General features: G+C 42.1%; 1 pseudogene; it reads right to left on the bottom strand.

Moving 5' to 3' along the window:
• Positions 1-45,842: 45,842 nt before the first annotated feature.
• Positions 45,843-46,795, bottom strand: LOC142827615 (uncharacterized; annotated as a pseudogene).
• Positions 46,796-144,179: the final 97,384 nt, after the last annotated feature.

The following is a 144,179-nucleotide window of genomic DNA, read 5'->3' as shown; positions in this document are numbered from 1 at the left end:
GATCTCACCAGAATGGTGATGTTAATGTCCACAAAGGCTGAAGTATTTTAGCTAGAGTTGGAGTCAGCTAAGAGGCACGCAAGAGCAGGAAGCACTTGCATATGCTATACTAGTATGACAGGAAAATAGAGGCTTTGGAATTCGCTAGCACTCTTTTCACTAAGGAATAAAAATGACAAAAGCACGAGAACCATACTGTTTCTTTTTCTCATCATCTACACTTGTTTTCCCTCAGCAGTACAATGCCTTGGGTTTTGTTGGGTTTTTTTTATTTACTAGGTACATTGGCCTTGTTTCCTCTCTGCTAACTGAGGCCTTCTTCTTTATCATACAACAGGAAGTGAAATCTCATTCTCTTACCCTTAAGCCACCATCTGCACTGAAAAAGAAACTATTGATTATAAATGTTTGTCTGTCTGATTTGTTTCCCCTGTTTAAAAATGTATTGGAGAGGCTCTAAAAGTAATGAGGCATTTAATGAAAACATACTTTTTATAGGACAAATCCATGGGGGTGGAGAAATATGTGGCACTGCTGCACGTGAGTTAATTAAATTAAATAACCTTTACATTTTTGCTAATTTGATCTCAAGTTACCCCTTTGATATTTCAGCCTATTCTTCAATTACTTTATTTTTATGCATCTGGGTGTTGTGTGTGTGTGTGTGTGTGTGTCTCTCTCTGTGTGTGTATGTGTTCATTCTGTAGAAGTTATCTTACTTCTGTATTTGGCGCTGGTGCAACCACTGTTGGAACACTGTCCATTTCTGGTGCCTGCAGTTCAGGAAGGATACTGATAAATTGGAGAGGGTTTAGAGAAGAGCCATGAGAATGATTGATTAAAAGATTAGAAGAAATGCTTTTATAGTGATGTCCTCAAGGAGCTCAATCTATTTAATATAACAAAGAAAAGCTTAAGGGGTGACTTTAATCAAGCTGCAAGTAACTCTATAGAAACAAATATTTGCTAATGTTCTCATCAGTTTAGCAGAGAAAGTTATAACACTATCTAATGGCTGCATGCTGAAACTAGACAGATTAAAATGAAGTGTATACTTTAACAGTAAGTGCAATTAACTACTGGGGCAGTTTTTACCAATGATTGTGGTTGAATGACCATCACTGACAATTTATAAATCAAGGTTGGCTTGTTTTCTAAAAGATATGTTCCTACTAGGGATTATTTAGGGGAAGTTCTGCAGACTGCATTGTACAGGTCAGACTAGAAGATGAGAATCTTCTCTTCTGGCCTCGGACTCTATGGAGATCCATAGAAGTTATTTCAGCGATCTCTGTTAAAACAGGGAGTTTCATAGTAATGGTTGCAAACAGCATAAACACTGAGATTCTTACTGGTTCCGAGAAGACTTCCCTCATTCACCTGAATATCCTTCACCTTAGGAGTCTATGGCTTAAACTTGCCTAGAATTTAGAAAGCTGGGAATTTCTTCCAATATTTTGGAAATTGCCCCCCTAGCTTCTGGTAGGTGTTTATATTCATCCCAGAACCACGTTTCAAAATATGCCTGCTTGAGTGGATTCCTAAGAAGTACCAGAAATGCTCAAGGTAAATCTACTTGAATACATTAAGAAATTTGAAGACTACTCTGGACACCACCTCATTCCATTCATTGTTTAGTTGACTAGGAATTCCTAGTCATAGGACAACGAGTTTGTGTCATGGCTAAAGCAGTAAAGTGTGTGTGGTATTGGCTTAAGAGGGCATCAGGTATCTCTTTATTCCTTTGCAGCTCCTGCATCATAGATTGCAGCGTGGGGTGGAAAGCAGCCTCTGCTTCCCCTCTGTGTAGGAGGGATTGGGCTGGGTAGGAGTAGTGAATAAGAGGAGTCAGAGGAAGGGAAGTTCTCAGTCAGATACAGGGTTCAAGTGGCTTACCTCATCACTGGAGAAAGGGGGGAAACCAGGGCCATGGTGTGATTCTCTTCTGTCATTGGTGTGCGTTCTCTCCAAACCCTTCTCCTACTGTGAACTGCATAATTTCAGTTTGCTTTGAAACACTCATGCAAATCTTTTAAAATCAGATGAAAAGTACAAGCAGGTGAATGCAAACTTTCCAATCACAAGATTTGCTATGCGTGGGTATAACCTAACACACTTCTAGGAAGGTTCCAATGCTCTGGCAGAGAAATATGTTTGGGCTGAAGGTGCCATTAGTCCCTTGAATGCACAGACCATTCAATTTTTAGTTATTGTGCATTGGTGGATCTGAGATTAATACTTGACCATTAATTTCCTTGGTGGAGGAGCTGGAAATTAAACTAAAGACAGATAATCTCTGCCCACAGAGAAACTGCTCATGGGTTGAAAATCTCTGGGAAGATCTTGTGTATAGGGGTGTGTGTGATCCCCTCCACATCAATCGTTTGGGAAAGTGGAGTTTGCTTCCCCTACATGTACATAGGAAAGACTGTATATAGTTATTTATAAACCTGTCAGATCCCCAACTTCTCATTAGTTGAGGAAGCAAAGGTTCCTCTGGGCTTGGCAACCCCCAGGCCTCCCAAAGGGAAGCACTGTGTATTACCTAGAGCAGGGAATCTTGCTGTATGTGGGGAACTCCTTCCTTCCCTTGATCACACCAGTTTCCAACCCCTCCTCAATGCAGACCTCAACTTTACAGGAAGCTTCTGGGATCTAGAATGAAGTGGTACCAATCAGAGGGAGCTGAGAGGGCAAACAGTTTGTGCATTTGCTCAAAGTTCCATTGGCTGTGTGGCTCTGGCAGGGGGACATGAGCACTGGTCCCATACTAAGTCAGTATGGCTGCTGCCAGAGCAGTCTGGAATCATAAAACACTTGAATTTTGACTTGGCCACCTTCCATCCAGACAGAGAGGTGGCTGGGCCAAAAAGTGTTGTGACTTGGCACATTCGGAGTCTCTTCTTGTCTGCTTGAAGCACAAAAGAATCCACAGATATCTTGACTCCTGGTTCTGGCTAATATGCTCTGTGTGCAAGAGAGAGAGAGAAAGAGAGAGAACGCCCCCCCAGCAAAGGGACACCAGGATTCCCTCACAGGGGATGAAAAAGGACCAGAATCCCTTCACCCCCCAAAGAAATATCTGAATTAGTGCTACTTCTGAAATGGGAGAGGATGATGGCTGCTTCATCTAGGGAAAATTTGTGTACACAACATATTCTTTGTAGGTGGAGATGGGTGGGGGACTCACCAGGCACTGATTCCCAAATTAGATCAGCATAAAATTTGAATACTGTGCAACCATTATCTTTACTAGAATACATTTTAAGAAAATGGGAGAAATTGAGAAAAGTGGCAAGTTCACTCATATGCCAAATTAGTTCAATTTAATATTTGCCTGAAAAACAAGTTGAAAACAAACATTGGACAGTGTGATTTTTTCTGTATTGAAATAGCACTGAGAGGAAAAGCTAGTGTGATTTTTCTCTCTCCCCAAAAGCGACGAGGAGTCCTGCGGCACCTTATAGACTAACTGAAGTGTAGGAGCATAAGCTTTCGTGGGCAAAGACCCACTTCGTCTCTCTCTCCCTTTCTCTTTCTCTCTCTCTCACACACACAGGCACACAAGCAGGCTCTTTAACTTAATTTAATCAAACTTGTAAGATTTGTGCAAAAAAGAATGCAACATTTTCAAAAGATTTTTTAAAATGCATGCAAGTCTTCTGTGACTTTGCCACAAAAATCCATTTTTTTACCTAGTTTTGCACTGCAACAGTGAAAAATCTTGTGGGAAGGGATGATATGAAGACTATAAGATTTACTGCTCTGCTTATAATATATTTTTATTGTCAATTAAAGGCAAGTAGAAATGACATTTGTTCAGGTTAGTATTGTTCAGGTGTTAGGGAAACCAGGGCCCAAGCTAGGAACTCAAAACCTAACATGCTTTAAGTGAAGCCTGTGGAAATTTTGCCATTTATTTCAATGAAGGCAGAATCAGGGCACTCATCTCTTTCTTTCAGTACTTCAGTTGTTGACACCAAATGTTTTTCATTTCTCCCCTCTCTTCCTTCTCTCCCCCGCCCCCGCATGCTCTGAGTGCTCACCACCTCCCGTGGCTATATTTCTTTCAGCCTGAATGCCTGAGTACTACTGTTTCTGTGCAAATATTCCTAAAAGGTGATTGGAAGGTTTCAGGTATTCATGATCAGTAAATTTCACTGTACAAACAAAAGCATAAATCCCCAGTGTGTTGATAGTGTTGGCACGTTTCAGAATGGAACTGCTTTTCTTCCTGAGGTACCTGTCTAAAAGCAGCTTGGACTCTCCATTCTCTAGACGCTTTCATCTTCTGAAAGTGAACTATGGACCCAGAGTACTTTATTGCAGCATCCACAGAATTTACAATGCCTGTTTTGAAGCAGTGTTTTTCAGTGTTCATGATAAGACACATTTTAGAAAACAAGGAAATAAAAGTAGACAGGGTACTTAGCTTAGGCATTTTTCTTCACATGCTGTGAGACTGATTCATTTTTCTGGCTCTATAAATAGCACCATCATCCTTTTAGGATATTTTAGAATAGAAAGAGACTAAGGCCCATCTAGGTCAATCCCCTTTAAATCTTTAGGCATTATGTGATTATTTTCAAAATATGTAAATTGTAGCAAGTAGTTTTAAAAATTAGGAATTTACCAAAAAGTATTAAGAGAACTTCTGAGGCTTGTCCTTCTAATTTACCTGATTCAGCCTTTGCCGAATAACATATTCATGGTGTTTTCATATTTTTATTAGGAACAAGAAAGTAACAATATAAAAAATGTACATAATTAGAATACATATTGATCATTTGCTTACCGAGTAAAAGCTATGCTGTTACAGAACAGTTAGTTACTCATTTCTGTCTTCCATGCTATGATCTCAATGCTATCTTAATGCTACAAATTATACAGTAATTATAGTCGCTATAACCTGATACCTTCAAATATTATTACTGTGCAATTTGCAGAAACGAGTCATATGCCACAGTCTACCCTGTGTTTATGTACAGAAATGTCTCACTAGCGTCAGTGGAATTTGTATGCTTAGACTGAGGGCAAAATGAAGACCATGCATCTATGAAATACAGCGACTTCAAGGGATTATCCAAGGTGGATTGTTAACCTCTGAAAACCAAGAGGTTATTTTAAAGTGGTCACATTGGATAATGGGTTGCCATTTAAATGTGGTCTTTGGTACAGAATTCACAGTGTTTACATTGTTAATTGTTCTCCAGAGAATAATTTATAACTGTAGAATTTGAATGCAGTAAGATTATTTTCTCCTAAGCTTTTAAGAAAGAAGAAACTGCAAACACACACATCTCTGGGGAAACCAAATAGTTTTTCCCTGGCATTTTATATTATTCTGATTAGAGATTTTAATTGGTTGGTTGGTACTGTGGTGCAAGCAGAGGACAGGTGGAGGCAGTGAGCAAGGTACAACTGAATGTTGAACTGAAAATCCTAAACCAACCATCTCTCTTGCAACTGTTCCTTCCCTGGCAGAGTTCTCTCTTGTAGCCAGACACCATGCTTCTGTATTAGACCAGAGTGACTGTTTACCTTGTCTTCTGGTATGCTTTTCTAAGCTCCTTTACTTTCATGTGGTACTGCTTTGACTCTGTGCTGTAGCCTTTCTCCCCCCATGCCCTCTGTGATTTTTGCCATAGATGTCAGCATTTCTTCTGCTGGTGTGGAACTCTGTCTGCACACATTCTTTTCCCCACACAGCAATCAGATCCAATATCTCCTGTATGCTCCAGGCTGGAACACGTTGGTGGCCATGGGCATTCATGGTCAGCTGTGCTGGTGAGTCTCCATGCTGATCGAACAGAAAATGAAAATGTGGTAGGGCTTTTTCTGTGTACCTGGCTGATGTGCAGTGGGGTTGAAAATGCTCTGCAGAGCTGTCACAGTGGTGCACTCTGGGATACCTCCTGGAGGTCAATCCTTTTGAATTACACAATGCTGTGTTTACACTGTCCCTATGTTGATGTATGAAGGTTGACTTAAATGCTATGCCTCTCATGGAGGTGGAGTACAGGAGTTGATTTTACAAGCCCTTTAGCTTGGTGGAAAGGACTTGTTAGTGTGGGCACATGCATTTTACATTTCACCTAACATGTCATATGTCAACCAAACACCATAGTGTAGTCAAGGTCATTGTCAAAAACAATTTTCTGGGGGGAAAAAAGAGACAAGAAAGTAAAATTAATTTTCCACACATTTTTTCCACTAGTCTCTAACATGCTATATTTTTAAGGAGAAGAAAATGTTTTTGTTGCTATAACAACAATACCCACTCTCTTGCTTTCCATCAGAAAGCAGAGCATATTTAGAAAAATTGAAATGTGGGGAACTCAGTGATAAGGCTGAATGCAGTAAATTTTCATCTAAATCAATATTTGTATTTGCTCTTGGAGCCATTCTAAAGCTCTGAACATTTCAAGGTCAGCACATTTGTTTGTAGTGTTGAGCAAGTTGCTTGATGTTGTTCATTGTGCAAAATCTTAGTTAAATGTGTCCTGAATGTTATTAATGTGAAAAGAATTCAACTAATTAAAACACTTAAGAGTATTGTAATGCATCATTCATAATGAAAACAATAGAATAGGGACCTGCTGTCATATTTTTGGGCCACTCACGTGAGTAATCACTCATATGGAAGTGAATGTTTGCAGGATCAAGCCATTAATTTGTAAACTGCTCCAGGGGTGGTCTTCCTTTTGTTCTGGACAAGGCTGATCATGCTCTTAAAATTCTAAAACATACAGTTAACACAGAAATCCAGTGAAGTGATGGAATTTGAAGGAGAATAATTCATTTTCAAGATTCAGTTGTTATATATGCTGTAACAATGAGGCTGAATACCAGCTGATAGTCATTTAAACAATTAAGTGTAAACATAATTCAGTCACTTCTTAACATGTGAGTGCTTGACTTTGCAACTTTAATAATATTCTTTTAACATAGGTTTTTGTGCTAAATTTCCTGTTGCTTTTTTAAAAAAGTAAACAAGAACAGACTCCCCCTCTCCCTGCAGAAACCCCATCATATGGCAGCATATTAAAACCTACATGGATTATCATGAACCTTTAGCTCCTTCACACAGACTTCTGCCACTTGAGGAAATAAAGCATAACCGATATAAGTAATAATAATAATAATAAAAAAAAAACAAGTAGTGACAGCTCAGGATATGTCTATATACAATTTTTATTTTGGGAGAAGAATGTAAATAGCACTGCACATTTGCATTCTTCCTCCGGGCGGTGAGGGGGGCTTTTACCTGTATCTACACGTGGCTGAATTTCAAAATAACCCCCTATTTTGAAAGACTTTTGTAAACCTCACTGTAGGAGGAATAAGGTGTGTAGACATACCGTTAGAGACTAACAAATGAGTGGCACCTCAGAGACTAACAAAAATATATAGGGATCATGAATTTTCATGGGCAAAACTTACTTCATCAGCTGAGTTGGAGTGGAAATAACAGAAACCAAGATATATATATATATATATATATATATATATATATGAAACTTGGTTAAAAAACTAAGTTTTATATATAACAGCAAAAGAAGTACATGTCAATTGTAGGACTTGTGTTAATGAGGTGAATTAAGTGGGCTGAATGTGTCCCATTCACAGATTTTGAGATAAAAATGTGGATGTTAAAGGCAGGGGAAATTGGCTTTGTAGTGTGTTAACCACTTAATGTCTTTATTCAAGCCCAGGGTAACAGTGTCAAATTTGTAGATTAATTCCAGTTCTGCAGTCTCTCTCTCTGTAATTGGGTGGTAAAATTGCTTTGTAGAAGAATGGCTACTTTTAAATCCATGACTGAGTGACCAACGAGGTTAAAGTGTTCCCCTACAGGTGTATGTGTGTTACCATTTCTGATGACTGATTTGTGTCCATTTATCCTTTGTAGCAGATACTGTCCAGTTTGGTCAATATACATGGCAGAAAGGCATTGCTGTCAATTGATGTCATATATCACATTAGAGGATGTGCAGTTGTATGAGCCCCTGATGTTGTGGCTTACGTGGTTATGTCCTGTGATGGTGTTACTTGTATAGATGTGTGGACAAAGGTGGCAACAGGGTTTGTTACAGGGGTAGGTTCCTGGGTATGTTTTTCTGTGGCATATTGTGTGGTTGCTGGAAAGGGCTTGCTTCAGATTGGGGGGCTGTCTGTAAGCTAAGAGTGGCCTGTTTCCCAAGGCGTATGAAAGCAAGGGATCATTTTCCACGATAGGTTGTACATTGTCAATGATGCAATGAGGGGTTTAAGCTGTGGGCTGTGGGTGATGACTAGTGGTGTTCTGTTATTTTCCTTGTTGGGCCTGTCTTGAAGTAGTTAACTTCTGGGTACTTGTCTGGCTCTGTCAATCTGCTTCCTCAATTCCCCAGATGGGTATTTACGTTTTTTAAGAATTCCTGATAAAGTTCTTGTGTTTGTCTCTGTTTGTGGGATTAGAGCAATCCGGTTGTATTTTAGGGCTTGGCTATAGACAATGGATCATGCAGTGTATCTGGATGGAAGCTAGAGGCATGAAGATAAGAATAGCAATCAGTAGGTTTCCAGTTTAGGGTGGTTATGTGACCTTCATTTATTTGTACTGTAGTATCAAGAAAGTGGGTCTCTTGTGTGGACTAGTCCAGGCTAAGGTTGATAGAGGTGGTGGAAATGGTTGAAATCCCTGTGGAATTCTTCAAAGGCCTCCTTCCCACGGGTTCATATGATGAAGATGTCATCAATATAGCATAAGTAGAGGAAGGAATCTAGGGGATGAGAGCTGAGGAAATGTTGTTTGAAGACAGTAATAAAAATGTGGGCATATTGTGGGGCTATGTGGGTGGCCATAGCAGAGCTGCTGACTTGAAGGTATTAATTGTTCCCAGTTAATTGGTATTAATTGGAAATAGTTGTGGGTAAGGACAAAGCCACATAGCTTGGCTACAAGGCATGCTATGGCACCATGGGGGACAGTGTTCCTGACAGCTATAATCCCCAATGGCTACGATCCACAGGGATAGAGTTCCTGGCAGCCATAATCCATCCTCGTGTGGAATGTTGGTGTAAAGAGCTTCTACATCCTTGGTGACCAGGATGGTGTTTTCAGGAAGCGAAAGATAGATTACCATCCTCTATGTGAGCCAGAATTTGAGATGGATGAGCCACACACTTTGTGAATGGTCATGGGTTCTATTCCCAGCTTTAGAGAGGAATGTGCTATAGTGGGCATATGATGGGGTGATTTGCCTATTGTGTGGGACACCAGTGCTGAGGGATCAGCCCATCATGTGGTGTATCTTCTTTAAAAAATTGGAAGGTCTGATGTACAAAAGATGGAAAAGATACTGGGAGAGAAGAAGCTGCTACCTCTCTACTACTATTCAGCATTTGGGAGGAATCCCATTACTGTTTCTTTAAGAAAGTGAAACCAGGAGCCTTGAGAGGGAGTGGGGAATATTCCTCTCTCCCCGCCAGTTGGGATGAACTTTAGGCATCTGACCCGTACATATGCCATACCTTCTGAAGTATAAGATGGAAAGAGCCCTTCCAACAAGGCGACTTGACACAAGGGTGTGCTGGGGTGCACACTCACCACCAGAACATCACAGATTCTTCTGCTCAGTCCCTCCTTTCTAGCCTCTTTGCCCAGCCAGTCTCAGTTCTCCTCCAGTTCCTTGTCAGATCTCAGTGTCAGTTACCTGCCCAGCTTTACCAGTTTCCTTGTCCCAATCAAAATTCTTTGCACCAGCCTTGCCAATATAAACAAATTGTGTATATGTGAATGATTCCCAATTTCTACTTCTTTTTGCTTTGATCATGGTCTTCAATTATAATCTCTATGGGGCAGTTACCATATTTATCTCTGTGCAGAGCCTAAAATATTTTTATGATCACCATCAAGATTGCGGGCTGCCACATTTACAAGGGCAAATTGCCCATTAGATTCTCGTTCCTATCAAGTTCACTCTTCAGGTGGGAGGCCTGGGCCTTGCCACTATTCTGAGTGGAATTCTATGGTTCAGCCCTTTTGCTTGGATCTCTGAGCAACTTATAAACTGTGTTAATCCAACTGACCCAAATGTATCTGGCACGTGTAAGTCCATTTTCTGTGGGGATTTGTAACTAGTGAGTTTATTAAAGTGACTCTGAAACAGCAACTTCTAAAAAAAGAAAGCATTATTTATTCATTTCTCAAAGGGTACAATCAATAAAAGGCCTGTCCATGTGGTTCTCTCTTAAATCTTTTTTTTTTTTTTTTTTTTTTTTTTTTTTTTACCAGCGTTTGCAAGTTTCCCTCAGCCCAGCTAACCCCCATCTCTGGCAGGGAGAAAAGGCTGTCCTGTCACAGCAGGCTCTTTCTGTCCTCCCTGGTCAGTCTACCAGCTTTCTCTGGCACTCTGTAAGCAACCTCTGGTCATTTATTCTACCTGCACTCTTTTCTAGGTTCCCAGTTCCCCTAAAATTGTTGTGTTCTCTTTTGATCTTTCTCTTCTCTGCCGTGGCAAAACAGCTCTGCTACTGGGATTGGGGTTAGGAAGCTACCTCTTCATGGTGGTGTTTTTGCTGGGATGCTCCTAATCTAGGCTGTTGTTTTACATTTCCTGTTCAGTTTCCCTAATAACTTTCATGGATCTAATTCCAAGTAAGTCATTATGAACAAATTCTCACAGATGCATGTACCACACCATGCACAGGGGTCTCCAGTATTTTAACAAAACAGAGCTCTGACAAAGGGAAAAAATTCAATATGAAAATTGTGCATCAATTTCTTCTGAAAGGTAACTTAAAAACAAAGGTGCTGCTATAGCAATGGCAAAACATGTTTATGCTGCTCCTTACTGCCTTGCCAGTACCTAAACTGCCCTCAGCTGTCTTAAAAGTGACCAGATAAATTTCAGCCATGATTTTACAGGTCACAAAACTCACCTGCAGGTAACATTGTTTAGCAATCTGCTTTTCACTGCCAAACTTGGAGTTGTGTGCTTGCTCTGTCTGACCCCAGTCAGCTGAAAGCTGTTGTTTGTATGTCCAGGGAAACTAGATGAGTAAGGAATAGCAAGACACCACCAAGAACCTCTTCACGGTCAAGAACAGTCTGGCAGTTCTTTTTTAAATAAAACCCAAGAGGTTTAATTGCAGGAAAAACGTGATTGGTGAAGTATAGCAGCCTGTAAAGGGCTCCTAGGAATAAACAGACATCTGTTTATGCAAATATACCATCCCCAGGTAGATTCATACCATCGGGGTATTTCCTCACCACTTCTTTCTCATGGAGAGTTTGCCATGGGGGTGTATTTAAGTTCACCTAGAGAGTTCTGGAAGAGTTCTGGCCAAACCTCCCTATAGTGGACGTTGTGTCTCCATAAGCCTCCCCACACCAGCACCTAATTCAATAGAAACTGGTACAGACAGTGCTGTAAATCTGGTCCCTGTGCTTTTGATCAGAGGTAAAGTGTGCGTTAACACAGCCCACAAAAGACAGTGACAAATATATGGGGAGGACTGAAGCTAGTGTCTCGATCCCAAAGTAATAGTTCTGTTTCAGCTGCATTAAGTTGTCAGAAGCTTTTCAGTATCAATCACAGTCTTATCAGCTACTCAGAAGGTATGAGGCTAGATGCCGCAGAAAGACTCTTGGGGGAGAATTTGAAGATAAATAGATGATATATCAATATATGGATGAAGTTTAAGGACATATTAACTTGTCCAATGCATAGAAGAACTACATGTAAACTACAAAGAAAGGCACAATACAACAGGTTTGGAACCAAATCAAAGTCCTTATAGCTGAGGCAAAGATGCGTAGATTTAACACACAGTCGCCATAAATCTGCTTTGCAAACTTCAAACATTAAGTATGTTTGTGCTGCACAGAAAAGGCAAGACAATTACTGTTTAACTTGCTTTAACTGCTCCAGTTCTGACTGATGACTTTTCGTGACCTGATGGCATTCACATTTTTGAACTTCTGATTTATTAGGTCAGATGATAGAAAGATGTTCATTAAAAGGCCTGTAGCACCAAGCATCTTGCTTTTGTTGTTTGAAGCATGTTTTCTCTTGTCTCCTCTTTCCCTGGTTTCTGTTGTCCCACTTCTTTTCTTTTGTCTGTCGGTGGTGGGACCTGTTTCCTTGGCAATAAGTGATGGAACAAGTGGGCATTTATAGCAGCGGTGGGCAATAGCAATAGGGTTAGCCCTTGGTGGGCTGCAGCTGCTGTATTTATGACTGGTATGGCTATGGGTGTCCTGGTCTGTGCTGCACCCGCAACTGCCATTGGCCGAGAATAGCAATCTGTGGCCAATGGGAGCTGCAAGTCCTGAATGCACAGAGATGCAAGTAAATACAGTGGCGGCAGCCTGCCAGGGATTAACCCTGATGAACCAATGTCATCTTATTGCCCACTCCTGAGTTATAGGAAAGAGATCTCTATTGAGCATGATGAAAGGTCCATGTTTGACCCTATAAAAGTCCCTGGTGACTGACCAAACTAGGTCCTTTTTGAAATCTTACTCTCTTTTATCAGTATCTCTGATATTCTTGGCTTTTCAACAAACTCACTTGGGGGTTACTTCTCATTCTTTCCCACATTGGCTGTAGGCTTATAGGTGCTGGCATTGCCACTGTAGCATTTGACCATCCTGAGTGGTCACTTTATATAATCTGGGAGCCAATGCACTTTGCAAAAATCCTTTGCTCTTCTTGTCCCTGTATCTTTGCAAAGGTTGGCTCTATACTGGAAAGCCCTCGTCCAGAACTGTCAGATCTTTGACTGCACAACTATAATAACTCACTCACCTTCTCTGATTGTTTGTCATTTCCATTCTGTGGCTTCCCACTGTTTTCATATTAGTTTCTCATGAAGAACCTGTACTACTAAAAGTTTCAATCTCTTTTAAAGAATAATATGTTTCCAGAACTCAAAACAAAGCTGCTCATGCTCAGCTGATGGTGAGATGCAGATTTTTACATCATGACCCAATCCCCCACTGAACTAAAATAAGCTTTGTGTACCTCCGATTCTCCTGCTTCATGGTGTAATCTGTGAACCAACTGCAGGTCCTCACTGGGGATAGATTTCTGCCTGCAAAATCTAGGCTGTTCAAGGGATTCCAGTTCTTTGTCATGGTTCAAAGTATTAGTTGCTGTACTCAAGGACATTTTAGTGACCAATTTCTTCCACCATGTTTTGCTAGCAATGAATGAGTTATGGAACAGGCTAGCAAAAATGTAGGAAAGTTCTCGACTGAGCATTCATAGGGGACATGGAAGTGTTTAGTAGCAGTTCAGGATCAGCTTGCATCAGATTAAGTTTTTCCTGAATGTTGACACTTTTTTCAGTTTCACTTACCACACTGTACAAATACTATAGGCTCTTCTGTTTAGAAAGCTGGAACTGGCTGAAACTAAAAACTTGTCATCCATTAAATTCTGATATTGAGACATCTGCTTTCATCCCAAATTGGGATTAAAAGTAGAGTCTCTGAGGCTTTTCCTGGAACAGAAAGTTTTTAGAAAAACTTCAGTTTGGAAATGTCAAAACCACCACATTTCAGTTTGTTGAACAGAACTTAAATGATTTGCTTTGGACTGGTCCAACATTGTCAGTTGCTGCTATAGCCCATGGCAGTTGTAGTCTGGGTCCTTCATGCCCCCACTTTCATATATGGATTGGGCTACCTGGCCATACTACATTTTCCATGATATGACAGTGCAGTCAGCAGAGAGAGCATACTCTAGTTTGGCCAGTGGAGGAGTCGTGGCATGAGGCATTTAATCTGCAACCGCTATGAGGCATCATGGCAGCTCAAGAGGATACAGACTAAAATTAAGCTGACCTGAAATAAAATATTTTAAGTAAGTTTAGCAAACTAAAATGTCTGTATTTTGAAACTGGAAACAAAATTGTTCCATTTTTCTGATGGGGAAAATAAAAATTCAAAAATTGTTCCTAAATTGAAATTTTCCTACAGAAAACTAGGCCTGTGGTCACATTTTTTTGTCAAAAGGGTTAGATGGAAAATTCCCAACTCGCTCTCTTTGCATGTTTTGGCAGTATGTATTGAGTGGGCAAAGTGTAGACTGCAGCCTCATGAGCCACTTGGCATGTTTCTTTCGGAATCTGGTGTGTCTCTGAGTTTGAATGTTGCAAATAAACTAAAAAAATTATGTTAGGGAGCCAAAATGTGTAGAAATGCAAGTAGAAATGTATATGTACTAAACACTCACGCTGAGCTGAGACACTAAATGAAGAATTGCAATTAGTGTTATTGGCTAGTCATAGCCCCCCTGGAAACTGGGGGTTTCTAATGAAAGGGCTACTATTGACAGAACCTTAATCTGAGCATTGCTAAGAGAGACTGTAGCTTTATATAGCAATTTAATGGTAAACTTTTTTGCTTTGCCACTGGGAACATAGCCAGCTGAGGTGACTGGGTTTTCACATTATACAGCAACTCAACCTTGGAGTGTGCTGATGTAAAAGCACTCGTTCTTTATTAGACAAATTTAAAATAATGGTCTGAAAAAAGCATGTGCACTGTGTATTCCATTTAAACTAGTGCAGGATTCATATAACATTCACCTCACCTTCCAGGCTTAATGGATTTAATGAACAGTTAAAATGTTTTAGGCAGCCCATAATCGGCAACTGTGATGTCAGTCAACACTCAAAATTGACATTTCTTATTTTTTAGTAACCCATGTGCATCAGGGCCTGACACAGTGTGAGTAACTTTCTTTTACAGCTTTGCTACTGCCCCTCGGTTCTTTCTTTCTGATAGTTTAGATTAGCTGGACCAATCTACTTGTAATGTATTTAACTCTTTACAAAGAGGAATATGCAGAAGTTCCTCATATACTTCTCACTCTGACCTGAAATGTAGAGCTGGTAGAAACTGGAATTTCTGTTTTGTGGGAAACTTTTTTTGGTGACGGGATTGACCTTGTGTGTATAGGGTGCCAAAGAGCAGAAAGCTCATTGTTCAGGTCTGAAGTGTATGCTCTTTGGTCATTGTGGTGTGATCATTAACTACCTATCCCCCTACTCAGGTTTTGTCTACACTAGCACTTTTGTTGATCAGGGTTGTGAAAAAACTTAAAATAAGTTTCACTGACAAAATCACCGGGTATGGACAGTGTTATGTCAGCAGGAGAGCATTTCCTACTGAAATAGCTACCTGCTCCTTGAGGGTGGTTTAATTATGCTGATGGGAAAGCTCTCTCCCACCAACATAGAGTGCCTTCATGGGAGACCTTACAGTGGCATAGCTGTAGTGGTACAGCTGTGTTGCTATAAGGTGTGTAGCATAGACATCACCTCAGTTATCTGGTTCCTTTCACTGCCTTCATCTGAGTCCAAAGCTGCTAGTATCACCTAAGAGATCATGGTGATGCAGGTACTAATTCCGGGTGTTGCTAAAAGTAGGAAAAGGAAAGCCAAATTCCATCTACACCTTGCTTTATGGGAGGCTGAGATCAGCTCGGGTAGTCTATTCCTCCAATCTTCTGATGACGTTAGCAATGATTGCCAGGGTGCTGAGAGCTGTTGAACCAAAGTGTACACTCTGTAGACAATGGAAGCCATTTCAAGCCAAGGGTTGTGGCAGCACTCCCAACACTCCTTGTTCTAGAACCTATGAGGGTTGCTCTCTAGTCTCTCTGGGTATGTCTACACTACCCCGCTAGTTCGAACTAGCGGCACGGGGTTCGAACGAGTGGGATTTAAAAATGGCGGCGCCCCGCTTATGCAAATGAAGCCTGGGAAATTCAAATCCCGGGCTTCATTTGCAATTGCGGTATGCCTACATTACCCTCCTATTTCGAAATAGGAGGGTAGTGTAGACATACCCTCTTTCCTGAAGGATGCTGGAAAATGGGCCACTTGGCTGGAAGTCTGTAGCCTACCCAGATATCCTAGATTACTACAATTCTGGATCTGCAGAGGCTCATTGAGGCTCTCCCACCCCTTTTGTGTGGGCGGCTGAGTCCGTTTTTCCCCCCCCTTCCGAGTCATTTAGAAAAGCTCACTAAATAAGGCCTTATTTCAACGTCTATTAAAGTCAAGGGAAAACTTAGCCAGGCCCATAATGATCTGTGAAGCAGAGTAATGCAACCTTGTCTAAGGGATTCTGACTAAAAGAACCTACAGAATGCTATTATGATTTAGAGTACTCATAAGTGCACTAGCCACTTTAACACAATTTATAGACAATAGACTCCTTCCCTGCAAAGCTTATAAGCTTTTAAGACAGGGAAAAGGGGAAAAATGCTTTAAAAATTATTTTGATCTCACACCTACTAGTCTCTTGCTGTAATTGGATAATGCTAAGTAATATTATGTGAAGTTGAGTGGCTTTCTGATTTCTGCATACTATAGATAGCTGGCTGGCCAAACTTACTGACCCACTGAGGTGCAGATGTCAGTCTTCAGAAGCTTGAGAGCCAGGGCGTGCCTGCTGGAGCTCAGGACTGAAGCCTTATTGGAGGTGCTTGGTAGGGCTCAGAGCTTCATCTCCATTTGTGTTGAAGCCTCAAGCCCTTCCTCTCTGCAGGGCAGAAGCCTTTACATCACAATCTTGGTGCAAAGCAGAGATCCCGAGCTCTTCCTACCGAATCTGGTAGGTGGAGAATGGGAGAGGAGGCTCTGCGAGCTGCACTTGGACTGTAATTCTTAAATTAATTCTCTGAATCTCTTGTTGCTTTCTAGTGTCACTTTCAACTAATACAATAAGAACATAATATGTCAGGAAACAAAATAATGTTGCCACTAAATGAGCCCAGTCTTCTCCCACGTACATCTCAAATGATCTGCTTAGAGAGAGCCTGGGCAAGCTGGTTTTTCAGTCTGGCTGGAACTCAGCAAAATCTGATTCTTTCACACTGAAGGAAAGTGAATTATAGTGTCAAAGGTTTCCTGAAGAGAAATGCAACATTTCTTGCTCTGCAAATACAAGGAGTGGTAGCTGGAGCATCTGAGGATTTAAATACAAAAAGGAAGTCGGTCTCAGAGGTACACAGCACCCAAACCTATGCATAGTCTTTAGAGCATTACATGATTAATAGGGTGTGTGTACATGCACATGTTTAAATAACTAGCTGCTGGAAGTATTAATCCCATTACATGTCAAATAATTTAACTTCTAGCTTTCCAGTTTCACAGCTTTTATTTAGTGTGTCTCTTTTGACGGCTTGAGTCTGAAATGTTTGACAGTGCACACCAGCAGTTGATAGTGGGTGCAAAATAAGTCCTAGAATCACACTATTGTTTAAGTTCGGTGAACTGTATTTAAAAATGGAAATACAAATGAAAACAATATAAAAAGAATGCTGCATTGATTTTTTTCTCCCCAAAGAAGCAAGTAGAACCTTAGCTATATTCATGTAAATGCAGCTTTAAGCAAAGCTTTTCTTTCCTAGCTTTAATTATGAAAATCCTCTTGAGTTTTTCAGTCTTTTGTGAGCCATGTTGCTGTTTTTTTTTTTCACAAGAGAGACAATCTGAGTTATCTCAGAAATCTTTATCTGCCTTCAGCTTGATACCCAGAAGACTTTTGCTGGTACTGTGCTTAGGGTCAATTGTTCCTTAAACTACTTTAAGAGTCTATTCAACATGACGAACAAATCAATCTTTTCAAGTCAGAAGCTGATGAAATTCTACATTTTATAAAGTATTGCTGTGAGAGTATGAATTGAATAGATGGCTTTCAGGCCTGCTCAGTGTCACTTTACACTATTTTACTAGGGTTTCTGTAAATGGAGATTACTAAGCCAGTTTCAGGTTGTTGAACATGCATAGCCAGATCAGACTAGATAAGCCATCTCTCATATACCTATATATAAATAGTACAAAGGAAATTTGACACTGCCTTTTGAATGCTAGCATAACTTTAAGAGCCTTTAAATAATATTGGAAACAATAAGAAGCTTTTATATAATGAACCATTTAAGAACTGTACCACATAATCAATAACTAGTTACAGTTAGAAAATGAGACCATGTAATTTCTATTATGTTCTCTATAAGATGGCATCAGATGGTGATCTCAAAATTAAAACCTTTAGTAGCTCCAAAATGTATATCAACTCTACAAATAGACACCTGTGGCTGGCACATGGCTGGCTCATGGGACTGATTTATTGCTACATAGAATTCTGGACTGGGGCTGGAGCCTGAGCCGTGGGATCCTTCCACCTTGCAGGGTCCCCGAGCCCAGGCTTTAGCCCAGGCCCAGAATTCTACCCAGCAATGGAACAGTCCTGCTGACCAAGTGCTGCAATCCTGCATTGGCTGGCACAGGCCATCTGTGGGATTTTCTTCGCTATGCAATCATGCCCATAGACTTCTAGGCCGCAGAGAACCATCATGATTTTCTAGTCTGACATCCTGCACACTGCAGGCCACAGAACCTCATCCATCCACTCCTGTCATAGGCCCATAACATCTCTCTGAGCTACTGAAGTCCTCAAATCTTGGTTTTTAAAGAGTTCAAGTTACGGAGAACCCACAATTTACTCTAGTTCAAGCCAGCAAGTGGCCCACATCCTAAGCTACAGAGACTGGTAACTCTCTACACACGCACAGTCAGTTAGACCTCAGCATGGGAGCAAGACCCACCAAACTGACACCCTAGGAGAGAATTATCTGTAGTAACACAGAGCCGTCTACGTCTAGTGTCCCATCTCTTGCCACTGGAAATATTTGCAGATACCAGTTGCAGATGGGTCATATGTCATTATATGCAGCTCATCCTATCATCCCTTCCATGAAATTACCAATCTCGCTTTTAAAATGTTAGCTTTCCACACTCTCCACCCCTTACTCCCTTTGGGAGGGTGTTCCAGAAATTCCCTCCTTTGATGGTTAGAAACCTTTGTCTAATCGGAAGCCTAAATTTATTGATCTTCTTTATATCCATGACAGGGAATTGCTTTAGGTGAGATATACCCAGATGATCCCAGCAGGCAAATCACAACCCCATGCTGCAGTGGAAAGAGATGTCCCCTCTCCACCCTGGTCTCTTCTGATTTGACAGGGGAAAAATTCCTTCCGAGCTCCAAATCTGTCAATCAGTATGGCTATGGGCATGTGAGCAAGACGCAGCTGCCAAGCATCTAGGAGGAGGATTAGATGTGCCACCTCAGAGTACTGGTCCATCTCATCCAGTACCCCATTTACAGCTGTGGCCAATCTCTCCTTGTTTAAGGCAAAATGCCTTCCCCTGAGCTGTATAATTTTGATTAGGAATACCTGGCCATACTGACTGCTACAGCTACCAAAAGGGAAAATAATATTAACCAGCCACTAAACTTTAGGACATTGAGAAGGTGAGAGGACTCCAGGCTATTTGCAGCTTTCACAGAACTTATGAGGCATCACACTCCTTAGATCTCACACTCCCATGGCAGTGATTGTGACAAAAACAGAAATTAGAACCACACCAAATCTAAGCTAATGACAATGAGTATAACAGGAACAGGGAATGGTACAAACTTCAGCTTTGTGTATTACAATTTTGAGATTGCAATCTAGTGGATTCTCGCAAATGCTGAACCCCGCAGGCAATTAGAATACAATTTTCCCTTAGGGTAATTTATTGGAAAGGGTCCCAGGATTGCAATATAACACCTGACAGGAAGGCTTTCAAATGCAAAGTGTCCTACTAGCTCAGGGCACTTTTACCCATATGCTTACAACCTCCTGCAAAATATATGTCAAACCCAATAATTCAAGTCCCAAAGATGCTTAGGCTGTGTGTATGTTGAAGTACAGATATAGCTGAACACAGCTTCAATCTGAATGTATTATAGAGGTAATCGGGAGGTTTCAGATCAGTTTCAATTATGAAATTCTGTTTTTATACATCCATTACTTCCTGAAATAGTCACTCTCAATACCAAAACCTTCCAGTCTTGAAAAAAATGTGTTCGTTTCAGCAGAATACTTTTAGCTATGACTTGAGTTACAACAGAACACCATGTTCTTAAAACTGTAGAGCCAAAACTATCTGTGGTTCCTTGGTGTGACCCATACAAACCACACAACCCCACAGTGCTTGGAAGCAACAAAGGATTGCAGTTGGAGGGTAGGAGTAACATGTGACTGACTTTGGATACTGAGGTGTGGGATACGGTGGGCTTGGTAGAAAGATGCTTTCCCTTTTTCCCCCCTTCCTGACTATCCAATTCTCTACTATAGAGAAGCACCATAGAAAGAAGCTTCAAAATCTGCTACCTCTTTGAGTTTTGCTTTCCCATGCCTGGAGTTTTGGATTGCCGGGATGGGGTGGGCTCAGGACATGTAGGCTGATGGTTTTGATTAGGGCAGGGGCAGGACACAGACAACAAAAGGAGGAGGAAAGAGGGGATGAGCTGCTCCTTCCTCCTCTTCATCGGCTTCTGCTGAATCCTGTGATTTTACTGATCCATGATACTTTGGGTCTCAGCCAGTGGCATGTGATTCCTTGACAGCCCACTTCTGAGTCATATTCCTCAGACTGAGCAGTGATGGACTAGTGAATTTGACTTGGATCTAGGATTCTAGGCCTAACTCTGACTTGTTGCAAGACTAGACATGCCACTGTAATTTCTCTGTGCCTTAGTTTCACTATGTTTAAAATGAGGTCAGTATCATCTAGACTATTTCACAGGGGAGCTCTGAAAAATGGTTAGTTTGGAAAGTGGTTTGGAAATATAGAAGACTTGGAATGATTTCCTCTTCACTTCGGAAGAGCAGTTAGGAGCCCTCTATTCCAGGTTTACTGTTTTCTACATGGCTCTCTACCTGGAGAAGGAAATTCTCATAAGAATATAGGAATGGCCATACTGTGTCAGCCCAGTATCCTGTCTTCTGACAGTGAGCAGTACCAGGTGCTTCAGAGGAAATGAACAGAACAGGTAATAATCGAGCAATCCATCCTGTTTCTCATTCCCAGCTTCTGGTAAACAGAGGCTGGGGACACCCATCCCTGACTAATAGAGTTCAGTGAGAAGGAAATAGTACATACAATGAGCAGGAAATAGGAGGGGTTAAGGAAGAGAGGAAGAAACATTTTCTGCAGATAGAGAAGCAAAGGAAACAGAAGGAAGGTACACAAATGTCAAAAGAACTCAGCATTTCTGGAGGGTGAGGCACAGTGGTAAAAAATATTAGGTTGCATATGCAGAAGCCTTTGGAGGCACTAGTTAAAATCTACAGTAGGCTAATTTAGCTCCATCTTTCATCCTTGAGTTTGCTATGTTGAGTTCCAGCCACAATTCCCACATGGCTTATTTTGTAGATTTCAATGAGATTTACAAATCAAGCCCAATTTGAAGATATTATAACTTTATGTAAGATTGTACTATGATATCAATAGATGAGATTTTAAAACACAAGCACAGTTTTGACAGAGTTAAAATTAACCCCTTAGAAGTCAAACAGTGTTAAAACAGAGTGCTTTATCCCTCAAATATAACATTGTATTAAGGCCAATTTATCGCAGAAACTAATCAGGCATGCTGCAATGTTTCCAGTGCTATCTTCCAGTTACGCAGAGCTAACATATGCAACTATAACTAGTATCACATTACTACAGGAAAGGGAAAATCATGCTTGTCTAACATAAGCAGTCCTGCTGAGTTCAATGAAGCTGCTCACAGCAGCAAAGGGTCCATCAATCCACCTAGATGTTTATGTGACTTCCATCACTATCAAACCTCTATTAAAACAGCACTTCTTCCTTTCTCTTTCTTCCAGGCAGTCAGAGAAATAGCTTGAATAGTTAATAGGTTTTTCCTTGGTGCTGGTGTGCTGAAGAATTTACTGCGAGAAAATAAAGTTGATGAGATGAGTAGGATGCAAAGATCCAGACAATGCAACCCTTCTGAATCATATAATCCCATTGAAATCAATGGGGCTACAGGAATGAGTAAGAAGTAATAATGCAAAAAAGTCTGCAAGATTAAGCACAAAGAGTTTATGGCTCCCTGAATTGATCAGTCTTGTGCTGGGTCAGAAAAAAGAAGCTGCACTTCCCCTCCTTCCCTTTCAATTCTTGGAACGCTACTGCAGTTGGAATCCTACTGCAAGGGAAGTTTTGTCTTTCTATGTTACTTGGAAAAATAGAATAGAGTCCTATGCATGGGTTAGCCTTTCACAAGAGGAGAGATTGAGGGTATGTCTACACTATGGGATAAAGTTGAATTAAGATGCGCAACTATGCTAAATGTGGAGCTTAAGTCAAAGTATCTTAACTTGACTTTTGCCACTGTCCACACTGCAGAAAGTTGAAGGGAGAACACTCATCCTTTGACTTCCCTTACTCCTCATGGAAGCAGGACTACCAGCATCATCTGGAGCGCCCCTCTCAGTTCAAATTAGTTGTCTTAGCTAGACCTGATAATTTCAACCCTGGAAGATCCACAGCGGCAGCTTTGATCTTGTCTGTAGTATAGATATACCCTGAATGAGCAGTCTCACCTTCCACTGAATTTAGTAGGAAGGTGCCCTAGGTTCTGAGTGCCTTAAAGCCTCAAACCCTTACTATAAAGAACGAGAAGTAAAGGCATATACATATTCTTCAGAATGGGTGAGTGCATTTCCTTATTTTCTATGGATGCATATGCACGCCTTTTAACTGTAAATATGCTAATGCTTCTGGTTTTGCTGCCATCATTTAGAAGTTGTTTGACTGAAGATGCAAATACGGTCTACCACTAGATGTTGCTCTAAGACAGCTCCAAGCAAAAGCAGAAATTGGGAAACAGCATGCTTTCTCTGAGATTTCTATCAATCACTAAAATTTACTTCTAAAACATTTCACACGTTAAATCTAAAGCTTAGAAAATAAGCTCCAGAAAAGCCCAGCACAACTTGTTATTAAAACATATAAGGTGTACTTATCAGAGCTACCTACTTCTAATAGGGTTGTAATAATACTGCATATTTCTAGAAGCATAAGACAAATAAAATGTAAAAAAAAAAAAAAAAGGCAACAAATGTCTAGTGCTTTATAAAGACTGCTTTTCTAATTCTGCTAAGTGGTGGCCAGTATCTGACATATTAGCCTTCAAATAAATGTGTTTCTCTGCAACCACCCTCTCCTCCATTTTTGTGTGTGTGCAAAGCACAGGGAAAATTCATTGCTATTCAGGAAATGTGGGGGTACATCTACACTAGCCCCCTAGGTCAATGTAGGGAGGCTAATGAAGGTGACCGAAATTGCAAATCAAGCTCGGGATTTAAATATCCCGCGCTTGATTTGCATGTTCCCGACCGGCCGCCATTTTAGAAATTGACTAGCCTGAAGTAACTGCCTGCATCTACACGCGGCAGTGAAATGGGATTCTGATTTAAAGCCCCTAAATCAAATTAGCTGATAAACATCATTGCAGGAGGAATACCAGCTAATTTGAGTTAGGGGTTTAAATTGGAATCCCATTTCACTGCCGTGTGTAGACGTGGGCAGTTACTTTGGGCTAGTCAATTTCTAAAATGGCGACTGGCCAGGAACATGCAAATCAAGCGTGGGATATTTAAATCCCGGGCTTGATTTGCAATTTTGGTCGCCTTCATTAGTCTCCCTAGATTGATCTAGGGGGCTAGTGTAGGCATACCCTAAGAAAAAATCTAGATGAGATTACCAGATTCTGCTGAAACAGGCCTTGTTTTAGTTTAGGAAGTCAGATTCTTACAACACAGCTCACAAAATCTAAAACTTTACTAAAGAAGGAAAAAATAACATTGGTTGGCCAAATTATCATGAAATTTGGTATTCGTCATGGAGGTGCTAGTTATGATCAGGGATCCAAATTTAGGGCCATTAGACCACAGCTTTCCTGAATATGGCTCCCAGAATAAACTAGCTAGTCTTGAAGTTGGCACATTCTGGTACTTTCCCCCCCTCTTTTCTTTCTCAGGGTATGTCTACACTACCCTCCTAATTCGAAATAGGAGGGTAATGTAGTCATACCGCAATTGCAAATGAAGCCCGGGATTTGAATTTCCCGGGTTTCATTTGCATAAAGCCGGCCGGCGCCATTTTTAAATGCCGGCAGTTTGAACCCCGTGCCGCGCGGCTATACGGGACACGGAGTAGCTAGTTTGGATTAGGCTTCCTAATCCGAACTAGCTGTACTCCTCATTCCACGGCATTTAAAAATGGCGCCAGCCGGCTTTATGCAAATGAAGCCCGGGAAATTCAAATCCCGGGCTTCATTTGCAATTGCGGTATGACTACATTACCCTCCTATTTCGAATTAGGAGGATAGTGTAGACATACCCTCACAGATAGAGATCAAAACAGGACTCAGATCATTGCACCAGGCTCTCAGATGTTGGAGGGTTATCCAAGCTTTTGGAAAAAATGGAGGTAAATATTGTCTGAAGATAAGCTTGCTTCACCAGTTAGTCACACTGAGGCTCTAATAATTACAATGAGCATCGGCAGAGAGTGAGGCTACATGTCTGGAAAACCATCTTTATGTCACTGGACTTCGGTTGCTTTAAAGATATCTCAAGTCCTGTGAGTTCAAATCCTACGAATTTCTGCCCTGAGATGAATAAAAAAGGGGAAGTATCATGTAGAGTGCTCTGTGCTGCCTCTATTAAAGTGAGCTTTTCATTTTGGGCAAATATAATTTGAACGCAGCAGAATATCCTGGCATGGAAAAGTAGGTGGGAATGGGGGAGAAGGTTGGGGAATCAGGGAATGGATGGAAACTAGGAAGGAGACATGGGGGTGAGTGACAGAGACTAGAAGCAGTGGCACTTTTCAGCCCTACATTCCTCTGTGTGTGTACCATGAGCCAGCTCATCTAAAGCTTGCCTAACTGAGGGAGAGTCTGAACATCTCACTGTGCTCTATTTGAGATGGGATTTGGTGGTCCCAGCCTTTCCATGGGAGTCTGATCCCTGCTCTTTTGCCTTCCATGTGTGTGCCAGCCTCATTGGGGCCCCTGCCTATCTATGGCAGTCTGACCCCCACCTCATGGGAGTCAGGTTCTGGACAGTCTTCCCTTCCTGCTGGTGTCCAGCCCTATTTCCTCCTGCCATTTAATCCAGAATTCACAGGGGCTGTGTGTGGAGCTTAGAACAGGCATGCTCACAGTATGTACCAAGAACACACTGCTGAGACTGGGGTGAAGGGCTGCAAATGGGCATGTCTGATATATCAGAAAGTCTCCAGTGCTGGGGGGGGGGGGGGGGGGGGGGGAGAGCGGGAGAGGGAGAACATACACGGATCTGAAAAGAGCAATTCATGTATCTCAGAGCTATTGTCTGAGGGGCTTTATTCATCTACCCTGCATCCTCTCACCCCTGTCTGAGTCTAAAATGCCTCTTTCCTCTGCTCTCGCCCTATTTCATAACACTTATATAACATTTATAATGGAGCACCAGTTCTGCCATAACTAAGGTTGGAAGTCCTTCCTGTTGAAAAGACAGCTCTTCATACTTTAAAATCTATCTGCTTTCACGATTTGTCTTGAAATCTGTTATGCAGTGTAGGATAGGGTTAGCAATTGAAATGCGGGGTCATTTGGGTAAGAAGTTCCCAAGATACAGCCGCTAGGAAAAAAACAGCTGCATTTCATTAAATTCATTAAGTTCACAGATTCTAACAACTTTGACATTTAAAATCTTTCCTGGACAAAACATATGCACATGAACTATAAGCATTTGTGAAAAATCTGCTTCTGTTTAGCTTGTGTTTGTGTGTGTGAGAGAGAGGAGAGAAGGGTTTTATTTTTTGATTCATCTACTCTGAGTACAGCAGAATCTTTAGAAGGAGCTGAAACTCTTTTAAAAAAAGAAAATAAATGATATGTGTGAATGCTCACTGGGATGGGAGAGGCTAGTAGAGGTACAAGAATTAGGTGTTTGAATCTGTAGCAAGAAATGGATATTTGGAAGAGGAGGACAAATGGGAATGGCTGGTAAGAAAAGAGGTTAAGGGCCAAGGTAAGGGGAAAGGGATAGGAATTAAGGCGAGTAGGGCAAGAAGATGGGAGTTGTTGGAGAATGAGAAGAGTAGCAAGAAGATGGGGATTTAAGGCAGGGATGTTAAAACTATTAACCGGTTAACCATTTTAACTCAGGGCTTTCTTCCTGGCCTGCCACCCAGCCCCACTGCATCTGTGAGGTCCTGACATGGCTGTGGAATCCTGCCGCCAGTTCCATTACAAAACCAATATTAACTCTTCCTCAACAAACTATGTTCATCTATATGCCTGACAATATTGTTCTTTCCTATAGTTTACTGGCCTGTATCACCTCTGGAGCCCTTTTAAAAAACTGGCATCAGTTTAGTTGTCTTGCAATCATTTGGTACAGAAGCTGATTTAAATGATAGGGTAAAGACTATAGTTAGTAAAAGTCTTCAAGTGCACATTTGAGTTCCCTCAGAACTCTTGGGTAAATACCATATGCTCCTAGTGACTTATTACTGTTTAATTTCTCAATTTACTCCGAAACATCCTCTGCTGGCATCTCTCTCTGGGACAGTTTCTCAGATTTGGGAATGTATATTTTGTTTCTTCAAAATGGTCTTATCGTCTTTGAGTGCTTTTTTAGTATCTCAACCAGTGGGGCCCTGGTTATTATTTAGCAGGCTTTCTGCTTCAGATGTACTTAATTTTTTTTATTATTACTTTTTAAGTCTTTGGCTAGCTGTTCTTCAAATTCTTTTTCATCCTTCCTAATTATGTTTTTACACTTCATTTGCCAAAGTTTAATCTCCTTTCTATTTTCCTTACTAGGATTTAACTTCCACTTTCTAAACAATGCCTTTTTGCCTCTCACTGCTTCTTTTACTTTGTTTTTTAGCCACTGTAGTACTATTTTGTTTATCTTTTTATGTTTTTTTTACATTCGGGGTGTACATTTAAATTGAGTTTCAATTATAGTGTCTTTTAAAAGTGTCCATGAAGCTTGCAGGAATTTCACTTTTAACACTGTGCCTTTTAATTTCTGTCTAACTAACCTATTTTTTGTGTAGTTTCCCTTACTGAAATTAAATGCTACAGTGTTGGACTGCTGTGGTGTTTTTTCCTGCCAAAGGGATGTTAAATGTAATTATATTATGATCACTATTACTAAGTGGTCCAGCTATACTCACTCTTAGATCAGATTCTGTGCTTGATTTAGGATTCAATCGAGATTTCCCCCTCTCTTGTGATTTCCAGGAGTAGGTGCTCCAAGAAGCAGTCATTCTTGGTGTCAAAAATTTTTATCTCTGCATCACATCCTGAGGTGAAGTGTACCCAGTCAATATGGGGTATTTGATTATTGAGCTTTTAAAAAATATCCTTTCTAATCTCCCTGAATAGTCACAATCACTGTTTTGGTCATGAGGTCAGTGATATATCCCTACTGCTACAGTCTTATTATTAAAGCATGGAATTGCTATCATAGGGTCTGTCTATGTAGCAGCGTTATTTTGGAATAGCTCATGTTATTCTGAAATAACAAAGATAATGGCTACACTACAAGCCTTTATTTCAAAATAATGTTGAGCTGGAGAACCTCTTATTCCGACTCCTGGTAACCCTCATTTCATGAGGAGTAAGGGAAGTCGAAGGAAGAATGTTCTTCCTTTGACTTCCTGCTGTGTAGACCATGCCAGAAGCTGAGTTATTTTGACTTAAGCTACAAAATTGACGTAGCTGAAGTTGCATAGCTTAATTCGACTTTATTCCTTCTATGTAGACATACCTATAAAGATTATACAGCACAGTTTGGTATACTCCTCAGACTAATCCCCAGGTCTCTTGACATCACAATCACAGCTTCCTCAAGTTTCTTTGACTTACTCCTCTACCATTCAGCACAACTATACCTAGCATAGTACATGGAGATCATTCCCAGAAGGCAATGCCAGCCCTCAGAGGACAAGGTTAAAGCTGTGTGGGTGCTTAACTTAACTCTGTATAGCCTGATTTTCAGAAAGGTACAAACTATAACTGGGCAAACTTAACTCTGCATTAATGAAAATGTTTGCTATTTAATCTATTTATGCTTAATTCATTTGAGTGAACAGAAAAGGATAAGATCAAAGCTAGAGAGAGACTGGGATTTTATGGTTTGTTTTTGAAAATTGGTTTTGTATTGATTAACTATGAAGTGTGAACACCCAGGTCACACTACAAAATGAATTTCTGACATGTTTAAAAATTGCATGTGCTTTTCTCTTTAGATCTCCTGGGCTTCAATATACAATGTCTTAGCTGAGAAGGACAGCTGTGTTAGTTTGCTCATTATTTGTAATGTCTTAGATGATTTTATTCCTGTTTTTGAACATGATGTATTTAGCTACTGATGCTTAATGGAAAATGTTTTGATGTTAGCATTCATTAGTTCATTTACTCAACTCTTCTACAACTTGACCTTGATAGTCTATAGACAATGGCCACAAACTTTACTTATTCAAATATTCCAAATATACATATTTTAAAATATTTTATGAAAACAAAATAAAAATATTGTATTTTACATACTGCAGTCCACTTTGTGATGAAAAAAACATTTTAAAAATATCTATGCCTGTTTTTACAATAATGTCTCAACTGATAGCCTGTCACTGAAATGTAAAGTAGGTCAAGATGCCCGTACACAAGTACATATTATATTGTGTTAAAAGCTAATAATGATGTCAATTATAGGCCGTCTTTAAGAGCTGTGACATACCATACAAAATACCCAGCCTATTCCTGGTATTGCCATTTTGTATAAGTGCTAACTTCACTTCTTTCTGATTAGCTGATGCGTCAACAAAAGCATGTTGCACGAGATTCCATAAAGCCAGCTAATTAGGCTTTCCTTTTTTGACAACAATGGAAATAAAAGTCCATGGAACTAGGTCTTGGGCAACACTCTGGCCATCTGGTATTTGTCTTCTCTGAAAAGCATGATCACCCTGGTCACTATTGAGACTCTCTGAAAGAGGGAGAAAATGCATTGCTGAACTTCTCCTCCGCCTCCTTGTGATAAGTTTTGCCCAGGTAATGTAATTGTTTCTGGTGGCAACAATATAACACATGCAGGAGGGTAATGTTGCTTGCACTGTTAGACTATGTCTACACTAGATCCCACCAGATCCTTATGTTCCAAAAAAGAGGTTTACCAATCTGGCGGGTGTGACGTAGTGGGGGTGCTGTCTGCTCTGTGACCCGGGGTCCCCCTGCGCTGTGATGGGAGATTCTCACTGACTCTCCCAAATGTGTATTAACCCAGACACCCAGGCTCAGCCTCCCAGGGAGAGACAAAGGAAGGAGGGCAGAGACCAGCACCTGGCTGGGGGGCAGGGCTGGAAGAGCGTTTTAGTTTCTATCTGGTATCATGGAGGAAGCAGCCTAAGAAAGGGCCTGGGATTTAGGGGCCCAGTTTCCCCCATCTCAATGGGGGCTGAGGCATCCTAGGCCTGCCCTGTAACCAGATTACACCTATGCTGTGCTGTATCCTGGAGAAGCAATAAACTCCCTCTATTGTACTGGCTGGCGGAGTATGTTCATGCCACTACGGGGGTGCAGGAGGCGGGCGAACCCCGATGCCTAGAGCGGGAAAAGAAAATGTCCACACTGCTTTTTTTGCACAAAAACCCTAGCGAAAAAAATGGATTGGCAGAAAATATGCAAATGAGATCACAACTCACGCAAATGAGTCCCTCGTTAGCATATTTTTTGCCAAGAAAACTCATAGTGTAGACGTAGCCAGAGTGTATATCAAAGGCAATGACGCTATTTGCAGTAGTAATACAAATCCCTCTAAGTATGGGGTTTAGCTTTCACTTGTAAAAATAGTCCTTTTTACTTTTCCTCAACCAAGACACCATGATCAACGTTCCATTTTCTGTAATTTAGTAACAGCTTCATGCTTTGCACAGATAATCTGCATGTAATTGCTAAGCTCCAGAGGTCTCAGGTGCGATTCCACCTGTTGGTGTTACACTGAGAGTGCTGAAGGAGTCTGAAAGGTCTCATTTCACAACAGATATACTATAGCAGCTTTGAGTTGTCATGGTGCCACAACATTCCCTCTTAAGAGAGCTTCCTTTTTTATTTACAACCCAGAGGTTGCATTGTAAACGTCCTGTATATTACTCATGTACTGGAGATCAATATGCATTTCCTTTACTTGTATGATATGGAGTTTAGTTTTTTTTTCTGACAGTTTTCCCCATTACCAGCAACGAGAGCTGAATCAAGAGGGAATTCAAGTTTAAATGAATAAGAAATTCTTTATCATAATGTTTGTATTTAGGTTTCAGTGCTTCCTTTCTTATGCCATTGCACAGGAAGTTGCTACATGGGGAAAAGGACCACAATGGTCTGTCTGAATGAAAGTGATGCCTCTGCATGAGGTGACTGTGCGGATAGGGTTTTTATGGCTATTAGAGAGTGTGTCAACTACTCCGAGTGCATTCACTTTTTTGATGTCCCAGCTTTCATCAAACTGGATCTCTCCTCCTCTAGTCAACTCAAATTAGCCCAGCCTACCAACTCAATATAATATGAATCAATCAGCCCTTACATTCTAGGACTTGAAGCCTATTTTTTCACCTCCTTATTAGTTTCCTAGAGGTAGCCTGGTGTGGGGCTGTTATCCTAGGTCCACTTGCCTGTCTCTCTGGACTCTTTTCTTTATAGCTGGGCATGTTTCCCTTATTGGTCCTTGCTGTGAGTGTGGGGCTTGATGATTAGCAGTTCTGAGATGTGGCAGCCTGGTTGTCTTTAAGTTGGGGAAGGTTCTTCTCTCTTTTCCACCTCTTTATTTGTATGTTTTTTGTAACCCCTTTTATAGCATGAATAGCTAGAGAACAGCTCACTCTGTACTTTGTGCTCATGTGGGAAAGGATCAGGAAGTTTGTGGTAATTTTCTTTCTTCCCAGAGAAGAGAAGGGTTGCCAAATTTCTAATTGCTCAAAATCAAACACCCTTGTCCACCCCTTCACTGCCCATTCTCAGAAGCTCCGCCTATCTGCTCACTCCATCCCTCTGTCATTGGCTCTCTGCACCCTTACTCCCTTGCTCTCTCATTTTCATTGGGCTGGGGTAGGGGATTGCGGTGTGGGAGGGGTAAGGGTATTGCTGGGGCTGAGAATGAGAGGTTTGGGGTGGAGCAATGGAGCAAGGGGTCCAGAATGTAGGAAGGGACTCTGGATTGAGGCAGAGGGTTGTGGTGTGAGAGGGGTGAGATCTTCGCCTGGGGGTGCAGGCTCTGGGGTCAGGACAGGTATGAGGGGTCTTGGATGCAGAAGGGAGTTCCAAGCTTGAGCAGGAGGTTGGGGCACAGGAGGAAGTTCAGGGTGCAAGCTCTAGGAGGGCGTTTGGGTGTGGGAGGGATTTTGAGTGTGCGTTTGGGGCAGTGCTTACCATTGGCAGCTCCTTGGAAGCAGCAACATGCCCTTCAGCTCCTAGGCAGAGGAGCAGCCAAGAAGCTCCTTGCACTGCTTCTGCTTGCAGGCACTGCCCCCCAGCTCCCATTGGCCATGGTTCTCAGCCAATGGGAACTGCAGAACTGTCAGTTCGGGGTGGGGGAGTGGCAACACACGGAGCCCCATAACTAGTGATTTCTATCGGAGCTGAGGGTCATGTCACACTTCTGGGGAGCTTCACAGAACTAGGGAGGGAGCCTGCCAGCCCTGTCAACTGGGTTTTTAACAGCTCTGGTCAGCTCCAGAGTCCTTTTTTGATCAGATATTCTGGTCAAAAACTGGATACCTGGCAATCCCTTTCCCCTCAGTTCATTTAAGATATTGGGTTTAGTATATGAGTGCTGAGTGGTGTTTGCTGTCTGTGATATACAGGAGTTCAGACTAGAGGATCTAATGGTCTCTTCTGGCCTTAAACTCTATGGCTATGTCTACAGTACCGAGATTTTTTAGAAAATGGCTGTTTTTCTGAAAAAAACTTCACTTACGTCCACAACTGCTTCTTTTAAAAAAATTGAAAGAACAGAGGGGGTTTTCTGACATAGGTAAATTTCTTTCTGTGAAGAAGACACCTTTTTTCCAAAAGAGCTCTTTCGGAAAAAGGCGTGTGTGGATGGGGAAGAGGGAGTTCTTTCAAAAGAAGAGGAAAGATGAAAAAGCACAGGTGCTCCAGTGGCCACTCTGTCCATAGTAATCACAGTTTAAATGTGAGATAGCATCCATTGAGTGTGGACACTATCTTTTGAAAAAGCAGATCACTTTTTCGTTGTGCTTGGCCAGTGTGGACGCTCTCTTTCGGAAGAATTTTTTTCCGAAGATCTCTTCCAGAAAAGCTTCTTTGGAAAGAAGCCTGCAATATAGATGTAGCCTATGACTTTTATTCCTGTAAAGGTAGATCCAAAACCATTGAGGTCAATAGAAGTATCACTGAACTTTGGTGGGAATTGTATACAATTTAAAACAAGGGATAATTTAAAGGGGAAGAACAAATATCTAGTCTAACAACATTTGCTGTTATTATTTGATACCTATATGATTACAGTAGCACCTACAGCAGTGTTTCTTAAACTTTTTAAGACCAGGGAACACCAAACAATCATTTTTTTAAAATGAGGAACACCAAGTGTGTGTGTGTGGGGGAAGAGACGGGGGGGGGGGGCAGTTATTTAAAAAAAAAAAGGTCACCTGCCCATTTAAGGGTGGCCATTTTGAACTCTGTTGTTCTCCGCGACACACCTCCAACTGCCTCACAGCACACCGCTGTGCCGTGGGACACAGTTTAAGAAACACTGATCTAGAGGCTAACCAATGGTATCAAGGACACATTGGGCACTATAGACATGTGTAGGACAGTCCCTGACATGGGCGTTATCTTAATGACAAAGATGGCTTGAAGTGCTGAGCTCTGTGATGTACCCCAGTGATGCAAACACACCTGCATCATTCATGGTCATGCCCCTCACTTGCTTTGAATTTTAAAGCAGCTTGGTTTAGTGACTTAAATACAAGACTGAAAGGTAGATCTATGTTCCGTTCATCGTTTTGCCACTCACTGGGCATTATGTGACTGGCAAATCATCTAACCATCCTATTCTTCGCATTCCTTCTATGTAAAATGAAGCTAATAATACTTTCAGTGAGGCTTTTATTAAAGCATTTTTGACACCATTGAATAGGTGGTGCCAGAGGGCCACAAAATGTTCTTTAAAGTATTCTAGGAACAAGAACAGGATATTAGGTAGGTATTGTTAGATTCCAGAACAGTTGTTTAAGGCTAGATTGGTAGTACACAATGAATACTGGAGATGCAAACAGCCACATGGAAAACTTTCACGCATCCTCTGTTCCTGTCAAAAATGCTTATGTGACGACGCATTGGGATTCCCCTGACTCCTGCACCCCCGTAATGACACGAACGGACTCCATCAGCCAGTAGAATAGAGGGAGTTTATTGCTTCTCCAGGATACAGCACAGCACAGATGTAATTTGGTTACAGGGCAGGCCTAGGATGTCTCAGCCCCCCTTGATATGGGGGATACTGGGACCCTAAATTCCAGCCCCCTTCCCTAGGCTGTCTCCTCCATGATCCCAGACAGACTAATTCCCTCTCTTCCAGCCCTGCCCCCCAGCCAGGGCAGCATTCCACCTTCCTTTGTTTCTCTCCCTGGGGGGTAGCTGGTCAGACAGGTTGAGAGACCCTCTTTGCATAATGACTCATCCCCTGTCTTGCTGGGCCATGGTACTGACAGCAGCCAGTGGGGGTTACCACAGAGCCAGCATAGAAACCAGCAAGGTGCCCCACTACGTGACAGTACAGCCATATGGAAAACTTTCACGCATCCTCTGTTCCTGTCAAAAATGCTTGTGTTCTGGAATGCTATAGTCCATGCGCTTTCAAAAAAGTTGTGTCTTATCTTACGTTCACTAAGCTTGTGTATTTTAGAGTGCTAGATGAATTTGCATTATGAGTTAACATTAAGAAATGGATTTCAGTAATCATTTTAGTGGTCAAAAGAGTTATTTGAGAAAATGGAAACCTGCAATTCCTTCCACATACACCGACTAATTTAGTGAGCTTTTTTTTGCAACTGCATTAATGGGAAAAAATGACTGTCTAATGGAAGTGCTTGGAAAAAATGTGTGTGTGTCTGATCACACATGGAATTATTGAATACTTTTCAATTGAGTAGAAATCAGTCTTCAATATTCATAGGCTATGTTCTCACTTATTTATCTATTTATAGTCATTGACCTCTATAGATAGGAGTGTTTGTTTTTTCTTTTGTTTTTACCTAGTTGTTAGAAATAATGAATACTGAATTTTGTTATTTATATACTTACATCTTGTTTATGTATTTATATACACTGTGTTTCATTACGTGTTTGTATTTTATGTAAAAGAATAAAAAGATTTAAAAAATAATCTAGAAAACCAAACTTTGAACCTTTTCAGAAGTACACCCATCAATACCAGTTAGCAGTTTGTGTATGGATTTTTTGAGATACTGGCACTTGTTACCTAGGAACTGGACTTAGACCACCAAGTAAATGAAATAAATACATCTCATTTTACATGATTAGCCAAATATTCTTCTGATGATAACTTTTAGTCGCTGCCAAAATGAAACCATAAGTGAAAAAGAAAGCTCCCTCTTCTGGTCCTTTGGAGGTTTGTAGAAGTTCTCAACAGTTTGCAAATATGTATTCTATGAGCCTCAGCTTAATTTATGATGCTACAAGTCGAATATGCTTCTACAACTCTTAGGCTGGGTGGGAATGTCAATATTGGAGTGCCAGCCTTGGTGTTGATTTTACTGGCTTCTGTTGATCTGCCACACAACAGTAATGTAGATTTTTTAAAATGCCTATATGTTTTAGTCTGTGACTTAATGTTTCGTTCAGTTTATTCTTTTTTGTTAATATGAATCCTTTAAGGATTTAATTTAAAGTAATTCATAAATCCTAACATAAGTAATTTAGTATTATTTGAAGGAAATGGTAGCTGTGTTTAATCCTATAATACATTCCTCAATCATTACAGAGCTTAAAGGGTATAGCAGCTTTAGACAGAAAGCATTATGATGAGTCTGAATAGTACAGCTAGAGTAGGGAGAACTAAGATTAGCACAACAGATGGATTAAAAAAGCCCAATAAATATGTATTTAGTTATTTATTACAAAATAAATTATGTATTGACACAGGAAATTACATGATAATTTTCCGTTTGAAATGTTACAAAAGTAAATTGGTTTCCATCTAAAAGGTAGAACAGAATATTGGTTTTGTGTTTCTGTCATGACATTTAACTCATTAGCATGCAGGTGTGTTGTCTGGGCTTCATGCAATAACTGTCTTCTTTCACTGTGTTTACAGATAATCCCGCAAGTTTGCAGGCCAAATGACTTTCTCAATATGAGCCCACAAAGCACTGAATCAGACAGGGTACTGCTCAGGGAGATTCCAGCATGGTTTAGCCACAAGGTGAATATCCGTAGCACCTTTTAAAAGAACAATGACTGGAAATTATTCAAAATTCATAATTGTAAGAATTACTAGTGACTAACACTGAGGTCACTCATTATTTTTTTGCTGTATTTAAAATGAACTCTGCTGTCAACAGCTGATCTGTGGGTGATCGGGATTAACATCGTACCCATCAGCTCCTGGTTTACTAAGCATTGTAATTTGTTCTGCTTCATGTCTTGTGTTTTTTGTGTGAAAACCCTTCCCATTTGCAGAGGTAGAGGGCTATGAGCAGAGTGGAATCATTGTGATTCTGCTCATGGGGGACTCCCCCTAGTTGACAGACAGTCCCACTAATGGGAGGGGGACAAAGAGGGCAGTTGTCCCAGGGCCCAGCAATACAAAAGGGTCCAGAGCTCGTGGTAGTGGCCCGAGCTCTGGGCACTTTAAATCACTGTCAGAGCCTCACACAGCATGTCCAGGGCAGCAATGAGGGCTGGAGGGTGCATGTGGTGTGCTCCGAGCAGCGCTGAGGGCAGGTGGGAGGTAAGAGTAGTGGTGTGCGCTGGGTGATGCTGAGGACTGGCTGCCCAAGGCCCGGTACCGTCTAAGAGTATGTCTAGACTACATGGCTCCATCGACGGAGCCATGTAAACTAGTTTACCCGGCACAGGCAAAGAAATGGGGATTTAAATAATCCCCGCTTCATTAAAATAAACATGACCACCACGCTGTGCTGACGATCAACCGATCCATTTCACGAGGCATAAGGGATTGGTTGGCAAAGGCTTCCTCAGCCAACTGCTCTGCATCTAGAGTACTGCGCTGTGCCGGATTAGCTGATCGTTGGCACAGCGCGGAGGCCACGTTTATTTTAATGAAGCGGGGATTATTGAAATCCCTGCTTCTTTGCCTATGCCGGGTAAACTAGTTTACATGGCTCCGTCGACGGAGCCATGTAGTCTAGACATACCCTAAAAGGTAGAACAGCACCCTCCCTCCCACCCCCATATTGCTCCAGGGCTCAGTGAAGATTCGGACCTGCTGTTGTGAGGTCAAATAGATAAAAAAATACTCCTCCACTGTCCACGGAGGCTTACACCAGAACATGGTGATAGGGGATGGGCAGCGTTGGCCAGTGGACCCACAATTAGTGGAGTGAAATGATGGTCATGTGGTATTGGTCTGGATAAACTGAATCTGGATTAAAGTGCTGAGTCTGCTGGATTTCTTATGTGATCTCGAGCAAATGACTGAAGGCCCAGATCCTCAAAGCAGGTTAGGTGCCTGACATCCATTGAAATAACTGATTTCACTGACATAATTTATTTTGAAGCTTCAGGGGGTAGCCGAGTTCGTCTGTACATGATAAACTTAAAAAAAAAAACAACAAATGGTCTAGTAGCACTTTATAGACTAACAAAACATGTAAATGTATCATGAGCTTTCGTGGGCACAGCCCACTTCTTCAGATGACCGGAGTTTTACTTTATTTATAATTTGTTTTGATGGGAGGTAGGTGCCTATACCACTTTGAGGGTCTGGGTTTTAGTATCACTCTTGTAAATGGGGATAATAACTGGGACAGCCAATATTGAATATAAAAAAGGGGTCTGTTTTTTTAGAATTGCAACCTCACCTTTGGCCAGGTATTTATTTATTAATTGATTTTAATAATAAGCACCTCTCCCCAATATTTGTCAGGGATATTTATTGCTGTTTTTTTTTTTGTAGAACACAGTAACTCCTGAACTTAAACTTGTACAGACCTGAAAAAATAAGGGATGGCCCTTGTGATACGGGATTGTTGGCAACCCCCAATAATAATACTAGCTTTTGCTAACCCTTTGTCTGCCTTGTCTATTCAAATTGTAAGCTCATCTATGCAAGTACTGTCTTTTACTACTTTGTGTGGACAGTGCAGAATACAATGAGCTACAATTTCAGTTCAGAGTTCTAGGCAATACTTTTATACAAATAAGTAAAAATTTCCCCAAGGTAGCCCTGGCTAGGCCCCTCCCTAGCCTCTCATCACCTTCCCTAAAACACACAGAATGGGAACAAAAAGCATATAGCTGATACTCCAACACTGCAGCACAAATTGGATAGCCAGAAAGAGGATTCAGTCCCACCCCCCGCTGAGAATCCACACAGAAAATGTCTTTCACTTGGGCTTTGTGCTGAAGTTAATGATTTGTCCCAATTATCAAGTCTGCTGTGGAGCTACAGACATTTGCAGTGAATGTGTAATGTACTGCTGTCTATAGGACAAAAGAAATGAGGCAGAGGGTCTAGCAAAATAAAAAAGAGGTCTCTCGCACTGTTCAGTGGTTTTCATGCATGATTTGGTAGGTAAAGGTTATCAGAAAAGTCAATACAAGTGTGCTCTGAAAACCTAACATTACTCAGACCTCTTGACAGGTATCTTACAAAGCAAATCAGTCAAAGTTCATTCTAAGCTGACCAGAAAAATTCCATTGCTTCTGAAAGCAGAAACACCTTTTCATGCTGGGTTGTTTTATGAACCTAGCAGCCCATTGGTGCTGCTCCCAGATGAAAGTATCTTACATTAGGAAACATATACCGTACTTCTTGCCTTAATAATGTGCCAATCTGGCACTCTTTTAAAGTGGGTGAATAAATACTATTTCAGTAAGATTTTAGTGCTCATGAAAGATGCCAGAATAAAAACACTGGAGGCTGGAGTCCCATTCTTATCCACCAAATACATACAGAATGGGCAGCAGGAATTCAATGCAGCCCTGCCTATGTTTTCTCAGAGCACCTCTTTTTGAAGGCAACTGTGACAGAGTTGTTCAGATTCCATTTCCATTCAGTTCCTCTGCTCCGATGAGCCTGTCATTGTGGATCCTAAATGCGATGGAGTTTCCTATGAGGCTGATACCTAACCCCTAGAAACAGGAACAAGACTACTAAACAATGGTAAGATGGTAATGACTTTCAAATTGCTACTAGCCGTAGCCAAACTTCAGGCCACGAAACTGTAAACGAACGGATTTGTAGTCAGTCCCCGGAGAGGCCCAATTGCCAGATGAAAAAGTTTTAATTAGCTTTTTAGAAACCTCTGTAACCTGGAGAGATTACAGAGCAGAAACAAAACACAATGACAGGCACTGAGGTCTGTTCAGACAGAGAGACTCTTTATAACCTGTATCAAAACAAAGAGGAAAACAAAAATCAATCCAGCTCTCAGAATGTAAGGCCCGGCTTCAGGAAGGCACTCAAGCCTGTACCTTAATTTAAATTGACTCATTGTCTTCACTGGCATACAGAACCGTCCCACAACATTTTGGCACCTGAGGCGGGGAGCTCAAATGAACGCCCCCCCTCTAGAGCAGAGAGAATACATATGCACCAGCAGCAGACACAATTTTCTACACTCTGGGTCCTAGTGGCGCCCCCCCCCCCCACAGTCTGGCATCTGAGGCGGCCCCCTCAGTTCACCTCATGGTAAGGCCAGCTCTGCTGGCATATGTTTAAGTAAGCAGGGATGGTTGGTTTTCCCTCATGAATTGTTTTTTATTTGAAATTACTTTTCGTTTCAAAATGTTCTTCAATTTCATTAGAAAAATAAATTTAAATTTGCTCAAATGAAATGATTTGACCACAAATGAATTTTTGACTCTTCAGTTTGCCACATTTTTTAAAAAAATCAATTTTAATATTGATTCAAGTTATTTGTTTTCAGAGTTGCTAACTGACTAAAAAATCAGCTCTTAGAATGACTCTTCCTATCTCTAAGAGCATAGCACCAATGCTAATAGCTCCAGGTTCTGAGCCTCAAGCATATTACTGTCTTTTGCATAGATATTCTCAAGTTTATGTCTGTCCAGAAGCCTTTCACTGAACATGTGCGGGGAAGAAGGGAAAGGAAAGATGAAATTTAACTCTTTGTATTCTGGGGACCGGGCAATGCTTTTATGTCTTGTCATAGCATTTACATGGAAGCTTGAATATTCTAGACTAAATTATGTTAAACATATTATGATAACTATCTTATGCAAATTCTACAAAACAGCTTTTTTTGGCCTATGAGCATAAGTAGTTGTGACTGATCAAATTCTCATGACCAATTATATCAACTAATCTGTAAGTCTTCTTTTTCACAGCACAGAAACTCAAATAGGTAACAGACTCACCAAATCAAGAAGCACTTGAGTAATTAAATATAAGCAAGAGCACCAGTAATAAAGAAAAATAAAACACCAGGTAAGATTTTTTGAAAGGAAAAAGGTATAATTATTTCAGCCGAAGGGCAGCAATAACACAGATGCTGACAGTATATGAGAATTTTATGGACTTATTGACTCAGTCATTCACAAAAAAGTCATTAATGTAGCAAATGCCATGAAACAATGGTAATCAAGCTACTGTTCTCTACCTCTGAGATACAAAACCCTTTTGATTGAAAATCAAAGGCACTTTATAGAAAGTATATTATATTCTGTGTGATAGGGCCACAGTTTCCCTATTTCTTTTTATAACATCTGAAGTCACTATTTTTTTAGTCTTTTTTTTCCATGTTCATTTATGTATATTCATGCCCATGGAAGCTCAGTGAGTCAGCCATGAAACTAGTACGGAAGCAGTGTGACATGCACAGACTAGGTATTCTAAATCACTTCCACACTATAAAGTCAACAAATGACAAAATTAAGGGTGTCTGTGTACCCTTAACACTGTCATTTGTAGCAGAACTATACAGTCATTATATGTGTTCATACACCATAATTCCATCAAGATTTCTACTAGATACAAACTGAGCAAACTCCAGCTGCAGCATATTGGCTAATAGTAGTTGCAGCAATATTCATGGGCACAGAGAGGGTGTGTCAATACTGCAATTAAAAACTCGCGGCTGGCATATTTCAGCTGATTTGGGTTTGTGGAGCTTGGGTGTAGATGTCCAGACTGAGGCTGCAACCCGAGTTCTGGGACACTCCCTCCATATAGCGTCCTAGAGCCCAGTATCAGCCTAAGTCTGAACATCCATATAAAATTAAAAAGCCTCATAGTGTGAGTCCTGGAATTCTGAGGCAGCTGGCATAGGCCTGCCATGAATTTTGAACATATCCTGTCTGTCACCTAAGCAGCTTTCACTCCATCTTGGGATTTTAGTTTAACACTAACTCAGTTTATCAACACCCCCTGGGAACTTATAGGTAGCTAGTGCTGATCCTTTAGGACAAGTATTGTATTCATGCCAAAAAATACTACCAGTGCAGAATGTAGGAGTTTTCTTATCCTTAGCTTCTGTTTGTATTTTAAAGTATAGCCTCCTGTACTGCGTGAAGTAGTAGTTTAATCAAGAGGCAATACACTTTCCCTGTTGCTTTTTATAACAATACAATTTTGTATGTTGGAGTGAGGTCCACTTGAAAAAAAGAATCATGGTCACATGATTTTATCATCTAAACTGAGAATCAACAGGCTAAATGTCAGTTAGGGGAATTTTAACACCCTCTTTGTTCTCTTATTAGGGGTTTTTCTTCCAAAACACCATACTCACCTCAATCTTAAGTGGATGTGAAAAAAAATCTCTGAAGATGAAAAGATGCTGAAATAATCTATTATACCACTCGGAGCCAAATTACAGGTATCTGAGTCTAATTGTCTGTCCATTAAAAGGTCAGTGGTGTGTTTTAAATCTGCTCAAGCATTAGAAAAAGCAAAAGCCCTGTTAAATATAGCAGTTTATCCAGGCTCATGTAGAAGGGAGAGTAAGAAAAAATAATGTTACTATAGCTCCATACATATAGAAATACTATAGCGATTTCAGTGTAGAAGTCAGCTACAGATGTTTACACATCTTTGTCTGTGGATGTATGTTACTTTCTCAGCTGTCATGATATGACAGGGGAAGATCATGTAGTCATAGCTCTTAGTAAGAGCCATAGTGGGTAATCTTCATAGCTTTTACAGCTCATAATCATATACTATTTGGATGTAATGGCACTACCTAATGACCAAAAATCACATTTTTCTTGGTCAGAAAAATGGTATGCTGTTTATTTGATCATTTAAGATTCAGTAGGTTATTCAGTCACAAGGGTGCAGAGCAGGCATGAAACTGATTTTTTTTAATGTATCAATTTTAACATCTCCTGTATCTATGGATAACAGGTTCTCAGGTGAACTGCTGAGTATGTCACAGTAGGCCCAGTGGAGTTAAGTGTGCAAAGTCAGTCTGAGCGCATGCTGTAATGGATTTGACCTCAAAGTGCACTACAAAGAGAAATTGCAGATAACCATCTGAACTGACTTGTGAAGCTTGTAGCTCTGATTCCCTGGATACAAAAAGAAAACAGACTGAAGTGAAGAAATTAAACTACGAGAATGAAAATAGGTTTAATTTATGTAGTGATTATAGTAAAAGCTTAAAAATAACCCCAACCAGAGGTCCCCCTTCCAGATAAGAATTGTACACATTACCCTATATATGTTAAATTTAATAACATTATACATACATGCAGAGCAGGCAAGGTCCTGAGTCCCTCCTCTTGGTGAGTGTTTACTGTTTTGAATAGGCTCATTGGAACAAAGAGGAGAAAGTGCTATGCCACATGACTAAGGGTTTCACAATCTGGCCCTGTATCAATATATCTTTAAGTATTAATAAATTTGTACTAAGAGGACAAGTACAAACACACATCAAACAATAACTAGTTAGAGATACATTTATTACTTTTATTTTAATAGAGGCCCCAGCCAAGATCATTGTGCTAAGCACAGGGCAAACCTATAGTGAGAGAGCCCCTCCCTTGAAGAGATTAAGGTCTAAAGTGAGAAACCACACAAAAGGCCAGAAGAGAAACCAAGGCACAGAAAGTCAAAGTGATTTTTCCCAGGTCACACAGGTGACCAATGCAGAACTAGGAATAGAACCCAGGTCTCCTAAAGTCCAGTCCAGTGCCCCACAATGCCATGCCTATTGTATTTAGCAGGCTTGTGGAGTGCCACTTAGTGTAGGTGGAGGCATTGATTTACAGTCCCTCCTATTTATCTTTCAAGCATGCTTCCTCCCACTGACAGCTTGACCCCCTTTAACATATAACCCCTACACTAACCCTCCCAGGAGCCTCTGTTCTTTAGAGAGGCTCTCCATTGTCCCTACCATGAAGCCCCTACCTCTCCCACCCCACTTCTTACCTTTCTCATCCCTGCTGGTGATTCTCACCTTTGGGAGATTGGTCAATCCAGCTTCCCAGATGGCTCCATAATACTGAGAGGATCTGCTGCAGTTTTGACAGGCAGGTAGGTGAGGTCCTGGGAGATGACATGCTAAGCACATGGAATGGGAGCTGGGTGAAAGGTGTGGCATGCTTCCAGCTCTGATGCGCACAGCCACATGTGCATACAGGAAGAAAACCTAGAAAATGACATCTCTTGACTGACAACTGGCAAGAAAGGAGGAAAAAATGGCCAGGCTGGTCTGAAATCAGTCATGTGGCAACCTTATTTTCCATGTGTCTGCTTAAAAGCAGTTGGGCCATGACTGAGATGGTCTCAGCCTTCGCCGGCTCTGCAGCCTATGGTGTCCATTTCTTATTTTAGAGGAGGAGCATGCACCTCACTTATTCTGTGCATAGCATTTTTATTAACAAGACAAGGTACTAAGATGCTTTTGAGCAGTTCTGCTGGGATCATACACAGCGATGATCAAGTGCTACTTGTTTATTGCCTGTTGTGTTTATAAGTACACACACAGAGAGAAAAGAACAATAAATGCTTTTGTACACTGCCAATCTGCTCTGCAAACATCATGCCAAAGTCAAAATAAACTCTTAAAGAGAATCTAGACAGTCATGTATTTATTTTTGATTTATTAAAATAGTTTTCAGGCTGTAGTCTTATTTGTCCTGTGAGAGCTGCACTCTCCAGTAATGGGAGCATTGAATTTTCATGTGAGGCATTTTTGAGAACATTTTTTTTCTCCCTACCTCAAGAATGTGACAGGAATTTGTTCTCGTGTGATGTTATGCATGTTATTATAGCTGCTGTACTAAACATATATTTATGAGCATAGAAGGCACAAATGCTCTGCCTGATATTTTGTGGATCCACAAACCTCTCTATGACATTATAAAAAAATTACTTTGCAATGCTAGTCCACTGAGACAGAACAATTCATGCCTCCTCCGTCTGGGCCAGCCTTCCCCATATTATCCTCTTGCTCACATCTATGAGGCAGTGTATGTGGGCCCCTAGGCAATGCGGCGGCTCCACACTCCTGGAAGGGGCAGAGCATCCGGTGGAAGGGGAGGGGCAGGGGGCAACCATCTTTCTGTGCCATCCAGAGTGCAGCGTGCAACTCCCAGGCCTCAGAGCCATTCAGGATGCACACTCCAGGTGGTAATGTAAGGGGCCCAGGGCCAACTGCCCTCTTTCTCACTGCATTGGTAGGGCCTGCTGTGATGCCAGATCCCAAGCTAGGCTCAAGTATCTCAGATCTGACACCAGAGAGGGAAAAATAAAACTTGTGGTACAGTTGTCAAAGCATGAAGCCATAAGCCAAAGCATTGGACAGCTGTAATTCTTCAGTTAAAATAATTTGTTTTTATTAGCAATGGTTTTTTTGGGCCTAGTCCTGTGAACCCTTACACAGGTAAGTAGCGGCTGTGTGGATAATTTCCCGAAGTGAGAGAAAAAGGATTTCTAGCATGAACATGGGTTATCCAGATCCATCACTATATTTTAGTGAAGTATTCCATTGAAGATTTTTCTTTTCTTTTTCATGAAGCTCCCAGAAATTAGGACATGGGGAAAGGCAATTTTTAGTGGCTTTTAATTTAGTGTCACTTTTTTCAGACTTTTCACTTATCAATCCCATTTGTTTTCCCCGGGACTGTGTGAAATAAAGCAATTTGAAAACCTCAAAACCTGAGGTTTTTGCATTGAAATTTTCATAAGAAAGAAGGGTCTTCTTCAAGTAGTATCTCTAAGTGCTCCATGCTGTTACCCAGGCTGGTGTTTTTAAAATGGAGTTTATGATTCAAAATGGAGTCTGCTGATCCCTTTTCACCTTGCAGGCAGGGTCCGACCCCTAGAGTTAGGCCTCTCTGCTCGCTGGAGGGGAGTAGGTGGAAACGGGCCAGCTCCTGGAGTCCCTTGCCCCCATGAGAATCCAACTCAAGAGCTGCGTCACCCTTGCCACTGGCTAGCCCCAGTAAGCTACCCCTGCCTTCCAGCACCCTGCCATGAGCCCTTCACCTTCTACTGCCATCCCTGACTCCTGCACCCTCACCTTCATCCCTGAGTGCACCCCTCCAAACACCAACCCCCTGTCTCGAACCCAACTCCTGACATCAGAACCCCCTGCCCTAAGCCTCCCTACATGTTCCATCCTTCTGCTTAAGAACACGAGCAAAGCTGGGGATGTTGCTTGGTGCTCTACAGAGACCGGCTCCCACTCTGGCTACGCTGCAGTGGCTGCTCACAACACAATGCCACCCAGGACCCGCACAGCAGTTTTAACCCCAGTCCTTTTGCAGCTCAACCACATCAGCCTTCTTCAGTAGCCCCAGGTCACAAACTTTCCATGAGCCAGGCTTGGCACGGACACACTGAATGCACACAGTGTGCTGCCCCCACACAGAGCTCAAGCAATTCTCCGGCCTCAGCCGCCCATGTGGGTTTGATTCATTGTCACCCCAAACCACCAGGCTTTGCTCACCTTGTGGGCTGTGAGCTCCACTTTCCACAAGGCAAATTCTGCACTTTGGCTGGATGGGAATGTGTAAAGTCCCACAGGTAGTAACAAATGATTGGGGGATGCAAATTTTGCCTTTGCCCCCGGGCGCATAACACTCTCGCTACACCTCTGACCTAAGCACCATTCAGTACTGCAGGACATCAGATACCAGAAAAACTTGGTGAAGACTGTTGAAGTAAAGTTTCCTTTGCTCGCAGGTACAGAGCATCTTTTGGTGTAGAGAACTTCTTGGTCATTGGATACTTCTGCATCTCCACTGCTGTTGGCCCCTCTTTCTGTAGGAACGCCTCCATTACAAAAAGAGGATGCTGATGATGACATCCCATTTGCTTCCTTCATTTCTGTGCAGGACTCTTGAAGGGGCAGGAAAAATGATCCAAGATCTCATCGCTCTGGGTGGGAGAAACCCCAAACGTAACTCCTTTTGAATATGGGCTCAATGGTCATATTGGGATTCCTGGGCAGTCTATCAGGCTATCCTTGTTATTCTATTATATTGGGACAATAGGGGGATCCAAGTTTCTTACCCAAGCAACAGGAGGATACATCTCAGGATGAAAGAAGACTAGGGCAGACAAAGAATAAAAAAAGGCAACACAAGAGTGAGGCGGAGTTGCGGAGCATCCCCCGGTCACTTCTTTCCCCCAGTGCCACTGACAGCCTGAAAACATGCTCAGGCCCCTTCACACCTGGAGCAAGGGCTTCTCCAGCTGGGTGGAGAGGAATCGATGGAGCCGAGTCCTAGGATACAGGAGTCTGTGGGCAGGGTCAGGAATCTCTGGGGATGGGCCCCCCGCTCTCATCCTCTATCTCCATCTTGCAGCACCCCAGCTCCTGCCCCTCCGGGACCACGGGCCCTTCTCCGGCCACCAACCCCTGGTGCTGCAGCGGGCAGGGCCAGATGTGGCGCCTCCACGCGGAGCTGCCCCTTTCCTCCGGGCAAGGGAGTACAGCATGGCCTGTGGGTCCATGTCCTCTGGCAGCAGCATTTCCTGCTGAGCTCTTGGTACTTGTGGGACCAGGCTCCTGACTCCAACTCCGTTTGTTGCTCCCGTTTCTCTGTCACCATCAGTCTGCGCCCGTCGAGCCGCACCATCAGCTCCATGGGGCAGAAGCCTCTCACATCCATGGAGAGCTGGTAGGGCCCCGGCCCTGGCTCCTGGACCCTGGGCTGCTGCCCGGCCCCCTCTGCCAGGGACTGGCTGCTCCGCCACGGCTGCCTCCTGCTTGCCCCTTCCCTGCAGAGTGGGGGATACACCAGATGGGCCAAGAGGTTGGGGGGCCTGGCCCCAGGAGACTGGGCGCTGGGATGCTGCTGTGAAGCCACACAGAGCTGTAGTGCCTGGCCTGCCACACTCGGAGTGGGAGCATCACCCTGGCCTGGAATCTCTGGTCCGAGTGGTGTTGGGAGCTGTCTGCTTCATGCCCTGGCTCTCCCAGAAGCCATACCACAAACCACCACCTCATTCTCTTTGCTATATGAGATCATGATGCTATTCCCTCCATCAATGACCAATGGTTTTTACCTTTTTGTGGACTTTTAAGCAGGTGTCAGACTCTCTTCAGTTATCTCTTGAGGAGGTTGGAGAACTCCATCAGAAGTTCTTGGACAGTCTACATTGCACAACATCTCTACTAACTAGGCTCTGCTGGAGCCCACTAGGATCATATTGCAAAACCCAGCTACAGGGACACCCACTTGCAAGAGAGTTGACAAGAAATATTATACTCATAAGGAGGACTCTGAATTCTTCTTTTCCTACTCACCTCCCAATTCCCTGGTCATTGATATGGTGAACAAGTGGGGGAAAGCAGTACTATTATAAATCCACCCTATATGACAGAGATGAAAAGTGCTTGGACTTTTTGAGAAGGAAGGCAGAGTAATCAGCTTTGTTTCAATTCTGCATTGCAAATTGCTAAGTGTGGATGGAAAAGTGCAACTTTAGCAACTACATGAAATTTGGTTTAATTATTTACCACCTTTCTCCAGATCAAAGGAAATAATTCCAGGACACTACTGCTGAGAGTGTTATTGCCAAGAACACTACTGCAGGCCGTGCTGGATGCTGCAGACACTGTGGCCCAGTCCATTTCTGTGCTGGTGGTGATCCATAGGGCTTCCTGTGTGCAGTTATCTGGGTTCCACAGAGAAATCCTGAATATAGTTCCAGTTTGATGGATGGAAGTTATTTGCAGAGAACACTGGTGCATGGAGGAGATGTGGTTTGCTCCAGGAGGAGCTGAGGGCTGCCTGAAAGAGGCTAGCCCCAGCTCTGCCCCTTCTTCCTGGAGCCCCACCCCTTTCAGGAACATGGAAACACCTCTCTGCCTTGCCTAGGGGCTCAAAGAGTCTCTTGGCCCCATTGGCTGCAGACAACCATGCCATCCTTTTTTCAATGCTGGATTCCATTCCGAAGCCAAGCCCAATGCTGGGAATACTGCTTGGGAGTCACCTACAGTTGAGCATCCATAAGGACACTACTCAAAGAAGTTACTAACCCTGTGCAGTAACTGTTCTTCTTCAAGATGTATGTCCCTAAGGATACTGCACTACCTGCTCTGCTCTCCCTTTTGCTTTAGAATTTCTTCTAATACTTGGTGGGTCACAGAAGGAACTGAGGGGAGGAGATTCACCCATACAGCTTGATATAGCCTTGGTGCAGGGGATGAGGATACCAATGGTGCATGCGCCACCAAATGGACCCTGCTAGTGAAACTTTTCAATCAGGGATGCATAGGGCACACATGTGCAAAGAGTGGAGCATCTGTAGGGATAAATGTTTCAAAGAACCACACTTGCTACACTGGGTGAGTAACTTTTTAAAAATGCTGAATTAGAAATTGATTAGGAGGTGGTATGTGCCATGGATCTAACTTACTGCATTCTCTTTTTATGTTCCTTCTGCATCCTGGCCCATTGAATTCAGTAGCTAAGCTCCCCATGGCTTCAGTTGCACAGAATCAAACCCCATTATTTTTTACCCCAATCCCGCACTCACTAAAGTGTATGTATAACTCTACTGGTATGAATTAATAGTCTTGCAGGCTTTTCAGCTGAGCAATGGTGAGTGAGTGCTTACAGGATCTCACCCACAGGAAATCTGAACAACAACAACAAAAAGGCACTACTTCATTATGGCACATAACATCTTACTCTAAAAAATAAAAAAAGTCCTTGATCCTGGCAAACACTTAGACTTGTATAAGCTTTATTTACCTGAGGCCCACTGAAGTCTACTCACAACTCAGTCAAGTTGAGTATGAGCAGGTTTGTGGTTGTCTGTGATGTTTGAAGAGAAAATTAGTATGTTACTTTATTTTATTTATCATGAATGATTTGTGAATTTAAAGTAATTTATCCTTAGTTATTTCACTTTTCTGGGTTTTTTTTTAGAAATTACATATTTGATGAATTTATATTTAAAAAAGTAGGAAACAGGATATGAACTGAATTTTCAAAACACTCATTTTTGCATTGAAACATTAGAAAGTATAATTCGTGTTTTGTAAGAGATTTTTCACAATCCTGAACAGCAAAATATCGGGGTATCAAAATGTTAAGAGCAAAACTATTTTTCTATATTGTATGTGTGTGTGGGGGGGGAGGGGAACGGAACGGAGATATCATTTTTGAAGAATTTTAGGCACAAATCCTGAAAACACTTAAACACAAATCAGTGAGAACTACTCACATGAATAAAATTAAGCAGATATGTGTTTACAGCTGTGGGGCCTTAGTTTTTAATCTGCTGTTTCACACAGATGTGAATGCAATGTAGAAGACTCCCAGGTTCAAATCTAACATTCTTATTATATTGTGGTGATCTTCCTATTATCTGTCATTGCTGGGAATGAATCTCGAATAACTCTTACATAACTCTGAGAAAGAACTGATGGGAATGTTAACGGTTATCATTACAAAGTCAATTTGCCAATAGTTATCACAAGTGTACTTAAGTTACCATTATTTTTCTCTTTTATAAAATGAGAAATAAATGCCATATTTTTTATACCCTGTAACTCTTGCTTAATGCTAACCTTTTAATGGTACCCTGTGTATGGCTACTAACTCTTAAAAATGAACAATTGGTTATGAAACATTTGGTATGATTTGTTGGTTTGAGTCTCATATAGGCTGTGTCTAGACTACATCTCTCTTTCAACAGAGGGATGTAAATTAGACACTTTGAAATTGCAAATGAAGCGGGGATTTAAATATCCGGTGCTTCATTTGCATAATCAAGTCATGGCGCTCTTTTGAAAAAGTGCCATTTCAAAAGTAAAACCATGGTCTAAATGCGGAGAATCAGGAGAATTGGCAAAGAGCTTTCTATTCCTTATTTTAAGTTGATGGGTCAGGTGGGAGAACTCGAGCTGGGGGTTTAGTTAATAGGGTGAGATAGTTAATGGAGTCTCAAATAAAAGGGGTTCTACTGTAAATCAATAAACAATTGTGTGAAACTGAAACCTATATGTATTCTGGCTATGGAAACGAAAATTCAGTGTTTCATTTTAATTGTAGATAAGCAAGGATTGTTATGCTTTTTCTATTGGAGAACTTTTTTTTTTTTCAGGGAAAACTAGGATCCCTGCTCATGTGTGGTTATTCAGAGATCAGAAGGCATTTTAAAAGACTGTAGTAATGTAAGATCTGCAGAACAGTGTTGGTGCATGTCCTTTTGAATGATCTCTCACAGGGATAGGATGGAATAGGCAGAATACATGAAGATGGCCCACTAAAGAAAAGGGGAAAATATCAGCAGCACACACACACTGTAGATGCAGGATGATGTGAGTCATTGAACACTGACAACTTTCTCTATACACAACAGTGACAGAAACCCCTGTGCTAACCATATCTGTGCTGGTCTGCTGTGAAAATTTACTGTTCAATAGCTTTCAGAGTTTCTTATTTCTTACCTAGGGTGAGGTAATTTAGTGGATGACCATTGGGCTTCATTACAGAGCATGGGGAGCTACCGTCTGGTTCAAGGACATTTAAAAGATATTCTTACTCTATTTCTAAATTATACCCGTGCTTTTCCATCTACAAAGGAAATTGTCAGTTCATACTAATGCCTGAGAGTGCCAAGGTGAATGTGGTGAAGTAGTGGTCAAGTGGACAAATGTGGGATTTTTTTTGTTTGTTTTAGAAAAACAAGATATTGCATCAAAATGTGCACTTCTATTTATTTTGCCAAGTAACTTTAGTTTTAATTATGTGACAACTTAGAATACAATAGACATACATACAATAGACAGAATCATCTGACCAGATCCTGGCCTCCCCGTCAGCCCTTATGTACTGCCAGATCGGCACTAGAAAAATCGAAAGGTGAGCTGAATAGGCATCTGGAGAGTTTCTGCATGACACAATCCTGAACAAACATGGAGACAGCATAGCTGGTTCTGTGTTACCCGTTCCAACTGCTGATTAAGGAGGTGTAGGAGGTGGCATAGCTGGAGCACTCTGTGCTTGGGCAATGCATGGCTGCTGTAAAAGTTCCTTGTGAACCATTGAAAGCCATCATAATTTACAGCAGCCCTCAGGCTCAAGGTTGGGGATGTGATGTAAAAGCATTGCAACCCTGCCCCCCACTTTTTAGTTCTTTCACTCAGTGGAACTCACCTGGGTCTGAGGCAGTGGTGGGCAACCTGTGGACTATTGGGGTTTTATGTGTGGCCTACAAGACATTTTGTTTACTATTATCTGTGCACAAGGTTACCAGATTTTGCTGTTTTCTGTTCGCATAGTTTTTTCCCTTCATCCGTATTACTGTACTGTCATACATACTGTGACATACACATAACAGAAGGGTATGTGAAGTGAGATGCATGCTGATACCACATAACTTTGACTGTGCTCTCCTGCTGCATCCAATCAGACTGTTAATATGGTTCTATTGGCATATCCTGCAAAATCTAGGCATACAAGTAGTTAGCAAAGCTAGTCTATCTTAGGAGACCATCTTGCTTATGACAATCTTGCGGCCTATTGAGATGAAGAAAGGCCACTCACATGGCCCACTTACTAGCCGAGGTTGCCCATTGTTGGTCTGAGGACTGAGGCTTAGAAATCTAGACACTGGAAAAATATAGAAGTCTTTTAGTTCACTTCCAGGGGATGCAGGGTTGTGTCACTTGGTAAATTTTTTTTTAGTATTTTGCCTAGTCTGGTTTTGACAGTGGTATGGATGAAACCTCCCCTGACAGTAATGCAATGTAGTGTGCTCTGTAAAAGAATGGACTCTTGGTAATATGAAGCTCCACTAGAATACTCTGCTCTAGGTCTCTGCTGAGATGGACAATTGCCATTTTTGTAGGATGAGAATGATTGGAATTTCATATTAATAAAATCAGTGTGCCTTTTTTGGTTACCTGTACTTCCAATCTGAATATTGAAAATGGGAAGCATTTTTTATTTATGCTGATGATATAACCATGAGGAGACTGTAATTGCTGAGGAGACTGCAATTACATGTCTGATTCTAAGAATTTGCATAGACATGCAAAGCTGTTTTGCTGACTCCCCTTCACAGACAAAAGACGTGGGTTTTATATCCAACCCATGAGCACATAGGCAGTATTCAAAGCACCTACGCAGGACACAATCAGAGAAGCCACTCAACTCATGTTGAATTTAAGTTATTTATGAATATGCCAGGACAAAGTAGAAAAGGGACAAGAGTGGATCATAACCTTTGTGTGTATGAATGAGGAACAAGGAGAGAAGGCTATCTGTTTATAAACATCTGTAAAAGCAGAGGGGAAAACTTTATCTTAGTGAACATAAGTACTATATAAGAATTGCCTTCAGTTAGGAAGTCCCACTGTGCAACATGATAATTATGTAGCCTGTCTGGATGGTGTGCTGATGATGGTGTAGTGACACTCCTCCTGTGGTGGTTGGGAAGCAGCCTGTGTTGGTGAGAAGGACAATGCAAAGATGTGGATGGTGTGGTGAGGAGGAGCATAATAGTAACTGTAATAGCGAGGGAGTTATATTGCTGGTGATGGTGGGATAATTGGAAAGATCCGTGAGTTGATAGGGCAATTGGGGGCTGCTATGGTGGTTGTGAAGGAAGTGGGATATTAGGGAGTAGGGACTGTGTTGGACAATCCGGGTCCATAGTTCACATCTGAGCTGGTAATTCTGTGTGTTGAAATAAACTGTTGATCTTATTTAAAGGGAATAGACCCCTCAATAAATTTCCCTGTCCTGTTCATTCCCTGTGAAGCATCTGGCACCCATGGCTGTTTGAAGCCTGGATATTGGACTAGATGGACCATTGATCTAATACAGTAGGGCCTCCTATATTTTTATGATCTAATCTTAGTGTAAAATGCCACGCGGAAAAATGAGCATTGTAGAAACTGTACAAGTAAACCTGGAATCTTCTGTATTGTTTGTGTTTTTAACCCCCTTCTCTTTTATGACAGTTTGGCATTTTATTATAAGGTTTAGCTATTTCATTTGGAAAAATTAGTCCAAACTTGAAATTTGGTGAGGTAACCCATGTGAACAGATACACAAAGTGTATTCATTTTTGTTTTGAGTGTAAAAGATATGTCTCGAGTCTGCTAGCCACATGCTACCAGAAAACACCGTGCAACATTTGTACAGTAAAGTAATTAGGTTCTGTAGTAATTAGCTGTGCAAGATAAAAGACCCTCAGACAGGTTCCAATGCCTCATCAAAATGAAAAGTGATTTTGAATCCACACCTCCTTGTGTGCAATAGAAAACCAAGATTTTGTCAAAACAAAAGAAAAAAATCATAGAGTCATAGAATCATAGAATAATAGGACTGGAAGGGACCTCAAGAGGTCATCGAGTCCAGCCCCCCGCCCTCAAGGCAGGACCAAGCTCCGTCTACACCATCCCTGACAGATGTCTATCTAACCTGTTCTTAAATATCTCCAGAGAGGGAGATTCCACCACCTCCCTTGGCAATTTATTCCAATATTTGACCACCCTGACAGTTAGGAATTTTTTCCTAATGTCCAATCTAAACCTCCCCTGCTGCACTTTAAGCCCATTACTCCTTGTCCTGTCCTCAGAAACCAAGAGGAACAAATTTTCTCCTTCCTCCTTGTGACACCCTTTTAGATATTTGAAAACCACTATCATGTCCCCCCTTAATCTTCTTTTTTCCAAACTAAACAAGCCCAGTTCATGAAGCCTGGCTTTATAGGTCATGTTCTCTAAACCTTTAATCATTCTTGTCACTCTTCTCTGAACCCTTTCAAATTTCTCCACATCTTTCTTGAAATGTGGCGCCCAGAACTGGACACAGTACTCCAGCTGAGGCCTAACTAGTGCAGAGTAGAGCGGCAGAATGACTTCACGAGTTTTGCTTACAACACACCTGTTGATACAACCTAGAATCATATTTGCTTTTTTTGCAACAGCATCACACTGTTGACTCATATTCAACTTGTGGTCCACTACGACCCCTAGATCCTTTTCCGCCATGCTCCTTCCTAGACAGTCGCTTCCCATCTTGTATGTATGGAACTGATTGTTCCTTCCTAAGTGGAGCACTTTGCATTTCTCTTTATTAAACCTCATCTTGTTTACCTCTGACCATTTCTCTAACTTGCTAAGGTCATTTTGAATTATGTCCCTATCCTCCAAAGAAGTTGCAACCCCACCCAGTTTGGTAACATCTGCAAACTTAATAAGCGTACTCTCTATCCCAATATCTACATCATTGATGAAGATATTGAACAGTATGGGTCCCAAAACAGACCCTTGAGGAACTCCACTTGTTATCCCTTTCCAGCAGGATTTAGAACCGTTAACAACAACTCTCTGACTACGGTTATCCAGCCAATTATGCACCCACCTTATCGTGGCCCTATCTAAGTTATATTTGCCTAGTTTATCAATAAGAATATCATGCGAGACCGTATCAAATGCCTTACTAAAGTCTAGGTATATGACATCCACCGCTTCTCCCTTATCCACAAGGCTCGTTATCCTATCAAAGAAAGCTATCAGATTAGTTTGGCATGACTTGCTCTTCACAAACCCATGCTGACTATTCCCTATCACTTTATTACCTTCCAAGTGTTTGCATATGATTTCCTTAATTACCTTAATTATCAGCTGGACATTTCTTATATCTCAGCCTTTTAGTTATGAGGCTGTTCATTTGCTTTTTATTCTTGTTATTATTTCCTATTTGTATTACAGTGGCCATGACTAGAAGTCCCAGGGGCTCAGTATCCCACTGTTCTAGGTGCTGTACAAACATTCAACAAAAAGGTGGTCCCTGCCCCAGAGAGCTTAAAATCTCATGGCATGTCTACACTTGCAGGAAGATAGATGCTGCAGTGGTTGATCTTCTGGTGTTTGATTTAGAGGGTCTAGTATGGACCCGCTAAATTGAATGCTGAGGGCAACCCTATCAGTGCTGGTATGCCTTGCTGTCACAAGGAGTAAGGGAAGCTGATGAGAGCATTTCCTCCATTGGCCTCCCATTGGCTCAAGGTACTTCAACTCCAGCTACATTATTTGCATAACTGGAACTGCATATCTTAAGCTAACCTTTGGCTGTAGTGTAGGTCTGCCCTAAGTATAAAGTACAATACCTGGTAGATGGACATAGATAGGCAACACTGCGACAATAATTATCAGCATGATAAACAGTGGTCTCAGCACATCCACAGCCTGTTAGTGAGGAGAAACACTTGCACCGTCTTCCTGATTCAACTTCCATTGACCTCTCTGGGAGTTAGATTGTGTAGTGAGGAAGTGTCTATACTGCCATGTAAGCCCAAGATTAGTTAGCAGCCCCTGGGTTTCTTAACCTACAGCTTGGAAGTCTACACTTATTTGTAACCCCACATTAGAAATTGTTGGACCCTGGGTCCCAACATAGGACTCCAGAGTCTACATGGCATTATGCAGGCCTGAGTCTAACCATCCAATCCCAGAATTACTAGGATATTTATACAGTGCATTAAAACACCCATGGCTGGCCTAGCTGGCTCCAGCAGTGAGACTGTAATATTTCTTGGGCTGGAGGCAAGACTCAGGGACCCCATGAATAGGGATAGGATCCCGGAGCCTTGACTCCAGGCTGAGCCTGAATTTCTGCACTGCAACTTTATAGCCACGCAGACCTACCCCATGAGCTTGACACAGGCCAGCTGTGGGTGTTTTAATGCAAAGTGGACACATCCCTAGTGCCATACCAAAATGTGGCCACGCTAGGCCTTTGTCTACATTGGCAAAATTTTGCCATCTGTCTACACTGACCGTGAGTACTTGTGCAAGAACACTGATGTTCTAATGTATAAAATCAGTGCTTCTTGCGCAAATACTCTGACGCTCCTGCTCAGGGATAAGCCCTCTTGCGCAACTGTTCTTGCGCAAGAGGCCAGTGTAGACAGGCAACATCAATTTCTTGCACAAGAAAGCCCGATGGTTAAAATAGCCATCGGGACTTTCTTGTGCAAGAGAGCATCTACACTGGTACGGATGCTCTTGCACAAAAGTACATCTTACTCAAATACTCTAATGCAAAAACTCTTGCGTTAAAGTGTATTTGCGCAAAATCTTGCCAATATAGATGTAGCCTAGCTGTTTGCAGTGTATGAAAACTTGACAGTGCACCAAATTTAATTGTTCATAGGGCAAAGAAAGTTGGCCTAGGGGATATTTCTGGTGAATTTCCAGAGCACAATTCCTGTGTGGAGCTATGTTTACACTACAAAAAAAATAGGGCTTGAAGCCTGGGTCCTGGCTTCTGGTTGACTCAGGCTTGAATCCTCATCCCCTGGGTCCAAGCTCTAGGTTAGTGTGATTTCTGTGTAGATGGATGGGTGGTTAGGCTTGGGCCTGAGTCTCTCTCTGGGCTTACACTGCAGTGTATTAACCACACCAAACAATCCATTGCCCGAGAAAGAGACTGGTGCAGAATCCACTGAATCTTTACCTAAATGGGTTGCAAAACTTTTTTCGTGTGAAAAAGTTCTGAGAATAATCCCCTCCCACATGAGAATCAAAACCAATGAGGAGCTCCTAGTTGCTTTGCAGAATTGTCTCCAAAGGGAAAAGGTGTTGCCTCACCAGCGACTATTTGCAGTTTGAGTGGAGCAGCATTTCTGTCTCATTGCGCCTTGTTGAAATGTTGCCAGCTTATTAAAAACAAGCAAAACCAATAAATGTTTTCCTGCAAAAGAGTGAAGTGGCAAGACTGGAATCCTAAGTCTATAAAGCTACACCTGGTCCTTGCATTACCATAAACCAAAGTTGTATACCAATAAAGACAACAGTGTGCATGTTCTCAACAAAGGAAATAACAGTGCTTGAAAAGTGGAACTAGAATATCCATAGCTGTTTTGAATTTGCCCATTGTAAGTGAACTACAATACAGAGGAAAAAGAGACCAACAATGTACTAAATATGGGCTAAATGATCTTGTTTATCTTTAAGGTGCCTTCTACATTTTCCAGAGAAGTAATGAGCTTCCAATTTATTATTTTCTTGTTACTTCTATAATACCCTAAAATACAGCATTTTACACATGACAGGAATTTTTTCCTCCTCTCCTTATCAAATGTTTCATTAGAAAGGTGGGGCTGAGTGTTGCAACTTCAAAATAGAAGTCAATAAAGGTTTAGTGGCCTAAGGAGTGTACAGACTGGCTCTACTCTTGCAATGGGCTCTGTGCAGCAGACTGGGCTAATTGAAAGTCAATAGGTAGCACACTGGCGAAGGATTTCACCAATCTGGATCCCAGTCCAGGGTTAGAGCTAAAGGGCCTGACTCAAAGCCGATGGATGTCAATGGGGGTGTTTTCATTGACTTCCATTGGTTAAGGAGCATGTTAGGCAAGAAATCCAGAAAATTAGATATAGTCACACTTGTACTGGATTTCTGGATGGAAAGTTCAGACCTGGTCCTGTATACCTATTTATGTTAGGGTATGGGAATCTGAACATGCAGAAGTTACACACATATAGGGTGAGAATATTACCCTTTGTAATATTTTATCCAGGCAGAATGGCATGTGTGTGTGAGAGAGAGATAAACAGAGCTCTGAAAAAATGTGTATCTGCCAACCCATCATCTGAATGTGATCGGTTAGCCAGATTTTACCTTCATCTGCATCTGCACTGTAGCAGCAAGCTATCTGGAGGCATGGCTGGAGGGAGCACAGATGAGTGTGTGGGTGGGTGAAATCATGCAGGGAAGAGGCAGGCAACATAAAAGCAGGTGTAACGCCAATAGGCAGAACCAAACTGAGACCTCTTGAGCTTAGCACATGAGCATCTACTGCTAGAGCTAAAAGCCAGCTGGCCCTCAGCTAAGGCTATAGAGCAAACTCATTGCTTCTCCATATAATTGTGCTAAGTGTCACTACATGAGACAGTGAAACACACAAGGTGTGTGGGTTACACAGGGACTGAGGAGCAGCATAAGGGCAGGGTGGGGGTTTTGAGAGATGGGTGACTTTTTTGTGATTCTTTAAAAACTTCTGTGTTTGGCATTGAAAACTCTTTGGGATGAATGAAAAAGAAAGTCCAAGTGCTGTCAAGAGGGAAGTGAAGGATAATTTTACACCATTTATCAGTATGAATTTAGTCTATTTTTAAGCACCACATATATGAAAGTGCAAACTATTATGGCTAAAAATACTCAGCTCACCATTTAGAATAGCTCACCATTTAGTTATGCAAGTGTTGCCCATTTTATGCAAGTGTTGCTGGCTTCTCATTTATAAGCATTACAAATTCCTTCCTGAGTTTAAAAAACAATTAATTATCACATTGACATATCTAGTCATTATAAATGTAAAGTTATGAATGCAAAGTTCTTTTTTTCTAGTGACATTTCACTCTTAACTATGATGACAATTAGTACAATGTATATAGAACCATGAAAAATTACAATATTAAATATTTGGCAAACAAACTTTTATTCATCTTATTTGTCATAGCACAGAATGATGTGATTAAGAATGATTTTTAACCAGCTGCTAAGAAGGTGCCATCAGTTTTGTCATGGAATTAGTTGTAACTATAATGATGTAATATCAATCATTCATTGCAATGCTGCGTTAGATCAATTCTATAATTAATATGCTTGTTGTTTATTTTTCCTGTAACTACTACTATATTGCCATTGGTTAGTACTTGTGTAATTTTTCTGTTCTGCTGATAATGATTTTTTGGACAAAACATTTTTACAATCATCTTTACAATTTTGTTATTGAAAATGTGATCATTTTACTCAATAATAATTCATTTGTATGTTTCGACTACATGGTTCACGTTGTTTTGTTTTTGTCTTTCAAAAATATGTGCACGAAATTGATGTGAGTAAATTGATGTAAGTCGATGGTATTTACTAACTCTGTATAGCTGTGCATATTGTCATAAAATAAATGTCATAATAGTTGCTGTTGTTGAGCTGTTTCTCAGCAGTGGAATATACGTAGTCAAGCTTTTAAAAATAAGATTATTTTTTTCCCCTCAATAGCTTTTCTCTGCAACCACAAGGACTAGAAACATATGTCACACATAATTCCTTGAATTCAGGATCTGGAGATTTAAGCAAACACCAAATAGGATACAACTCACACTAAAACGATGAGTTAGCAATATGAGGTATAGATGCTGGCTCTGCTGTAGACTGAAGAATAAGGGTATGTCTTCACATCAATGTTAATTCGAAATAACAGCCATTATTTCAAATTGACTTTACTAGTGTCTACACAGTCAAACCGCTATTTCGAAATAAATTCAAAATAGTGGAGCACTTATTTCAAATTTGGTAAACCTCATTCTATGAGAAATAATGCCAAATTCAAAATAGCTATTTCGAAATAAGTGCTGCGTAGACACTTATTTTGAAATAGGGGGCCTCCAGTCTTCCCAGGGTGCCCTTAAAGGGGAGGACTCTGGCCACAGGGCCTGTGCCAGCTCCAAGCCTGCTGGCCCAGAGCCAGCAGTCACTGCCTCTTTTCCAGCGGCCCCAAAACATGAGCCAGCAAGTCACTGGCAGCCAGCCCTCCACCACTCCCCAGGAGCAGTCTGCCAGCTCCCAGGAGCCTGCCAGGGCCTGGAAAAGGTGGGAGCCTTCCTGGTCCAGGGTGGAGATCAGGGTGGACCTTACTCATGTGTGGGGGGGATGCCCCCAACATCCATGATTTCTGCACTAGACGGAGGAACATGGCCATCTATGGCAGGATAGCTGCCAGCCTGGCTACCAAAGGCCACATGCGAACCAGGAGCAGTTTCTCATGAAAATCAAGTTGGTCTGTCAAGACCCCCAACCTTGAGCCCTGAGCTTCGCCTCTCCCTTCTTTCCCCTTCCACCTCCCTCCTCCCAGGTTTCCCCTTCTCCTCTCCCACCTCCTTTCTCCAGTCTCACCAGTTTCATCCCCCTCCCAGTTTTTTTAAATAAAGAGAGTTTGTGTTCATGAAAATACGTGTATTTTATTTGACATCAGGAAGCGGGGCTGGGAGGGGTAAGTGGGAGGATGTGAGGGAGGAATGAGGCACAAGACCCCAGTGGGGCACACCAGGGAGGCTTTTCATGCTCCTCAGGGTGGAAGCTCTCCTGAAGGGCCTCCTGGATACTGACAGCTCCCCAATGGACCTCCTGGATGGCAGCCTGCAGAAAGTGCAGCAAGCTCACAGCAACGCGTTCATGAGAAGCACCAGTGTGTCCAAGGGCCGCTCCGGCTCCATGTTGCAGATTGCTGTGGTGCCCCGAGCGAGGGCAATCCGAGCACACAGAGACACAAATGCTTTGCTGTCCCTCATCGAGGTAGGTAGGCAAGCAAGCAGGGAAAGCTGAGAACCAGCTGCTCGGGTGGGGGTCCCTTTAAGCACAAGCCTCAGATAGCCTCAGGCAGCAGTCAAACAAAAACTCCTGACCTGATGCCCTGTTGGACCTGGTTCCAGCTGGCCTTCAATTCAATTCAGTGTCCACTTAGTGTGAACGTGCTATTTCGAAATAGCAAAACGTTATTTCGAAATGCATTGTGTGTGTAGATGTGTTATTTTGAAATAAGCTATTTTGAATTAACTATTTCGAAATAACACTCTAGTGTAGACATACCCTGAGAGACCCTTAGGCATCTGTGGTGATTTCCTGTGTTTTTGTTGCATCCTAAGTGGAACCAAATCTGCATGTGTGCAAAAGAGAAACCTCACAGTGGTTAAGATTTGCAAAGGGAGGGAGCTATTGTCATGTCCCTCTAAATGTTTGAGCACCTTTCCCAGTGAAAACCCTCAGTTTTGTGTTGGTTTCAATTTTGTGACCAGAACAATAAAGATTTCCATGGCAGGTAGCTGTCATATTTGGACTCAGCAGAGGAGATATAGTGGCTTAAATCAGTCCTGAATCTGGACTTCTCCAGGAGCCACAAAAGCCTCTGAAATAATTTAGTAATTCCCCCTAAGGTTGTGTGTTCCGGCGGTCTGTCTTTAGTAGCCTACAGGCTATGTTGCCTGGAATTTCCTCAGTTCTGTGTGCTGCAGCTCCACCACTCATAGAACCCTTACACTCCTAGCACTAGTCCCAACATAGCCCTCTATGCCAAGGCTTATGAAGACAAACTCCGAGGTTAGCCTGTAGCTGTTTTCCTCAGTACTTGCACCAGGAAATTCTCAGGGTCTGGGGTGTTTAAGGCTCCTTTATGCTGCTCTGGCATTTGTATCAATTTTTATTTTCTTCAAAAGGCATCCCCACCAGTAACTTTTACAAGTGCTTCAGTCAGGAGGAAAATCAATGAGGTCTTATACCTTCACTTGTTGAGAAGTCAAACCAAGATTGAGAAATCTTTCTTGATTCCGCTATCCTACATCTGATGAATGCCTTTTTTTCTTGATACTATGGGAGGCAATCTCTAACCAGCTCATCTCTACCCCATAGAATCCAGGCAGACAATTTTATAATGCTTTGAGGGAGTGTAGATGAGATGAATCTTCTCTGACATCAGGCAGTGATTAATTTAGGCCATGAAGCACGAGAATTTAGGGAACTGTTAAATATTCCTCATGAGTACTGTTCATGTTGGAATCCTGCTAAACTGTGAACCTACAAATGGGTTTTTCTTTTGTGTCAATATAGCCTAGTTTTCAGTAACCTTTCCTAGCCCTTTTCATCTAGTGTGATGCTCTGTACTGTTACTTTAACCAGTTTTACAAGACTATGATAAATGTACAAAATATTCCTAGTGCGATACCATTTGAAAACTCATAATCCACTTAATATTAGTGTCCTATTCTTAGTATCAACATAGGATGTAAGGTTATACGATTCTGCTGTCCAGCATTGTAATAATATACTCCAAGGTTAAGTAATGCAGGCTCAAACCAGTTTTTCAGAGACAAAGAAACACTTACATGACAGACAGATGTTGAAGAGCACTTATGTGAGCAGCCATTGTCCAGCAGCTTTCCATCACAGGAATGGCTCAGACATCTCATCCACAAGAGACGACAGCTACGTCTACACCGGCAGCTTCTTGTGCAAGAACTCTTTTGCGGAAGAGTTCTTGTGCAAAAACTCTTCCAGAAGAGAGCGTCTACACTGGCATGTGCTTTTGCGCAAGAGATGTGCTTTTGCACAAGAGCATCCATGCCAGTGTAGACACTCTTGTGCAAGAAAGCCCTGATGGCCATTTTAGCCATAGGGCTTTCTTGCACAAGAAATTAATGTTGTCTGTCTATACTGGCCTCTTGTGCAAGAACAGTTGCGCAAGAGGGCTTATTCCTGAGCGGGAGCATCATAGTTCTTGCGCAAGAAGCCCTGATTTTATACAGTAGAATGTCAGTTTACTTGCACAAGAACTTGCAGCCAGTGTAGACAGACAGCAAGTTTTTGCGCAAGAGCGGCCGCTTAGGCGCAAGATCGCACCAGTGTAGACACAGCCTACTTGTTTGCTGTGCTATAGGGAACCAACAGCCAGGCCCCTGGGCTCCCAGAAAGGACAGGGTCTTAGGCAAAAGGGTTGGGGCCAAGAGCAGCCAGCCCTCAGTGCTTCTGAAACTGCAGTGTACCCCCTCCTGCCCAGCACACTGCCCAGCACTCTGGCTGCAGTTTAAAAGGGCTCACAGTGGTGGCAGCTGGAAGCCCTGGGCCCTTTTGAATTGCTGGGCTCAGGAGTATTTGCACCCTTTGCTCCCTTTCCCCTATCATCAGTGGGCCTGCCTGTGCCTCAGCTGGGGTAATCCTCAAAGGTGGAAGGAAGGCGTAAGACTGAGATACAGTGGCCTCCAATTCACTTCTCTCTCCCTTCAACTCTACTCATGATATCATTGACTCTAAGAACGTAGGTAAGGTAGCGTGGAGAGTCCTGGGCTGAAAGGAGACTTAGCCTGTGAAATATACTGCAGCAGAGATTTATAACATGACTTCATAGATATGCTTTGGACTGTGTGACAAAGTGCTACCAAGCAATAGTGGAGCCACAGTAATCTGGTCACTTAAACATGAGTTAATTCCTCACCTTGTCACAGGCTTACCCTGCTCATGTTCAAGAGGCACTGGCTTTCTCCTCTTAAACAATGGAAACACTTAGATACCATGTGACACTTCATTTTAGTACAAGAGACACTTAATAAAATAGTATCCTAACCTATCTTTTCTGTTCAGGAAGACTGGTTTAGCAAAAGCTTTGCAAGGAGATTTAGGCCACTGCTTTTGTGTTGAATGGGCTGTTGCTATGTAATAATTCTCTGAATGCCATGTGATCTTGTTATGAGATAGACTGCAAAACTATATCAGGGTTAGCAGAATGTTCATTGTATACCAGCACTGACTTAGCTTGCAGAAAAGAGCAACCCATCACAAACTTAGAAGAAAATAGGGAAAGCTATTAGCTTTGAGGACCCAACTTATATTCAGCAAACTGCAAGCTTTGTTTTTCTAATGGGGAAAACTAACAGACGCCAAACTTTGTCTCAAGGAAGATATGGGGAGTGGGTTGAAAAGACTTAAGTGTTTAAAGGACACACACCACAAATGCAGGAGAGGATCTTTTTTGCAAGGTGGGGAGAGGAAGCCATTCTATAGGAATCTTAGACCTACCAGGATCTCCAAGTGGAAGACTAACAGACCTTCAGTAAACTGGACATGGATACCGTCTGTTTATTGCTTTAAGATTGGTTTTCTCTGAAATACTTTTATTCTAAATGAATGTCTTTCAGGAGACTCTGTGCTACTGTATTAACTACAGGCATTATTGCAGAGGTAGAGAAAGGCAGGTAGTGAGCATGACTCAGACCTATTTAGGTAAGCAATGTTAACACAGAAGAGGTTAACTACTAATATCATGCATGGTTCCTTGAGACCTCTATAACGGGGTGATTAAGGAAAGAATGTTTGCTTCAGTTTGACAGTTAATTGTGTCTGTTTATCAGTTAGACTTCAGCATTATTTGAATGTTTTTGAATCTAATGTTTTATATCTACTATATATTTGAGAGAGTTTATCTATCTGACTGTCTGTTCAAGAACTCCTCCTAAAGAGAAACAGAAAAGAGACAGAATTGCCAGAAGGGTGAAAGGGACTGGCTGGGGACGATCTTCCCGGTTGAGGCCTGCCCAAGCCCTGAGTCTCCCACCCCTCCAAGTTTACTTTACTTTAAGGAGGGCAGGGGAACTGAAATTCCCTCCCCAGATACGTACAAGGACATTACTGGCTGTTTCCCTTCTACAGGGAACAAGGGGAGAGTTTGCTGCATTCCTCGCTCTAGCTGGGGAGTGCAAGGTGCAGACAAGCAGTACACTTTGCTCTGGCTCCCTGACAAGGGACAGGAAAGGAAAGAGCAAGCATCCCTGGTATGAATTTTTATTTTATTTTATTAAAACAAAATAATAATTGAGGTAAGGGCCTGAGCAATGCCTGGTAAATGTGATAGTCTGCTGTATATTTCAGAGAGTTTGAGTATTTGATCAAGAAATCCTTCTAAACAATAGGAGCTAAGACCACCAAATTCAGTATACAGCTTCCTCTTATCATAGCTTAAAGCAAAATAAGGGTTTGGTTGTGCCAGGAAAATGGGATGTGCCTGGAATGGGATTGCTTCTCATAAAATCAAACAGGAAAGAGACCATAACCAAATAAAGTACAGTCCTGAAAATTGTCATAATTGAGCAAATGTAAAAAGATTGAACCAGGATGAGCCAAAAAAAGAAAAAAAAATAGGATGAACCTGGAATAGACCTGCTTCTTAATAAACCTTATTGAAAACAGATTTAAAAAAAGAAATTTGGAGTAGTGCTCTGTTTTGGCAACACTAACTCGATGCTTAAGGTTTGACAACTAGAAGACAATATTATTGGAAATCAAATTGACTTTAGCCCTTTTTTGTTGAAACATAGTGAATGGTAAAAGTTTACAGGGGTGAAGAAAAAATGCATGTAATGGAATTCATATTTTAAAAAGTATATTAAACTAAAATGAACAAATTTTAACAATCTGTGTTTAAGAAATCTGAAATAAAAATTACCTTCATAAAAATAACACTATTTTTAGTGTTACATTCATTTTAATACATTCATTTTAATAAAGTACATACATTTCCTTTTTATTTTCCGAGAGGAGGAGGAGAAGAGAAATGTCATTGAGTTAAGGACCCAATCAATGCTAGGTAAATATGACAGTTATATTATAAAAAGGGGAAAATATGAAGTTAGAAGAGGTCAACACTTTATTCCATTAATTGTGGAGGTTATTCCAGCACCAATCTCAAATGAATAATGACAATATTTAGCTCTTACAGAGGTATTTTCATCAGTTGATCCAAAAGCAATTTATTAAGGATGGTAAGGTCATTTACATTTTTCAAATGGGGAAACTGAGGTCCAGAGAAGTGAAGTGACTTGTGAGGTCACACACCATCTCTGTGGTAGAGTTCTGAATAGGACTCCAATGTCCTGATGCTTAGTCCAGTGCCCTGCACTAGACCATGATTCTGGAGTTTTCTTGGACATGGTGTTGATTCCTCTGGGACTTGCATTTGCAAAGAAAGGTGCAACTGGTTAAATTGTAGCCCTTGCTGGGCTTTTTTCTTTGTCCCCATGGCCTGGGAACGGTCTCATTTCTCCTTCCTTGCAGAACTTGACTTCTTGACCCTTCCACTCAAAAAGGATTCTGAATGCCTGAGAAGCGGGCACATTTACTTTACATTCTTATTGGCTGGTCAGGGAAGGTGTTACTGAGCTGTTCATGAAAGATCCCTGCATCAGTTCTGAAGCTGATGCGCCAAGAAAAGGGAAATCAGCATGGCTTTTTTCAGGGGCCATTATTGTACTTGTGCTGTCTTGTAATCTGAAGACAAATTCATACAGTTCTACCCATGGGAATAAAACACCAATCATTGCTTTTCCACATGTGTCAGAAACTGTTCCATATAGGCATTTCAGACCTCTGTGAATTCTATTCATACTACTTCAGGCTGTGATCTTTTCTCTCTCTAGTTAATCAGGGTTAGTCTGGGTCAGTACATGGACAAAAGAAAACATCGTGGGAGTCCCTTGCTGATGATTCAGGAGCAGACAGGCTTCTTCTGGGCCAGTAGGGAATTTCATCTCAGCCTGGTATTGAAGGCCCTGTTAGTGGTGTAGTATTTCAAATATAGGCCTTTTGCAACAGTAGAATAGTTAATGTCCCTGTCTTAGGTAAACTGTAATGTAGACTACCCATATTCTAGTTACTTAAATTCCCCTCAGAGTCTCATTTTCACATGCTATTTTTGCTTAATGCCATAAGTTACTATGCATCTCAGGTATTTCAGTGATAGAAGAACTAAATCTGGTTTCTAAAGTACTCTGGAGTTTTTTTGGATTAAAAGTACTATTTAAACATGTGAGAAGCTTACTAGAGCTGGTTAAAAAATTTTGGATAAATTTTTTTTGAAGGACCAAAGCTGATTAGTCAAAATAAAAATGTGTTGTGGGAATGTGTTGATTTTGATGAAATTGCACTGAAAAAAAATTGGAAAAGCAGCATTTTGATAAGGTCAAAAGATTTTGCTTGAACCATATCATAATGGAACATTTTGATATTTTTATGTAAACTCCTTTGTGTTGACATTTTATATTTTTATTTATTTTATATTCTACAAAATATTACACTACATATGCAGCACCTCCTATCCACCTGGTTACGTCTTTTAGAGCCAATCTCCAAACTAACTTTTGATGAATTCTCCTGGATTTGTCACTCACTCCCATATGAATTTATTTGGCAGTGCCTCATCCTCCCTCCCCCGACTCTTCCTAGCCAGTGGTGTAATGGGGGGCAGGGGGAGGGGGACAGTTGCCAAAAGTTAGGCAACTAGGGGGAGCACCAATTTAGCTGCCAAAAGTTATGTTGCATGGAGGGGATGAGGGTTAGGGGTTGCTTTTTGCTGGAGCAGGTTTCCTCGTAGTCTTGCACGTTGCTTGCAGCCCAGCCTCCGTGTCAGAGCCCACAAGTGCAGGGGACGCCTGCTATCCCCTCATGCTCCTCTCCCACTCACTGACTCTGCCTCAGTGCCTCTTTTGGGGCTTCAGTTCGTGGTGCTGGTGTGGCCAGGAGGAGGTGTGGCCAGCATGCCGCTGCATGCTCCATTGCCTCAGGCCTCCCACAGCTCCTGGCTCCCCCAGGCTGCTTCGAGTGTGGGGCTAGGCAGCTAACCAAGCAGCCACAGTGGGGCTGGGACACAGCTGCTGTCTCCGCCGCAGCTCTGTGCTCGGCTCGCTCTGGGAACCTGCTGGAAATGACAAGCTGCAAAGTGCTAAAGCAGCGGTTCTCAAACTTTTTGGGCTCTGAAGCCCTTTACATGTGTAAAAATTTATGTGGAGCCCCAGCGGTCCACTGATTGTATGTGTTGTACCGATTGATGTTTCCAGTTTGTCAACCTCGCAGAGCCCCTGGAGATGTCTCATGAAGCCCTTGGGCTCCATGGATCACAGTTTGAGAAATACTGTGCTAAAGAAAAAAGGCGAAGCTGCCTGAGAAGATGCTGCTCCACCAGACACCAGCAGCTGCCATCAATGGAAGGTGGAATATCAGGTGAGCTGCAGCTATGCAGCTATGCAGTCCCGATTCCTTATCAGCCTGCTTGGGCTGCCCCTGTGCTGGGGACGGAAGCCGGAGTGAAAGGTGCAGGAGACGGCTTCTAGGGGGAGGGGGCACCTGTTTCCCTTAGTCCAACTTCTGAGTGCGAGGTGCCAGGTGTGCACAAATGGCTCGTTAGCTGAAAGGTAAACCTCCATCTCTGTGGGGAGCAAGAGGGGAGGGCACTGCTGTTGGTGCATCAGGAGGAGTAGGTAACAAATGATTGGGGGGGGGCACAAATTTTGCTTTTGCCCCCATGGCATATAACACCCTTGCTATGCCTCTGTTCCTAGCAAAATGACCAGGGATGGTTGAGAGGAAAATTCTAATCACAGGGTAATCCCCACTTACTTGCCAGATAGTTGGAGACTTCCAAGAAATAACAAACTCATACACTTATTGTGTTGAATATATTGTATTAACAGACAATAAATACAACAGAGTAAAACATCATTCTCAGGGTCATGGGTCCCTATGCTGATATGCAAGTGTGCCTGTTGGAGCTACAGTGCCCATGGAGAAGCGCTTCTCACCTGGCCCCAAACAGGTGTAGTCCTCTCTCCCAAGGGCAGTCTGCACACTGAACCCCTCATCCTCAGCCCCAACCCAGAGCAATAATTTAAATGAAGAAAAACAAAAAATTAAGTGTAACCCTCTTTTTCTTTTCCCGGGTTATTCGGGAGCAGGTCACACTCACAGGTGTGCCTGGGCACCTGATGGTTTTAACATAAAAGGAGATCCCGAGTACCCTAGTGGTGATGTTGTTTAGTTGGGGATGCCCTATCCACCCCCTTGCTGTAGTCCCTTGCTCATAAAGAATATACAGTGATGGTGCCTTCACCTGGCTGGTCCTGTACACACTTAATGGTGTGCCTTAGAAGCCTCCAGGAATAAAATTATTCCAGCAATAATCTGGATCTAACTCCAGAACAACAATTCCAAATTATAAATAATAAACACCTAATTGATTACATTACAATGAACACCCCTTTACTTAACAACTTAAAGAAACAGGGTTTAACAGATTAACAGTGAATAAAATCAATTAACAAAGTTCACAGAAATAATAGGAACTTATCTAGCTGGCATTTGCACGGCTACCATTTATCCCACCCCAGAGCGTGCACTCCTCTGGACTCTCAGTCCCAGACATTTGCTTGCATGGGCATGCTTGAAGCTCTGCAGGAGGTTCTCTGTAGGCTGTTTGTGTGTGTGTTAGTCCAAGCTATTCAGCCAGTTGCAAACTCCCTCTGCCACTGGAGCAGGCTCCACCAAATTCCAGCAGTTCTGGTTCCCTGTGTTGGACACTCTGCCTCTCTTTGGACCCAGAGTTAGGTTATGTCTACACTGCAGGCTTCTTGCACAAAGACTGTTTTGCGCAGGAGTTCTTGTGCAAAAGGTCTTCCAAAAGAGCGTGTTCACACTGCCATGTGCTTTTGTGCAAGAGTGTCCATGGCTGCGTGGATGCTTTCTTGCGCAAGAAAGTCTGATGGCCATTTTAGCCATTGGGCTTTCTTGCACAAGAAGTTCATGTTACCTGTCTACACTGCCTTCTTGTGGAAGAGCTCTTGCGCAAGAGGCCTTATTCCTCGTGAGACGAGGAATAACTCTTCCGGAAGAAGCCCTGTTTTCTGACGCTGTACTGTCGATTTACTTGAGCAAGAACACACGTGTAGTGTAGACACTCTGCAAGTTTTTTGCGTAAGAATGGCTGTTCTTGCACAAAAAGCCTGCAGTGTAGATGTAGCCTTAGGCTGTGTCTAGAATGGCCAGTTTTTCAAGAAAATCAGCCGCTTTTCCGGAAAAACTTGCCAGCTGTCTACACTGGCCGCTTGAATTTCTGCAAAAGCACTGACTTCCTACTGTAAGAAATCAGTGCTTCTTGCGGAAATACTATTCTACTCCTGTTCGGGCAAAAGTCCCTTTTGCGCAAAGCTTTTGCGCAAAAGGGCCAGTGTAGACAGCTAAGTTTTGTTTTCCGCAAAAAAGCCCCAATCGCGAAAATGGCTATCGGGGCTTTTTTGTAGAAAAGCGCGTCTAGATTGGCCATGGACAAAAAGTGCTTTTGCGGAAAAGCGTCCGTGCCAATCTAGATGCACTGTTCCGAAAATGCTTTTAATGGAAAACTTTTCTGTTAAAAGCATTTCCGGAAAATCATGCCAATCTAGACGCAGCCTTAGTGTATATCTCTGAGGTCTGTCCCAGGCAGCACTTTCCCAAAGAGCCCATTTACTTATAGCCTTCTCCTGTGTGCTGGTTGTTGTGTAGTCCTTCTGAGTCACAGGCACAGCCAGAGTCTCTCCCCTCTAGGGCAATCAGCTACCCCAGAAGCAGCCTGCTAGATCCAAGTCCCAAAGGCTCTCAGTCCCAGGCTGTAGCTGCAACATAACAGCTCCTAGACTGGATAAGGCTCCTCCACAGCAGACTGGTTCCTCTACAAAAATGGAGAATCCCGGTCCCTGAGACCTCCCCTTCACATGCCTGGGAAAGCCTTCTCTTCCTGGTTTCCTCAAGGGCTCATGGAAGTTGTAGTCTCTAGGCCTAGATTGCAGCACACAGGATCCTCCCAGAAAAAGTCAGAGGCAACTTTAATAAGGGGACTATATAAGTTTAGGACCTGAGCATGCTGGGTAAATCTTCCAGTTACAGAATATAAGGAAAACTTCTTGGGTCACAAACCTCATTTAGGATTTCTTGTTAACCTCATTTATGTTTTTCAGTCTTGAGTCCTCCTCCCTAGTCTCTGGGGCTATGTCTAGACTGGCATGATTTTCTGGAAATGCTTTTAACGGAAAAGTTTTCCGTTAAAAGCATTTTCGGAAAAGCTCGTCTAGATTGGCAGGACGCTTTTCCGCAAAAGCACTTTTTGCGGAAAAGCGTCCATGGCCAATCTAGAAGCGCTTTTCCACAAAAAAGCCCAGATAGCCATTTTCACGATCGGGGCTTTTTTTGCGGAAAACAAATCTCTGCTGTCTACACTGGCCCTTTTGCGTAAAAGTTTTTCGGAAAAAGACTTTTGCCCGAACGGGAGCAGCATAGTATTTCCGCAAAAACACTGACAATCTTACATGAGATCATCAGTGTTTTTGCGGAAATTCAAGCGGCCAGTGTAGACAGCTGGCAAGTTTTTCCAGAAAAGCATCTGCTTTTCCGGAAAAAATGGCCAGTCTAGACACAGCCTGGATGTGGAGTATGGGTTTTCATTCTATTATGTCAAAACCACGAGGTACCTTAATGAATATAGATAGAGAGAGAGATTATGTCTTTACTAAGGTTATTGACAACTAAAGTCTTGGTAGCGCACTACTCCAACTCGAAAGGTGTATTACCCATAATTTATCTGAAATCTCTGAATGCTTTCCACCCGGTAATGGCAATTTGCACTAAACACATTTCTGTATTGTTTATATACTATGCATCTCAAGCCTACCAAACTAGTATATCATAAACAGCTGCTGTACTAAATATATCCAAGAAGAAAACAAAAAACAGTCAAGAAATATCATCTTCAAGGAGCCTCTGTGTACCTTCACTAAAGAAAATGGTGACACGCCTTTCTAACCATAAAGCAATCAGTCCTGCACGTCCCACACAGCTGAATCAATTATCCTCCCTCAGTGATAATGCCAAATACTTCCTATTGTTCATGTAATGTAAAACACTCCCTTCCTCTCCGTCTTCCCTCAAAAGTAAGCATTATTTCAGGCATGAGTAGCATAGCTCCCTTCCAAATGATGTTTCTGAACCCTTTAAGAACAAACATTTGTTACTCTCCTTGTACAATCCAGTTTAGGGCTTCACCAGTTCTTGTTACTGAATGCTGTAAAAATATAAATGGCCTTTTAAATGTTTCCAGCAGTAAAAAAGCAGCTGGAAAACCACAGTCAAGTATTCCCCTGACATAAGACAAATTTCAGGTGTTGCAGAACCAGTATATATTGTCTTCACACCCTCATATAGAGGGCAGAGAAGAAGGGTGTCATGTCTTTCTCAGGCTAAATACTTGAAAGCTTTGGGTATGTTGTATGAGATTTCTGCAGCTTCCTGTTTCTGGGAATAAACTATTAGTCTCTTTGCATTTCAGCATTTACATTACCAGACCTCACTATAATTAGGGTAAATCCCAACTGAAACAAATAACAGAGACAAAAATGTTCAGTCTGAAGATGATTCCAGTTTACGGTGAAAGTTTGTATTAATGATTATTTTATACAGGTTATCTATCTCTGGTAGATATCTACAAGATGTGTACATCTAGATGCAAGTTCTTTACTTCAGTACCAAATTTTCTTATATTGATTCAAGTCTTCTAGTACTCTGGGACAAACTGTCATGGTATGGTATATTTTGTATAAAAGTAGATGATGCCCTTGTCTTGAAGGTGGATTTTGACCATTCTGGAACATGTCTCCTTTGTGTTTTAATAATTACTTTGGTTGTCTTTATGCATATTTTATATTCCATTTCATATCTCTTCATTTCTTTTCCCAGGCCCTCATCACACTGATTACACTGTTTCCCATTTATTTTTTTCAGGACTTCTTGGCAGTTCCCACTATACTGTCTTATTTAATCCTTGACCAGTCTTGCTGCACTAAACCCCGAAGATTTTTGAACCATGAATTTGAATGCTAATTCCATTCCTGGAAGGTTGCATTTTAAAAAAATATACCGCACATTAATAATCTTAGCTCTTTCTATGCAAGCTGAGTCTGATGGAGTGCTGTTAGGATATATTGTCCATTTTATTTTACAAATAAGCTTTCAAAAGCTGGACAATATTAGCATTCGCTGAGTGGTCTAATTGTTGAAGATCTCACAGTTACAAAACTGGCTGAGTTTTATAGAATCATAGGACTGAAAGGGACTTCAAAAGTTCTTCTAGTCCAGTCTCCTGCAGTCAAGGCAAGACTAAATATTATCTAGACCATCCCCGTGACAGGTATTTGTCTAACTTACTCTTAAAACACCATTGATGCAGATTCTACAACCACCCAAGGTTAATCACCCTGGCCGTGTCCAGACTCAGGGGTTTTTTCGGGAAAAGTAGCCTTTTCCCGAAAAAACTTCCCCTGCGTCCAGACTCAAGCTGCGTTCTTTCGAAATTATTTCGAAAAACGCGGCTTTTCTTTCGATGGCGGAAACCTCAATTTACGAGGAAGAACGCCTTCTTTCAAAAGTTCCTCTTTCGAAAGAAGGCGTTCTTCAATGTAAAGAGGCCGTCTTTGAAAGAGAGCATCCAGACTCGCTGGGTGCTCTCTTTCGAAAAAGCGGATTTCTCTTTCGAAAGAGCCGCCTGCAGTCTAGACGCGATCTTTCAAAAGAGACTCTTTCGAAAGATGCTTTCGAAAGAGCCTCTTTCGAAAGAAGCCTGCAGTCTAGACATAGCCCCTGACAGTTAAAAAGTTTTTCCCTAATGACCAACCTATATTACACTTGCTGCAATTGCTTTGTGTCCTAGCCTCATGTCCTATTGCTTCATGTCTTACCTCAGAGTGTAAGGAGAAGAATATTCTCTTTCCTCATTGTAACAACCTTTTATGTATTTAAAAACAATTATCATGTCAATCCACAGTATTCTCTTCTCCAGAGTAAACAAATCCAGTCTTTCCTCATAGGTTGTGGTTTCTAGACTTTTAATCATTTTTGTGGCTCCTCAGTGAACTCTCTCCAATTCATCCACATCTTTCTAGAAATAAAGTGCCCAGAATTAGCTCCAATACTCCATTTGAAGCTTGATTAGTGCAGAGTAAGGTGGAAGAATGACTTCTTGTTTCCTGTTTACAATATTCCTGTTAATATATGTTCCAGAATAATGTTTGCTTGTTTTGCACCAGTATTTAACTCATCGCCTGTGTCTAGACTGGCAAGTTTTTCCACAATATCAAATGATTTTGTGGAAAAACTTGCCAGCTGTCTACACTGGCCGTTTGAATTTCCACAAGAACACTGACGATCTCATGTAAGATCGTCAGTGTTCTTGCGGAAATACTGTGCTGCTCCCATTCGGGCAAAAGCCCTCTTGCGCAAATCATTTGTGCAAAAGGGCCAGTGTAGACAGCTCAGATTTATTTTCCGCAAAAAAGCCCCGATCGCGAAAATGGCGATCGGGGCTTTTTTGCGGAAAAGCGTCCGTGCCAATCTAGATGCTCTGTTCTGAAAATGCTTTTAACGGAAAACTTTTCCATTAAAAGCATTTCCGGAAAATCATGCAAATCTAGACGCAGCCTTAATGTTTGTAAAGTGATTTGAGATCATACGATAAGAGCTGGATTACACAGAGGCTACGTATAAAAGCATGCCAAATCATACTGTCAGCATAATGGATTTTTTCAGTGACTGTTTACAAAGAAAATGGTCGTAATCTGTATCTTTCCCTCATTAGTAAGAAATATACATTCAGACTACGTCTACACTGGCATGATCTTGTGCAAGAACAGTTGCGCAAGAGGGCTTATTCCTGAGCGGGAGCATCAGGGTTCTTGCACAAGAAGCACTGATTTTATATATTGGAATGTCAGTGTACTTGCACAAGAACTTGCGACCAATGTAGACAAGTAGCAAGTTTTTGTGCAAAAGCAATTGCTTTTGCGCAAAATCGCGCCAATGTAGACACAGCCTCAGTGTTTCTGGATGTTCTATCTAAGTATCTCAGTAGATCTGCATTCCTACTCTTTCTGTGATGCACATGGAGCAGCATGGCTTCTCTGTGATAGATTCCATAATTAAAGTTTCACTTATTGACCTTCCTAATTGTGCACAGTGTAAGTATTTGGCTACCAAAGCAACAGATGAAACAATTTAGTTTTCTCTTTAAAGTGTCATGTGGAATCCATATCTAACCCTAAATATTTTTACAATTTGATTAGTTCTAACAGTTTTCAAAATCAAATGACATCAGCACATGTCCCGATGTTTGATTTTGTTAAACACTCTGGCTCAGTAACTTCCATGCTGCATATATATTAACACCTTTTTAGGTCTTAAAGGCGATGTCTACGCTGCACCTCTCTTGTGCAAAAGCCTATGCAAATGAAATATGGGTTAGCATATTGCTGCACTTCATTTGCATAATTAATTTGGGGCTGTTTTTGCGCAAGAGGGTTTTGCGCAAAAAGGAGCTGTATAGATGGCTCCTTTTTGTGCAAAAACCCCCTCTTGTGCAAGAGCAGTTCTTCCTGAAAAAATATTGACACAGCTCCTTTTTGCGCAAAAGCCTTTTGTGCAAAAACAGCTCTAAATTAATTATGCAAATGAAGTGCAGCAATATGCTAATCTGCACTTCATTTGCATAGGCTTTTGCACACCAGAAGTGCAGTGTAGATGTAGCCAAAGTGATTGATTTCTTTATAAAAAAAATAAACAAGTTAAGTGGAATCTATTTTTTTTCTTCCAAATGGAATATATCAAGCCGCCAAGGCAGTTTTAAGTGCATCCAGGGTCTGCATGAGCTTTCCTCTGAAATCTAGTGATGAGCTTGGGAAAGGGGCTTCAGGAGAGGACCTTGTTTTGAATGGACACAGCCACCCTGCTCAAGTGCTCAGCATGATGAGACTGTTTTGCCCAGATCACTTTTGGCTGGGTGTTGGATCACAAGTCATTATGTTATTGGAGATAGGTGTAGTAAAGTATTGTTATTCTTGCCACATGAATCAAGGTGGGAAGAACTGTGCTTGCATATCCTGATTGAGGGATTCACCATCAACTAAACTGTACTTGCTAAACAGGCACAGGATAGCTAAAGCCCAAGAGAGTTGAAAGATGGTGGGGGTAGGTGTTTGTATCTAGTACTATGGGTGACCCATGACCCTTCTATCCAGGCTACAGACTGGTAGGTATCAGGCTGAAGACCCCCTCCAGCTCCCCTAAGAACTGCCCACCACTGCTCCATCCAAGGTGATCGCTCTCATAGAGAGCCAGTCCTCCCTCCTTCCTGGCCAGAACAAGAGTGGTTCAACAGCCAACAGCCTCGTATAGGACCCAGGCTGGCCCTGATTGATTGACTGCTTTCTGCCCTGATTAGCCAGATCTATGCAGACCCCCTCTGGTCTGTTTGTAACTTACTCCCTGGTGGAGTGCGCTACTGAACCACTGCAGAGTTTCCCCCATGTCTGCTATGTAATAACAAGGCTGATGAAAACTCAGTTGAGAGTCCAATGCAAGCATGAGACCTGCTTTGAGACAGTATCTCTGATGCAAAAGACTGTCTACTTTGTACTCCTCCTCTGTGAACTGAAATCTGTGTATTAAATGGTGGGACCTGAAGAGGTCCTAGAGAGAACAGACTGGAGCAAAGAGGCGAGCAAATAGCCAGTAGAGAGGCTGATGCCTCTGCAGAGTAATCAAAGCTCTGGACAATGAAGCAATCATGGTGTTTTCCCCCTTCCCTCACCAGGTGAGGGATGAGATATAAGGACATACAGCTGCACCTCTGGATTTGGGCTCTTGCTGGTGAGTGAGATGCAATGCAGGATGCAAAGGGAGGGGGGGCATGTTACAGTAACTTTTGACAGTTGGATTGAAGACCTTGAGGGAAAAGGGCACTGCCAAACTTTCTATAGGGCGCAGCCTTTACCCATGGTTTTATGCTTATGAATCCTGCTTGTGGTATTTTTCCAAGTTAATGCTGCGTTACTTTCACCCTTTTATTAAAACTTCATTTTCTACATGCAGACTTTGTACTTGAGAGAGAAAGAATTGCCTCTTAGAGATGCCCAAAAGGTGATGTGTAATTATACCAGGTTACAAAGTGGAGGCTCAATCTGGTTCTGTGTTGCATTGTTGAAAAGGAACCCCTAGATAATGATCCCAGCACATGTTCCTGCCAACTCCAACTGGAAGAAGAGTTACACAAATACTGATGAAAATGTGGTAGATCTATTAACTTCCACAAAATAACAATTCCAAGTGACAGAGTGGTTTCTGGTGGATATTTGTCTTGTAATGACTTAAAATAAAATATATTTAATCTTATTGGACACAGAGGGTCCAATAAGGCTCCATCCTCCTTCCCCCTTTGAGGAGATTTTCTGTTGGGAGCGAGGAGGAAAAAATGGATACACATACAGCCAACTTTCTTTAGAAATTCAGCCAAGGGCTAGAAGCTTTAATTTTAGGCATGATTCCATTGATGGGCACTTTACCAAGAAGTGTACCAAAGAATAATCTTGCTCAGGAGTCTACACACCTTCTCCAATCAAGTTAAAAGCATTTCCGGAAAATCATGCCAGTGTAGACGTAGCCAAGCTTCTGATAACAAATCACAGGACAATAAGGCTCTTGGGCTGGAAAATCTTCAGTGGTATAAGTGAGCTCTAGAACCAATTAGCTCAGCCCAGAGAGTGAACAAACTTGATTGGAGAAGGAGTGTAGACTCCTGAGCAAGATTATTCTTTGGTACACTTCTTGGTAAAGTGCCCATCAATGGAATCATGCCTAAAATTAAAGCTTCTAGCCCTTGGCTGAATTTCTAAAGAAAGTTGGCTGCATGTGTATCCATTTTTTCCTCCTCGCTCCCAACAGAGAATCTCCTCAAAGGGGGAAGGAGGATGGAGCTAGCCCTCTGTGTCCAATAAGATTAAATATATTTTATTTTAAGTCATTACAAGACAAATATCCACCAGAAACCACTCTGTCACTGGGAATTGTTATTTTGTGGAAGTTAATAAATCTACCACACTTTTTCCGGAAAAGCGTCCGTGGCCAATCTAGACGCGCTTTTCCGCAAAAAAGCCCCGATCGTCATTTTCTCGATCGGGGCTTTTTTGCGGAAAACACTACTGTGCTGTCTACACTGGCCCTTTTCTGGAACTGTTTTCTGGAAAAAGGCTTTTGCCCGAATGGGAGCAGCATAGTTTTTCTGGAAAAGCACTGATGATTTTACATTAGATCGTCAGTGCTTTTCCGGAAATTCAAGCGGCCAGTGTAGACAGCTGGCAAGTTTTTCCGGAAAAGTGGCTGATTATCCGGAATAACTTGCCAGTGTAGACACAGCCAAGGCGTGTAACCCAGAGCTGATTTATAGCCCTTTCTACTTAAATTTCCGTCATTACATCTCCAGTGCATTTGGTTAGTCTGCCAGTCAGAAAAACCTCTCTCTTTTCTTCCACAGAAGGGGAAACTTAGTTTCCCTAAAAACACACTTTCTTTATTGTTAGAAACAACTACATATCAACTTTCAGAGTGTGATATATTTCATAGAGTGGATTATAAATGCTTTTCTTAGAAATTTCCCTTCTAAATAATCATGGAATCATCAAGAGCCAAGTTGTTCTCTTTTCTACTGGACTACAACTAAGACATACTCTTAAATAATTGCACTCATCTTCAGTTACCTGGATTTTTACCTCTGGCTGATAAGAACCTTCCAGTCTGATCCTTTTAACATATGAAAGGCTGCTCCCTCATCCACTGCAGTTGATGTATAAACTGCTATTAGTGTAGTTTTGCTTTATAATCTGCTAATCTGTTCATACTGACACTTCTGTGTTTTGACAAAAATCCTGTTTTTGAAAAAAAAAAACCCATAATATTGACCTAAGATAAGACTTCAATTCCTTTTAATGTAAGGAAAGATCAATAAAATATAAACTGTATCTTGGATTTAGCTTGTATATCTGCCACTTTCTCTAAAATTAGAGAATATTTGCATGTCTAGGCTTGAACTGCTGGTCAAATATTGCAAAAACTGTCAACTTTGAACTTTTAAATAAATTTACTCATGCTGCATTTATGTTTTCAAATTCCATGAACATTCATGCAATCAAGTTACATCTTGAACAAGGTTCAAGAAAGACCTAGATAAATTATTAGCCAGACTGGGAAGTAATGGTGTCCTTAGCCTCTGTTTGTCAGGGGCTGGAAATGGATAACAGGAGAGGGATCACTTGACGATTATCTGTTCCGTTCACTCACTATGGGGCATCTGGCATTGACTACAGTTGGAAGACGGGATACTGAACTAGATGGAACTCTGGCCTGACCCGATGTGTCCGCTTTTATGTTCTTATGCTGTGAATATTCATGGCAAATGAATGCCAGTCTCACATATGAATATTTTCACATATAAATATTTATTCTAGAGGCAGCATCTGAAGCCCACTGAAGTCAATAGAAAGATGAACTTTAATAGGCTTTTCTAATCATACCTGGAAGTGTTTGTATAATTCTCCAACCAAGGAAAAGAAATATCACTATCTACTTTATCTGATCAATTGAAAATGCACAACATAGCTCAAATATCAAAATACTCCCCCAAAGTTGTTTGCAATTGACCTATGGATTTCTTAAAAATCAAAATACATAAAAAAAATCTTTCTTGAATACCAAAACTAGGGAAATCATATTCTGCTCTCTGATAGCCTGTTGGCAGAAACAGACTTAATTCATCAGATATATTTTCCATGTAGAATAATATGTGCTGCTGAAGTTGGGAGTTGTATTCTAGTTCTATTAAGATCTTTTCTAATAAATGAATGCTATGAATCTCTGTCTATTTAAGGCTTTTTTGTAGTGGGTTTCTGGTTGTACATATGTTTATAGAATACTTCTAAAAGAGTGGAGATATTTTTATCTTACATTGCCTGATTCTTCAAGTATGCTCAAAACTGTTTTCCTCCTAATTGTCATTCAGGTATTCCTGGATGTGATGCTTCCCTATTATATTGTATTATATTCCTGGAATGACGAACAACTACTAATAACTGGAAGCAAAACAACTGAAATAAGGTGTTTTCAAAAATGATGGTTCTAGTCAGTGCGTCTGAAATAAACAGGATGACATATTTATGGGTATTGTGTTCCCAGAAGTATAGACTGAGCCATAAGCGATTGTTTTCATTACTGTACTCTCTGATGCAGACAGATGATGGGGCCAATCTGATTCAACCCTTAGTTGCTCTGACTTCCAAACAACTATTTTTCTCTGCATTTGTGACAAGTAGTTTACAAGGCTTTAACCACAAAATACTAGATTTGATTTTGAACCATGTTTGATTAATGTGCTCAATCAGAGTAAAGTAAAGTGATGATATTCAGCGTGTGGTAATTTACATACTGTGGAATAAGCTGATTAGTATTCAAGGGAATGTGTAAAATTATAATTTATGTGGAAGGTGGAATAGGTGGCTGCAGCAGGACTAGAGGATAATGCATAATGACAATAAAACAGCCACCATCACTATAGGTTGTACCTCCCTTAACTGGGGCTCTGTGGTCTGGCAATATCCAAGGTCCAGCAGGATCATGGGATGGGATGGGATTCTCCTTGAGTTCTCTCTCTTACCATCTCCTTGTCTAGTTTTGCCTTATAAAACTCTTTGGTGTTACTATAAGAGGTTGCTTTATACCTTATGAAAGTGAGCTGAAAAGAATTCAAATGTAGACATTTTTGCAGAAAAAAAGAGACACTTTTTCACAAATATTTTCATTCTTAATGTATCCCTTTTTCTGACCAGCTCTCTCGACTTCCATTCTTTTTCTAATCAGGCAGAACAAAACCACTCTCCTTTTTTAAAGCCATATTTATAAACAGAAATGTTTGCGTAGACTGTAACTGCAGGCAGAAGTAGAGTTTAAAACTTGCTTGATTAGCTTGAAAATGAAGTAAATGTCTTAAAATATCTTGAGAATATTTAATTAATTTTTCTGATCATAATTTGATGTCTGATTTTCAGGCCTTTCAGTGAAATAGTTTGCATTATAAGAATAATTAATAAAAACATATTCTTACTGAGTCCACTCAAATGGTATCCGTAAAGTGGATTTTGTCCATTAATTTTAACTTGACAGAAAAGCTTTTCTTAACAAAATGGAAACCCGTTCATCACTGACATAATATGAGTTATTATTTGGGCATTTAAATATTTTTATGAATTCTGACTCCAACTTTGAGATAAAAAGAATTTACAATATTTTTTATACGTTACGTAAGAAATTCTAGAGATTAAGTCAATGCTCCTGGGAATTTGGGAGAGGGACACATATCAGAACTTGAATGATTATTTATCTGTTTAACTGCCAGAAATGATCTGTTGTCAAGGCAACTAATAATTAAATACATTTCCTCCCACAAAGTTTTAATGTAAAACAAACTAATATAGAGTTTCTGCTTTAGAATACTTTGTGACATGCACTATTTACATTTGAATCATCACTCCAGTCAGGTCTGATATAATCCTCTGACATTAGGTGCACCAGGAATTGTATAACTTATATTTATCTGCATCGATATGGAGCCATGCTTTTGAACTTTTTGGTTTTTAAGAATTACAGCCTTCCTCCCTCTTCTCCTCAAAATAAAAAAAAAAATCCAACAAGGAATAGAGCATGTTATTAAAATCTGCCCTTGATTCATAAGCAATAAGTGATATAGCAAGCAGGGCAAGTTAGAGTAAAGATTTCTTTCGTAAGCATGCTGAGAGACCAGAGGCTCTACAGCTTGTGAAGGAGCTGCCTAGCTACTGCTTGTTTTCCTGACCCCTTGTTACATACACAGTGTTACACAGAAACTAAACCCTGAATCTCCTGTTGCTGTTCTATTCATTATGTAACAGCCCTGTGTAGCCACACCACCACAGAAACAAACCAGAGAATGACCTGTGACTTTGAGCACCATAATTATTTCCCATTTCCCCTTGCTCCAATTGTTAGTAGTCTAGACCAGTAACAGATTATCCCCGACTCCCCTGGCTGGTATGTTGCGGAGGCAGAGCCAAGACTCCAAACTTTCCTGCCCACCTATGTGGAAAAGAGACTAACAGCCCAATGGAGATTGCTGTTCTACCCAGCACTGAGACCCAGAATGCATTTGATCCATATAGTGGTATGACCTCTGCTGTGTGCTCCCTTACTTCCTGTGCAATGTCATGAAGGCAAGTCATAATCCTAATGTGACGGGGTGAGGCCCGCCTACCCCACCGAAATGGGCCCACCCTGTACTGACCCCGCGATTGCCCTCTCGCTGGTGGGGGCAACACAATGGGGGTTGCTCGCGTGCGAGCGGTGTAGTGCCGCCGCGCGCCAGCTGAGCGGCGGGCCAGCAACCATTGCTGAGCAACGCGGGGCGCAGGGCCACAGGGTAATGGCGGCCGGAAGTGATGGCAAGGGCGGAAGTGACGTCAGATGCCCATGAGGAAGGGCAAGGGGAGGGGGATAAAAGCCCCGAGGGAGACAGAGGAAGGGGAAAGCAGGAGACAGAAGATGCAAGGGGAGGGGGGCGAGCGAAAAGCAGGAGACGGAGGAGGCAAGGGGAGGGGGGGCGGGACTGGACCCCCACACGTGGTGGAGAATGTGGACAGACTGAACCCCACAGGGTGCCGTTCAAAAAAAAAGGGGAGAGGGTGGAGGGGGGTTCGTTGGTCTTCCTTTTTTTTCTTGTCTTTGTTGAGGGGGGTGCACGATCTAGGAGTATCAGGTAGCACCTCACCCTGGAAAAGAAGAAAAGGAAAAGACTGACAAAGGTGGAGGTGGTAGAGGGAGACGTAGGGGTGCAACCAGCCCCCTCAGCCGAACGGAGCATGGAGACCGTAGAAATGTTTAAATGGCTAACTGAAAACCAGAGGCAACAACATCAGCAACAAACGGCCCTCCTGCAGCAACTCGCGGCCCAACACCAGGACCAACAGAGGCAGCTCCTCACAGAGGTAGCGGAACAATATAAAGCCAATCAGGAGCATTGGGTAAGACAGTGGGGAGGTATGGGGAGGGGACAAACCCTAGGGCCGGGGGTGATATGGCGGAGAGAGGGGCCCTCGCTCAGCTACCGGTAAGATTAGGCAAGATGGGGCCCCTAGACGATCCAGAGGCGTTCCTAGTTACTTTTGAGAGGGTGGCCACGGCCGCCAGGTGGCCAGAGCAACATTGGGCAACGATACTAGCTCCGTACCTTACGGGCCCCGCCCAGTTGGCCTACCAGAGTCTAGACCCTCGGGAAGCCCTACATTATTTTAAAGTGAAAGAAGCGATACTTGACCAGCTGGGTGTTACCCCAGAATTGTACCGGCAAAAGTTCAGACAGGAGAAGTACCCCCACAGGGCAAGGCCTCGGGCAGTCGCCCAAAAGTTAAGGGAGGCCGGATGGCGCTGGCTGGAACCGGAACAACAGACCGGACCACGGGTAGCCAAGAAAGTAGTATTAGAACAATTTATTAACATCCTACTGGGTGAGAGTCAGCGCTGAGATCGCCGCCATCATCCCACTTTATTAGGAGAGGCGGTGACGCTAGTGGAAGATTATATGGCCACCGAAGGAGGTGAAGGAGGCAGCGGGGGACGCAAGGACTCTCATGGAGGGGGCGGTAGAGGAGTCACCCAGGCACCCCCATGGCTCGGAGAGAAAGCAGGAGTGGGAACCCCCCTCAGTCCTAACAGGAGCAGTGGAAGACGTCTGGCGCCTGTGTGGAATCGGCCAATGACAACGGAACCCATACCCCGACCTTTACCCCGGGAGGGGTGCCCGGACAATCCCACCCAGGCTCGGGGGCCAACCGGAGGGTGTTATCAGTGCGGACAAGAGGGGCACTTCAAAAGGGACTGCCCATTTATGGACTGCACATATGGTCAGGTAACGAGACGAGCGGCTACGGTAGAGGTAGGGGGGCAGGGGAAAATTTACGGGGAGTTGAGGTGGAGGGACATCGAGTCACCACCCTGGTGGATTCAGGATGTGGCCATACCCTGGTCCGGGCCGACCTGGTAGGGGAAAGAAGCCCAAGGGGCCCCCTGGTCCACGTGCAATGTGTACATGGCAAGTAGAAGCATACCCCACGACCTGGGTGCACCTCAAGGACGGGGCCCAGGAAGGATGGGTTTATGTGGCCCTCGTACCCGGATTGATATATCCCGTCTTGCTAGGACGAGACTGGAAGGGCTTCGAGCAAGCCCTACGAGAGTGGCCGGGATGGAAAGGGGAGGAAGTGGTGCTAGCTGCCGACCCTAAAATGGCCTCAGGGGGTGGCAAGGAAGGGGACGAGATTCCGTCTGACTTTATGAGGGAGCAGAGGGAAGATCCCCTGCTGCAGCGAGCCTGGGAACAAGCTGCTAGAAATGCGGGGGAGCAGAACAGGCAGAGGATAGCCCAGATGTTCCCCAGATTTGAGATCCAGGGTTACCGGTTGTATAGGGTGACGGAAGGGAAGGAACAGGGGGAAGTCATCACCCAGCTATTGGTGCCCGTACAGCACCATCAGCAGCTACTAAGGCTGGCCCATAGTAACCCTTGGGCCAGCCACCTAGGGTACGAAAAAACGATTAGCCGCCTCCTCCAGAGGTTTTACTGGCCCGGTATCTACCAAGCCACCCGCGACTTTTGTGAGTCCTGCCCCGAATGTCAGAAGACTGGGCCAGGGTGGGTACCACGGGCACCCTTAGTACCTCTCCCTATAATAGAGGTCCCCTTCCAGAGTGTAGTCATGGACTTAGTGGGGCCCTTAGAACCAACGAAAAGCCATTTTCAATACATCTTAGTAGTTATAGACTATGCTACACACTACCCGGAGGCTGTCCCCCTGTGGAATACAACCGCCTCGACGGTTGCGGAGGAACTGGTGAAGATATTCACGAGGGTGGGTTTGCCAGAAGAGATCCTTACCGACCAAGGTACGAATTTCACATCCAACCTCATGAAGGAGCTGTGCCATCTGTTCCGGGTCAAGGCCCTGAGGACGTCCGTGTATCACCCCCAGAAGGATGGTTTAGTTGAGAGATTTAATCGCACCCTCAAAGGTATGCTTAGAAAATTTGTCCAGGACGATCCCGGCGGATGGGATCGGGCACTCCCGGCCCTGATGTTCGCCGTAAGGGAGGTACCGCAAGCCTCTACAGGGTTCTCCCCTTTTGAACTCTTATACGGGTGACAACCCAGAGGGATTTTAGATGTAATTCGGGAGACCTGGGAGGACCAGGTGACACAGACAATTGGGTCTGTACCCTATATCCTCAAGCTGCGAGAGAGGTTACAACGGGTGGGGGAGTTCGCCAAACAAAACCTCCTCGGCGCTCAGGAACGACAAGCCCTGTATTACAATTGCAGGGCAAGGCTGCGAACCTTCCAGCCAGGTGATAGGGTACTCCTCCTGCTACCCGAGCAGTCGTCTAAGCTATTGGCATGGTGGCAGGGGCCCTTTGAAATCGTCCGTAGGGTAGGGGACGTAAACTATGAAGTTAGGATGCCAGGGAGGAGGAAAACGATGAATATTTATCATGTGAACCTCCTGAAGGAATGGTGGGTGCAGGAGAGCATAATGGGACTCGAGGGAGGGGTGGCTGGGGAGTTGCAGGTAGGAGCAGAGTTAACAGAGGCACAAAGGGTGGAAATCCAAAGCCTTCTAAATGAGTTCCCGCAGGTGTTGACAGAGTTACCCGGGCATACGAAGGTGGCATGTCATCACATCAAGACCAAACCCGGCTGTACGATCCGCGATCCGGTACGACCTCTACCTTGAAAACTGTGGCCGACCGTTAGGGAGGAAGTGGACAAGATGTTGCAGTGGGGAGAGGTGGAAGAGTCCCATAGCGCCTGGAGGAGCCCTATCGTGCTGGTCCCCAAGTCGGACGGCTTTGTCCGTTTTTGCATCGACTTCCGCAAGGTCAACGCGGTGTCGCAATTCGATGCTTATCCTATGCCCCGCGTAGATGAATTATTAGAACGGCTCGGGACAGCCAGGTATTTATCTACCCTTCACTTAGCCAAAGGGTATTGGCAAATACCACTAATCCCGAGAGAAAACGGCCTTTTCAACACTCTTCGGCTTGTATCAATTCATAAAGATGCCATTCGGGCTTCAAGGAGCTGCAGCCACCTTTCATAGAATCATAGAATCATAGAATAATAGGACTGGAAGGGACCTCGAGAGGTCATCGAGTCCAGCCCCCCGCCCTCAAGGCAGGCTCAAGCTCCGTCTACACCATCCCTGACAGATGTCTATCTAACCTGTTCTTAAATATCTCCAGAGAGGGAGATTCCACCACCTCCCTTGGCAATTTATTCCAATATTTGACCACCCTGACAGTTAGGAATTTTTTCCTAATGTCCAATCTAAACCTCCCCTGCTGCACTTTAAGCCCATTACTCCTTGTCCTGTCCTCAGAAACCAAGAGGAACAAATTTTCTCCTTCCTCCTTGTGACACCCTTTTAGATATTTGAAAACCACTATCATGTCCCCCCTTAATCTTCTTTTTTCCAAACTAAACAAGCCCAGTTCATGAAGCCTGGCTTCATAGGTCATGTTCTCTAGACCTTTAATCATTCTTGTCGCTCTTCTCTGTACCCTTTCCAATTTCTCCACATCTTTCTTGAAATGTGGCGCCCAGAACTGGACACAGTACTCCAGCTGAGGCCTAACTAGTGCAGAATAGAGCGGCAGAATGACTTCACGAGTTTTGCTTACAACACACCTGTTGATACAACCTAGAATCATATTTGCTTTTTTTGCAACAGCATCACACTGTTGACTCATATTCAACTTGTGGTCCACTATGACCCCTAGATCCCTTTCCGCCATGCTCCTTCCTAGACAGTCGCTTCCCATCTTGTATGTATGGAACTGATTGTTTCTTCCTAAGTGGAGCACTTTGCATTTCTCTTTATTAAACCTCATCCTGTTTACCTCTGACCATTTCTCTAACTTGCTAAGGTCATTTTGAATTATGTCCCTATCCTCCAAAGAAGTCGCAACCCCACCCAGTTTGGTATCATCTGCAAACTTAATAAGAGTACTCTCTATCCCAATATCTACATCATTGATGAAGATATTGAATAGTACGGGTCCCAAAACAGACCCTTGAGGAACTCCACTTGTTATCCCTTTCCAGCAGGATTTAGAACCGTTAACAACAACTCTCTGACTACGGTTATCCAGCCAATTATGCACCCACCTTATCGTGGCCCTATCTAAGTTATATTTGCCTACTTTATCAATAAGAATATCATGCGAGACCGTATCAAATGCCTTACTAAAGTCTAGGTATATGACATCCACCGCTTCTCCCTTATCCACAAGTCTCGTTATCTTATCAAAGAAAGCTATCAGATTAGTTTGGCATGACTTGTTCTTCACAAACCCATGCTGGCTATTCCCTATCACTTTATTACTTTCCAAGTGTTTGCATACGATTTCCTTAATTACCTGCTCCATTATCTTCCCTGGGACAGACGTTAAACTGACCGGTCTATAATTTCCTGGGTTGTTCTTATTCCCCTTTTTATAGATGGGCACAATATTTGCCCTTTTCCAGTCTTCTGGAATTTCCCCTGTCTGCCATGATTTTTCAAAGATCATAGCTAAAGGCTCAGATACCTCCTCTATCAGCTCCTTGAGTATCCTGGGATGCATTTCATCAGGACCTGGTGACTTGCTGACATCTAACTTTCCTAAGTGATTTTTAACTTGTTCTTTGTGTATCCTATCTTCTAAACTTACCCTCTCTCTGCTTGTATTCACTACGTTAGGCACACCTCCAGACTTCTCGGTGAAGACCGAAACAAAGAAGTCATTGAGCATCTCCGCCATTTCCAAGTTCCCTGTTACTGCTGCTCCCTCCTCGCTAAGCAGTGGGCCTACCCTGTCCTTGATCTTCCTCTTGCTTTTAATGTATTTATAAAAGGTCTTCTTGTTTCCCTTTATGCCTGTAGCTAGTTTGATCTCATTTTGTGCCTTTGCCTTTCTAATCTTGCCCCTGCATTCCCGTGTTGCTTGCCTATATTCATCCTTTGTTAGTTGTCCTAGTTTCCATTTTTTATATGACTCCTTTTTTATTTTGAGATCATGCAAGATCTCCTTGTTAAGCCAAGCTGGTCTTTTGCCATATTTTCTATCTTTCCTACACAGCAGAATTGTTTGCTTTTGGGCCCTTAACAACGTCCCTTTGAAATACTTCCAACTCTCCTCAGTTGTTTCAGCGTCTAATGGACCGTGTGCTGCGGCCCCACGAAGATTACGCTGCCGCCTATATAGACGACATAATTATATACAGCCAGACTTGGCCCGAGCATGTGAAACGGGTAAGAGCTATATTGTCCTCGTTGTGGGAAGCGGGGCTGACGGCAAATCCATCCAAATGCTATTTTGCCCAGCAGGAGGTCTCCTATTTGGGGTATACGGTGGGAAAAGGTAAGATCCGCCCCCAAGTGAATAAGATCGAGGCCCTACGAGACTATCTCGCTCCGAACACCAAGCAGCAGGTCCGACAATTTCTAGGTCTGGCCAGCTATTACCGCCGATTTGTGCCAGACTTTGCTACATTGGCAGCCCCATTGACGGACTTGACACGAGAATCAGCGCCAAAAAGGGTAAGGTAGGGCCCCCGGTGCGAAAAGGCCTTTAGAAGTCTGAAACAACACCTCACCCAAGCACCGGTGTTGGCCCAACCCGACTCCTCTAGACCTTTTATCCTACAAACGGACGCGTCGGAGGTAGGCCTCGGGGCGGTGCTCTCACAAGGGGAGGGGGGGAGGAACATCCCATCGTATACATTAGCCGCAAGTTAATACCGAGGGAACAAAATTACTCCACAATAGAAAAGGAGGCATTAGCAGTAAAATGGGCCGTTAACCTGTTGCGATATTACCTTCTAGGCAACCCATTCACGGTGGTGATGGACCATGCCCCGCTACGATGGCTTCAAGCCATGAAAGATTCCGACGCACGGATTATGCGTTGGTACCTGGCATTACAGCCATATCGTTTCGAAATAAGCCACCGAGCTGGAAAGGCCAATGGAAACGCGGATTTCTTTTCAAGAAACATGACCAAGGACCAAGGAAACCAAAGGGGACAAGATCAGAACGTGAGGGGGAAGGTGTGTGATGGGGTGAGGCCCGCCTACCCCACCGAAACGGGTCCACCCCGTACTGACCCCGCGATTGCCCTCTCGCTGGTGGGGGCAACACAACGGGGGTTGCTTGCGTGCGGGCGGTGTAGCGCCGCCGCGCGTCAGCTGAGCGGCGGGCCAGCAACCGTTGCTGAGCAACGCGGGGCACAAGGCCACAGGGTAATGGCGGCCGGAAGTGACGGCAGGGGCGGAAGTGACGTCAGACGCCCATGAGGAAGGGCAAGGGGCGGAGGATAAAAGCCCCGAGGGAGACAGAGGAAGGGGAAAGCAGGGGATGGAGGAGGCAAGGGGAGGGGGGCGGGACTGGACCCCCATACCTACCCTCAGAGAGCATCCTGTATAGCCTCCCCTATCAGATAAAAAATTACATTTTTGTCAAGAGTGACTATATTGGAATGTATGGCAGAAAAACAGAAAACACAAAACAAAACTAAATTTCCCTCACTTTGAATGTGCAATAGCATTTTCCTACTATGAAGTGTAATATGTTAAGTAGGGTCATGCTGGACATTTGCTTGCTGGTAAGCCCTAATAAATTAATTATGTCAGTCAGAAATATATGAGATGTGGAAATTCTAGAAGAGAGAATTTAAAACAGACTTATTGTTATTGGATTCACAGGTAATTGGTAGGGTCCCAGTCCTAGGCCACATCCAAGATCTCTTCTGTGTAGCTCAGAATGGAAAGGGGAAGAGGTGACAAAAGTAATTGTATTCACCCTTTTGCTTCCCCATTTGTGGTGCCATTTGAAGGCTGGATCAAACTCATCATAAATTAGAGCAGCCTTTTATACTCAGCTAAAGGATCAATCCAGCCATTAGTGGGCCAGCAGTTTATAGAACTTCATGAACATGAGCTCCTTCCCTACCTGTTCTCTCTCTGCTAAGCTGTGGGAGGGAGTTACAACTCTGATCATTTTCTAGCACCTGGGGCATTCCTCTGTGCTGGAGGAATATTCCTTAAACCAGTTAACTTGCCAAAGCAGTACAAAGAGATTATAGTAGGGCTAAGGAACTTCCATTTGATTTGTACATGATGCTTTTTTATATACCACTGGCATACCAGGTCTTATTAATGTAGGCAGAATTATGATAAACATTGTAATAAACAAGGCCAGTAAAGTCTAATACTATAACTAGTCAACTGGAAACCGTTTTCTTGATTAATAAGATACTTTCATTATTTATGTCAAGTACAAGCACCTTTCTTTCTTTCTTTCTTTCTTTCTTTCTTTCTTTCTTTCTTTCTTTCTTTCTTTCTTTCTTTCTTTCTTTCTTTCTTTCTTTCTTTCTTTCTTTCTTTCTCTCTCTCTCTGTCTCTCTCCCTCCCTCCCTCCCTCCCTCCCTAGTAACCAGTAATCATGTCCTCAGCCAGGATATAGCTACTTGTTTCTTTGGTAAAAGGTGTGGTAGTTCAGGGTATGTCTACACTACAGCGCTAATTCGAACTAACTTAGTTCGAATTAGTTAATTCAAACTAAGCTAATTCGAACTAACGCATCTAGAACTAAAAACTAGTTCGAATTAGCGTTTTGCTAATTCGAACTAGCGCGTCCACATTAAGTAGACCCTGAAGCGGGGTTAAGGATGGCCGGAAGCAGTGCCGGCAGGGCATCAGAGGAGGACTTAGAGCGTGGAGATGCTGTCTCAGGCTAGCCAAGGGCTGTGCTTAAAGGGTCCCGACCCCCATCCCAGACAGACAGTTCTCAGGGGTGCCCCGCTTGCAAAGCAGTCCTGGCTTGGAGTGCCCGGAGTACCCACACTGGGCACATCACAGCACTCGGCCATCAGCCCGGCTGCACTTGCCGCAGGCTGCCATCTGGGGAGAGGGGGCAATTGGGGGGCTGCAGGAGAGCTTCCACCCCCAGAAGCCTGCAGAGCCAGCCCAGTCCTCCCCATCGTGGGCTCGTGCCCCATTCCTCCCTCACCTCCTTCCACTTACCCTTCCCTAGCCCCTCTTCTGGAATCTGTCTTTATTGAACAAAACTGGGGGAGACTGGGAAAAGGAGGTGGGAGAGGGGAAGAGAGAGGCTGGGAGAGGGGAGGGCAACTAAAATGATCAGGAGTTGGGAACAGGTCCCATATGAAGAGAGGCTAAAGAGACTGGGACTTTTCAGCTTAGAAAAGAGGAGACGGAGGGGGGACAGGATAGAGGTCTCTAAAAGCAGGAGTTGGGTGGAGACGGTGCATACAGCAAAGTTCTTCATTAGTTCCCATAAAGAAGGACTAGAGGACACCAAAGGAAAGGAATGGGTAGCAGGCTTCAAACTAGTAACAGAAAGTTGTTCTTCACAAAGCAAAGAGTCAACCTGTGGAACTCCTTGCTGCAGGAGGCTGTGAAGGCTAGAACTGGAACAGAGTTTAAAGGGAAGTGAGATCAAGTCATGGAGGTTGGGTCCATGGAGTGGTATTAGCCAGGGGGTAGGAGTGGTGTCCCTGGCCAAGGTTTGTGGAAGGCTGGAGAGGGATGGCATGAGACAAATGGCTTGGTCACTGTCTTCGGTCCATCCCCTCCAGGGTCCCTAGCGTTGGCTGCTGTTGGCAGACAGGCTACTGGGCTAGATGGACCTTTGGTCTGACCCAGCACGGCCATTGTAAGCTCAGGGCTCAGGGTCGGGGGTCTCAGTGGACCCCCTTGATTCTCTTGCACACCTGCTCCTGGGTGGCCAGGCTGGCAGCTCTCCTGCCCAAGCCGGCCACTTTCCTGTGCCTAGTGCGGAGATCGTGGACGAGGTCCACGATGTCCGCACTAGCCCAGGCGGGTGCCCGCCTCTTGCGGTCCCGGGCAAGCTCCCGGGAGCCGCCAGTCTGGTCCTGGGAAGAGGGGGAGGGCTGGGGGGCATCGGGTGGGTGGCTCGATCCGTGCCAAGTGCAGGGTCTGCTGGCTGGGTGCTGGCAGGCTTGCACCTGGCACGGGCACCGTAGCCAGCCCGTGCCCCTTTAAGAGGTCCGGGGCCGGGAGGGGGGCAGACGAGTTTCCCTGGTGTTGGCCAGAGTGGCCACCAGGGAAACCTGGGGAAGGCTAGCCTCCCACTAGTTCGAATTAAGGGGCTACACACCCCTTAATTTGAACTAGCTAGTTCGAACTAGGCTTAATCCTCGTGGAATGAGGATTACCTAGTTCGAACTAAGCGCTCCGTTAGTTCGAATTAAATTCGAACTAACGGAGCGCTAGTGTAGCGCCTATGAAAGTTAGTTCAAACTAACGTCCATTAGTTCGAACTAACTTTGTAGTGTAGACATACTCTCAGTGATCTGGAACTACCAGATCAGTCAATAAAGATAACAGCAACTGGGCAGCTGGCTAGCTCTATACATTCTTAATCAGACATGAATGTATCCTGCCACACAGACTGGATTTAACACTCCTTTTATATAACTGTATTCTTTGTGCTCAGTCTGTGGTGATAAAGCAGAAGCTGTTTGGATGACAATATGGAATGGCATGTAATTCTGCACATGACTAAAAGCACTGTGCCTTTCTCCAAAATTACAAACATATAATGCCCTACACATGCAGAGAGATATGTGACAAAATCTGATGTTAATTTTGTGGCCTTAGAAATGTAATCCTGAGTTCCATGCAGATTTAGGACATATTTTATTAGGTGGGTCATCACATGATCGTTATCCATCTTCATATTCTCAAAGATTGAATCTCTCTTTCTTTATCTCTGTCCTTTATCCTCTCCCCTGCTGTTTAAGAAAAAGATTCCAAATGATTCAAGCTAGAATTCACAACTCATGCACATAGTACATTATATTTAATTCCAAGAGTTCAATTTTGCCTTGGCATTACAGTGTTTGGATTACATCTGAATTTAAGGTTCAACTTCAAACCCAACCTCTTCACCCTTCCTTGATTCGTTTAGATTATGTTCTCTCTTAGCAGCAAGAGATTAATTCAGGTGTTTGCTCCTGCTCTAGTGAAGGTATAGTTCAGAACTGCTTTTGCTTTTCTCTCCTTATTCCCTAGGGTTTACATTTATATTCCAAGGGTGTTTTAAGTCAAGAATTCTGTGAAGCTGCTCTATCAGTCCAAGGGTAAATGAGACTTAAAAGAAATCTTTCTTTTAGCATAGATACAAGAAACTTTATGATCAGGATGGACTCCATGCAAACAACAGTGCTGTTTTCCTAAAGATGCATTTAATAATGCGCTATAAATAATAACATTCTGCTAGTAGTATCTAAGAGTATGTCTACACTACCCCCCTAGTTCGAACTAGGAGGGTAATGTAGGCATACCGCACTTGCAAATGAAGCCCGGGATTTGAATTTCCCAGACTTCATTTGCATAAGCAGGGAGCCGCCATTTTTAAAACCCCGCTGGTTCGAACCCCATGCAGCGCGGCTACACGGGGCTCGAACTAGGTAGTTCGGACTAGGATTCCTATTCCGAACTACCGGTACACCTCGTTCCACTACCGGTACACCTCGTTCCTAGTCCGAACTACCTAGTTCGAGCCCCGTGTAGCCGCGCTGCACGGGGTTCGAACCAGCGGGGTTTTAAAAATGGCGGCTCCCCGCTTATGCAAATGAAGCCCGGGAAATTCAAATCCCGGGCTTCATTTGCAAGTGTGGTATGCCTACATTACCCTCCTAGTTCGAACTAGGACAGTAGTGTAGACATACCCTAATGTTTTATGAAGGTTGAAGAGACTTTTGTTTTACTGTTTCTTGTAAGATACAGTTCTAAATAAATGGAGGTGAACAGTTTTGCCTCTATATCATAAAATATAAACATTGTGGGAAGTGGATGATCATTGTTATTGGAGAAAAGGACAGCATATATCCAGATTTCCAGCTTCACATCCCTTGAATCATGTAAACTCCTTCAGGCATGGCATCTGTTTGTTTGATATTTATTGTTTAGATTACAGTAGCACCTGCAGTGTGCTTGGTGTTTTCCCAGTATGGAAGAAGACATAGTGTGTGCTCTATAGAGCATGCAGTCTAAAATGACAAAGACAGGCAAAGAGTTGTTGAGAAAGAAATCCAATTTATGAGCAAAGTGTGGAGCCACTGACATGACATATCAACCAGTGGTGTAGCCAGAAGTTCCCACTTGGGTGCGTCCTGAGTTCGGATACGTGTACAATGATGGGGCCAGAATTAAGTTCCAGCTCCCCAGCCCTACTCCCCCGCAGGAGCACTGGGCAGACTGGAGTAAGCCCCCCCACTCCTGACTCTGTTCCCCAGTTGCAGTAAGAGCTGAGGCATAAGAGGAGCTGTGGGTGGGCCCGGATGCAAAGTGGGTGGGCCATGGCTCATTCAGACCCACCAACATGCTGAAAAGCCCAACCCGCTCCTCTCCAAAACCCTACTTCATGCTACCTGCTCTCCTCTGACTGGAGAAGGGGTTGATGCTATGTGAAAAGGTCTGCATGGGTTTTGGGCAGGGCAGCTTCTGCTGCTGCTGCTACAGGGACATGATGGGGTTACAGAGTGAACTCTGGGCTGAAGGAAAAGCCTGGGAAGCAGCTTGGATGCGTGGCTACTGTGAACTTGATTATGTACTAGAACCATCATTTTGCTCAGTTCATAGAAGAAAATAGGTCCTTACCCCCAAGGAGTTTGCATGCTAAATGACACTCTCAATACAGTTCAGACTTACATTCAGGACTAGCTGAAATTTGATTCTCTTTTTTCACAAATTATCATGGATAGTTTAAATATAGCTAGAATTTGCATGTTGGAAAATACACCTTCTGCACTTCCTGATATCTAGGTTGAACCACTGTTAACTGGGACTCCCTGTCCAGCAACATCTGTGGTCCCAGGTGACCACAGATGTCCCAGGACCAGAGAGTCCCAGTGGAAGGCTAGCAGCTGGGCTCCCCACAGCTGAAGTGCCTGGCATGCCACAGCTAGGTTGCTAGGTACAACCCAACGAGGCTGCCCAGCAAGGCCAGGAGCCCGGCACACTGCAGCAGAGCTACTCAGTGGGCCTAGGAGCCTGGTATGTCCAGGAGCCCAGCTCACCACAGCATGGCTTCCCGGCATGTTCAAGAGATTATGCATGGAGAACCCGCTTCACAATAATTAATATTAATGGAAATTAGGTGGGCACCTCCTGGTTTTGAAAACTAAAAATTTGTCTGTCAGCTTCACTTTCTTACCATACCAATTACTTATTGACCGAAGCCTAGAATCCAAAGCGTTGAGTGTCTTCTAGCTAGTACAGATTGAACTGCTCTAGTCTAGCACCTTCAGGACTTGATCAATATTGAAAAAAAGAATTTACAGAACCATGGAAGGTCAATATGGTCTAGCAGTATTACCAATGCTTCCACTGCTTATTGAACTCTTAAAAATTAGAGCTAAACAACAGCACAGAACATGGACAGACAAGACTAATGGCTATAAATAAACTTTATAGGACTATAGGAAATTTGGACACACCCATGGTAAGTGGACATCTAACTAAAATCATGCTGGACCATGGATGTTGCTGGACCAGAGAGTGCTGGACTGGAGAGATTCAATCTGTAGAATAAGATTTAACTGCATCTCTAGGCTTTGGCAATTAGATTAAAAATAAAAAACTTACTTACAATCTCTTTGGGAAAAAGCTCTGTAACTGTCTTGAAGTATAACACTTAAATTAGATTTCCATCATTTTGAAATGTTCTGGAGTTGAATCCCACCTTTATTAAAGTTAATACAACTTTTGCCATTGATTTCAGTGGGACTAGGATTTGATTCTAGGAGACTATAATGGACCAAATTTAGCAGAGATATAAATGGCTGCGTAATATATGTTACTAGTTAGTTATTTAGAAATGGGAGTAGCTGGCAAGATAATGCATTTTGGGGGGATACCGTGAGTTAAAATCAGGTGAAACTACTTTATTTTACATTCTCTTGGTAGATGGTTTTTTTCCACTGACCCCCTTTTATGTCATAAAGTGGTGGTACTCAGTTTACATAGTTCCTGCATCCCACTAGGCCTGATTCTATCATGCCTACATTGTTTATGTGCTAGTGCAACTTCACTGCCTTTAATGGAATTAATTCTTTTAGCAGATAGGTTTAGAGCAGAATCAAGCCCGAGCAGATCACAAGAATTTTCCCACTTACAAGCGTTATCCAGCAATGTTACACTTGGGGCCATATCTTATTGTTGTTTTTAAGTAGAACTCCTTATTGATTTCTCTGGGGAGTTTATCTCAAAAGTCGATAACATAATGTATCCCTGATGTGCTACTTACACCATTGCTTTGTTTGGCCTAGAAACTTCTGTAGGTTTCACATCTCATGGCAATAATACAACAGCCCCAAGCACATCAGCACATCTGCTCTCAGCTGTGCGAGTGGCCTGTAACTTTATCTAGAAATGAATTAACTCCAACTGGCTTTACCACTGTGGTTGAGAGGTGTGAATTGTCTGAGACTGTGTAGTTGTAGAGGGCAAGATGCGGAGAATTCATTTGTAATTCTTGGCTTTGAAAATGCACTCCTTTCATGTTGTCTTCTTCAATAAGTTGAACTTTCCATTGGCCTGTCTCAGGCTAGATCTATGCTACAGACCTTACAACAGCACAGCTGTACCACTGCAGCTACTCTGCTATAAGGCCTCCATGAAACCACTCTATGCCAAACACCAATAGCCAGGCTGGCATTAGAGCATCTCTCACTGGCATAGCACTGCTCTCAGTGGGGCTTCTGTTGGTAAAACTGAGGTTGGTCAGGAGTGTGTTTTTTCACATGCCCATCTGACAGAAATTTTACTGACAATAGTGCTAATGTAGACATATATTATGAGGTCTGTGGAGCCCCATATATCTAAAATTTTTAAAAGATACGTTGCAGCTTTGAGAAATCGCAGCATAGGGGAACAGTATCGTTAAGAGTTTTTTTCCTTGGTATATAGAGATTTCTACTTCTAGACTGTCATGTTACTGGATTTTAAGGGGAGCAGCCAGACCATTGCTGCATACATGGAGGGGGGAGGTGTTTGCCCCAAAAGTGTACACAAAGGGGGTCATGTAAGGTGTCAAACAAAAGCATACCTTCTACTGATTCTGTGCATGCTATTCATATACTTACATAGTATCTGTATGTGAAGTTATAACACATACCCTGTATAGGTGCTGGAAACTTCTCTGTATGTGGTTGAGCAGTAGGTGAGGAATGCTCAGCCAATGGATATGCTAATGAGCGAGGCTCCAGGCACAATGGATCTCTAAATACCAAAGACACACCTAGCCAGGGACCATGTGACCTTCTCTGGCCAAGAAGATAGCTGGGTGGATATAAAATGTCATGTGGCAGACTCCATTTTTTGTCTTCAGATTTCCTCCTGACCCCAGAGGCAGCCTTGCAGGGACTCATAAGCCAGAAAGAACTGTGGACCATCCTGACATAGGATGTATACCAGAGACTTATGCTAGCAGTTCATAACATCTCTGCTACAAGCTTGCATTGAGAACTGGGTTATTCAATGAATGTAATGTATTATACTTTAACAACCTTACTCTCATGCTTTTCTTTCTTTTAGTAATAAACCTTTCGATTTTAGATTCTAAAGGATCGGCTCAGCGTGATTTGTGGGTAAGATCTAGAGTGTAAATTGATTGTGATCCGTGGCTGGTTTCTTGGGACTGGAGAACCCATTCATGGTAGATGAGATTGGGACCTATAACCCCTCACCTGTGTGTTAGGCCTGGGGCTGTTTGCGGCATGGATATAGCTGGCGTGTCAGAGGGGTTTTGCTCGTTTTAGCTTCTGGCCAGGCAGGCAGCTAAAGTACTCGGTGGGACTGGTTTGTGGCCTCTGTAGGAAGGGCCTCGAATCTGGAGCTATAAGGAACCCCCAGTTTTGAGCAATTTTCCCTGAGTGGATGCCCTCACCTGTGCCCAGACCCGGCCTGGTCCGCCGCATAGACCACCAGCTCAAATCTGAAAAGGTCAACAATGACTTAAACTTGTGCTTATTCCCATCTGTTTAGAACCTGCCACACTGTGCCTATGTTTTATAGAAAGTCAGACTAGATGGTGGTCCCTTCTAGCCTTGAAATCTATGATTATGAATTGTGCAATCACAAAGTAGTTTGCATAGCAGGTGTAAAATGCTATCCCCTTTACATGACAGTGGTTTTTATCTCCAATTTATACTCACTTTGTGGATGGGTAAATGACTATGCAAGGTACAAAGCAGCAGATATTTAGATACTTGGCCTATGTCACATATTCAGTCCCACTAACATGCTTCATTTATGGACAATCTATAGTAAGAAGCGCAGAAACTGATCAGTGCTCTGGGCAAAATTGATTGTGAGATTATATTGTCAGTTCCTATCTTGTAACATTTCAAATACTCCGAGTATTCTTTGTTCCTTTTTTTTCCTCAAGCCCCAAGTGTAACACTGGAAGGCCAGATGCCAGCTCATTCCAAGGTCCCCATATCCTTTCTGAACACATGCATAGATGAAATCAGTCTGGCTCATGTTAGCAGTGTTAAAATAGATACTTGAATCATAAGCATGTGCTTAGTGTTTAGATTTTATTGAATGATTGTGAATTGCTCCATGCATTAATTTCACTTAGAACATATGTATACCCTGTTGTAAAGTAACGTGTAAGCAGTTGTATTGTGAACTTCAGTGACTGTGTAAGTCATCAGATGAGGGAGAGTCATGAATTAGAGTGAAGGGTGAATTTCAGTCTTCAATAGACAGTGCTACGTCTTTTTCAACAGAAAAAGTCACTCATACTAGACATAGTAATAGAGAGATAGCCGTGTTAGTCTGATCTTGCTAAAACAAAAGAAAAAACTATGTGGCACTTTAAAGACTAACAAGATATTTTAATAGATAATGAACTTTCACGGGCCAGATCCACTTCCTCAGATCATATTCTGGAAGAAAATTGGCATGACCATATATACCAATACAATGAAAAAAGTGAACTCTTTATTAAACTGGCAAATCAGATTTAGTACAGAAGGTGAGGTGAAGAGGAGGTAGGGAGGGAATAGCTATTTGAGTCCATGAATGGCTAATCAGGGGTGAAAAGTGGGAAGCTGTCTTTGTAATGGTTAAGGTAATTAGCATCTTGGTTAAGGCCCATTTGTAAAGTGTCAAATTTAAGGATGAAAGAAAGTTCTGAAGTTTCCCTCTGTAATCTGGCGTTAAAGTCTCTTTGAAGTAAGATACATGTAGTAAGGTCATTAAGACTATGTCCAGGTAGGCTGAAATGAAAAGCAACTGGTTTTTCCTTGTGAAGATGTCTGATTTGTGGGCATTAATTCTTTCGCGAAATGTCTGAGAAGTCTGTCCAATATACATAGCAGAAGGATACTGTTGGCACATGATGGCATAAATTATATTTCTGGATGAACAGGAATATGTGTTCTTGATCATATAACTGTCCAGTGATGGTGTCACCAAAGTAAATATGTGCACAAAGTTGGCAACCAGGTTTGTTGCAAGGGAAAGTTCCAGGGTTGGAATTAATGTAGTATGTCCTGTGGTTGTTGGTAAGAATCACTTTGAGGTTAGGTGGTTGTCTATAGGAGTGTCCTTCTGCTATGTATATTGGACAGACTTCTCAGACACTTTGCCAAAGAATTAAACCATCTTGTTAGTCTTTAAAGTGCTACATAGTTTTTCCTTTTGTTTCATACTAGACATGATATTGTGGGAAGTTAAAAAGGACAAAAGGTATTTGTTGTTCTCTCTTTCCAACCTGTGAAGATAAAACATGCAAATGTATTCTTCCCATCATCTGAGTTTACAACTAAGAACACCTGAGAGAACAAAAGCCACATAAAAAAGGAATGAGGTATATCTACGCAGCATGGATGGGGGGCGGGGGGAAGGGAAGAGAAGACCAAGATTTTTCTCTTAATAAGTAAACATTTCCTAGCTGGTGAGTTGCGTTAGTGCTTAAGGACATATAGATCTTAAGGTTATAGAAGCCTTTGTTATTGTTTTAAACTTAAGATTGTAACTCATTTGGGTATGTACAGTTACCTGCTTTGACACACAGAAGAGAGGAGACTGAGGGGAGATATGATAGAGGTATATAAAAACATGAGTGGTGTAGAGAGGGCAGATAAAGAAAAGTTATTTATTAGTTCCCATAATAGAAGAACTAGAGGACACCAAATAAAGTTGATGGGTAGCAGGTTTAAAACTAATAAAATAAAGTTTTTCTTCACACAGCGTGTAGTCAACCTGTGGAACTCCTTGCCAGAGGAGGCTGTGAAGGCTAGGACTACAACAGAGTTTAAAGAGAAGCTAGATAATTTCATGGAGGTAAGGTCCATAAAAGGCTATTAGCCAGGGGATAGAAATGGTGTCCCTGGCCTCTGTTTGTCAGAGGCTGGAGAAGGATGGTAGGAGACAAATTGCTTGATCATTGTCTTCGGTCCACCCTCTCTGGGGCACCTGTTGCTGGCCACTGTCAGCAGACAGGCTACTGGGCTAGATGGACCTTTTGTCTGACCCAGTACAGCCGTTCTTATTTTCTTATGACATTATAAATAACTATCTGGTTTCCTTTTGGATAAATCTTTAAATACAGTAGTTTATAATAGGATTGACTATAAGTATTGTCTTTGGTGTAAGATCTAAAGTGCAATTGATGTGAGTGACTGACTGGTCCTTTGTGACTGGAAATGACTTGAATATTGTTACGGTTTGTGGTATTAGGTACCTATCACAAAGAGACAGTTTGTGACTTCATGTGTCACAGAGATGAAATCACAGCTGGTACAGGCTGTGTCTAGACTACAAAGTTCTATCGGAAAAAGATCTGCAAATTGCGGTTCTTTTTCCTCTTTTCTTCTGAAAGAGGCTTTTCTGACAATTGGCCCATCTTCACTGGGCCAAATGTCAGAAAAAAAAGCCTCTTTCAGAATATCCCTTCTGCCTCATAGAACGCGGTTTACGGGGATGCCAAAAAAAAGACACTTTGCTTGGATGCTACAGAGGTATCCTAGAAAAGCTCTTCAGTCTAGATGTGCCTACAGTGGCTGAGAAAGGTATGCCTCATAATTGGTTAGTGAAACCTAAGTATAGAACTCACAGGCAATTTGGAGTTTGTGTACTGATTCCTTCCCTGAGGTTGGTACATGTGCCTGAGCCATGGCAGGTAGCATTAGACCGAGAGCCAATCCACAAGCCTAAAACTCTCTTACTTCCCCCCTTCTGCCCTGAAAATCATTTAGCTAAACAATCTGGCTATGTCTAGACTGGCATGATTTTCTGGAAATGCTTTTAATGGAAAAGTTTTCTGTTAAAAGCATTTTCGGAAAAGTGCGTCTAGATTGGCATGGACACTTTTCCGCAAAAGCACTTTTTGCGGAAAAGCGTCTGTGGCCAATCTAGACGCGCTTTTGCGCAAAAAAGCCCCAATCGCCATTTTCGCGATCGGGGCTTTTTTGCGGAAAACAAATCTCAGCTGTCTACACTGGCCCTTTTGTGCAAAAGTTTTGCGCAAAAGGGACTTTTGCCCAAACGGGAGCAGTATAGTATTTCCGCAAAAAGCATTGATTTCTTACAGTAGGAAGTCAGTGCTTTTGCAGAAATTCAAGCGGTCAGTGTAGACAGCTGGCAAGTTTTTCCGGAAAAGCGGCTGATTTTCCGGAAAAACTGGTCAGTCTAGACACAGCCTCTTAGTATAATTCTGTCTCACCAAAACCAATGAAATACTGTACATCATTTTGGAAATGACACTTTGTCTTACAGGATTGTCTCTTTAAAAAATGCTGATCTTAAGAATCACTTGTTTATTAGTCCATTTTTTGACAAAATAAAGTTGTCACATTGTAATTCTATAGGTGTTTCATGTATGTCTGTAAATACATTTCTGAGGCTTGTCATTAAGCTAACCTCTGAGTATCAAGGCAGATTTCTATGGAATATTAATGGAAGCATTTTTGAATTGTAAATAAACATATTTTGTAGCAAGGTAGATGAAGAACAAAACAATAAAAATAGTTATAAAAATCTAATTAACATTTTAACTGTAAAAATCTTGCTGCTTTGATACCACCAGAGAATAGTTTCAGACAGTAGATAAAATTAAGTATTCCCATGTGGGTTTACAGCAGATGAAACACTGCTATCAATATTTAATGGAACGTGTCAGAATTTACCACCATTTGAAAGAATGCAAATAGGGGTTACCATGGAAATCACCTTGACAGAATATTGCACAAAATGCAACACAAACTACCCCTCCTGAATCCTCAAAGGAGTTAGTCTGTTCTCTGTTTGCTACCCTTTTATAGCATCTTTTGATAGGAAGAGGAAAAAAGGAAAAGATTTTTGCGCTGGTATGTGTGCAACTTGTGGTCTGATATAAGCTAGAAATTGTAAGTGTAGGAAATAAAGATCCTTATACATAGAATACTAGACCTGGACTTAATGTCAATAGGTCATCAAGTCCAATCTCCTGCACTCATGTCAGGACCACGCATAATATAGACCATCCCTGATATCGTACCTCAGTGTTCTGTACCTCAGTACCTTCGGTGGTCTGAACTGTCAGTGTCAGTGTCATCTGGTCCAGGTCATCCTGACGTGCTCGACCTCTACTCTGTCGGTGATGATAAGCTTTCGGCTGCGTGCGTAACAATCGGTACTCCCTTTATCTAGAGTGTTAGTCCCCGGGCACTTGGGTCAACACAGGAGATCTTTGAGAGGCCCTGGAAATGACAGATGCAGGCAAGGTTTGAAATCAGTCGAGCAGGTTTATTGTCAAAAGTGAAGCTCTATCAGTTGGTAACAGAGATCAGTACAATGTTACACCACTGGGCACTATGGCCCGCGTTGACAAGGTACCAACACCGGGCAGGCCTATTGCCATATAACAGATATTAACAGCAGTTAGTCAAAGTTAAGCTACTGTGCATTCTGTAAGTTTAGGCAATGACACCTGCCATTCAGGTGCCTAGCGCCCCCCCCCCCCCCCCCAGGTCAGCTGGAGAGCACCTTTTGCGGTGTCCTTTTATAGACAGGTACAAACAACTTACATCACTTCTTTACGTACCAGGTTGCCACCCTCTGTTGCTTAGTTACCACCCCTCACCATACAGAAGGGGGGCTTACTTACTATCCTTCATGCTGTCAATCTCGAGCCGGTCCTGAACCTAGGTCGGTATGTGCATTAGTTTTTAGGAAGTCTTTGTACCAAGACATTTCTTATTAAGATGTTCCATTACTCCCCTTTGGCTTACAGTTTGTTTCCAGTGCCTCCCTGTGTCCTCCCATGCTCTACCTAACTCATACAATTACACAGTTATCAGTAGGGCCTTTCTTGGCTCCTGTTACTGAACCAGTCTTGCTCACTAGATTGCAGGCCTGTTGCTGTTTTCATGTTACAGGCCTCTGTTTAGGCCTGCTGACTCCATGTTACTGACTCTCAACTTACTACACCTGATAGGTGTTTTTCTAACCTCCTCTTTAAAAAAATCTCCAATTATGGAAATTTCACAACATCCCTAGGCATTTTATTCCAGTGCTTAACCACTCTGACTGGAAGTTTTTCCTAATGCCCAACCTAAATCTCCCTTGTTACAGTTTAAGCCCACTGCTTCTTGTCCTAACATCAGAAGTTAAAGAGAACTATTTTTCTCCCTCCTCTTTGTAACAGCCTTGAAAGCTGTCATCATGTCCCCTAAGTCTTTTGTTTTCCAGACTAAACAAATGCAGTTGTTTCAATCCACCTCATAGATCATGTTTTCTAGACCTTTAATAATTTTTATTGCTCTTCTCTGGACTTTCTCCAAATATGGTGCCCAGAAATGGATACAGTACTCTAGTTGAGGCCTAATCAGTGTAGAGTAGAGTGGGAGAATTACTTTTCATGTCTTGCTTTCAACATTGCTGTCAATGCATCCCAGAATGATATTTGCATTTTTTGCAACAGTGTCACATTGTTGACTCATTTAGCCTGTGACCCCTAGCTTCCTTTCTGCAATACTCGTTCCTAGACAGTCATTTCCCATTTGTATGTGTGAAATGGATTGTTCCTCCCTAAGAGTACTTTACATTTGTCCTTTTTTAATTTTTTCCTATTTATCCCAGACTATTTATCCAGTTTGTACAGATCATTTTGAATTACAATCCTATCCTCCAAAGCACTTGCAACCCTCTCCTCGATTAGTATCATCTGCACTTAGTAAATGTTCTTTCTATGACACTATCCAAATTGTTGATGAAGTTAATGAACAGAACCAGTCTCAAAACTTATCCCTGCAAAACTCTACTTGTTATGCCCTTCCAGTTTGCCCTTCCTTATGCACTGATCTTATAGTAGCCCCATCTGAGTTCTATTTTCCTAGTTTTTTTATAACAAGGTCATGTGAGACTGTATCAAATGCCTTACTAAACTCTAGGTATACCATGTCTACTACTTCCTCCTTATTCACCAGGCTTGTTGTCTTGTCAAAGAAAAACATCAGATTACTTTTACATGATTTGTTTTTTCAGATCCATGCTTTTACCCATCACCTTATTTTTTCCTAGGTGTTTGCAAATGGATTTTTTTGCTTCATTATCTTTCCTGGCACAGAAGTTAAGCTGACAGGTCTCTAGTTTCCTGGATTGTCCTTATTTCCCTTTTTATAGATGGGCACTATATCTGTCCTATTCCAGTCTTCTAGAATATTTCCTGTATTCCATGACTTGATAGCTAATAGCTCAGATACCTCCTTAATCAGTTCCTTGAGTATTCTTGGAACTAATGTCTGAGCTAAGTGTTTTTTTTCTCTTTTGTAACTAAAGCTGTTAGCCCAGGGGGTCCCCCAAGTACCAATTGGCGACTCTTTCCATCTAGCCACTTTAATATCCTTGCAACTGTAGTTTTGTTTGATAATAAGTTTGTTTCTTTTTTCTAATTATCCCAAGTTGGTTGATTGTTGTGTCCTTTGACTCTCTGAATCCTCTCTGTTTTTTCCAACTCTAAGTAAAACAGAGGTTGGAGCAGGGGAAAGTTTTACCTTAGAGAGGAGGTTTCAGCTAGCCTTAGGCAACAGCACCCAGAAGCAACTGCTAACCTAATGCCCTCCCTGAACTGGTTCCGGGTGGCCTTAAATGTGAGATAGCATCCAATCAATGTGGTCGCTATCTTTCAAAAAAGCACATCACTTTTTTTGTAATGCTTTTGCCGTCAGGGTGCTCTTTTTCAAAATAAGCTTGCAATCTAGAAGTAGCATGTAGCCTACCCTGTTCTTGGTTTTCCTCCTGCTTCTAATATATGCATGTATTTAATACATTTAATTCCAAAACTACATTTGGATATATTAGATATATGGCGGCTCAGTTCAGTTTCCTAGAATGTGTCATTTAATACATCAATAAAAAAATCCCAAACTCATAAAAACTATGGAAATCCAAATTAAGGTTACATAAAATTCCTCATACTTATCTGAACATCCAAAACTCATGAAAAAATATAACTAGACAAAAAAATTCTCAATGATCAGTACCTCATCAACCTTAATTTTGCTCTGCAACAAGTCCATCCATAAGGACATCAAAGTTTAGTTGAAATGAAACATATCATTCTCCATGTAATTTGCACGAAGTCATCCAAGATACTACATAGCCAATAGTCCAGTCTAAAACAGAATAACTTCCTCCACAACATCACATATGTAAGCAGGGGCTGAACTACTGCTTGCAATGCAGCCAGCTGAAAGGAGAGAGCAGCCCTGCAGGTAGGTGTGCTCACTCAAATTGTTTAGCCCTGAAAGATAATTAACTGTTGATATGTAAACACAGCTCATGCCAGGATGGGGAAGGAATCTGGGGTGTGGTGTAAATCCAATTTAGCCAGGGCTGATGGAGGGTGAATTGTTGGAATGGAATGTGGTGTATTGTAACTAATTTTGCCATTGTGGGGACACAAACCATGCTACCCCTAAATGTAGGCACTATAAAATATGAAACCAGTGCTTGCAGGAGAGACACCATCACTGTACAGGGTCTCAGATGAACAAGCCTCCCCTTTCCAGATTTGAGTGGATGAGTTGGGGGGGGAAGGGGCTTGAGCCAGCCTGCTTCATGCCTGCTAGGTGTGATCTGTAAGACTGGTTCAACCTGTCTCCTTCCCCATGCTGTTCTAAAGATAGACCTAAAGCAGACTCCATAAGGTGTTTTCCCTGTTATTCCCATTTCAGAGGGGTAGCCGTGTTAGTCCAAATCTGCAAAAGCGACGAGGAGTCTTGTGGCATCTTATAGACTAACAGATTTATTGGAGCATAAGCTTTTGTGGGCAAAGACCCACTTCATCAGATGCATCTGACTCTGCCCACAAAAGCTAATACTCCAATAAATATGTTAGTCTATAAGATGCCACAAGACTCCTCGTTGCTTTTGCAGATTTTGCAGGTGCCACAGGACTCCTTGTCTGTTGTTCCAATGGAAGCTGGAATCCTTTGGCCAGCCTAGGCAGTGTCTAAGAGTTGAAATCACTAAGACTGGCAAGTTTTTCAGCAAAAGCAGTTGCTTTTGCAGAAAAACTTGCCAGCTGTTTACACTGGCTGCTTGAATTTGTGCAAGAACACTGATGATCTAATGTAAGATTGTCAGTGTTCTTGCGCAAATACTATGCTGCTCCCGTTCAGGAAAAATGTATTTGTGCAAGAGGGCCAGCGTAGACAGCTAAAAAGTGTTTTGCACAAAAAAGCCCCGATGGCGAAAATGGTGATCGGGGCTTTCTTGCGCAAAACCACGTCTAGATTGGCATGGATGCTTTTCCGCAAAAAGTGCTTTTGCGCAAAAGCGTCCGTGCCAATCTAGGCGCTCTTTTCCGCAAATGCTTTTAATTGAAAAACTTTCCATTAAAAGCATTTGCCGAAAATCATGCCAGTCTAGACGTAGCCTAAGAGCTGAAGTAACTTGTTTGGCTTGGAGCCAGACCCATTGTGACTGGTGGGCAGCTGGTAGGAGCAGCAGAAGGGCAGCTGGCAGGTACAGCAGGCGGCAAGCAAGGCAGCTGGTGGGAACGACCAGTGGGTGGCCAGTGGGAGCAGCGATAGGTGGCCAGCTGGGCAGCTGGCAGGAACAGGTGGCTGGTAGGAGAAATAGCAGGCAGCCAGAAGGTGGGAGTGACTAGCAGGCAGCCGGCAGAAGTGGCAGGTGTCCAGCAGGGTGGCTGGCTGAGCAAGTGGACCACAGGAGCAGCATGAAAGAGGCATGGCCTCAGGCTCAAAGAGTGGAGTCATCAGGGTAATGTGTCTGGGTCTGCACTGACTGGACAGAGCTGTAAGTGGGGCGTTTGAAGTGGGGTATGGAGAAAGTTTGGGTAAGTGAATGGAACCCTTACATTGTTGGATTAGTGATCCTGAGAGGCAAAGGACCAATCCATTTGACCTGGGACGGTTACTCATGGGTTGGTTATGAACTCTGGTTGTGGTATTTTCTTACTGCTATGTGACTTTTCTCTCTCTCTCATTAAAAGTTTATTTTCTACGCTCAGACTGTGCTTGCAAGTGGGGAAGTATTACCTCTCAGAGGTGTCCAGGGGTGTGTGAATTTCTCAGGCTACTGGGTGGGTGCTCGAGCCGGTTCTGTGTGAGATGGATGAAAAGGAACACCTAGGGTATGTCTAGACTACATGGCTCCGTCAATGGAGCCATGTAGATGAGTTTACTAGACATAGGAAAAGGTAGCGGTGATTTAACTAATCGCCACTTCATTTACATAAAAATGGCTATCACGCTGTGCCAATCAGCTGTTTGGCGGCACAGTGGGGCAGTCTGGATGCTCCATGGTCGACAACGGATGCTTTTGTTGACCGCTCCGTTATGCCTCGTGAAATGAGGTTTACTGGAGTGGTCGACAAAGGCTTCCGTTGTCAACAGCGGAGCATCCAGACTTCCCTGCAGTGCCGCCAAACAGCTGATTGGCAAAGTGCAGTGGCCATTTTGATGTAAATGAAGCGGTGATTATTTAAATCGCTGCTTCATTTTCCTATGTCTAGTAAACTCATCTACATGGCTCCATCGACGGATCCATGTAGTGTAAACATACCCCTAGATATTGAACCCAGCCCTGGTTTCTGCCGGTGCTATCTGGCAGAAGGGTTACACATATAACAGTCCATACTCTTTCTTGGGAAATAGGATTTAGCACAAAAACTGATGCTCCTTCTAAAAATACATTGCCAGCTGTGTTAGAAAATCAGTAAGCTAAGGAAAGTCTCTCATCTCTCAGTTCCCCATTAAGTACATCACAGTTCATTCTCTTTATTCTGGTCTATATTATAACAACTGTAAATTTCTGCACATGACCTCTTAATAGCAATAATATTTTACTGAATTATCTCATTTTTATTTCAATAAACTTAATTATTGCTAAGTCTCTGTCTATTCTAGAAGTATAATCATTCACTACAGTAGAATTGTTTTAGTCCATTCTGGGCAAACACTAAGGGCCTAAGGGTTTATATTGCTGATATCCCAAAAGTTTCTCTGCAAGATAAACACCACCGTTTGCAGTGGTAATGAACACAGTTTAAATATGTAGACAGATACTTGTTCATTTGAGGATCAGCAGTTCTTCCCATTCATTACCTTTTCAGAAGATGTGTAGAGTTTGATTTTTTTTATCTGTGTTCTCTGAGATGCTGGATCTGCAGACAAAATTGAAAAGAATGTATTGTTCCTGTTTTATATAATTGTGCCACACAGATTAAAATGACGGCTAGCTGTCTCTCAATCTCATCTCACAGGAACATTGTGGTAGTATATATTAAGATTGTCTGCTGATCCTAGGTTCTTGCATATCTGAGGTGAATGATCTTATTGATTCTTAGATTCTTTATAGTTCTGATCCAAAGATCAAAGAAGTCAGGGGGACACTAAAGGGGAAGGTCGACTTAAGATATGCAACTCCAGTTTCATAAATTATGTGGCTGGAGTTAATGTATCTTAAATATCAGTCCACACAGCAGGAGGTCGACAGAAACAAACACTCCCCTTGGTTTCTCATATTCATAATGAGGAACAAGAGTACCAATGTCAACAGGGGTGCCCTTTCAGTTTAAATTAGTGGGTCTTCACTAGACCCAAATTAAAAAAATTTGAAGAACTACAAAAGAGCCACTGTGGCTTAACAACCATGTAAAACAAGCAGTGAAAGATAAAAAGACATCTTTTTAAAAAGTGGAAGTCAAATCCTAGTGAGGTAAATAGAAAGGAGCATAAACACTGCCAAATTAAGTGTAAAAATGTAATAAGAAAAGCCAGAAAGGAGTTTGAAGAATAGCTAGCCAAAAACTCAAAAAGTAATAACAATGTTTTTTACGTATATCAGAAGCAGGAAGCCTGTTAAACAACCAGTGGGGCCCCTGGACGATCGAGATGCAAAAGGAGCACTTAAAGATGATAATGTCATTGCAGAGAAACTAAATGAATTCCTTGCTTCAGTCTTCACGGCTGAGGATGTTAGGGAGATTCCCAAACCTGACCTGTCCTTTGTAGGTGACAACTCTGAGGACTTGTCACAGATTGAAGTGTCATTAGAGGAGGTTTTGGAATTAATTGATAAACTTAATAGTAACAAGTCACCGGGACCAGATAGCATTCACCCAAGAGTTCTGAAAGAACTCAAATGTGAAATTGCGGAACTATTAACTATGGTTTGTAACCTATCCTTTAAATCGGCTTCTGTACCCAACGACTGGAAGATAGCTAATATAACGCCAATATTCAAAAAAGGGCTCTAGAGGTGATCCCAGCAATTACAGACCGATAAGTCTAATATCAGTATCGGTCAAATTAGTTGAAACAATAATAAAGAATAAAATTGTCAGACGCGTAGAAGAACATAATTTGTTGGGCAAAAGTCAAAATGGTTTCTGTAAAGGGAAATCATGTCTTACTACTCTATTAGGGTATGTCTACACTTGCAGGCATTCGAAATTGCTAATGAAGCGGGGATTTAAATATCCCATGCTTCATTAGCAAGATCTCGCCGGCGCGCTAGTTCGAATCACAGCTGATTCGAAAATGAAAGTGCACGCCGGGACGTGTTAGATCAAACCAAACCCCTTGGTTCAAACTAATGTTACTCCTCATTTTTTATTTACTTGTTCCCATAATACAAGAACTAGGGTACACCAAATGAAACTAATGGGCAGCAGGTTTAAAACTAATAAAAGGAAGTTCTTCTTCACACAGCGCATAGTTAATTTGTGGAACTCCTTGCCTGAGGAGGTTGTGAAGGCTAAGACTATAACAGAGTTTAAAAGAGAACTAGATAAATTCATGGAGGTTAAGTCCATAAATTGCCAGTATGGGTAAGGAATGGTGTCGCTAGCTTCTGTTTATCAGAGGGTTGAGATGGATAGCAGGAGAGCGATCACTACCTGTTCAATTTATTCCCTCTGGGGCACTTGGCATTGGCCACTATTGGCAGACAGGGTACTGGGCTAGATGGACCGTTGGTCTGACCCAGTATGGCTGTTCTTATGTTCTCTGAGTGGAACGCAAAGCAAATCCTTTTTTTAAGGTTTCAAAAACTTCTTTTAATTGCCCACATTTATACTTTGAGGCTATGTCTAGACTGCAAGCCTCTTTCGAAAAAGCGCATCTAGACTACAATACGCGGATCGGAAAATCGATCCGCTTTTTCGAAAAAGAGCGTCCTGACTGCTGGACGCTCTTTCGAAAGAAAAAGGCACCCGGAACCGCTTCTGCCAGGGCATGGGGGCAGCATTTCCTTCCTTGAGACAGGGGAATCAGACATTCTGAAGGTAACACCGTGTGAGCATTACAGGTTTCCCTTGTGCATCACCCACTGTGCACCCACCTACCCTCCCGCCTCCCCTGGGTGTTACACAACCTCACTGCACTCACCTGCTGCTTCATCTCTGGCATCAGATGACACCTGGGAGGCCTCTGGGGTCTGTGTGACTGGCTCCAGGGTGAGGGTCGCCATCTCCACACTGTCCTCCTCTGGCACCATGTCCCCATGCTCTGGCGCGTCCACCACAGGGTCCACCAAGCCTGACTGCACAAGACGCCGTGGTGTGCATGCTTCACCACCACCCAGGATCTGGTCCAGCTCAGTATAATAGGGGCAGGAGTGGGGGGCTGCCCCAGAACAGGAGCTATCCTCCCTGGCCTTCACATATCCTTGGCGCAGCTCCTTAACTTTGGAGTGCACCTGGTCCTGGGTGCGGGGGTAGTGTCCTTTCTGGGCCAGGGCCTCTGCCATGCGGCCATAAATGTCTGCATTTCGCTGCCTGCTTTTTAGAGCTTGTAAGGCCTCCTCCTCTCCCCAGAGCTCGAGAATGGTCTTGAGCTCTGGCCCAGACCATGACGGTGCCTGGCATTTGGAGCCCCTGGTTGGGTCCCCAGAAGGGTCTCTAGAAGGGCCAGGAGGGTCTTGGGGCTGGGACATGCTGCACTTAACCAGCCGTGTGCTCTGGCTGCTTTGCTGCCACAAGTGGCTGTGAGGGTGCCTGTCCCTTTAAGAAATGGCTGCAGACAGGAACCAGAGACATGCAAGGCATGCCCGGCCCAGATTGTCCACCAGGGCTTCTTCCTGGAGGCCATTATTTTCAAAAAAAATGGCCTCCCCACATCCACACTCACTTATTTTCGATGGATCTCCATCGAAAAAGGCGTTCTTCCTTGTGCAATGAGGTTTACCGCCGTCGAAAGAAAAGCCGCGTCTTTCAATTTAATTTCGAAAGAACGCGGCTGTAGTCTAGTCGCAGGTGAAGTTTTTTCGAAAAAAAAGGCTACTTTTTTTGAAAAAAACCCTGAGTCTGGACACAGCCTGAGAGACCAGTCTGTCCCAAGAGTAGAACTGATGAAACATCACAGGAGAATCTGTTATTTTGATATTTCCACCCTGACCAGAAGGAACTAGTGGAACCATCACAAAAATGTATATTCCTATGAGACTGCTACACTAATCCTGCACATTTAAGGTTCAAATAGGCATCTGGATTTGTGAGTGCTCCTCCAGTTTCAGCCTCTGAACCTTTCAATATTGACTTGCCATGGACAAATTTATCCCTTGTATATTGTACACACTGGGCTGGATGTTTTGCCCCACTCCTTCGATGCAAAGAAGCCAAAAAGAGTAGCAGGAATATACATATCCTTTACAGTGGCTCTGCATTACATCCTTTAGTACTGATTTTCCATGGCATGGCACAAAGAAGACCGTGTACTCTGAGAGCTCATTGTTTCCCTTCACAGATTGTAAAGTAAAAAAGGTTTCATTAGATGTTGTGAAGTACAGTGTTTTACTGGAGTTTAGAGTAGTTTTAGTGTTTTCTTTATCTTTCTGAGTTGGACACAGCCACTCAAGATATTTCTTCTAGCCAGAAGGAAGGGCAAAGGGCTCCAGGCTAGTTCTGCAATCAATGCTAATGTTACTCTTTAGTTAGCTTGAAATAAGACCAGTCTGTTCCTCTGGAGTCATAGATCCTGAAGTCATAATACTAACATCTCCCAACACACAACATAGTGTTCTTTTAACTGTGCTTTAGGCTTGGACACTTTTACAACTATTAACTAAACCAAAAAAGTTGCCAACTTTGTTGTTGTTGTTGTTGTACAAGTTTCCTTATTCTTTCAGAGATAGTTACATGTCAAGCAGTGCAGTACATCCACAGCACACTATGGCAAAATGTAATAGTTCTGTGGCTGTCCCTGCCCATCAGGCTCAGAGGGTGGATACTCTGCCTCACTATGTGACACTGTAAATAGACAATTAGCAGGCTGGGATCCCGCCCTTTAGTCATGACAGAGCAACACATACACTGTGGCTGAGCCAGGCAGTGATCTATAGCTCTGGCCCTTCTGGCTTGGGCAAACAACAGTTTACAGTCTATGGACTCTGACCCTTGGGTGGGACAGAACCACAAACCATCTGTAATTTCAGCCTTTGGGCTGGAGTAGACAGCAAACAATCTAGGGCTCTGACCCTCAGGCAAAGCACATCAGGGAGCAATCAAACAGCTTTTAGCTCAGTCTCCTGGCTAAGGTATATAGCAAACAATCTGGTGTCTAGCCCTCTTAGTGGGGCAGTGAAGCTGGCAAATAAGCAGTCTTCAGCCTATCCCTCTGGTAAGGACAGACATCAAACACCATCAGTGAAACTGCATTCTTTGGGCTGGGGTAATCCATAAACAAGGCACAATCCTTCTAACCTAGGTTGAGTAGATTGCTGCTCCAGCGTCGGGGTCCGGGCTGAGGTGCAGGGGGTCCTGGGCCTACTTTACTCCATTGGGTTCCAGTCTAGGGCACTAACAGTGGCAGGGGATCCCACTAAAACATGCTGATTCATACTGCAACAGCATCACCTGACTAACATCTGTTTGCCCTGGGCTAATCCTACCACAGTCCATTGATGTGTCCTTTGGCTCCTCTGCCTCCCCAGTGCAAGTGGCAAGTGGGAGACCCAGAAACTCTTCTCTTCAATCAGTCTCCTCTGGTCTGAAATCATCAGTCTAGAGAGATCTGCCTCGTTCGCTGGTTCTGGCCCAAATGAACTGAAGGGCCTACATCTTCTACTTCTTGCCTCTCCCCTCTGCTTCCATACTGGAGGCAAAGCCAGCTTGGCTCTGTCAATCAGAGAGAGTGTAGTGCTCCTTCCTCATCAGATTTATATAGAAAGTTCTTTATAGTACAATAGGGCTGTGTCCAGACTCAGGGTTTTTTTCGAAAAAAGTAGCCTTTTTTCGAAAAAACTTCACCTGCGTCTAGACTGCAGCCGCGTTCTTTCGAAATTAAATCGAAAGAATGCGGCTTTTCTTTCGACGGTGGTAAACCTAATTCCACGAGGAAGAACGCCTTCTTTCGAAAGTGCTCTTTCGAAAGAAGGCGTTCTTGAAAGCAAACAGGCTTTTTAGAAAGAGAGCATCCAGACTCACTGGGTGCTTTCTTTCGAAAAAGCGGCTTGCTTTTTCGAAATTCCGCGTGCAGTCTAGACGCTCTCTTTCAAAGAGGCTCTTTCAAAAGTATCTTTCGAAAGAGCCTCTTTCGAAAGAGGCTTGCAGTCTAGACATAGCCTAGGGCAACAGCAAGACTAGTTGGTTTTGGCTATTTTGTTCTGAAATTAAATGTAAAAGAAAATTCACTTTTGAGATAAAAATTTTGCTACAGTTGTCTTTTGCAAGTGAAATCCATCTAAATGGGATGGGAATCTGTTATCCTTTTCCTTCCTTCCTTCCTTCCTTCTTCCTCCCCTCCTTCCTTCCTTCCTCCCTCCTGTTGACACATGGAAATAATGCACATTAAGGACTTAATCACATATATAAATGGAAGTCAGAGAGTTTTAAATTATCTTTTCAAATAGCTTTATGTCATGCCTACACTGAAGAGAAACTAGTTTTAGAATAAAGCAGAGCAGAGCAAGCCAATACTTTTATTTTTTTTATATTCTACGTAAATGATGTCCAATTCTACTTATTTTAAATATACTAAAAATATTTATGTTTAAAACACTCCTTCAGGTGTCCACATACTGTATTACTCTAGAAAGCCAGTTGTATGTTTTGATATTACTTGAGTCTTTTGTATTTGTATTGCTTATAGTAATGTCAAAAACAAAATTAATCATATTCTAGATTTAAAGGGCTAATTTGCCTCTTGCTCTTTGCTGATAGAAAAGTATTACAAACTGAAGAGAGGTATCTATATTCCAGTATATGGAATTACTTTTGATGAATCTTAAAATCTCTTCTATGATGGATGTGTCAGCTGTATTTGCTATCCAGAATATATCTGTATGATTAACATCTTCCATTTTAAGTTAACAATTATATATGTCTATGTTAACATATGTGTAACATATATAATAATCTACTGACATTACTTACAGATACCTTTTGAGATAACCCAGAGTCAAAGAATATGCTATCACATCTAATAATTCCATCTGTTGTGTCATGAATGTGACTCGATTCCATATGGCATTTTCAGTAGTGGGTACTATTGAAAAAGAGTTCTTAGAGGCATAATTCATTTACTGTAAGGGGTAGGATTAGTCAAACTAATATGACTTCCTAGCAAGATCATCTGAACAGCTTTCAACTTCACAATGGTTTGAAAACCTTGTGAAAACAGACGGTCTTTCAAGTGCATTTTGTAAAACTGTATAAAATATGACTAGTTTAGTTATTCTTGGCCCAGACATGTTACATTGGCATTACATCATTCTAGTGGCACAAAATATGGATTGATTTTGACTTTCAAAGTTATCTGTGGATCAGTACTCAGCCACATCAGTCACTGCATGTCCTTCAGCAACCTACCAAGAGTGAAGTCTTCCATGGAAGAAGCTGCTCACAAAGCCTAGGACAAAGAATGTGAATTTTGGGATATTTTTTTCCCTGTGAAGGGTTTTGGCAGTGGAATGAGCTTCCAGAAAAAGTTAATTTAATTGCTTTTAGACTTTCATCTTTGATAAATCATAGCTAGAATGATGAGTCAAGGGATGTAAGGATTAGAAGTGAGCAAAGATTTAAAGGAGAGAATTATATATGTTTTTCCAAGCAGAATTATCGACAAACTAAGAAAGGAAAAAGAGGAGAAAACTAAGTAAAGTGTAGTAGAGACTTCTCCATACAGACTCAATTTATGTGAGTAATGCAGAGCTATTGACAACTAAGAAAGGGAAAAGAGCAGAACACTATGTAAAATCTAGTAGGGACTTCTCAGTGCAGACACAATTTATTTGAGAAGTGCTTTGATACTACAATAGACAACTCTGAGATACACAGAGAGATGTCTTGTAAGTCACCAAAGAGTTGTCAGATTGAGTTATGGTTAGTATCTGACCAGAAAGGAGTAACTGAACTTAAGGTAAAAGGTTTTTTGTCGCTGATGGTAGTGTTTCGAAGTATCTTTTCAATACTGTCAGATTTAAAAATTAAAAGCATTTTATAGACACTTCAGATAGTTTCATGGCATATTTGAGAGTCCATTTTAGCCCATTATACACTTCTAATCCTATTAACATAAAACTATGTAATGTATGTCTCATAGCTGTACTTCACTTTAAAATGTCTTATTGGTTAAAGTGTGGCATTTAAAAATCTAAGTCTACAGATGCACTGATGCTTCTTTAAATAGAGGGTGTGGGGGGGGGAGAACAAGAAGGAAACAAGTGGCTGTCAAAATTAAAGTGCTGAAGCTTTTAAAACATATCAACTTTTCTATTTTAGAAATCAAACTTGTGAAACTTTTTTCAATTGAAATTTCTCCTTTCATTGTGAAATAAGATCATTTTCAGGTACAATGTCTCATAGAACTTCCTTCCAAAATTATTCAACTTTTTAATGTTTAATGGAACTGTGCCATACAGGCACAATATAGTTCTTGTCTATTTTATTACATACTTATCTGTGGTGCCTTCAGCTCAGTATGTTTATAAGGGGGACCATTTACAATGACCCTAGTCTGTGGGATCCTGGAGACAGATTCAGTAAAAATAGACCACTGGTTCATACACCACTAATCTTTCACACCTGAAATACAGATTGTCGAGTCACTGTAGTAACATTGAGTAATTGTATTCTCTGGGCTAGCAACTGCTTGACCATTCGGCTCCTTTTTATGTGTGATAGGTGAGACATTTCATGAAGATTGGTATTGTTTGAGAATTAAAGTGGCAAAGTCATGCCCTAAGTAGAAAGCCAGTTAACTGTTGTGCACTTCCCAATCTCAAAGCCTTACATGAACATTAAGGGCCAAGTTATGTGATTAATACAGAGGCCTACATTAGGGGTAGTATGGATCAACATCACTGCCTCGGACTGAGGAGAGATTGTGGTTCAGGAACAAATCCTTCCACAGCTTTCTGCTACAGTATATTGATCATTCCCTAGGGACCTATAGCATGCTGCTTTGATGTACTTGGTCAGCCAAAGTGCTTGAAGCTTGATGCAAAATTTATTGGAGATTAGGGAAGAGGTCACATTTACTTCAGTAGTCCTTGACTCAAGTCCTTATGCGGGGGAAGGGGGGTGCGGGGCGGGTGGAGATCATGGGGATTTGGTCTTCTGAGGCTCCCTCAGTGCTCCTCTGAGTGAAAGGACTATTATTATGGTGAGATAAAAAGAATGGGAAGGACATGTGCTCCACCACCCATTAAACATAGAAACAAAACACAATCTAGCCCATAGAAAGTAATCCTCAGAACACCTTGTATGTGCTTATCCTCAGTTTAATAATAGAGACACTGAGACATGCAGAAGTTGTGACTTGCTTGGAAGGCAGCATATTCCTCTGTATGTCTCATGCCATTTATTTTGTATATAGGGGCAACGATTCTTATAGGAGGTGGAATCTGAAAATAGACGGTTTGTCCACAACTACATAAGGGTATCGTTAATCCCATCATCCAGTTAGATAAATTGAGACACGAGAGGAGAATGACAAAAGCTTGTCTGTATCACTAAAAAGAAGTTAGTCTAATAAAAGATATTACTTCACCCACCTTGTTTGTAATACAAACATTTAAATTCTATTTGTCCACTCGTAAAGTGAGGTAAAATATGAGAATGTGTCCCAGTGTCCAAAAGTAATTCTTAACAGATGTCCCCAATTAAGCATCTCACTTACTTGCAGTGTATATTTCTGTTGTTTTGAGTGTGATGTTTAAAATAACACTTTTGGTTTTGAAAATATTACACCTTGCTGGATCTTCTCTGATAAGTATTAACAAATGCATGTTTTTATCTGTACTGCAGAGAAACAAAGAAATGTGTTTAGACTGTATCCACAGTTTCTCTACTAAACCCAGTTTCTCCATCAATAGTCCTCACTAGTTAAAATCATTACTGCAGAACCGAAAGGCAGCCATCTGCAAACCCCACAATTACGAAAGTATGGGAAATATGGAAACAAGAGATTCATTTCTAACAGGACATCCCATGGCACAACCATGACCAGAAGGAGGTTGTTACTATATTTTTAATCTGGCCAAAATTAAAAGCTTTTGTCAAGTAATTGTGACTGATTTCCACTATACACCAATGCAGTATGTCAAATTCTGTGCAGTTGGTAAAATCCTTGTAAATATTATGGGACATTTTCTCCACTGAACACCAGATACTAGTGTTTCTGGTCATTACCCATCTGCAATACAGATGTAGCATGGTTTAGGGATAATATAATTTTTCTGTCAACTCCCTAAATTAAGTACTCGAGGTTTTTTTTGCTAGTTCTCATACTTGACATGTATCTATTGCCTATTTCTGTATCAATTATGCAACCTGAATAGGGAATTAAAGGCAAGGATGTTGTTATTGTCAATGTGCTATTTTTCAACTTTGTCTGTAATAAAATAGAGAAAATCAGCTTCCAAAGAGCTCCTTTTGCAAGACACTAAACCATAGGAAATAGACACCTCATCTACATCTTTACAAATAGTAAACAAAATAGATTTTGAGGCAAAATATGTATGTTTTTAATAAGAGAATCTCAACCAATATGCTTTCTTCACTACAATGACTTCGCAAGTTCTGCCTGGGTTCCTTGGTAGGAGAATGTCTATGCTCCATGGATAGATAGCTCCTTAGAGGCTTAAGTTTGAGAAATGCAACTGTTCTGCAGTAGAAGGCATACACTGATCGTAGTGTAGATAGAGTCTGTGCTGTCTCCCAAGATATACAGCATAGAAGGCTCAATGTATAGGGTAAAGTACCTTTACCCCCACCTTTGCATCACCCAAAATCTACCTGTCAGGGGATGTGTGGCTGGAGTACAGGTTAAGAAACTTTAAGGGCTGATCTAATTTACAATGACATTCTGTGGTCTCTTTGGCTACGTCTATACTATACCCCTCTGTCAGCAGAGGGATGTAAATAAATCCCATCGAAAGTGCAAATGAAGAGGGGATTTAAATATCCTGTGCTTCTTTTGCATAATTGCGTTCTGGCACTGTTTCGAACAAGGTCCATTTCAAAACTGAAACCACGGTTTAGACATGGTTTTGCCGACAGCTGGGAGATTTTTCGACAGATCCTGTACTGCTCAAAAAACGAGGAGTACAGGATCTGTCAAAAAATCACCCCACTGTCAGCAAAATCGCATCTAAACCGCGGTTTCAGTTTTGAAATGGCGCTTATTCGAAACAGCGCCAGAAAGCGATTATGCAAATGAAGCATGGGATACTTAAATCCCCGCTTCATTTGCACTTTCGATGTGTTTTATTTACATCCCTCTGCCAACAGAAGGGTGTAGTATAGACTTGGCTTTTCTGTGTTGCTTTGTGGTCCAGACTCCTCCAAAATGAACACAATTAAGCATTATGAACACAAGCTATGCCCAAGCTTTCCTCTTTGCTGCCAATCACAGCCCTAAAGTACCCCATACAGAGAGGTGTATTGGAGGGGTAATATAAGTCAATTACATTGTCTCTCTGCTGCACCTTCATTGTGGGAAATTTACAGCATATTTACAGTCTTCTAAGGGCCAGAGTGGAGATCCAAAAATCATGCCTCGAGTTTGCAGAAAAATTAAAAAAAAGTTCTTTCTGCAGAATACTCCAAATTTCAGCTTCTTTGCAGTAATTCCATTTTGTGCATGCCTGACAGGGCTTGAGACTGGAAATCGAATAGGCTGCGGCAGTCATGGCAGGTACATTTGGTGCAACAGAGGTAATATGACAGCGCTCTATGACGGTAAGTAATACAATTCAAGAAATAATCTGTGCGGAACATATTGCTTCTGCTGCACATGTCAGGAAATGGACTTTGATCGATGCTGTAGCAACACAAAACCATCTACTAAAACTTTTTAATTATGATGACAGTGTAAAAATGTAGAGGGGGCTCACTGGCAGTGTTTATGGCCTTTATAATTAACAAATTGACAGTGTAGGTTAATTCCGTAGACCGCATGCTGTTCGTATTTTATAATTCTTTTTCGTTCCTGCCATCAGCATATATATAAGCAATAAGGCATGACAGGAGGGCTGGTTATCACCACCTCTTGGGTGTTAAGAGGCATCCTCTAGGGGTGTGATTATCTCCTGATAACCATGCCACCTGGAGTTACCATATTGCCGCTATAAAATTCATTAACAGAAGAGAAAAATGTGTATATTTGTGCTAGAGGATAAAGTTAAGAATCCAGAATGTGAAATAACTGTATCAAAAGCTGTGGTTTACATCTCTTCAACTCCAAAGGGGAATATTCACCAGCCAATTGTGATGCTTTCTTGGATTTATAAACTGTTTTGTCACTATCTCTGCAGAAGCATGATGCGGTGAGTGGGAATGAAGCAGAAACAGTATAGCTGAAAAGCGGATAGCAATTGAGCTAGCCACAGATTCTGAATTGAGGGAAAAGACTGGTGCGATCCAGACTGGCGCTATCCTCCGGAATAAAGACCTATTCCGGAGGATCTCTTGCAAGTAGGAATAAGAGATCCTCCGGAATAGGGCTTTATTCCGGAGGATCGTGCCAGTCTGGACGCTTTTCTCCGGCTTATCTTATTTAAATCCCCCGCACATTTGCCTCTTCCAAAGTTCTACATTAGCATGCCTATTTCGTAATAGGCAGCCAGTGTAGACGTAGCCTAAGTGTCATTATGTTGCTCTTCTCAGCCACACTACAAATTACAGGAACATTAATTTTATTGCCTGTAAGTGAAATTGTATGCTTTTCTGTAGGCTCATACAATTAGCATGTAGGTACGTATGGCTGGACTGTTCTTTCTCATTCTCAAATACAGGATATATCAATCTAGAGTATCCTGGCACTGGGGAACAGAAGGGCTTAATACACCCTTTGTGGCATCACATCTGCTATTCTGAAATCCCATAGAAGCCTCTCAGTTGTGGCTGTGTGGGATTGAGCAGTGTGTGTGAATTGGCTTTAGGGCAGAAGGATGAAGGTTCAGAATGCTGGTAGCCCATTGTCTCTTGCTGACCCCACAGATTTCCCAGTAGGAAATCTGATTAGAAGTTAATGAGGCCTGAAGCCTCTCTACAGCTGCTAGTCTTCAGCTAGGACTGGGGGAGGTATTCAGCCAAAGGCTGCAGATCTTTATAGGGTCTGTGCTGTCGCTTTTGTTTCAGAAAGCAGTGCAGAGATCCCAGGCTTCCACATTGATACCTTTGCCTCTGTCGTTTCCTCTGCCTCTGTAGATCCGCTGGGCCCATGCCCATGTAGGCCATGCCCCCAGCACTCTCCACAATATTTGCACCATTTTGAAAATTCCAGAGCCTCCTAGTTCTTCTTCCCCTTCACTTATATTTAAGAATAAACTTTGTTAAACCATCATGATACCATCCACTTTTTGTTTTCTGTAACTTCAAGCTTTTAATTGTAGGAAAAGATGCAGCTTGGACATGGAACAACAACTATTTGCCTAGAAGAAGTAAACAGTAGCACTCAGGAATCTAAGCTAATAAAATCAAACTGCAGGTCATCCATGTCATTTTGCTTTCACTGTTTTTCTACATGAATGCTGTGCAGGATTGGGATACTGCACACCACCATCCCCATTAAATAGCATTGACTACCCAAAGTAAATTAATTAATTCACTTGTGTTACTCTTTGGTCCTTTCCGATTTCTTAGTCTGAGGCTGTTAGTTTCTGTGATTTTCCCCCTTGTGTAGAAATACTAACCTAAACTTAACTTTGTCCTGTGAAATGTCACTTCGTACAGAAAGCCAGTCCTTTCAGCTTTCATGTGGAAGATTATATGGTTCATGAGTGCTACATGGCAAGTTTTTCTTTATTGTGAGCAAAAGCTCACGGCGAGCTTCACAGATCTTGAACAGCTCTACTTTTTGATGGATGTTACTACATTTTCTTTGTGACTGATTTTTATTAGTTTCAAAAGATAACAGCATAGTCATCCATATGCTCTGGTGTGTGTGTGTATGTGTGTGTGAAAAGGGCATCACACTGACAGATTAGAAAACTGCCTTTCCCCTTTCTGGTAAAAAGTACTTCATCGAGAATGCACATGGTATTAAATACAATAGGGAGAAGGGCTTTGCTGGAAAAATGGACTGGGAGTTGAGAGATCTTATCCTCTCCTCAACTCTGTCAGTGACTTTGTGACCTTGGGCAGATCACGAAAACTCAGTGGGGCTCTATAAAATGAATAATAATAACCATTTTGCAGGGTATTTGTGTCAATTTTTTTAAAGAAAGTTAAGAGATTTACATCGACACATTGAACATTATTGTTTGGCGGCTGGAACAAGGTATATTAGCCCTTTCTCTAGCACAATCCTATTCTTGATGCTGCCCAGAAATAAGACAATGGGGCATGTGATTCCCAGGACTGATGGTGTTAAGAGCTATGTGAAAAGTCTTTCACATCAAAAGCCACTTGCATATGCAAAAACAATAACAAAGTGATCTATGGTTCTACAAACCCCAGGCTTAAAGCTGCAAATGTGTGAGTGCTATCTAGTGGCACCTTTTCTGTTAACTCTTTGCATATATAAGACACCAATGATTTCTACAGCACTCCTGTAACAGATGGGAGCTGTAGGTGTCAAGGAGGGAAGCCTTGTGAGAGAAGTGACATATTAGAGCTCCTTTTGTACTCAGTAGCTTCAGGTGATAGCAGAGTTAGTCTGTAAGGGTATGTCTACACAACAAAGTTATTTCAAAATAACAGCCGTTATTTCGAAATAACTTTACTAACATCTACACAGACAAACTGCTATTTCAAAATTAATTGGAAATAGCAGAGTGCTTATTTTGAATTTGGTAAACCTCATTCCAAGAGGAATAACACCAAGTTCGAAATAGCTATTTCGAAATAAGTGCTGTGTAGACACTTCTATCGAAATAGGGGGCCTCCAGCCTTCCCAGGGTGCCCTGGTGGCCATTCCAGCCTCAATCAAAAACACTCCTCACCCTCCCCCCTTCCCGGAGCCCTTAAAGGGGTTGACTCTGGCCACAGTGCCTGTGCCAGCTCCAAGCCTGCCAGCCCAGAGCCAGCAGTCACCGCCCCTGACCCAGTGGCCCCAAAACATGAGCCAGCAAGCCACTGGCAGCCAGCCCTCCACCGCTCCCCGGGAGCAGTCTGCCAGCTCCCAGGAGCCTGCCAGAGCCTGAAGAAGGTGGGCGCCTTCCTGGTCCAGGGTGGACCTTATTCAGGTGTGGGAGGGATGCCCCCAACGTCCATGATCTCTGCACTAGATGGAGGAACACAGCTGTCTATGGCAGGATAGCTGTCAGCATGGCCACCAAAGGCCACATGTGAACCCAGGAGCAGATTTGCATGAAAATCAAGTTGGTCCAGCGAGGCCCTCAACCTTGAGCTTCCCCTCCCCCTTCTTCTCCTTCCTTCTCCTTTCTAGCTCCCTCCTCCCAGGTTTCCCCTTCCCTCTCCCACCCTCTCTTCTCCCCTCTCCTGCCTCCTTTCCCCAGTCTCACTAGAGTTTCATTTCCCTCCCCCAGTTTTGTTAAGTAAAGAGAGTTTCTGTTCATGAAAATACAAGTATTTTATTGACATCAGGAAGGGGGGTTAGGGAGGGGTAAGTGGAAGGACGTGAGGGGTAATGAGGCACAAGCCCCCAGTTGGGCAGACCAGGGAGGCTCTTAGTGTTCCTCAAGGTGGAAGCTTTCCCGCAGGACAGCCCCGCGATGGACCTCCTGGATGGCAGCCTGCAGAAAGTGCAGCCAAGCTTGCAGCAGAGCATCCATGAGAAGCACCAGAGGTCCCAGAGACAGCTCTGGCTCCATGTTGCAGAGTGCTGTGGTGTCCCAAGTGAGGGCAACCAGAACACGCAGAGGAGACAAAATGCTTTTCTGTCCCTCATCAAGGTAGGCAAACAAATAGGGAAAGCTGAGAACCAGCTGTCCCGGGGGGGGGGGGGGGAGGGGAGAGAAGAGGTGGTCCCTTTAAGCACAGGCCTCAGATTGTGTGGCTGCTGCCTGAGGCTAAGTAACTCCTGACCTGATGCCCCGCTGGACCTGGTTCCAGCTGGCCTTAAATGCGATTCAGAGTCCACTCAGTGTGGATGAGCTATTTCAAAATAGCAAAACGCTATTTTGAAATGCATTTTGTGTGTAGATGCATTATTTTGAAATAACTTATTTTGAGTTAACTATTTCAAAATAAGATACTTTGAAATAATGCTGTAGTGTAGACATACCGTTACAGAAAAAAACAACAAATGGTCTGGTGGCAATTTATAGACTAACATGTTTTGTTAACAGCTGCATGTTTTGTTAGTCTATAAATTGCTACCAGACCATTTGGGGGTTTTTTTGGTACTCAGTGTGATGAAAAATCTGAAGGGAATACGGTTTGCTGTTGGATCTCTCAATTCAAGGGCCTGGGAAGGGCTCTGGAAGAGCCTGGAAAAAGGCCTGAAGTATCCTGTATTTATTATGTTGATTTTGCTAGAGGCAGAGAGAGCCCAGCCCTGAGATGGGAATCATGGATTACCAAGTGACATTGCTGTTCTATTGTGGCAACTGGGGACCGGTAGATGTGACACATGGCCAGAAATGGTTAAGTATTCTGCAGATAAATGACCCACATTCAATCTTTAAGGACATTCTGGTAGACAATGTTTGTGTTTACACATATACACTGTTGGTGGCCAATCCATCTCACTACATCTCTCAGGTTTGTCTGACATGGGGAATCAGTGGGGTGGGAGCTGGGAAGCCAGGCACACAGCTCAGCTGGGCTCCTGTTTGGGGCATGGTAACAACAAATCTGGGCTGTGGGCAGGAAGGGGTCTGGGAGATGGCATGCAGCTCATCTGGGCTGATGGGAGCAGGTGCCTGGCTCAGCTGGGCTGTGGGGGGTGGAGGCGAAGCAGCAGGTCAGCTAGGTTTCTGAGGGTGAGGGGAGGCCAGGAAGATCAGTGGGAGGGGCAGAGCAGGGGATGGGGCTAGCAGCAGGGGGCCACACATGACCTCCCCTGGAATGGAAAAATCTCTCATCCAGGACCAGGTATGTCCTGAGGGTGCCAGACCAGGGAGGTCCAACCTACACTGAAGTGTGAAAAAACATCAGTGTTAATTCAAATCCTTTCCACTTCTGTTTTGTAGAGGTGAGGAAGTCAGTCTGGAACAGTTTTAATTCTCATCTGAACAATATAGCTTATAATTTCTTCTTAATAAAATAAAAGCAGAGTTTTTAATCAAAACACTGTTTTACCTATTAGCTCTATGTCAACTTCAAAGATATACTGCAGGTAGGGAACAGCTTCCGTACTACCAAGTTTCAAGTAAATAAATGACATTTTATGATCCTCACATTTCTAGGGCTTTCCAGCATTTTTTTGCAATACATTTTAAATTAATTACACTTACATTTTAGAACATTTTCTAAATGGTACAGAAATGCTGTTCTCCCGCTTTTTTTTTTAAATAATAAAACCCTTTTCTGAATTAAAAACTACACTGTAAAGTAGAAAATTGTTACATCTAATGTGTTTTGGATCTCCCTGGTCTGGCACCCTCAGGACCTCCATCACCTGAAGATGTTTAAAGTAAATTAAATGTCATATTAAATAGCTCAGAAGAGTTATGGCTTGATTGAAAGCCCAATACAACTAAAAACTCCCATTGGCTTCAGTGAACTTTGGATTTGGTACTGAGTGCTGAGTGCTCAGTTTCTCATGTTGAGTTGTTCATAGACTATCAGGGTATGTCTACACTAGCCCCCTCGCTCAAACTAGGGAGGCTAACGTAGGCATTTGAACTTGCAAATGAAACCCGGGATTTAAATAGCCTGGGCTTTATCTGCACGTTCCCATCTGTCGCCATTTTTAAATGGCGCTAGTCCAGACTAGCTGACCACGGCTACACATGGCAGTTGACTTAGTTCAAATTGCCGTTTAACTGCCGCGTGTATCCGTGGGCAGTTAGTCTGGACTAGTGGCATTTAAAAATGGCGACCAGATGGGAACATGCAGATAAAGCCCAGGCTATTTAAATCCCAGGCTTCATTTGCAAGTTCGAATGCTTACATTAGCCTCCCTAGTTTGAGCTAGGGGGCTAGTGTAGACATTCTCACAGGGCTAATTGTATGAGTAAAGTGAATGTTTGCAGAATCAGATCTAAATAATTAAACTAATTTCTATACAAATAAGTCTGCATGATTTTTGAAAAAAAAAACCCTAAAAATATTTGTGTAAATGAAATTAATTACTATCATTTAATAAATAAATCACTAGTAGAGCAATCTTAGTCACACATCTGACTTCTCAGGCAACACGTTTGGTTTTATGCTTCACTGTGCATCTGAATTGCTTGTAAGATTCATATAACATGGTTATACTGCACTGTTCTTTACACATATTCCCTAATGTAGGTGTGTGTGTTTATAGATAGGAAATGGAAACAGTGATGAGGCTTCAGCAAAGCCATTTATATAACTTTGAAAAGTTGTAATTATACCTACTCAATATATAGCTGGATAGGATATTATGTAGTGTAGCTACATGTAGCTATAATATGGAATAGTTCTTCCCTATATTTTCATATTATAGCAGTTATTTGTGATACAAACCTCCTGACTGAATCCTCAGTTGCATTCTAATTATCCCTTTTTAGTTAGTCATAACATTTTCAAGGATATTCCTTTTTGGGATGAAATTTCCTATTTGTCCTTGACCACAGGTGGAATTTTTAGGTAAGCTCTGAGAGTAAATAAGAGCAGCCTCCAGGTTGCTACAATCTGCTCCAAGAATGAAGTAGAAAATGAAAAAGGCATAAATCACTGTTGGCTAGCAGCTTTCTCCCTTTCCTATCTCTTGGGCTGCTATGGGTGGTTGTTGGGGAAGAGAACTATTGTTTGCTAGCCATTCCTGTAAATGTGGGAGGCCTGTCAAGGTCTTATCCTCTCCTGATGGTTCCCACAGTCCTGCATGGGAGCAGATAATGGGGTAGTCCCAGCAACTCTCCCCCTTCCTACTTGTGAGGATGCAAGTGGCAAGCAAGTAAGGGACACTAGTGCTACATCTACACTGGCAGCTTCTTGCACAAGAACTGTTTTGCAGAAGAGTTCTTGTGTAAAAAGTCTTCCACAAGAACGTGTCTACACTGGCATGTGCTTTTGCACAAGAGCGTCTGTGACAATGTGGACACTCTCTTGCGGAAGAAAGCTTTGATGGCCATTTTAGCCATAGGGGTTTCTTGCACAAGAAATTCATGTTACCTGTATACACTGCCATCTTGTGGAAGAGCTCTTGTGCAAGAGGACTTATTCCTCGTGGGGAAAGGAATAACTCTTCTGGAAGAAGCCCTGTTTTCCGACTCTAGACTGTAAATTTACTTGAGCAAAAATGCACGTGCAGTATAGACACCCGCAAGTTTTTGCGCAAGAAGCCGCCAGCGTAGATGTAGTAGTTGTTTAGGAGAGCTCCCAGCTCCTATCAGAACTGCTTCCAGGGAAGTAATGCCCCACAGTTCCTCCCCATAGTGCCAGAGCTGGTTCAAATATTTCAGCTCACAAGTCACGGGATGTGGTTCAGACAACACATTTTCAAGTCATAATCAACTACAAATTTCTTTAACACAGCAGCACCTGAAAAATCATTAGTGGTTTTCGGGCTCTGAGCTGGACATCACTGGTAGAGCTATTTAAACATTATTGTTTTCTGCCAATTTTCTTTTTACTTCTTTTGTGGGGGATGATATGTCAAGGGAACTCTATTGCCTCTTTATAGATTTTAATTTGGTATGAAGCCTTACCAGACAGTAAAGACAAAGAACTATTTTAGCCAGAGAGTTAGTGGGTTCTTGGAAGGCTGAGTTACCTATAGAGGATACTGTAGTTAACATCACAAAAGTGGCTGGAACTATGAGGTCAGTAATGCAAAGAGTTATTCTCCAGGAAAAGCATTGTTGCCAATGCTCATGATTTTATTGGGTGTCTCACAATGTTTTCTATTTTTACTTAAAACCCCAGTGTCAAGTGACTTTCACAATTTGGAGTACATGTATTTACCCTCAGTGGTACAGCAAGAACACCCACTGTAATGACTCAAGTTCCCCAGCCATTACTTTTCTTCAAGTGGAGTCCCGTATCTCATTTCCTTCTGATGGGCTATTTCCTCTTCCCTGCACAGGACCCAGTCTTCGATGTTTTATTCCCAGCAGAGAGAGGTTGCCCAAGCAACCTTGCTTCCTTTCTCTTCAGAGACAATTAACAGTGTGACTGTCCAAGGCTATAGATACCACACAACTCTTTTTTATGCATGTTTATTTTATTCTTAAGGTAAATGCTTTACAGAAAAAAATTAGAAATAATGCATTCATCCCACTGGTCTTACCAAAAATCATCCCATCTCTAACATGGGCTTTCCAGGTGCAGGCCTTCCAAACCCCACAAAGAAGTTCTCTTCTATGGTCACAAGTTCATTACAGGATCAGCTCAGAACTTGCGCATTCATAACAAAGTCCACACTTTACATAGAGATCTATGATCAGGAGTTTCCAGGGGAGGCAATTAGAAGACAGTGGGGTTTCCTCCTGGGGGGCACAGTTTGAAGAGAGTGGATTTGAAAAGAGTAATTTGCAACCCCCCCCCCCCATGTATCTCCTGGGAAATCCATTTCACATGTATTGTTCCTTCCAGAGTTTGCACTAGTCAGTCTACTAGCGAAATTACATACATTCAGTCCCACAGTAGCCCATACACAGTAGAATTTTTAATGCAATGGATGACCAAGTATTAAACTAAACTCAATATATTTAACTTAATTCAGTAAAGTTCATTCAGGAAGTTGAAGGATATTCTGAGTCTGTCCCAATGACTGTGTGAGAATCTCAGTTTTCATTAAAACAACCAAAAAGTAAGTCTCTAACCATAATTGTTGTGGATAAAAGCTTCAAATGGGATCCTAAGTATATCCTGTAGACTCAAAAACCAGAAGATGAATAAAAAGAACTCAAAGCATGTTATGTTTTAACTATCTCATGACTTTTAATCCAAACTCATTGTTTTTTTTTCTTTTGTAGCCAGTCACAAGTTGTGACCATTCGAGACTTGTAATGCTGGGGAAGTCACAATGAAGGGAGGAGAAAGGATGGTGACTGGAGGGATGTATATTTTACTCATTAAGGCTATGTCTACAATGCAGCACTATTTCAAGATACTCGTGGTATCCCAAAATGGCTAGTCCATTTTCTTTAGAGAGAGCCTGTTATTTCAGAATATAACTGGCTCGCTATTCTGACATCCCTGTGAACCTCATTCCACGAGGAGTAAGGAACATTCAGGAATAGTGATTTATTTTGAAATACGTACCGTGTAGACAGCACCAAATTTTGAAATAAGCTATTTCAAAATTTATTCAAAATAAGCTACGCAATTTACGTAACTCATATTGTGTAGCTTACTTCGAGCTACAGGTGCGGAGTAGACTCACCCTACGTGTTTTCACCAAACTTAAAATCAAACTAGAATTAAATTGTCTTTGAGGTTGGAGACTCTTCCCAATGTTTGGGATCCATGGAAGGTGCCTTATAATCTTGTGTACAAGGCTATGTTGAAGGGTTTAATATTATTGAAATCCTGTTTAGGTAGTGTTCCCAAAGGTTACTCCACTCCAGTTCAAGCTGTATTTGCTTGCTAGAATCTTGTTTTTTAGATAAATGACAAGAAAGTGGAGGCAGATGATGGAAATTGTTCTAATCATTAAAGTGAGATACAAAAAGAGTAGGACAGGAAAGTGTTCTTCTGTGTCACAAGCAGGTAAAGCTAATAAATCCATACTTGGCAATCAGGTACACTGTAATGTATGAATTACATACTTTCATCTGTGGAGAATTTCTTAGCAAGATTAAGGTTCTAATATTAATGCCTTATGTGAGAATGATCAATTGGAAGAACTGCATTATACATTGCAGAATGGGGACATTGTGCTGCGGGGGAGGGGGGGGTGGTTTTTTGTTTTCCCAATTTTACATCTTTTATTATATGCCAAAATTCATTACAGCCAGACTTTTGCTTGTATACAAATTACTCAGAAAATTAGCTACATAGGCAAAAAAATTGTTAGTGATTTGATTGTATACTTATTTTTAGGTTCAGCTCAACCAAGCTGCAAAGATAATTAATGTTGTGCGTGAGCAAAAACTAAAGAGCTGCAGTGTTCAAGGAGTTTCCAAATATTACTGAGTGTTCAGTTTTGTACTGTTCTTGAATTACCTTATAAGGCAAATTGCATGCTTATATTAAACAAGAAAAAATGAGAGGCCAACTATAATAGCTGAAGAAGAATGGAGAAACGCACAAGTTCTTATGACTTCAAATCTGCCTTGAATGTCACAGAAAGAGAAAGAATGGCTAATGGACAGAAAGAAATAAAAACGACACATCCTATTTCAATTTCATTGTGTATTTTGAAATACAATTACTTTATTCTTGGATTACTGCTGAAGCACAAGGATTTTTAAATTGCAGAAAAAACAACAACATGTGAAATGCAATCCCTCTTTTGCCTCCCTTTGTACATTTGGCCTCAATGATTAAAATACTTTGATGTTTTAAATTCTTATTCCTTTGTTGTGATTTTCTGGTGGCTTTGAAGGTTCTTTGCAGCTTTTTTGTATTTTCTTTCCTAATAGTTTTATCAGGACATGTGTCTATAACAGCTAGGGCATTTAAATGAAATACATTATTTAAATATGAAAATGGAAAAGGGAATAAAAGTAAGTCTGGAGTGTGCTTTTCTCTGTCATTTGGGGGCACAATAGAAAGAAACAAAACATAGAATAAATAGGATGCCTCCTTAGAAGATTCATTTGGGAAACATTAGTGTTCTTAGTTGGGCTGTTAGCTAACCTGCTAGTACATCTCTTGCTTTTAATGACAGTTGGCTTTGTTTTCAGAACAAAAGTAGTTTAGTAGATAATATATAAATTCTTTGTTTGGGGAAAAAAGGTTGAGTGAGTGATATGGAAGAAACAGCCCATAAAACATTCTACTTTTGATTGTTACAAATATTCTCTCTCTTTTATTCTTTAACGTTTGCATCATGGTAGCATCATATGGTTCAAGACCCATTTGTGCTAGACAGTGAACACATTCATAATACTACAATCCCTACTCTGAAAAGCTTTTAATTTTGGCATATGTTAAGACACAACAGAAAGACAGAAATTAATGCAGGGGAAGGATGGAGGACAAGTTATCCCAGAAGCTAGTGTACCTGGTATACTAAACAGCAGTCTCAGCACACTAAATACTTAGTCATTGTCATGGACTTTGTAAAAATCCATGTTTTGTCATTTTATGGAATTTTCTGTATTATTTCCTTTTCAATTTTTAAAATGCACGTATTATCCTTTTTTAACAAAATACCTAAGAAAACAAGCTGAAAGACTGAAGATATAAGTTGATTCAGTCGAAAGAGAGAAAGCTTGGCAGAATTAGCTGCATACATATATAGAACCATCAACAGTGGAGGAGGGAGCAAAGTGGGACATTGGGGTGACTCAAAAGGTCCAGAGGCTCCTTGGTTGCTGCTGATACTGCACCATTGGCAGTGGCTGGAACTCAGGCCCTTTAAATCACTACTGGAACACCAGGCAGCATGCTCTGGGGGGGATCTGAGGGCTGCCAGCAGGGGCCTTAGCACAGTGCACTCTGGGTGGCATGGAGGGCTAGCAGTGGCTACCCAACCCCACCACTTCCATCTGAAGCCCTGCCCCTTCTGCCTGATGTCCCTCTCTACCTTGTCCAGAGGCATAGAAATCCTGTTGGCCCTCCTGCATATTGCAGTTGTGTCAGAGATAAAGTCCTGTTCATCCTTCTAGCCTAAACGTTAGGCCAGGGGTTCGTAACCAGTGAGGTGCGCCTCCCTAGGGGAGGTGAGAGGTGCCTCCCAGAAAATTTATCGCAATTGCCTTATATCTGGATAAAATTCTAAAGTTTAGATTTCTTCATAAATATTAGGAATTAAAATTTTAAACATTAATTTCTTATTAACTTCTAGAGATTGGCACACTACAACAGCAGTGCGAATCAATCAGGCCAATGTGATGACAGACTACAATAACAGTACGTGAGCATTACCAACTTTCATCTTCAAATATTACATAAATTTGTTAGGAAAAGGTTCAAAGTAAAAAGCTCATATTATTCATTTAGACATTGTAACGGGGTTCACTCATCCCACAGTGCCACCAGCCGTCGGACTTGGGAATTAGCTCAAATGGCTGCGTCCAGCATCCAGCTGGTTTGCCAGGTCCCAGGGTTCAGGCAGGCCTCGGGGTTCGAGCCGGGCCTTCAGCTCAGGCCGGTCCTCCAAATTGCCAGGCACCAGTAGAGCCTTGGGTTCCTCTAGGTCAGAGGGTAGCCCTGCTGGCTGGCTGGACCAGGCCTCAGCAGCCCAGGCAGAGAAGCCTTCACTAGCCTGAGGGAAGGCAGCTGTAGGAAGCTCAGGCCAGATCTCAGCCTCATCAGCCAGGAGCTGTGGGCAGACCTCTGTCTCCATCAGAGGCTGGGCCCTGACTGAGCTCCCTGGCAGAGTTCTTATAGTCCTAGCCATGCGCCTTAGCTTCCTGTCAGGTGAGGGAGTGGGGATAGGCTGTACACAAAATGATTCCTAGGAGGGGTATGAACATGAAGTTCACTTTCAGAGGAAGATGTGAAGGTAAAAAGGTTAAGAGCCCCTGCTTTAGGTAGTCTAATATGCCTCAGTTGAGCTGCCTGACTGGTCCAACAAACTGGTTGAAGAGATCAGCAGATCTGCCCTTAAAGACTTGCTGCTGCTGCTGCAGCATAATAGCTGCTTAAGGTATTTGCCTAATCTTGGGATTGCGCTTCTGTGCCTGCTTCTTCCCAGCTCTGCTCCTATTCATATCTTCCTCCAGGAAACCTGGCTTTGATCTGGGCTCCAGTTTCTGACTTTGACTCTGAGCCTTGGTGCATAAGTCCTGCTCCAGCTACAGTTTGAACTTCTGTTAAACAGCCTCCTTGGTCTGGCAACATCTGTAGTCTGGCAGGACCATGGATGTTCCAGGACCAGAAAGTCCCAGTGGAAGGCTGGTATCTGGGCACCCCATGGTAGCTGGATGGTTAGGTAAAACCCAGTGGGGCTGCCGGTGCATCCACGAGCCTAGCATGCTTCAGCAGGGCTGCCAGGTGCAACCAGGAGTCCAGTTCACAGCGGGCTAGGTTGTCTGGCTTAGCAGGGAAGAAAGAGGACTGGCAAAGCTGTTGGGGAAGAAGGGGTGGCCAGGAGGCTGGTGGCCGATCCAGGGCGGGGAGAAAGGGAGGGCGGTAGCAGGAGGGGCAGATATGACTTCCCCTGATCTGGCAATATCCCTCACCTGGGATTGATCAGGTCCCAAGGGTGCCAGACCAGGGAGGTCCAACCTGTACTACAAATGCCTGTTCCTTTTCCAGTTCCTGACCAGTTTAAACACACGTAAGCAAATAATTTGCTGTAAATAATGTACGTGATGAATGTAATTGTTTTGTGTGAGTGATTTGAAAAAAAATCATAATGTGAAATAATTCTAAAGAGTTTGTAATCTCTGTACTGCCTGGAGTGCATCATTCAGCCCTCTCCCCCAGCCCTTACAGCCTCCCAGAGCATATGGCATAGAGCTCTAAAGACAATTTAAAGGGCACAGGATTCCAGCCACCACTGCTGCCTTAGCAGCTGAAACAGCATCTGGAATCCCCAGGTTCCTTTGAATCTCCAAGTCCCAGGGCAATTGTCACCTCTGCTCCCCCTGTTGATGGGCCTGGCCTGGAGTGAGGGGTTCAGAATGCAGGAGGGAGATCCAGGCAGAGGTATTGGGTTGGGATATGAGAGGGGATGTGGGCTCTGGCTGGAGGTGTTGGCTCTGGGGTAGGGCCACAGGTAAGGACTTTTGGGTGCAGGAGTTCTGGGCAAGGGCATGTGGTTGGGGTCTGGAAGAGGTGAGGGATCTAGCCGGGGTGCAGACTCTGGGGTGGGGCTGGGATGAGGTGGTTGGGGTGTTGGATGGTGCTCTGGGCAGGGACTGAGGGGTTTGGAAGCAGGAGGAGGATCAGGTTTGGGGCATAGCAGGCAGTGAGGAACTGGTCTGGAAGTACAGGCTCTGGAGAGGGGCTGGGAATTAGGATTTAGAGTCCAGGAGAATGCTCTGGGCTGAGAGCAAGGAGTTTGTAGGATGGGCTGGAGGAGTCAAGCTAGGGTTGGGGGGTGGGACTCATGAGGGTGTCAGGGGTACAGTCTCAGGGTAGCACTTACCTCAAGCAGCTCCTGGAAGCAGCCAGCCTGTATGCCCCCCCAATCTCCGATGGACAGATGTGGCCAGATGACTGTACACTATCCTATACATAGACACTACCTCATCCACAGGTGCTATACTCCTGCCATTCTCATTGGTCATGGCTCTCAGCCAATGAGAGCAGCAGGGTAGTACTTGAGGTGGGGGCAGTGCGTAGAGCTCCGGGGTGCAGGGAGCTTGCCTTAGCCTCGCTGCATGATGCTGTTAACTGGACAGTCAATAGCCTTGTCATCAGAATTGACTGGAGCTTCCAGGATTCCTTTTCAACTCAGTGTTCTGGTCAAAAACCACATGCTTGGGGACCCTAATTTGCTGGGGACCATATATGGATGAGATAATCTCACGGCCTGTCTGATTTATGTATACAGCCAGAGAACAAACATTGATGTGAATTAAGCCAAACTCTTAGTCAATGCGTTGCAGGTCATATTTTCAAATATATTTAAGTAATTAAAGCTACAGATAGGCACTGTGTGGGATTTTTCAGAATGGCTTAGGTATGTAGATAATTTAAAAAAAAACCTCTGATTTATTTCTGTAACTTGCTGACATATGCTAGGGGCCACTAAACAGGATTTTTCCTCTGTCACTTTATTATCTGTTTAAATGATCAAAGTATCATGAATTATCCACCCTAAGCAGCCACCAGGTTATTTATTTTTGTTTGTTCCCTCATTAAATACAACAATGTTTATGATTGGAGAATTCTTCCTGGTCTAACAGGTTTTGTCCAAACCTGATTTGTGTGTGTGTGTGTGTGTGTGTATTGAAGGAAAATCATATCTCCCTCCTTCTCCCTTGAAGATATGGCAGTTACCTCCTTTTTTTCTCTTGCTAAGATGAATGATATTTTGCAGTCTGCTGTTTTCTGCAAGGTGGATTTTAAGAATTAACAAGCAAAAATAAAACCATGCTGGAGGAGGGGGGGAAAGAAATGCCCTAGATCTAGTCAGTGTCAATTAAAAGGGAGCTTCTGATGTAAATACCACATCAGCACCAATTTTGTCAGTTAGAACTTTAAGATCAGAAGCAATTACCTTCAATAGCACCTTGTTTTTATGTGTCTACCCTTCATAGCCTTGGCTGGTAACTCGGCCTACACTATAATTTACAGTGACATCTAATTTCAGCAGATCTGCAAGCAATCTAACTGAAGATGGAGATACCAAGGAGTGAGAAGTCTAGCTTTATCACTGCAGATATAGATTCATTTTTTTTTGTGAATTCAGAAAGTGACTCTTTTAGGAATGAAGACTCTCTGTATGTGTGTGTGTTTGTATGTGCATATCTGATTATTTGAATTATTTCTCAGTTTAGGCAAACAATTTCTGCCTTTAACTAAATTACATTTTCCAAAGGAAATAAAATCCAGCTAAGTATTATCACTGCTGAGTAGATTTACCATTTTAAAGTGTCTCTTGCAAAAATAGGATGGGATGGGGAAGAGAGAGAAAGCAAGTATTCATTCCTAATCATTTCTTTTGAAGTATGGTAGAGACCTGGTGATTTTGTATTGTGTGGGAAAGTCACAGTATTAGACTAAGATTATTTTAAGAAACACTTTTATCGCTTTCTAACTGACAGAAAGGGCAAGCTTCCCAGCCATGAGTTTGATGTTTCTTCATGGAAACAATAAAAGAGCCCCACAATGATGTGCTTAATGGCTTGCATCCATTTTCTCTGATCCCCAAACTTGAATATAGAGAACACAGACAATCTTCAGACTATGATCCACCATCCTATTCAGATGAGATTAATATTGACACAACTTCTTTTTAGAAGGATGTTCCTCGTGCCAAGGAATTTGAATTTCATAGCGGGTACAGTTATGTAAAGAGGATGTTGATTTTTATGCAGCTCTTTGCTGGCAGGATGAGCTTTGTAACAAATACAGTAGTGTTACAGTAATTGTGGACTATATGGTTAGTCATTTTACCTGCTGCAAAACTGCTTAATCTTGTAAAGTATAATTATTCAGGAAAGTGTTCACAATTCGCTTTTCTGATATTCATGTTTTGAATAGGTTGGGACTAATGCTAAGGTTAAATCATTAAACTTCTAATAAAAGAAGACTTATACCAAAAATCCATTGTTTTCTATTACTGCTATCCTGTTTTTTAAAAGGCAGCACTAGGTCACCTTCATACACTCTTACGCTTTGTTGTAAACTTCATAAATCAAAAGATTATGTGACTTTTGCTTCTAGTTTAGTTTAACCCTGTAAATGGCACATGGGGCAGGTATTTGGAAGGTATTTTTATATTGAATCAGTTGGCAACAACAGGCATGGTTAATGGAGAATAATAAAGTGCTATAGTCTGAAATAGATCACAGAATTGGTGTATTTTGGATATAAAAGTGAAGCTGTAAAACATCTCTATCTCTATTTTAGTGTGTCCCATATACAGTGCCTAGAGTGTATAAGTATTGTTATTTGCACAAAGAACGATTGCAGAAAACATTAACTGAGCTGAACAACACCTTTAAAAATTAAAAAAGCATATAAGGAAGTTTATACTGATATCAGTCAACATAGTAGCAAGTAGATCAGTTCTTTAAAAACAATCCAGATTGACAAAGGTACCAAAATACTTTTACGTTTTCAGCCTCTCAAGAAGACAGCTAAATTTCAAAGATGCTTGTCTATGATCAGTGTTGTACATGGGGTGGGAGGTTGGGGGGGAGGGGGAATAACAGTACTACAGGGTACAAGTTTTCTTGGGCACATTCTTAGATACAAGAGATAAAATATCATCCAGGCATTAAAAAGAAGTAGCTGTCAAAGTCCCTATTCCACTAATGGTTAATCTTCTTTTGCAACACAGCTGGGACTGGCAGGACTAGAAATTCATTTGGCGAGCTGTAACACTTTTAATTCTGCACTATACATTGAGCTATTATTGTTATTATTATTTTAATTATAGGGATATCACGCTGACTTGATCAGAACCTACATCTACATCTTCCGTATAGGAAGCACTCTGTCCAGTGGGAGCTAAAACAGTTCTAGTTTATTTATCCAGTAAAGCAACAAATTTAATGTGGACAACAAGAGTTAAACTTGAAAACATTCCAAGGACCTTCAGGGACATGGAATCCTTCATTTTTTTCTGGTATCAGAGGGGTAGCCATGTTAGTCTGAATCTGCATAAACAACGAGAAGTCCTGTGGCACCTTATAGACGCATCTGATGAAGTGGGTCTTTGCCCATTAAAGCTTATGCTCCAATAAATCTGTTAAGTCTATAAGGTACCACAGGACTTCTCAATTTTTCTGTGTATCTTTAGACTTACATACTGAAATCCTGCTTGAAAGTGGATGTTGTAGCCATCGGAATCAGACATGAAGAAGACTGGGCCACTATCTTCTTCAAGCAGACATCATGGCTTTTGGCCTCTGCTAAGATACTGAAGCTGATTGACAGCTGTACAAGGAGTACTTTAAAGAATGCACTGTGGCTGTGAAGGAATCAAAATAAACTTCTTTAGAGAGTAAGCTCTAGAGTCTCATTATTGAGGGGGCAGGCAGGTGGTATTTTGGGCCTCCTAAATTTGCTAGTTAAATTAATAACAACCTTTCAGTGTCAAGGTGGTGCTTAGAGACCTGGAAAATCTTGGATTTTAAGAGTTTTAAACAAGTGAAGTTTGGCTACTGTGTCAATATTTTGTCCTTATCTCTTCTACTGTGGAACATTGGATAACTTTGTAAATATCTTGGCCTTTTGCTCTTGGCCTTTGCCAAATGTCCCCTTTTCCTTTCTCTGGTAATACCAAGCCTTTTCTACAAGATATGCAAAATCCCAACCAAAGGGACTTTTCCAAACAGACTGGCTAATCCACCCAGACTACATTAATCAGATCATCTATTGCTAACTATAAAAATTGTGCATCTTTCTTCACTTAAGGAAAGTAACAGGAGATGAGGCGATCTTGGTTGGTATCTGTCACGGCCAGAAGCAAGAACAAGCCATTCTGCTTCAAAGCCCCGAAAATGGCCAAGGCACCTTACATGAAACAAATATTTGGATCTCCTTGCTCCTGAACATGAACAAGAAGCAACTGTACACACAACTCCCCAGCGACCAGTGCCTTCTTCCTGAACTACAGTACTATTTTTGTCAGTAAAAGAAACACTGCAAGTGACATTCTGATTTCCCTGAGGCAAAACTCCCCATATTATTTTCTGTTCTTTTTCTGACCTGCTGGTGATCCCATACTTTCAGTCTGTGTCTAGACTGGCATGTTTTTCCGCAAAACAGGGTGGTCAAATATTGGAATAAATTGCCAAGGGAGGTGGTGGAATCTCCCTCTCTGGAGATATTTAAAGACAGGTTAGATAGACATCTGTCAGGGATGGTGTAGACGGAGCTTGGTCCTGCCTTGGTCCTGCCTCTCGAGGTCCCTTCCAGTCCTATTCTATGATTCTATGAAAAGCAGCTGCTTTTGCGGCAAAACTTCCCAGCTGTCTACACTGGCTGCTTGAATTTCCACAAGAACACTGACTTCCTACTGTCTGAAATCAGTGCTTCTTGCGAAAATACTATGCTGCTCCCATTCGGGCAAAAGTCCTTTTTGCGCAAAAGGGCCAGTGTAGACAGCTCAGATTTGTTTTGCGCAAAAAAGCCCCGATTGCGAAAATGGCGATTGAGGCTTTTTTTGCACAAAAGCACGTCTAGATTGGCCATGGATGCTTTTGCGCAAAAGTGTCTGTGCCAATCTAGATGCTCTTTTCCGCAAATGCTTTTAACGGAAAAGTTTTCCGTTAAAAGCTTTTGCGGAAAATCTTGCCAGTCTAGACATAGCCTCAGAGTGCAGACCAACATGTGGTAGGGTATGTCCACACTACCCCCCTAGTTCAAACTAGGGGGGGTAATGTAGTCATACGGAGTTGCAAATGAAGCCCGGGATTTTAATTTCCCGGGCTTCATTTGCATAAAGCCGGCTGGCGCCATTTTTAAATGCCGGCTAGTTCAGACCCCGTGCCGCGCGGCTACACGCGGCACGGACTAGCTAGTTGAGATTAGGCTTCCTAATCCGAACTAGCTAGTCCCTGCTGCGTGTAGCCGCGCGGCACGGGGTCCGAACTAGCCGGCATTTAAAAATGGCGCCGGCCGGCTTTATGTAAATGAAGCCCGGGAAATTCAAATCCCGGGCTTCATTTGCAACTCCGTATGACTACATTACCCCCCCTAGTTCGAACTAGGGGGGTAGTGTAGACATACCCGTAGATGAGCTCCTGATATAAGGCTTGAAGTAGGGAAAAATGTCATTGATTGGATCTATATGGACCCTCAGTCATAAACCAGGGCTTATCAATACATGATACTTAGCAGAAGAAGGAAAGTGCAACAGTAGGATGGCTTCAGTCATCTCTCCCAGTCAGGCCTCAGAGAATGGTGATGGGCAAATATTCCTCCTTCCCAAGAATGGTCATCTATGGAATTCCAGAGGGATCAGTCTGTTTCCACCGATTTTCAGCATGTTGCTGAGGCAAAGTGTTGCTAAGGAGATTCACTTCTGCAGTTTTTCAAGAGTTGCCAGACACTGGACAACTGGTGTTTTAGCAGGTTATTGGCACAAATACATACACTACACACGAATATTGGTTATCCATTAGGAAAAGTTTATACATGCACATAACAAATATGTACTTAGATTGACACAGATATCAATAATACAGCTCATACAGTTTATTACTAGATAGTATGGCATTGTTAAAATGGGTGCTTAGAAATGTGCAAAACCAGCAATTCTGCTTGCAATCTAAAATTCTGCTATGTCCTTTCAAGTTGCAAATACAATCAGCTGTCACATATAAAATGTCAAGTTATGTTCATGATTTATGTGCATATTCTGAAATTGTAGTCTTTAATGTAAAATATTGACAATATGGCACATATTGTATATTTCAGTATTCTTAATTTTACGAGCATATAATAGTCCAACAGAATAAATCACGCAGAATCATTTATAAAGCTTTTAGGTGGTGACCAGTAGGAGTAGTTAGGCACTGAAGAGATTATTCTCATAAATTAGTTTAGTTTAGAAAGTAAAGGAAGCAAATCTGTTTACATTTGAGTTAAATACAGACTGACTTTACATCGTGACTTAAATTTATGTCTGTAACACTCCCAGATATTGTGCTGGATTCCATAGTTGTGAGAGAAAGAATGCATTCCCTCCTTTCCTCCTCTACCCCTCCCCCCTTTCCATTTCTTATCCAGAACAAAGCAATTATATTTTAGAAGAAACCACTTATAGGACAACCAATTTCACTACAAATATCCAGGAGCCCAACGGTTTAACAGGGCTCAGACTGAAATGACATTTGTAAATTTGTATCTTCACTGCAGTGTGCCTCCTAGTGTTTTCTGTAATTTTGTGGCAGAAACCATATTACTTACTGCCTACTGAGTTCAATACTCTATTTCTGTAGCTACTGCTATAATGGCCATATCACTGTGCACCAAAGCATTATGCAAGATTTAAAGCAGGCAAGTCTATATGAATGTACCTATTTTCTCTATCTATAACCATGCATAGATATGCAGATTTAGACAGAAACAGATATAAAAACACTCGTACTGATTAAATGATCCAATGAATTACTTTTAAAATTAAATTCTTCTCTTTGTGGCTGAAGAATTATTTCAGAAAAGCAGAATTTTCTCTACAACATGCCATACACAATGAAACTCATTGCTTAAGAATAGATGAGGATTCCATAAGAGCCTTTTAGTTGCTAGTAGCTTAGGTGTATGTTGGCAACTACTATGCAAATATCTTTACTTTCAGTATTAAAGGGAGAATATTGAAGACCAAATTGTTTGTCACTCAATTGAAAAGCAGAAGATCTGGCCCTATGCATTCAAAAAGTGGCTTGAATTACAACAAGCCTCGACAAAACTTGCAAAAAGTACAAACCAACATTCCAAATGTTTCTAGGGCTGAATTCAGAAGTGGTTGACCCCAATGGAAGTGAGCATCAGATAAGGCCCAGAGTTTATGATGGGAGACAACAACTTGAAAAAATTAATAGAGAGAGTTTAACAATAACACTAGCCGTTTGGAGGTAAGTCTATACTGCAGTTAAAAGCCTAGCCTATGCTAGCTGACTCAGGCTCATAGTCCTGAAGCTGCATGGCTCTTTAGACTTGGGCTGGGGAAAGGGCTCTCACACCCTGTAGGAAGTGGCTCTATTACAAAATACTCATTTCACCAGTGACTTTTGAGTTTTCATTGAACCATATTTGAGTTTTCCAAGTCATTTGATGTTCTTTTATTTAAGTCTTTTGTTTAATTTCTGGAAAAAGAAGTTATTCTAGAGATCCAAGTTAAGTACAAAGTATGTACCTGTCCAGCTCTCTGTTCAGTTGAAAAGGATCCTATTAATTTCCTCAACTCTATAGCAGCACTTATCTTTCTGGACAGTTTCTAGATCTCAATGATCTGCTCAGTTTAACTTTCTATGGATTTTGCATTTTTGACAGTTTACAGCAGCTACATCCTTAATACATAATGGAATCTAGAGAATGTGCACTAAAGTTGTTCAAGATGTGCCAGCCTGCTGCTGGTTACTTGTTTGCCCCCCCTCTTCCCCCCCCCCAAAAAAAACAGCATCGTCTACCTTGCCAATCATCACATTAAGAAGAGCTTGGGAAAAAGTCGGAATTCAAATTCCCTATTCTGATTTTTTTCCTACTGAGCTCTTGAACACATTTCACATGTTTTAGCTCTCAGAACAATTTCTAACCACAGTAGGGGATTCCGGAGTATTGTATTCTATCTTTTCCCTGCAGTGTATTTTCTGTTCCAGGAATGCTTACTCTGAAAAACAGAGGGCAGTGTCTATTACAGTTGTGTCTTTATGAATCTGTGCTTTTAAAAAGACAAATATCTGGAGTCTGGTTTGCAACAGTTACAACAAATGAGTTTTGTATCATAGATGACAATGCGCCTACAAAATATGGAGAAATATATGAAGCTTGCTAATTTCAGCAGGTTGTACAATTTTTAGTTCTGCTCTCACTATTTTTTTTTGAGTATGCTCAACTTCATTGATGAATCTTTATTGGTATGTAGCAATGTGAAATATGGTGCTATTTTTTTTGATTAATGAATGGTGCAAACTGCAGAAATCATTAGTAACAGGTTCTTTTATTCTGGTGGCTACCTGAAAGTTCTTATAAGGAAATATATTTAGTCAGGGCTGTCCTTACCTACATGCAGAATATGCAGTTGCAGAGGGCACCTGAAAATTTGGGGAAACACTGGGTCATAATGTCCAATTTGGCCCATCTCTTCCTATCCCTATCATTTCCTCTGCAGATGATCTAGTTAACTTAAAAGTGAAGAAACCTGCCAGACCTATTAGAAGATCCACCGAACCTATGAAAGAACCATTCAAGTGTTAATGAAGACATTTAACAGGCATTTGACAACCCCAGGTACATATTGTCAGTTTCTGTATGTACTATGTTAATCTACAGAACCTTAGTTTAAAATATGCTTTAAAAATAGTTCATTGGTGCATTGCTGAAAACTATAAAATCACATCTCTAAAATATCACACAGCTGGCTGCCATCAGGAATAGAGGCACCAGTTCAACAATATTGCGTAGGACCCTATAAATCTTAAGGAGAGCCCTGGATTGAGTCATGTATATAGAGACAGGAAGACTTCAGTTAGCACCCAAATTCAAAGATGTATAATTGCAAGTATAGAAAAATAAAGGAACTACAGCAAAATTACCTCATGCATTGTGCATACTTCCAACTTTATCATACGGCACTGAAATTTACATTGTCTTCACCTTCATAATTGCTGTTTATATTTACACCTGTGAACCCCATAAAACTGGTGAAGAAACGTCATAAGATTAATTACATTACAATGAGCCCTGAGATGTGTGTGATCCTCCCAGAAAGGCCTCTCCAAATTTTGAACTGGCTGTGTGGCACAAAGTGAACCTACTGTAGGGAACCTACTGTAAGGAACAATCTGGGCTGAGACATACACTGTATGTTAGTATTACAATTGAATAAATACAGGTTGGACCTCCCTGGTCTGGCACCTTCAGAACCTGATCGGTCCCTGATGAAGGATTTTGCTGGACCAGGGCAGGTCATTTCTGGACACCCTCCTGCTCCTCACCCCCTGATGGCCCCACTAAACAGCCATCACTGCTGTGGCTCCAGTACTTGTAGGGCAACACAACTGGGCAGACCTGCTGCCACTTTCTGGACAGCTCATTACAGGCAGCCCACTGCCCTGCTGGCCGCACAGGGATCTGTGCCACTGGCTCTCCACCGGGACTCTCTGGTCCTGCAACATCAATGCTGGACCACGGGTGTTACTGGACCACAGAATCCAGGTTAAGAGAGTTTCAACCTGTACTAGATAAGTGCTTTGCAGTCTTTCAGGTCACAACTATGCTAGGATTTACTCTTTCGACTTCACTGCAAGATTTATGTCTTTCTCCTTCTGAAATATACTGCTTGCAGTACTGTGAGATCTAAAAAGATGTCTTATTGAAGCAATGAATCTATTTATATGACTGTGGAGAGAAACATAAAGCACACTCAAACTAATTTATGTGGATACCTTGGTATACTTTTAAATATTGACTGGAGTGCGTACCTATTCATCAGTAGCATCTGTCGTTACCGTTTCATATACAGTGCTTCATCCCATTGATGTTTAAAGAGATTTAAATGACAAAAAACAGATGAACAATTTTTTGAATCAATTGGCTCCCCATGATTTTTTGAATGCCTATTTGCTTTTTATGTATTTGCTTCTTTCTTACAATGATTAAGAGATAACACCAAGAAAGAAGGAAAACAAAGCCTTGTTTGAATGTACTGTAGATTTGTTGTTAACCATAGCTGGGGACATTTTCTTTTCACAATGAGAAAAGACAAATAATAAGTGACAGTCATCTAGCACACAATGTCTGTATGATTGATAAAAGTGAGACGGGTGATTGACTTGATGGCTTCCAAAATGATAGTATAAAAAGTCTGAACTAGTGATTTGTATTTTAAAAATGCTTAGCAACATGATGTTGGCGTTGGGCCTTCTTTGCTGCAAGCATTTTCAGAATTCATATTCTGTAGAAACAGCCTTTCAAGCCATAGGCAAATGTTAAAATGACATTTTAGCTTTAAAATGTAGTTCCCCACTGGCTCAGCTCGTGAGATGTTGGCTTCATTTTCTAAGATGAGATAAGAAAATCGCAAATGCTAGTGCATCATTATCTGAAGTATACTGTATCTTTAGTTTTTATATAGTACAGTAGTGCTAAAGAGGCAACACAGTTTGATGAAACTGAAAATAATAAATGGGGACTGTTGACAGATGAAATTGGTTTTAAATTGGCTCTATCTGTGCATTTTGATGTGAATAAATCATATATTTTTAAGGAGCCAGTTCCTTATGCTATTATAGTGCAAAGTTTAAAAAAGAAGGCAATAATTGTTATTATTTCTGCAAGTTAGTCCAAGAAATAATATATAGTCCAAGAATATATAGACCATATATCCTAGTTGTCCCTGTTATCAGTCTCATTATATATATATATATAGTGCAAAAATTGTATTAATTTACTTTATTTTTCCCAAATATTTATCTGACTCAGTACATTTTGCCTTCCAAAAGTGGTAATATTTAAATTCCTGTGAACACCCTATGTCTATCCATGACATCACCAACACCTGAATAAAAAAGGAAGCAGCATTGGACTTCGGGGAGGGAAAGAAGTTCAGCCAGGAAGACAGCTGAAACTCATAGTGAGAGAGACCTTTGCTTTGTATTCACTTGACTTGTTAAATTAGGTATTAGTTGTATTTTATCTCTATTTTCTTTGTAACTGTGACAGGGTGTGCATACCCTGCATTGAACCAGGAGGGGTTAAAATTCTGTGGGAAGAGGAAGTCCTGAACCTCCACTCAGATGGGGTATGCTCAGTTTTCTCCTAGATTCTACTTCGCTCCTAAGTAACCTAATAATC

The sequence above is a fragment of the Pelodiscus sinensis genome, chromosome 3, assembly GCF_052426305.1.
Source record: "Pelodiscus sinensis isolate ZL-2025 chromosome 3, ASM5242630v1, whole genome shotgun sequence".
Classification (NCBI taxonomy): Eukaryota; Metazoa; Chordata; order Testudines; family Trionychidae; genus Pelodiscus; species Pelodiscus sinensis.
This window is presented reverse-complemented; position numbering and strand designations above follow the sequence as displayed.